At 43.4% G+C, this 144,179-nt stretch overlaps 1 protein-coding gene across 1 annotated transcript; it reads right to left on the bottom strand.

Annotated features, from left to right (window-relative positions):
• Positions 1-28,122: 28,122 nt before the first annotated feature.
• LOC124613333 (piggyBac transposable element-derived protein 4-like) lies at positions 28,123-117,380 on the bottom strand. Its single transcript, XM_047142029.1, has 2 exons — positions 116,532-117,380; positions 28,123-28,374 (listed from the first exon to the last, which is right to left on the bottom strand). The coding sequence occupies exons 1-2, from the start codon at positions 117,378-117,380 to the stop codon at positions 28,123-28,125; spliced, it is 1,101 nt and encodes a 366-aa protein (XP_046997985.1).
• Positions 117,381-144,179: the final 26,799 nt, after the last annotated feature.

Raw genomic sequence — 144,179 nt, 5'->3', positions numbered from 1 at the left:
CAGGTAGTGCTATTTTCATTGTTTTCTACAAGAAGTGGCTAGCAACCACAGTTTAGTGAATAAACAGCCGCCTTTAGTGAATTAGCAGTCTAGTTAAAGGTTGATTAACTCTCTTCAGTAAATTGATTCCTTAGGATGGATAGGATGTGTGACTGCTGTGTACGGACGCAGGAGGAGCTGGCCACTGTTCGCGAACAGCTGAGCGTGTTGATGGCCGCGGTCAGCCGTCTTCAGGCTGCTGCCTCGGAGTGTAGCGGCAGTGGGGAGTCTGGTGCGTCGCGAGGTACACCCCAGGTGTTACATGCTTCACCCACTGTCCCTGCTGTCGAGACATCTTCGCGTGTACTGGGCGCGGTTGGGCCACCCTCTCCCCAAGGGGAGTGGCGGGTTCAGCGGCGTTCGCGGCGCACGAGGCGGAGGGTCAATGTGGAGGCTGGCCGTGTGGCATCGCTCGCTCTGCCTGTGAGTGGACATGTGGCTGCTCCTTCAGCAAGGTCGGAGCAGGCACACGGGGGGAGGGGTTTATTAGTTATTGGGAGCTCCAACGTTAGGCGGGTGATGGAGCCCCTTAGGGAAATAGCGGGAAGGTTGGGAAAGAAGGCCAGTGTTCACTCTGTCTGCTTGCCGGGGGGGTCTCATCCGAGATGTGGAGGAGGCCCTACCGGCGGCGATAGAGAGCACTGGGTGCACCCGACTGCAAATTGTTGCTCATAACGGCACCAATGACTCCTGCCGTCTGGATTCAGAGGTCATCCTCAGTTCATACAGGCGGTTGGCGAAATTGGTGAAGGCGGAAAGCCTCGCTCGCGGGGTGAAATAAGAGCTAACTATTTGTAGTATCGTTCCCAGAACCGATCGCGGTCCTCTGGTTTGGAGCCGAGTGGAAGGCTTAAACCAGAGGCTCAGACGATTCTGCGGAGATCTGGGGTGCAAATTTCTCGACCTCCGCTATCCGGTGGAGAAATGTAGGGTCCCCCTGAATAGGTCAGGCGTGCACTACACGCAGGAAGCGGCTGCAAGGGTAGCGGAGTACGTGTGGAGTGCACATGGGGTTTTTTTTAGGTTAGAGAATCCCCTCCCTAGGCCCGACAAGGCACCTCCTGAGACGCAGCAAGGTAGGAGTAGGCAAAATGCAACAGGGAATGACAATATTAATGTGCTAATAGTAAACTGCAGGAGCGTCTATAGAAAGGTCCCAGAACTGCTCTCATTAGAAAACGGTCACAATGCCCACTTAGTACTAGGGACAGAAAGTTGGCTGAAACCAGACGTAAATAGTAATGAAATCCTAAACTCAGATTGGAATGTATAACGCAGAGACAGGCTGGACAGTGAAGGGCGAGGCTTGTTTATAGCGATAAGAAGTGCAATAGTATCGAAGGAAATTGACGGAGATCCGAAATGTGAAATGATTTGGGTGAAGGCCACGGTTAAAGCAGGCTCAGACATGGTAATTGGATGTCTCTATAGGCCCCCTGGCTCAGCAGCTGTTGTGGCTGAGCACCTGAAGGATAATTTGGAAAATATATCGTGTAGATTTCCCCACCATGTTATAGTTCTGGGTGGAGATTTTAATTTGCCGGATATAGACTGGGAGACTCAGACGTTCATAACGGGTGTCAGGGACAAAGAATCCAATGAAATTTTTTTTAAGTGCTTTATCCGAAAACTACCTTGAGCAGTTAAACAGAGAACCGACTCGTGGCGATAACATATTAGACCTTCTGGTGACAAACAGACCCGAACTATTTGAAAAAGTTAACGCAGAACAGGGAATCAGCGATCATAAAGCGGTTACGGCATCGATGATTTCAGCCGTAAATAGGAATATTAAAAAGGATAGGAAGATTTTTCTGTTTAGAAAAAGTGACAAAAAGCAGATTTCAGAGTACCTGTTGGCTCAACACAAAAGTTTTGTCTCAAGTACAGATAGTGTTGAGGATCAGTGGACAAAGTTCAAAACCGTCGTACATAATGCGTTAGATGAGTATGTGCCAAGCAAGATCGTAAGAGATGGAAAAGAGCCACCGTGGTACAACAACCGAGTTAGAAAACTGCTGCGGAAGCAAAGGCAACTTCACAGCAAACATAAACGTAGCCAAAGCCTTGCAGACAAACAAAAATTACGCGAAGCGAAATGTAGTGTGAGGAGGGCTATGCGAGAGGCGTTCAATGAATTCGAAAGTAAAGTTCTATGTACTGACTTGGCAGAAAATCCTAAGAAATTTTGGTCTTATGTCAAAGCGGTAGGTGGATCAAAACAAAATTTCCAGACACTCTGTGACCAAAATGGTACTGAAACAGAGGATGACAGACTAAAGGCCGAAATACTAAATGTCTTTTTCCAAAGTTGTTTCACAGAGGAAGATTGCACTGTAGTTCCTTCTCTAGATTGTCGCACAGATGACAAAATGGTAGATATCGAAATAGACGACAGAGGGATAGAGAAACAATTAAAATCGCTCAAAAGAGGAAAGGCCTCTGGACCTGATGGGATACCAGTTCAATTTTACACAGAGTACGCGAAGGAACTTGCCCCCCTTCTTGCAGCGGTGTACCGTAGGTCTCTAGAAGAGCGTAGCGTTGCAATGGATTGGAAAAGGGCACAGGTCATCCCCGTTTTCAAGAAGGGACGTCGAGCAGATGTGCAGAACTATAGACCTATATCTCTAACGTCGATCAGTTGTAGAATTTTGGAACACGTATTGTGTTCGAGTATAATGACTTTTCTGGAGACTAGAAATCTACTCTGTAGGAATCAGCATGGGTTTCGATAAAGACGGTCATGTGAAACCCAGCTCGTGCTATTCGTCCACGAGACTCAGAGGGCCATAGACACGGGTTCACAGGTAGATGCCGTGTTTCTTGACTTCCGCAAGGCGTTCGATACAGTTCCCCACAGTCGTTTAATGAACAAAGTAAGAGCATATGGACTATCAGACCAATTGTGTGATTGGATTGAGGAGTTCCTAGATAACAGGACGCAGCATGTCATTCTCAATGGAGAGAAGTCTTCCGAAGTAAGAGTGATTTCAGGTGTGCCGCAGGGGAGTGTCATAGGACCGTTGCTATTCACAATATACATAAATGACCTTGTGGATGACATCGGAAGTTCACTGAGGCTTTTTACAGATGATGCTGTGGTGTATAGAGAGGTTGCAACAATGGAAAATTGTGCTGAAATGCAGGAGGATCTGCAGCGAATTGACGCATGGTGCAGGGAATGACAATTGAATCTCAATGTAGACAAGTGTAATGTGCTGCGAATACACAGAAAGATAGATCCTTTATCATTTAGTTACAAAATAGCAGGTCAGCAACTGGAAGCAGTTAATACCATAAATTATCTGGGAGTACGCATTAGGAGTGATTTAAAATGGAATGATCATATAATGTTGATCGTCGGTAAAGCAGATGCCAGACGGAGATTCATTGGAAGAATCCTAAGGAAATGCAATCCGAAAAGAAAGGAAGTAGGTTACAGTACGCTTGTTCGCTCACTGCTTGAATACTGCTCAGCAGTGTGGGATCCGTACCAGATAGGGTTGATAGTAGAGAAGATCCAACGGAGAGCAGCGCGCTTCGTTACAGGATCATTTAGTAATCGCGAAAGAGTTACGGAGATGATAGACAAACTCCAGTGGAAGACTCTGCAGGAGAGACGCTCAGTAGCTCGGTACGGGCTTTTGTCAAAGTTTCGAGAACATACCTTCACCGAAGAGTCAAGCAGTATATACTGCTTGACTCTTCGGTGAAGGTATGTTCTCGAAACTTTGACAAAAGTATATCTCTCGAAGAGACCATGAGGATAAAATCAGAGAGATTAGAGCCCACATAGAGGCAAACCGACAATCCTTCTTTCCACGAACAATACGAGACTGGAATAGAAGGGAGAACCGATAGAGGTACTCAAGGTACCCTCCGCCACACACCGTCAGGTGGCTTGCGGAGTATGGATGTAGATGTAGATGTGTGCGATTTCCTTAGGTTAGTTAGGTTTAAGTCTAGGGTACTGATGACCTCAGATGTTAAGTCCCATAGCGCTTAGAGCCACTTGAACCACTTTACTCGTTCGAATCCCCTTCCTATGGCGATAGGATCGTAACGCTGAACAAGCACATTCTCCATTCTGATAATACAGCTTCACTAAAAGCGCCTTTTCAGGAAACGTCAACATGCTGCGACTGCTGGCGCATCTGATTCCCTCTCTCATTAAAGCTCATTTTTTACACGATTGCCATGCGTAGTCACTAACGTTTTGCTGTCCAGCGCCATCTGTCGGACATTTTGTGAGGTTTTTTTTGTTCTAATAAAACCCCAAGTCATACCAAGCATGTGTGCCAATTTTTACCTCTCTATCTACATTATTCTGTGGTTTATTAAGTTTTCAAATTTATACTGACTTTTTGATCATCCGGTATATTTCCTGTCGTAAATTTCTTGTAATCTTCAGTCTGGGGATGAAATTTCGAAACGCGTAACGCTTAATAATGAACTGTGCTATCAAGACTTTTCTGTAGGTTCAAAGTTGTTCCAAATCAGAATGGTCGCCTGCCCCAAGTATGGAAGTATTTGTACGTCAAGTAATGATCAATGGATTTCCCAATCTGCAGCCCATATGTTTGCTAGGGTGATCGCGCGTCCGTGTCTGCTCCGCTTACATACTTTTGTTACCGCGTCACGTGCCCAGAACGTCAATAGGCGCCATCCAGCGTCGCGGTGGGCACTGGTCACAATCTTTCGGCTGATCGTTGTCTAACATTCTGCGTGGTGTCTGTTTGTTCTAAGTCGAGTCTCCCTACCACTTTTGCGCAACGACGCTCTGAGCGTGTTTTTTAGGGAATTGACTAGTTTGAACCTGGGGCCTGTTGGTGGTAAGGAGACGCCACAACACACGACATGTAGAGTTCAGAAGAGTTCAGTGACACTAGCGATGATATAATCAATTACTTAATGATTTCAGCGTCAGCTCCACTCCACTCCGTGTAAAAGAATCTTAAAATACTAACTACATTTAGTGGAAGGGGTTCAAGGCTTTCCTATTTTTAGTTAGCTGGTAAAATAACGTCGAAAAAGCAGTTAAATTTACCATTGGAATTTTTATTCTATTCACAAAACATTGTTTATAAATTGCACTATTGATAAAAGGAAATATTTTAATACAGGATGATAAAAACCAACTGCGTTCAACAAAAATGTGAACGAATATTCCCTGAATGGGCTTCCAAAATCTACAATAGATCGAAGGATGACCTATGCCATATCACATCTATAATCTAGATTTAAGTTAAGCTTCATAAAAGAGAAAATTATGAAAATGGTCTACAGTGACCCTCAATTATCTTTAATTACTTATCTAACTTGTCGTAAATTACAGTGGCTGATGTGGCTTCTCACCAATTATATAACAGAAAAATCATCGCGTTTCAGATTTTTACTTAAAGTAGCAAATGTGAACACCATGAGATTTAATTGACGATCGACACTAGTATTACGTAAAAAGGGGATGTAACAGATTAGACTTCTGCAGTTCTGAGTGAAGCCTTATGCGCTCAGAACTGCGGCATTGCGTTCATTACCTTGTCGGTGTTAAGGCAGCGTTAGGGGGCGGCGGGCGGCGCAGCTCCACACCTCGCCGTCTCGGAAGCAACTCCCACCTAACTTCTCCTTACTACAATTTACCGAAGTTTGTTTAAAAAAAACTATATGGCTGTGTTTTCAACTGATCAATCAGGGTCTCAATGTTAACCTTAAGCTCCACCTACAAAACTTCTGTCTATCCAATGGGAAACGTTATGCTTTTCGTGGTGGGGCAATGTTTTTAATGTTTGCTACATCACAGAGATGCGAAAAAGTCTCACGCTAAAACCTGCAGCTGGTGTGGCCCTTTTAGTGTTATCGTAAGATCTATACTGTTCTTCTGGTGGGCTCCATCTTTTTACATGGGCTGGGGAGTGGTCCTGGCGGTCAGCCGGCGATTTGGGTGTCCGTCCCTTATCGTAGGGCCTTCTAGCTTTCTAGATAAACACGGTTCTGCTCTAGGCTTCTGTTCTCGTTTCTTCCCTCGGAACTGCGTCTGTTTCACGGTGGGAAGGTATGACATGCATTTAGGCGTTCTTGTGTTAGTCTGTGGTATTCCATTTGCTCACTCGTTGATCGTATTACTTTGGTTAATTTAATGTCAGGATTTATTCGGAGCTATGTGACATACTACCGGATTTGCTATCATGACAGGGTTTACATGGAAGGTGCTGGATTTGTCTGACACCTTACAATTGTACATCTTGAAGAACCCCCGTTTGTTAGCTGTTTATCTCGGAGCTCCGACTACGGTTCTACTGGGATGCTCTGGAATGAAACGGGAGTAGACAGCACGTCGAATACAGAACCCCGCTCCAGGCGGCGATCGGACATGAAAGCTCGGAGGCTGCCCTCCCGCTGCCGTAATGCGGCTCGGGCGGCGGGCGGCAACCGGTGCTGACAGCTCGGCGGCTTGTCGGGTATTTGGGCGGGACACGGGTCGGCAATCAGGCGCTGCTGTAGCCGCGGTTCTTTGTGCGGCCCGCGGCCGCCGGCGCCGGGATCAGCTGGTCGGCGCCGCTCTTTGTGGCATCGGCCGCCGCCCCCGCCGCCCCCGGGGCACCGTCAGCAGGCGCGCCGCCCCCGGCTGCACGCGGACCCGCTGTCATCCGCCATGGAAAAACCGGCGTGGCGTGCGCGCTGCGAGCAACCGCTCTGTACGAGCCGAGCACATCTGACCTCCGGGCGTTTGGCGTCAACGCCAGATAACGTCGTTTGTGCTTCCCCCTCATGCGATGCCCGCGTAATGTATTAACCACCGCTATCGACATTTATTCACTTGTTTACACCGATTTAGCTCAATGGAAGGATTGCATTGGAAAACTGGTATTACGACAAAGGAAAACATTTTAACCATTAACTCACCTGTGAATTCTCTGTAGCGTACACCACGAGGTGTCATCTCTGGGACACCGTTGTTTAAACTGAAATTAATGGATAAATAATTTGCAATTTGTCATTCAACATTTATTTTTATAATTAAAAACGTTCAAACGTGTGTGAAATCTTATGGGACTTAACTGCCAAGGTCATCAGTCCCTAAGCTTACACACTATTTAACCTAAATTATCCTAAGGACAAATACACACACCCATGCCCGAGGGAGGACTCGAACCTCCGCCGGGACTAGCCGCACAGTCCATGACTCCAGCGCCTTAGACCGCTCGGCTAATGCCTTTTTATAATTATTTCAGCGTGGTTTCAATACTCCAAGCTGATTTATTCCACTAAATAAAGCCTGCAGTACTTTAATTTTTATCACACGAAATCACATACTTTCGTGGGATTTTTTTCAAATAGTACACGTAAACGAACTCTAGCGACTGAATTTTACTTTCTGAGAAATTACAGTGTGTCTGTAGCAGTTAAATTTTCACCTGAAACTACATTCCAGTGTTTAAACTTGCACACAAAAAATTGCTTTCGTTAGGATAAAAAGAGAGTCTCGAAAACTGAGATTCGCTGCTGGGATCTACATTTTCCTTCAGCACCACATTCAAGATATTTGCAGTTAATTGACACTTTAAATACACTCATGCTCATAAATTAAGGATAATGCTGATACATGGTGAAACAATGCTGTGGTGGGCGGTTTGAGGGTTTATTCACCTCGGGGTATGACCATGCGGTGCATTTGACCTGCGGTCGTCGCACTGTGGCGCTGGCAGCAGTCATACGCGGAAGTGTGTTGTTGCATGTCAGAGTACGGTGCAGCGAGTAAGTGTTTTCAGACGGGCTAATGGTGACTACATGTTGAAAATGGCTCAAAGAACGCATATTGATGACGTTATGAAGGGTAGAATACTAGGACGACAGGAGGCTGGTCAAACACAGCAGATAGTAGCACGGGCTCTCCATGTGCCACAAAGTGTGATCTCAAGATTATGGCAACGACTCCAGCAGACAGGAAACGTGCCCAGGCGCTACAGTACGGGACATCCACAGTGTACAACACCACAAGAAGACCGATATCACAGCATCAGTGCCCGCAGGCGGTCACGGAGTACTGCAGGTAGCCTTTCTTGGCACTTTACCGCAGCCACTGGAACAGTTACCTCCAGACACACACATAGCCGACTGAACTGACATGGTTTATTCGCCCGGAGACCTACAAGCTGCATTCCAATGAACCGTGGTCACAGGAGAGCCCGTAAAGCCTGGTGTCAAGAACATGGTCCCAGGTTATGTTCACAGACGAGTCCAGTTATAGTCTGAACAGTGGTTCTCATCGGATTTTCGTCTGGCCTGAACCAGGAACCAGATACAAACACCTTAATGTTCTTGAAAGGGACCTGTGTGGACGTTGTGGTTTGATGGTGTGGGGTGGGATTATGATTGGTGCACGTACACCCCTACATGTCTTTGACAGAGGAGCTGTAACAGGTCAGGTGTTTTGGGACGTCATTTGCACCAGTATGTCCGCCTTTTCAGGGGTACAGTGGATCCCAGATTCCTCCTGATGGATGATAACGCACGGCCCCACCGAGCTGCCATCGTGGAGGAGTACCTTGAAACAGAAGATATCAGGCAAATGCCTGTTCTCCAGACCTAAACCCCATCGAGAAGGTCTGGGATGCTCTCGGTCGACGTATCGCTGCACATCCTCAAGCCCCTACGACTTTTCAGGAGCTCGGACAGGCACTGGTGCAAGAATGGGAGGCTATAACCCAGCAGCTGCTCAACCACTGGATCCAGAGAATGCCAACCCGCTGTGCGGCCTGTGTGCGTGTGCATGGTGATCATATCCCATATTGATACATGCGCAGGAACCAGTGGCGTTTTGTAGCACATGTGTTTGTGGACGGTTTTCTCAACTTATCACGAATACCGTGAACTTACGGATCTGTATCGTGTGTGTACCCTATGTGCCTATGCTATTAGCGCCAGTTTTGTGTAGTGCCACCTTGTGTGGCACCACATTCTGCAATTATTCTTAATTTATGAGCATGAGGGTAGTTTACTGAACAAACTTTCATTGTCCTGAAGTTCTGCGTCTGCATGATACTCCTGTTCACCAGCAGAACTGTTACCAGTGGCCATTCCAAAATCGTCGTCGTTTTCTTCTATTTCTTGACTGCACACTGACGTGTCCCTCTGTTCACCGGCTACTATGTGTGGCGCTATCTGGTACAAACCAGCGAGCGATGGAAGAGCGATTCTCGTCCACCAGTGCGCTGGCGGAAGATTCAATACTGCTGTCCCTCGTGGCGCGCTGAGTGTGCCAGATGATGACGTCGTTACCGCATAGCGCTTCCTCACCTAGATGCATACTTCAAGCATTGCAGATTCCTACTACCAACAGCAAACTGGGCGCCAGAAAAAAGTAGTTCCTAGTCCAGTTGTGTCCCTGAGAAACATTTCAGGTACGTACACATTGATTCTTCTAACGGCAAAAAGCTTAGTGTGTAATATCTCATTTTTACTACAAGGGAATGGAGCAGGTGTTGACTTCAGACTTCAGTGGAAGACGATCAACAGGAAGTGGAAAACATGTAGCCTGGCTCGCTCTGGAGGTGGTCATTGTTGTGAGCACGGAGCGCGTCGCAGGTAAGCAAGACAAGAGATCTTGAGGATATTCCACGTGGCTAAGTTTACGAGTTTAGTCACTCCTGCACAGTCTGATATGAGAACAGGTAGTCGCGATAATATGGTTACAGTAGCACGCGAATTTTCCCGTCTCTATGGAAACGACATGGTCCGAAGAATCTAAGCTAGGGAATGGCTAGAGTGGGTCCCACGAATGGTTTTCAAAGTTTTCCGAAGAAGGTGAGCACGTATACCAGGCCTAGAAGATTTTAATTGACAATTTCGAGACAGCGAATTGGATGGTATCACGCTAGCGAATGGGACGCTGGTCATCGCTCGAGGAAGGGAGAAATATTGCGGCGGAGCAGAATGACACTTCGACGAGAAATGAAAAATGGCAGGGGTGAGTATGGGCGTAGGCCCTGAGTTAAAGGACCGCAGTAGTGGTGAACGAGTTCAGGTTTGAGTAGCCAACTCTCCAATAGAACAGTAAATTTCATTTATAATAGACGAGTGTGGTAGTTTGGAAAATATTGCGTGTTCCTACTGCCTGGAGGAATGCAGTAATAGGGAGGTGAATAGCACAGTATTTGGTTGCAGACTAGATAGGGACGCGCGTTGCAACTTTCGTAGTCGTGGCGAGAACTTGAATAATTTTGCTAAATGCTCACGGAATGGAGTTTCTTCAAGTCAAGGAAGGTTATTCCATAATTCCATTTCTACTCATTTGTCTCTTTTGCTGTAGTTACTGCATCTTTTTGGTTCCCTTCGGTGCTTCAGTATGTTTTATTGTCGCCATTGGGTTAACATTTTGCATTCAATATTCCTAAGAACAGTCCGCAAATGTTTCAGATTTTTTTTCAGATGGTCTAAGAAAGTCCAATAACTTAATAGCCTTTGTACTATGGGGTTTTGAAGGATGAAAGAAAACTGGCAATGGTAATGCATTATCGACGGGATGTGGAGAGAGCCAGACGGTCGTAGATTGTGTTACTTGTCAGTGGGCCTGTTAGTGGTTTCTTAAGGGAAAATAGTACTGTTTAGAAGGAACACGAGACAGGGAAAACAGGCACAGGAAAATAATAAGAGAAGCGAGAATGGTACCACCGTTATAATTATGTCAAATAATGCTAAAGGTTATAGAATGCAGTGGTACATCTCTCGTATCACGCTCCGTTAGAAGATACATAGAATACAACAAATTAATAGTATAAATAATACTACGTGCACATATCACAAACTATCGCATGATATTAGTAATTTTCTAAAACTACTAGTCTTCTACGTGAAACAATTCTTTCTAATGTGCAGGGTGACTCAAAAAACTTTTACAAACTGACATGGCACATCGGACATACTATATTGATCTGTAAATAACGTAGGAACCGGGGTTGCAAACGCCGCGAGATCGAAGCTTAACGGCGTGTGTGCTCTTCGCCGATGAGGCAGCGTTCTCACTTGAGGATGTGATGAACCTTCACAGCCAGGAAATACGCGACTGGATGCGAACCGACATGCTACACGTACGCATGCCTCACAACTTTAACCTAACCTCGTGTGGGCTAGCATCGTCGGAGACTGCTTAATTGGACCGTGCTCGATGGTTGCACGAATCTCGCTTTCTCGCGAGAGGTTGTGCTGGACATCCTGAGTGATGCTTCCATGCCTGTTCGTCGCCACATTCAATTTCAGCACGACGGAGCTCCACGCATTTCAGCAGGCAGCTAAGGGTACATCTGCAGGCAACCTCTGCAGGCCGCTGGATTGCTCGCGGTGGGTCAGTCGCATGGCCACCACGAACACCCGATCTGTTCCCAACCGATTTTTTCCTATGGCGGTGTCTGAAAGCCTTATATATGAAACACGTGTTACATCACCGAAGGACCTAGTGGACGGGACTGTTGCGGCAGCATGATGTCTTCGAGATACACCAGGTTAAAAAAAACGGCTCTGAGCACTATGGGACTTAACTTCTGAGGTCATCAGTCCCCTAGAACTTAGAACTACTTAAACCTAACTAACCTAAGGACATCACACACATCCATGCCCGAGGCAGGATTGGAACCTGCGACCGTAGCGGTCGCGAGGTTCCAGACTGTAGCGCCTAGAACCGCTCGGCCACTCCGGCCGGCTGATACACCAGATTATCTTTGACAGAGTGCGGCGTTCAATGCAGCGTCGATATCAGGCGTGTCTCGTTGCATCCGACAAAACTTTGACCATCAGCCATTTTTAGCAGGTCACTTAATAACTGCAACACCATTTGGTATCCCCGGATGGTTTTTGCGGCCCCCAGTTCCTGTGTGATTACTGACACTTGTTCTACTCCCGTTGTGCCGTGTCAATTTGTAAACTTTGTTTTTGATCAACCTGTATACTACTACAGTTGTCCACTCGAGCGTGGTATCATCGTCCATAAACTTCGGAAATACTCCAACCATTCAGTTTCTGATATGGAGTTAATCTGAATCATACCTCTTTCATGTTTGTTATTGTCCCAGCAAGCTCGAGATTGTTGTTCCTGTACATCATGCTCCATTCCACTCAGAAGAATTTCCTGTCTTTGTTATTTTCATTGTCTCTCTTCGCCGGCCCGGTGGCCGAGCGGTTCTAGGCGCTACAGTCTAGAACCGCGCGACCGCTATGGTCGCAGGTTCCAATCCTACCTCGGGTATGGATGTGTGTGATGTCCTTAGGTTAGTTAGGTTTAAATGGTTCTAAGTTCTAGGGGACTAATGCCCTCAGAAGTTAAGTCCCACAGTGCTCAGAGCCATTTGAATCGTTTTCTTGGCTCTCTTCTTACCACCGCTGTCTGCCATTTTTACTCGATGTAGTCTTCTTGATGATGATGGCTTCTGATTAAAAGAACTGATACACGGTGATATGACTACTATATCGTAATACGAAAAAGTGTTTTTATTGCTGTTTCTTGCTTTTCTCTATCAGTTTCTAGTTGAGCTAATACTAGTCTGACGACTTTTAACGTCTTTGTTAAGATAATCTTTATCTGAATTCCTTAATTTCGTGAATTTATCATTGTCTTATAAAGCGGATATACAATCTGTCCCTCCTAAGAGTCGTCAGCCGCATATTCTGTATATTTCAACTGGTATTTGCAATTTCGGTTTTGCAATGCGTAGCTGGAGTAAGCACAAAGAGCAGCAGTGAATGAGCAGAGCTGTTCCATAGCGGTAGCAGTCAGCTCGAGCAGGGGCAATGCTATCACTGCTGGAGTACTAGTCATTCTTAGCCTTTTAATCTTCCTGTTAATGAATACTGATAAAACTAATACAAAAAAAATTCGTTCAAATGGCTCTGAGCACTATGGAACTTAACTTCTGAGGTCATCAGTCCCCTAGAACTTAGAACTACTTAAACCTAACTAACCTAAGGACATCTCACGCATCCATGCCCGAGGCAGGATTCGTACCTGCCACCTTAGCGGTCGCGCGGTTCCAGACTGTAGCGCCTAGAACCGCACGGCAGCTCCAGCCGGCCACTAATATCACACTAGGCTAATTTTGGGACTGGTCTATCGAATGAACACGTGAAATTCCAGTTCGTTTCGTTTGTAATGGGAAACAAACCCACATTTTCGTTGACACTGGGCGTCCCATGGAAGAGGAGATGAGCAACATTTGTTTGGGCTGACTCCAGCTGTACATTGAAAAAATGAACTTGCATACGTCTACCGAAAGACTAGACACAATGCGGCTAACGACTCATAGGTAGCAAAGACTGTGTAAAGGAAAAACTAAACACTGTCTGCATCAGCTGTTTTTATTTATTCAGATATCAGGTTTCGACCTGCTGTACACATCATTACTATCAGGTCTAGAAGGGCTAATGATGCGAAGCGCCTTTTGTAAACATTGCAAGCATGCTAGATAAATTACACTGAAGAACCAAAGAAAATGATACACCTACCCGATATCGCGTAGGGCTCCCACGAGCACGCTGAAGTCTGGACTCGACTAATATCTGAAGTAGTGCTGGAGGGAACCGACACCATGAATCTGGCAGGACTGTCCACAAAGCCGTAAGAGTATAAGGGGGCGGAGATCTCTTCAGAACAGGACGTTCCAAGGCATCCCAGATATGCTCAATAATGTTCATTTCTGGGGAATTCGTTGGCCAGCGGAAGTGTTTAAACTCAGAAGAGTGTACCTGGAACCACTCTGTAACAGTTCTGGCTGTGTGGTGTGTCGCATTGTCCTGCTGGAATTGCCCAATTCCTTAGGAATGCACAGTGGACATGAATGGATGCAGATGATCAGACAGGATGCTTACGTACGTGTCACTTGTCAGTGTCGTATCTAGACGTAACATGGGTCCCATCACTCCAACCACACACGTCCTACACCATTACTGAACCTCCACCAGCTTGAATAGTCCCTGCTGAAATGCAGAGTCCATCGATTCATGAAATTGTCTCCATACCCGTACTCGTCCATCCGCTCGATACAATTTGACACGAGACTAGGCAACATGTTTCCAGTCGTCAACACCCCAATGTCGGTGTTTACGGGTCCAGGCAAGGTATAAAGCTCTGTATCGTGCAGTCACCAAGGATACACGAGTGGGTCTACGGCTCCGAAAGCCTATATCGATGATGTTTCTGTGAAAGGTTCGCACACTGGACTCGTCGATGGCCCAGCATTGAAATCTGCAGCAGTTTGCGGAAGGGTTGTACTTCTGTCGGACTGAAAGATTCTCTTCACTCGACGTTGGTCCCGTTCTTGCAGGATCTTTTTCCGGCTGCAGCGATTTGAGGTATTGCTGGATTGCTGATATTCACGGTACACTCGTGAAATAGTTGTACGGGAAAATCTCCACTTCATCTCTACCTCGGAGGTGCTGTGTCCCATTGCTCGTGCGCCGACTGTAACAAGACGTTCAGACTCACTTAAATCTTGAAATTCTGCCATTGTAGCAGCAGTAACTCATCTAGCAACTACCCCAGACACTTGTTGTCTTATATAGGCGTTGTCGACCGCAGCGTAGTATTCTGCCTGTTTACATATATCTGTATTTGAATACCTATACCAGTTCCTTTGGTGCTTGAGCGTATTTACTGAAATTTGTTGTAGAAAAAAATGGTTCAAATGGCTCTGAGCACTAAGCGACTTAACATCTAAGGTCATCAGTCCCCTAGAACTTAGAACTACTTAAACCTAACTAAGCTAAGGACATCACACACATCCATGCCCGAGGCAGGATTCGAACCTGCGACCGTAGCGGTCGCGCGGTTCCAGACTGAAGCGCCTTTGCTGTATGAGCCTTGCCTTGTCGATAAACTGCACTTGCGACTCCTATTTGAAACTGAAGATAATGTGTACAGCATAGCAAGGTGAGGTAAGGTCTTATGGGACCAAACTGCTGAGGTCATCGGTCTAAACAAGTCACGTGTAGTTGTCGTCTATTACGTTAACAGCTGTCTCGGTTTCCCATAAGCGTCATGTCTTCAGTTACGAGAAGCGAATGACTACTGCCATTAGAAGTCTCAGTAACACATCCTTCACAAGCAGTATTACAGAGCTCACGAGGCGCTGTTGTCGGCAGCAGCATCTTGACGGCACTCTCTGCTGCACTGCGGCAGTAAAAGACACAAACAAAGCGGCGCAACAGAGTGAAAATTTAGCTCACGCGAGGCACGCGGCGTTCTGCTCACAACTCCCCGGCCGACTCTCGGCGGCGGAGTTGTCAAACGCCCGCAGAAGTTTGCGAGGTGGAAGCAGGAGGAGCCGGAAAGAGCCGGCAAGTTGGCAATGTAATGTACAACTCGGGCGCCCGTCCCCCCAGGCTTCATCAGCGCTCGGCACAAGCACACATGTAAGGTTACGAGGGCACTGGCCCGCACCGTGAGTGGGGGATGTAGGGGAGCCCCTGCACGCCACGTCCCTTGGGAGCCGTCCGGCCCAGGCACCTCCTGCGCCGTAGCCGTCGACGCTCGGAGTGCAGAGGCGGAGCACGCAGCAATAACGAGGCAGGCGGACGAGACCTGTCCTCGACGCTACTCCTGTGTTCCAGCGTTCAATTCTCCAGCTCCGTTTCAACGCCAATGTAGTCTGTCTGTAAACTCAAGAGCGAGCAGCGCTTTTGGTGGGGGAAGTGGCCATGCCCGGAAGAACGCTGTCACCGGCCTACAGGGGCAGCCAAAATCTGTTGCCTGTTATCGGTCTAGCGGTAAAGATCGGCGTGCAGTGATATACGTCGTTTCTGTTCGTGGGATCTTAGTTGCCAATGTCAGTGAGTTAACTTTGTATACTTACTGATGTACTTCGATATCCAGAAGTGATGGATAACCGTCTAGCATTGCAATAAAATATGCAGAATACGAAGAAGTGGAGGTATTTGCGGAGTAACGAGCGTTCGATAGTCTCTAATATTATTACAGCATGTATTAAAGAGGCGGCCCAAAAAGAATTGTTGGCTAATATTACCAGTCCCAATTAAAGGGCTGCAATCTATGCAAACGTCAGCCTCACCCAATAGGAGACATAAGTAAGGAACGGAAAAATAAGCCGCATGGTTTGCTGGAATCGCCACGAAGGAAAACTAATAATTTTGGGAGGAAACTCATCGTTATAGGCAGTTTCAAAATCACGCAAAAACGTTTATGCTTATGGAACACTAAATCTCTATCTCGGTCACTATTCACCTGATTCTAAGACATATTGCTTAAAACATGTGCGCAATAGCTATTCTAAACACTGCTGAAATTTCCTTCGAAACATGTACAGCGATTCTGGACTTCTAAGCAAAAAGATTGACATTCGATGTGCGTTCACATATTCATTTTTATTTTTTGGTAAGAACTTTATTTGTTAATCTACAGCAATGTTATCCTCTTCAAAATATTCCCCAATACATACTATACACTTATGGCAGTGCTTTTTCCAATTCCCGAAACACTTTAGGAGCTGTTTCTTCGGGACAGTTTATAAGTCTCTTAACTGAGCATTTTTAATCTCATCCATGCTTGTAAAACCGCTGTTCTTTAAGGCCTGCTTTGAAATGTTTATACCACTTGTCTGCCCTGGGTTTACTCATAGCAGGCTCACCAAAAGCAATATTTACCATTTCTAAAAATTTCATACACTTTATTCCATTCTTATCACAAAATTTAATACAGGTTCTCTAATTTATTTTTATACAAAACAAATAATCGTTGATGCTACCAAAACACATGTAACCTTTCTGACAGCTGACAACAGAGTAAATACCCAATATGCATAACACTGTACACATACCTTTGAGGCATGTTTAAAAAGACAGTGACAAAAAACTAGTGCAAATCGGACTAATACTATACACAAAATTTTTAAACACTCTTCGTGTTGCAAGAATTGTTAAGTTTCAATGCAGTCCTTCAAAGAAAACATCTACCTTTTAGTAGAAACACAAAATAAGAACAAGCCTTAAATTCTACAGACTGATTGTATTATATGGGGTTCGTTTTACGAATAGCAATAGAGGAACATACATTCACATGAACAGGCATTCGGTTCTATGTTTGTAGTAGAATTCTGACGTCCGTTCTTATGTCAATAATATTTACTCTATAATGTTGTGTTTCGGAAGAAGGTATGGTTTTTTGTATTCCTTATGGTCTTAATGCATTTGTCTAAAACTGAACGCAGCCGGGACGTATCTGTACACGGCGTCGACACAGATTTAAAGCGCGCGCCACGGCAGGGCCGGTACTACGTTGTGAAAAAGCCTGTAGAAGCGCCCTGTGACGTGGCTGGGTTGGCAGATTGGGGACTCGCTCGCTCGCTCTTCAGTTTACCGGCAGACTATAATATCAAAACAGTAGAAGGAATATATAGACAGTGTACGTAAGGGAAAGAAAGGAAGGTACTGGAAGGAAAATCTCCTAGGATGTTAACCGTGTAACATTCCTCTTTAGGTATCTTCTCACACGCTCAACGTTTCGACCCCATTCCTGGAATCTTCTCCAGAATCTTTAGGTGTCCACCGTTAGCTGAACACAGTAGCTGAAAATAATATTATAGAAAGAGAAGACGAAGTCAATGAAGATGAGGTATAGTCTGGAAGACGAGTCTTTGCTATTGACAACTGAGTAGCGTCGTCCCATTGCTCAGCGACCGCAAGTAGCCAGCCAACGACGGACTGCACTCCTTCACTAGCAGGAGCCACGTTGCCGCTCTGCAAACATGACGCGCGCATGTCAGAAACATGCCAGTGAGGGTCTCACGTGCAACCGGTGCCGTCGTTTCGTCGTTTGTGTTAATAGTCCAGTTCGTAGTATATTTCGTTTTTGTTGTTGTTAGTGATTATTTGCCTGTGCTTCCTTTTAAACAATGTCCAGAACGATGAGTAGTGCCTACCCAACACCCCAACACGTGAAGTGGAACGGAAGAAAAAAAGTCTGCTACGTACCCAATTCCACGAATTCATGTGTTCGGTGAGGGACTACTTTGAAAAGGAAAAGGAAAAACGTGAACAGCCGGCCGCTGTGGCCGAGCGTTTCTAGGCACTTCAGTCCGGAACCGCGCTGCTGCTACGGTCGCACGTTCGAATCCTGCCTCGGGCATTGATGTGTGTGATGTCCTTAGGTTAGTTAGGTTTAAGTAGTTCTAAGTCTAGGGCACTAATGACCTCAGATGTTAAGTCCCACAGTGTTTAGAGCCATTTGAACCATTTTGAAAAAGGTGAGCCCTTATTTCCTGTTGCTCAGGTTGTTAAGAGGATTGCAGCAGTATTTTTAATAAGCAAGAACATTGTTGTAATAATAGGGAAAGAACGGTACAGTATAGACTGTGGTGAGAGTGGCACAACAAGGCTGCGTGCTGGCACGCACCAGGAAAGAAGCGGGCGAGGAAGAAGCAAGTGACAGCTTTGGACCATTTCCAGAAAGACGCTATTTGTCGTCGTATAAATGGCTATTATGAGGGAAGGAAACATCCCATTCTATCCAAAATACTTGTGTCAGTTCAGAAAGAAGCAAATTTCCTTTACGAACAGCGCTGAAAGAGATAGGCTTCAGCTATTCAGTGTTTAACGGACGCAAAATAGTGATGGAAAGGACAGATTTAATCGCATGGCGGTGCAGATTTCTACGCAGTATCATGGTTTGGGATTCGAAAACATAGTGTGTTGGATGAAATTTCTTTTAATGACAGCCGTTCATTACGCAGAGGCTGGAGTGATGGAAAGCCCTATGGGACTATGGCAATGCGCCGGCCAGCGTGGCCGAGCGGTTCTAGGCGCTACCGTCTGGAACCGCGTGACCGCTACTGTCGCAGATTCGAATCCTGTTTCGGGCATGGATCTGTGTGATGTCCTTAGGTTAGTTGGGTTTAAGTAGTTCTACGTTCTAGGGGACTGATGACCTCAGAAGTTAAGTCCCATAGTGCTCAGAGCTATTTTGACTATGGCAGTGCCTGTTGGAAAAAGAGAGCGATTTAGTGTTTACACGCAGTCAAATCAGCTACTTTTGTGCCAGATTGCTCGTTAATATTTCGTTCGAAACAGACGGGTGATTACCACGAAGAGATGAACAGTGTGGTTTTCGAAAAGTGGTTCGAAACATCTTCTATGACGAATCTGACAAGTCCATAAGCGATCGTCATGGATAATGCCTCTTATCATTCCGTTGTTCACGATAGCACACCTACTTTGGCAACGAAAAAAGAAGATATTATTCAAAGACTGAAACGACGAAAAGTGGATTTTAGAGAAGATATGAAGAAAGCAGAATTACTCGAAATTGTGGCACCCTAGTAACCAGTACTTCAGACATGTGTAATTGATGAGACTTCCAAAAGGCACGGACATGAAACTGTTTGGCTTCCTCCATACCATTATCACTTCAGTGCCATTGAAAGGGTATAGGTGCAAATAAAAGAATTACATTGGTGCAAAGAATAAAAAATTCACAATCTCTAAAGTTGAAAATCTTCCTGTAGCAGCCATCAATCAAGTGACAATGGAGACGTGGACAAAAATTGTGAACGGGACTGCAAGAGACACCAGGAAGGCTGCAAAAGAGGAAGGCGTTGTGGACGAATGCGTAGAAAATTTAATTATACATCTGGGAGGGAGCAGTGATAGTTTTAGCAATGCTGAAGATGACTATTTTAAATCAGATTCTCATAGTAATGAGAGTGGTGTTTTTCCATTAGCATAACTACAACACACTCAAGAATATAAGGAGTGTGCATGCCACCGACCTATCATCATGCTGTGAGTACCATCTTCAGATTTTAATTGTTAATATAATGATAAATTATTCAGTCGCTCATTGTAGAACTAATACTCAACATCGGAAACAAAAACTGCGTATGTTCAACGATTTGAGGAAATAGTTTTCATTTATACTGCGAAGTTTGACCAATAACTTTACGATATTTCAGCATATTATATTTTCAGTTTTTCAAGATTATATATTACAAGTAGAACTGTAAATAAATTCACTCGTACGAATACGACGTGCATGTTATCGACGCTTTTGTTTCTGCGGCCAGAGAACGCGTGTATGTAGAGACTGGCCGCGGAGCGTCGTAAGCCACGCTCGGCAACATTGCCCTCTGCCCGTCCTTAATTGTCAATACCAATCACTCGTCTCACGGACTATAGGGTTCAAATTCAAATGGCTCTGAGCACTATGGGACTTAACATCTGAGGTCATCAGTCCCCTAGCTTAGAACTACTTCAACCTAACTAACCTAAGGACATCACACACACCCATGCCCGAGGCAGAATTCGAACCTGCGACCGTAGCAGCAGCGCGGTTCCGGACTGAAGCGCCTAGAGCCGCTTGGCCACAGCGGGCGGCCGGACTATGAGGGATTTTATAATTCGAGAAGAAATCCAACAAAGCTCTGGAAGAGGTAAGACAAAAAAAGTCTCCAGCAGTTCACAACGTTCCCTCGGAATTGTTGACATCAATGGAGAGTCAGCCGTGACAAAACAGTTACGAGCCCATATAGGACAAATACTTTAAAAATAATGAAATAATTCCAGCTCCAACGAAGGCAGAAGCTAACAAGTGTAAATAACACCGAACTACACTACTGGTCATTAAAATTGCTACACCAAGAAGAAATGCAGATGATAAACGAGTATTCATTGCACAAATATATTATACTAGAACTGACATGTGATTACATTTTCACGAAATTTGAGTGTATAGACCCTGAGAAACCAATAACGGCCTTGATGCACCTGGGCATTGAGCCAAACAGAGCTTGGATCGCGCGTACAGGTACAGAGGACCATGCAGCTTCAACACGATACCACAGTTCATCAAGAATAGTGACTGGCGTATTGTGACGAGCCAATTGCTCGGCCACCATTGACCAGACGTTTTCAGTTGGTGAGAGGTCTGGAGAATGTGCTGGCCAGGGCAGCAGTCGAACATTTTTTGTATCCAGGAAGGCCCGTACAGGGCCTACAACATGCGGTCGTGCATTATCCCGCTGAAACATAGGGTTTCGCAGGGATCGAATGAAGGGTAGAGCCTCGGGTCGTAACACATCTGAAATGTAACGTCCACTGTTCAAAGTGCCGTCAATGCGAACAAGAGGTGACTGAGATGTGTAACCAATGGCACCCCATACCATCACGCCGGAAGATACGCCAGTATGGCGACGACGAATACACACTTCCAATGTGCGTTTGCCGCGATTTCGCCAAACACGGATGCGACCATCATGATGCTGTAAACAGAACCTGGATTCATCGGAAAAAATGATGTTTTGCCTTTCGTGCACCCTGGTTCGCCGTTGAGTACACCATCGCAGGCGCTCCTGTCTGTGAAGCAGCGTCAAGGGTAACCGCAGCCATGGTCTCCGAGCTGATAGTTCATGCTGCTGCAAACGTCGTCGAACTATTCGTGCAGATGGTTGTTGTCTTGCGAACGTCCCCATCTGTTGACTCAGAGATCGAGACGTGGCTGCACGATCCGTTAAAGCCATGCGGATAAGATGCCTGTCGTCTCGACTGCTAGTGATACGAGGCCGTTGGGATCCAGCACGGCGTTCCGTATTACCCTCCTGAACCCACCGATTCCATATTCGGCGAACAGTCATTGGATTTCGACCAACGTGAGCAGCAATGTCGCGATACGATAAACCGCAATCGCGATAGGCTACAATCCGACCTTTACCAAAGTCGGAAACGTGATGGTACGCATTTCTCCTCCTTACACGAGGCATCACAACAACGTTTTACCAGGCAACGCCGGCCAATGCTGTTTGTGTATGAGAAATCGGTTGGACTCTTTCCTCATGTCAGCACGTTGTAGGTGTCGCCACCGGCGCCAACCTTGTGTGAATGCTCTGAAAAGCTTATCATTTGCATATTACAGCATCTTCTTCCTGTCGGTTAAATTTCGCGTCTGTAGCACGTCATCTTCGTGGTATAGCAATTTTAATGGCCAGTAGTGTATAAATATTGACTCAAATATACACAAAGAATGGAAAAACTGGTAGAAGCTGACATCGGGAAATTTCAGGTTGGGTTTCGGAGAAATGTCGGAACATACAAAGCAGTCCTGGCGCTATTACTTTCCTTAGAAGAGTCTATATTCCAAGATTTCCGAGAAGCGTTTGATACCGTGCCTCACTGCAGACTATTAATGAAGAGCATGCGAATTAGGTTCCCAGATTTGCGAGTGACCCAAAGACTTACTTCTTAAGTAATAGAATGCAATACGGTGTCCTCCACGATGGTATTTATCAGACACAAGGTTATCATCAGGTGTGCCCCTTGCAAGTGTGACCTAACTAAAATAAATTCCGTCCGAACAAGTGTCGGAGGAATCTAACGGTAATGGCTATCTGCCTCGTCGTCCTTGGTCTACAGGCGTCATTGGATGCGGATACGGAGGGGCGTGTGGTCAGCACATCGCTCTCCCGGCCGTTGTCAGTTTTCGTGACGGGAGCCGCTACTTCTCTATTAAGCAGCTCCTCGACTGGCCACCCAAGGGCTTAGTGCACCCCACTTGCCATCAGTGCTCGGCAGACCGGACGGTCATCCATACAAGTGCTGGCCAAACCAGACAGCGCTTAACTTCGGTGATCTGACGGGAAACGGTGTTATCACTGCAGCAAGGCCGTTGGCGCAGAAATGTGATAGGACCGCGGGTACTCTCTACCGGATGGTCAGAAACTGTCTGAAAAGCTTGTAATGGTGTTGCATTGTCCTGAGAAATACTTGTTTATCACCGTTTCCGATTTAAATAGCATTAATATTAGTCGATGAGGTCGTTGCGCGCGAAAATTTAAGCACTTTCACACCCTGAAGTATTCCGTCTCCAGTAGCTGAATGGTCAGCGTAACGGGTTGTCAATCCTCTGGGCCTGGGTTCGTTTCCCGTCTGGGTCGGAGAATTTTCTCCGCCCAGGGACTGGGTGTTGTGCTGTCCTAATCATCATCCTTTCACCCTCATAAACCGCAGGTCGCCGAAGTGGCGTCAAATTGAAAGACCGACACCGGGCGAACGGTGTGCCCGACGGGGGGCCCTAGCCATACGATTAAATAAATAAATAACGCCCTAAAATGTGTTAGCGCACAAACGACTGTGGGTTCGTACATTACCACGTACTAAAATGCACATTACCAGTTAATTTGTGTTTTTTTAATTGTTCAATTTAAGCTGCGTTTGTTCGGTTTGAGGAAACCAATCGAAGAACGTATTTGGCGATACTGCTCTGGCAGGCTGCTTGTATTTGCCCACGCAGCGACCTGATTGTCTAACTTCAATGCAGATTAAATCGGAAACTGCGCAACGTATCGTATATCTTTCTTAACAATTTTTTCTCATCACAGCCTACTCTGCAACGCCCTTACAACCTTTTCGGACTGCTCCTGACCACCATATACACACGAAAATGATCTAACGGACAGGTTGAGCAGTAATCTGCATGTTTGCCGATGATATTGTGGTGTACTCGAAGGTGACGTCATTGTGGGACTGTAGGAGGATACAAGACGACTTAGACAAAATTTCTAATTGGTGGAAGAATGGCAGCTAGCTCTAAAAGCTGAAAAATATAAGTTAATGCAGATGAGTAGGAAAAACAATTCTGAAATGTTCAAATACAATATCAGTGATGCGCTGCTTGACACAGTCACGTCGAGTGAATATCTATGCGTAACTTTGCAAAAGCTGTGTGAATTGGTATGTAAAGACTGTAGTAGCGAAGGTGAATTGTCGGCCTCGAATTATAGGGGGAATTTTAGGAAAGTGTGGGTCACCTGTAAAGTAGACAGCGTATAGCAAACTAGTGCGACCTAGTCTTGAATACTGTTTGGGATTTCAGAATCACCACCAGGTAGATTACAGTGAGACAGCGAAGCAATTCACATGATGTCTGCTAAATTTGATAGTGGCGGGTTCGATCAAGGCGCACGTTTTACGGGGATGGTTTGGGAACTCAAACGGGAATTCTCGGAAAGAAAGCGACGTTCTTTTTGGAAAAAAACTATTGACAAAACTTAGACAACCGGCATCTGAATCAAACTGCAGGACTATTCTACTGCCGCCAACGTATATTTCATATAAGAAACACACAGATAAGAGAAGTTAGAGCTAGTACGGAGGCGTATACACACATCACCCCGGTTCCCAGAACTCCTGAAGACAGACGTTGACTGTGGGTATTGTATCACAGGCACAGTCCCTTTGACTGTTCAGAGATGTCACTAAATGCGCCTAAAGATGTAAACAACCATGCATAAGCAGCGTCTATAAGACGGAGGGGATCCGACAGCCGATCAGTTCCGGTCATTCCACCAGGCAGGACGTACACGGCTCGTGTTATCTGTGGTTCAACCATGCCTAGACGGTCACTAGCGCTGTTCGATCGCTTCCGCATTACTTTGTGCCAGAAAGGGTTCTGAACAAGGTAAGTGTCCACGCGTCTCGGAGTGAACCAAAGTGATGTTGTTCTGACATGGAAGAGATACAGAGAGATAGGAGCTGTCGATGACATGCCTCGCTCAGACCGCCCAAGGGCCACAACTTCAGTGGCTCGGAGAAACCCTGACAACGACGCCACCATGTTGAATAATGCTTTTCGCGCGGCCACAGGACGTCATGTTACGACTCAAACTGTGCACTGTAGGCTGCATGACGCGCAACTTCACTCCCGACTCCATGGAGAGGTTCATCTTTGCAACCACGACACCATGCAGCGGGGTACAGATGGGCCCAGCAACATGCCGAATCGACCTCTCTGGATTGGCATCATATGCGATGAGTATCGCATATGCCGTCAACCAGACAAACGTCGGAGACGTGTTTGGAGACAATCCGTTCAGGCTGAATGCCTTAGTCACACAGTCCAGCGAGTGCAGCAACGTAGAGGTTCCCTCCTGTTATGGGGTGGCATTATGTGGCGCCGACGTACGCCGCTGGTGGTTATGGAAACTTGTGTGTGTCGGCTTTTCATTTCTCCTTGTTGTTCCACGGTGATTGGTTTTATAATTTCGTTCTTGGTGCCAGTAACAGCTGTACGATACGTGAATGCCATCCTCCGACCGATAGTGCATGGACTTCAATTCGCGCCGCCATACTGCACATCTTGTGAATGACTTCCTTCAGGATAACGACATCGCTCGACTATAGTGGCCAGCATGTTTTCCAGACATGAGCCCTATCGAACACACCTGAGATAGATTGCAAAGTGCTGTTTATGGCCGGTGGATGTGGCCGAGCGGTTCTAGACGCTTTAGTCTGGGACCGTGCGACCGCTACGGTCGCGGGTTCGAATCCTGCCTCGGGCACGGATGTGTGTGATGTCCTTAAGTAAGTTAGGTTTAAGTAGTTCTTAGTTCAAGGGGACTGATGACTTTAGATGTTAAGTCCCATAGTGCTCAGAGCCATTTGAACCATTTTTGCTGTTTATGGACGACCACACTGTGGGATCTACGCCGAATCGCCTTTCAGGTGTGGGACAATGTGGACAAACAGTGCCTTGATGAACTTGTGGATAGTATGCCACGACGAATACAGGCATGCATCAATGCAAGAGGACCCACTACTGGGTTTAGAGGTACCGTTGTGTACAGTAATCTAGACCACCACCTCTGAAGATGTCGCTGCATGGTGGTACAACATGCAATGTGTGGTTTTCATGAACAATAAAAAGAGCGGAAATGGTGTTTATATTGAACTCTATTCCAATTTTCTGTACAGGTTCCGGAACTCTCGGAACGGAAGTGATGCAAAACTTTTTTTGATGTGTGTATATAGTCGTCACTCCCGCGCTCTGTTTGCGACTGGAAGAGGAAGGGAAATGATCAGTAGTGGCAAAACGTGCCCTTCGCAACGTATACGGTGGCTGGCGGAATATGTATGCAGATAGAGATATGAACACATTTTACAGTATTGTATACTACAGTCAATAGAACAGTTTGGAGACAATGATTCCATCAGCATGATAGTGTACCTGTCATCGGGCAGAATCTCTGAGGCAATGATTTTTGGACAATAATATTCCTGAAATGGGCTGTCCTGCCCAGACTGCTGGCCTAAACCCAATGGGACACGTACAGAATGACTTAGGCCGTCTTAGCTCAAGACTCCTAGCGTCCAACACTGCTTCCTTCTCTGGTTTCAGCTGTTGAGCAAAAATGGCCTGCAATTCAGATACCTCATTGAAATCGTCCGTAGCAGAGTTAAAAACAACGTAAAAGTGGAGGTTGTGTACACTCTAGACAGTGATTTCCGACCTTTCTTAGGCCAATACCGATGAATGGAATTACACATTAGCTAGTATCCCCGCTCTTACCCTCCCTGCCCCCGCCGTCTGTTGCCCCTCCCCCCTCCCACACGTTATTACTAAAGTGTAGAATGAAAGACTTTTCTTGGAACACTTTTATTTTTGAAATGCTGAAAGACGAATCATATTTAGTTTGTGTGTGTGGGTGTTTTAAATTGAATGACGAAGGAATTCGTGGTGCATCGCATGTGGTACCCACAACTCTTTCTCAGAAAAGAAATGGGCTGTCCTCCCCAGACTGTTGGCCTAAACCCAATGGGATCTCTATTCCAATTTTCTGTACAGGTTCCGGAACTCTCCGAACGGAAGTCATGCAAATGAGGGTAGACACGAGTCACAAAACATTCTTCCGCTGCATTATTCCTCCGCGCCATTTGCTTGACCTGCTCTCTGCAACCCCATTTAAAATCAGACAAGTTCAGATGTGTGCATTATACTTACTGTTCGTAAATCACTTCATAGCTACACTTCTTACTTGTGAACTGCAGAAACTGGACGGACAACTTCAGGCTGTTAATCCCATGTGTCTAACTACTCTATTAACAATAATAATAATAATAATAAGCAAAGGAGCACAAGGGTGTAAAGAGCAACTGATAATAGATGCAGAGGTGACATATCAAGCTAAAACTAAACAAAGGTCGCTACACTACGCATACATTGATTACCAAAAACTTTTGATAGTGTACCCCACTCATGGTTACTACAAATATTGGAAATATACAAAGTAGATCCTAAACTGATACAGTTTCTAAACATAGTAATGAAAAATTGAAAAACCACACTTAATATCCAAACAAATTCAAATAATATCACATTACAGCCGATACAGATTAAGCGTGGAATATACCAAGGAGACTCATTAAGTCCTTTCTGGTTCTGCCTTGCTCTGAACCCACTATCCAACATGCTAAATAATACAAATTATGAATATAATATTACTGGAACATACCAACACAAAATCACACATTTGCTACACATGGATGATCTAAAACTACTGGCAGCAACAACTCAACCGATTACTAAAGATAACAGAATTATTCAGCAATTATATAAATATGGCTTTTGGAACAGACAAATGTAAGAAAAATAGCATAGTCAAGGGAAAACACACTAAACAAGAAGATTACATATTGGATAACCACAGCGACTGCATAGAAGCGATGGAAAGAACAGATGCCTATAAATATCTAGGATACAGACAAAACATAGGAAAGATAATACAAATATTAAAGAAGAACTAAAAGAAAAATATAGACAAAGACTAACAAAAATACTGAAAACAGAATTGACAGCAAGAAACAAGACAAAAGCTATAAATACTTATGTTATACCAATATTGACCTACTCATTTGGAGTAGTGAAATGGAGTAACACAGACCTAGAAGCACTCAATACACTTACACGATCACAATGCCACAAATATAGAATACATCACATACATTCAGCAACAGAAAGATTCACATTAAGCAGAAAGGATGGAGGAAGGGGATTTATTGACATAAAAAACCTACATTATGGACAGGTAGACGATTTAAGAAAATTCTTTATAGAACAAGCAGAAACTGGCAAAATACACAAAGCAGTTAGTCGTGCTAGCTGTGTGGCGGCGCGTCTCGCGGAAGAGCTGAGTGTTCGTGTAGCGGGCAGCAAGAGCGGCAGCAGCAGCAGAGGTTCAAAAGCGCCTCCAGAAAGAGGAGAGGCGCTATGCTGCGTAGTTAATTAAAGCAGGTGCTGCTGCTGGGGCGCGCTCTCGGATTTCAGAAGGCGCAGCACCGCGAGCGTAGCAGAGAGGCGCCGCGCTGAAAGCCGACGCGCCGCGGCCCGAAAAATAAATGCCGGCCGGGTGTGGTGCAGCAGGTCTGCGGTAATCGCGCGGGGCAGCCACTCGCCTCCCGCAGGGGCCGTTCCGGCGCGGGATAACCGCGGAACGGCGGGGCCGCGCCGTTCGGGGAAAAGGCGGGCCACGCAGCCGCCGCCGCCGCCTCTGTCGTTGTCTCGAAGCACCTCGCCTAACGAACCGGTGCTCCCTTAAAAGATTAAACTGCCGGAACTGGCGCAACAGTTCACTTTTGTGGCTATCGGACAAGAGCTCAACCCGCAAAAGGATACGCGTTACCTGCACTGACCCTCGCCCTCACATCTTGAAATGTACCTGAAATGTGAGGCTGACTCAGTAACACTTTTATTAGATTTTTATGTCACACACAGAACTGAGGCCAGAATCTTTTGGAAAATCTCGGATCTCGTGGTACAAATGTGTGGCTGTTGGATAATTCGTAGTGCAATGCTTGTACAGTCATTTACCGGAGTTTAGCGTGTTCTTATTTCTGTTGTGACAATACGTCCATTTTTTGCTAACATGGGTAACTTCCGAAGCGCAGCAGGGTTTACATCAGTCCACCTGAGTAATAGGACATTTAAATTCATCACATTCCCGCTTTGTGAAATTTTAGCATACTGCATGCATACTGAACTTTCTTTCTTTCTTTCACTGGCGCCATGTTCCGGGCTGACGCAGGGTCGGCATTGTTAGGAACGGATTTGGCAATATTAGAGGAAGGGGGTGGTCGGATACCCTTCCTGCCGCCACCCCTTACCCCCCAGGACGGAATTAGTGTACCCCTACTGTCTGCGTCGAGTGTAATTCATGGAATAGTGCGAGCGTGTTCAGATGTCCGCGAGTCGTGTAAATGAGGCGGAACGTGGGGACCAGCCAGGTATTCACCTAGCGGGATGTGGAAAACTGCCTAAAAACCGCATCCAGGCTGGCCGGCACGCTGACCGACGACGATAATCCGCCCGGCGGATTCTATCCGGGGCCGGCGCGCCTACCCGAGTCCAGGAAGCAGCGCATTAGAGCTCTCGGCTAACCTGGCGTGTGCATACATACTGAACTGTTTTTGTTTAAATATTTCGCTTGTAGTGATTCATTGTACCATGTGTTTCGTGCACGGATGTTGTGTGCGTAATGGTGAGCAAATTATATTGCATATTGTCTTATTTACAGATTCTGAGGTGTACTCGCGATCCTTTATCACCACTTAAAAATTCCGATATCCTTACTGCTCAGCTGCACCTTGCAGTCGGTATCGAGCTGTCTCACACAATTTCTTCAAATTTCTGCCTTCTTCAAGGTTATCGGTTTTTCTGAACTATTATTGCACTCAACATACACATTTCAAATTTCCTATGAATGGTATGCTCCGTCTACTTTCTTTTCATGTCTCAACAAGCCAGAGAGTAAGTGAGCAGTTGAAATTGCAGAGAAAGCTCGCAATTTAGATGCGGTGTGACTGCTTTGTGTCTTTAGAGCTCAGATTTCTAAATACAAAGGCTAGGATAACACATAGGACCCAGAATGTCCGCTGCTCGTAACTTAGCTACAACCTGAGTTAGTCAAATCTTATTGTTAGCTAACGTGATTATGTAGACATAGTGCATTCCTGGAATTCATTGAAGTGTCAACTTACGCCTTTTGGCAAAATAAGTTACTCCTATGCTACGCTTCTTCTATGCCTTAAAAAATGGTGCAGCCAGATAACGTTATTATTGACTTCGTAGGTATAAATCTCGTATAGAAGAGGACACTTTATTCAGTCACGTTTCAGGAAACACATTTGCATGTAGTCCGAAGTTGAAAACAAGAGAAGAGACTAACAACTAGTACACTCGTCATGATTGAAAGGGATTAGCTCGCTGTCTACATTTCAATATATTCGTGCAACACTATCATTGAATCTTCTAAGGTAAAAAATTTTATTTCCTTCAAAAGATTTCATAATCAATTCATTCCTTCGCGTGGACCTGTAAGTCATCTAACGTACTTTTGGAACGGAATATTTCTCACTCAATTACATGACTGTCATTTCAAGCAATCTGACTTTCCCTATGGTTTCCTTCATATTACTTTCATCCTATGTATGTTTAGACCTCTCCCCTTGGCCTGGGAAATGGGCATAGAACAAACTGCTTCGGGAGCGATAGTGCAGGTCTTTCTGGATTTCGTTACAAACTTCTGGTGTTGCAACTTTCCAATACACAGGTTGTTTCTAGTTGAAATTCAGTTACCAAAATACTAAAAAAAAAAAAAAAAAAAAAAAAAACACTGCTCAGAATGACGTCAAATTTGAACGGAAAGTTTTCCATAACATTCCGTTCGAATTTGTGCAAGGGGCAGACGTTATGGAAATTGAATATATTTAAAAATTTTGTCATTAGATAGTGCTGTAAGCGCGAGAACATGCAAAAGAAGTAGCGTATCTGACTATTTCTCAGTTCGCGTGTGAGACTCCCGGCGTGAGTGGATCAATACAGGATCACGCACGACTGGTAGACCTCATTTAGAGGAAACAGTGTCGGTGCGCTAATAGCTCTGCAGAAGTTCCGGACATTCAAGGGCGTGAGAAAAGGCGTTGGTCCGATGTCTGTTAAGGGTCTCAAGAAAATGAGAACGAAATTCCAAAAGACAAGTTCATTTGAAGTGCACTGTGTCAGAGGGAGGAAAACAATTGACCGAACGTCATTAGAAGATGTGGCCACAGCATTGCAGAAGTGGTCGATCGGTGGTGTGCAAATATACAGAGCATGGTGAGCAGCCAGAACTTTGGACATGCCTCTGCGTACGATGAATAAAATTTTTATGGAACATCTTTCATTGTTAGGAATACAAAATCACCCATGCTGAACTGCTTTAAGAAAAACGTTTGCTCTAGAATTTCTTGCTCACGTGTAAGTGTACAATGAATGGCCACGGAAAATTCTGTGGACAGACAAAGTCCATTAGCATCTCTAAGGATATGTCAATACTCAGAATTACTGAGTATGGACAACTGAAAATCCGCTCGCACATCAACCCATACAATTTCATTCTGCAAAGGTAACTGTGTGATGCCGGTTGACGGTATTTCTACGCTATATTTTTGCTCACTAATGTTATTCCAACCCTTCAACAGCATTTATATGTGGCTAGAGTAAGTTTCATGCATGATAACGCTCCTGCATAGTCAGTGGAGCCGCTGCAGAGGCTTTTTTTTTTTGGAAATGTTAGAATTATCAGCCGTCATTTCCCTTCAACCTGGTCATCCAGATCACCTGATCTTAATCCATATTACTTATGGCTGTTGGGCTATCCGAAAGATGCTGTGTTCAGTGTTCCGGTTACAAACGTAGCTGAATTGAAGGCGCGCAGACTGAACATGTTTCGTGCCAGTCTCACTTCAGTTAGAACAGGATATTATGGTTGCTTTTTATGTGATTTTTGGTCTCAGAACAGTTGTACGACCTTGCCGAGATGGATGTACATACTAACATGCCTGGATAATGACAGGAATCAGACGAAATACACTCTCCAAGAAGCATTCATAATTGTACACCTTGCCAATTGCACATTTACATAGAAGTTGTTATGCAAAATCATTACAGTTATAACGACACGTACTACAATATAACTTCAGCATATAGAAGCATCAATCAAACTGAGGGTGCTGTTTACGGACCCTTAGAGCTAACCTCCACTTACGCCATACTGAATGATCAACGTCCTCTATTTCTATTATACATCTATGAAAAAGTGGATTATGGTAAGATTTATGTGCAAGAATAAAGTGAATTCAAATAACGTTTATTATTTGAATTCATTTTAAGTATTATGCATAAATTTTATCTTAACCCACTTTTAACATACAGCAGTCTGTTTGATAGATGACTGCACAGGCCAAAATTATTTTTAATATGTGTCCTTACAATGGTATGTGACTGTGCAGTTGGCATGTTGTACACTGTGACATGTTCCTTCGTTGTGTGCCTTATCAATGTCTGGTTCTTGTATTATTTTTGTATTTACAGCACTGGCGAAAACTCCGCTGCTAGCTGAAATCAAGATCTGTGATAAAATATAGATGATATTACAAACGACGCTGACTTTCTTTCTGTGCTGGAGTACATCACAGTCGTTGGGTGCAATTATTCCCATGGAATCAAACCTGATGGAAATACACTGAGTGGTAACGAATTCTCTCTTATTTTTTCAACCTTGATGAGCCGTGTTGCGGCTCACGTTGGTGCCGTTGGTAGGTTGGCATCGTGTTATAGAGAAAGTGGCGTCTCGGTTTCTACTCTTGTTTATTGGCGTCATTACGTTTGCTGGCGTTGTCTGTCCGTGAGTGGCAGCAGCAGCGGCTATCGATATCTAGTACTCTAGTACTATCTTTGGAAGGGTCTCAGATGTTTTCCGGGTCGGAGTGTGTCGGTAGTTCGGTTGGGACGGAGCAGCAGTGAGGTCCGGCAGCGCAAGGTTCAAATGGTTCAAATGGCTCTGAGCACTATGGGACTTAACTGCTGTGGTCATCAGTCCCCTAGAACTTAGAACTACTTAAACCTAACTAACCTAAAGACATCACACACATCCATGCCCGAGACAGGATTCGAACCAGCGACCGTAGCAGCAGCGCGGTTCCGGACTGAAGCGCCTAGAACCGCTCGGCCACAACGGCCGGCGGCAGCGCAAGGACACGCGGGGACCACGGGCAGCACGCAGGCACTGCCGGATCGAGAGGCTGTAGTTGCGAGGGCCACGACATCGCTCTCCACCGGACCCAGGACGTTTGAGTTGAGTGAACATTTACCCAGTAGCGAATCCTCCACTATTTTGAGATCGCGCCATTTGCTCGCGCGTTGCTGCTCGCAGGATCGCTGAGACGAAGAGCAACGAGTGGAGTGTTTGGAGTAGGCGAAAGTAATTAGCCGTCCTCCACTTCCTGTTATTAATCGTTGAATTCCTTTTGTTTATTGATGAAGTTCAACTAGCGGTATTTTTCTGCCTAGTGGCTGCTAACGCCCTAGTTACTTGCCCTGGAGGTTAGCGTATCTTCGCGGCAGTGTACCTTTCCTCGTCTTGCCGCTGCTGTCTCGTAAGGCGTGTAGTTCGACAGCCTACTTGATTGTGGTTCGTATATGTTGTTTCCTTTGGACTACTTTGGTCGTAGTGGTTCCTTCTGCTTCTGGATGTTCTAAACGCAGGACTCAGAAGATGCAGTACTGTCCGCCGGTTCCACCTTGCTTGGGTTATTACATCGTTGTGTTGGTTATCAGACGTTAGGTAGATGTTGGAAGAGTGTTGGCCTGCGTTTAAACTGTCACTAGTTTGAGTTGTCATACGGTTAAGTAAATACAACTTTTGATTGCCTGTCTCATCGTTTACGAAGTCGAACGACTTTCCAAGGTTGATTCTTGGAGCACTGTCTGAGGCCCACTTCTCTCTTGATTTGGCCAGATTGTGATGATTGTTTTTTTTCCTTTTTTTAAAAAAAATAATATGAATTACTGCTATTGGTGCCTTCAGCCGACAAATAATTTGAATTTCTTGTCAATAAGGCCTTCAGCCGTTAATTCAACTAGTCTTAAGAATTTTAATTAGATATTGTCTCTAAATAGTGAAAATCTGATGAGTGTCCTTTTTTATAATATTTTAATATCGCTTGGATAGTTTAATTCGTTCTTAAGGATTTTCTGTCGAGGCCTTCAGCCGACAAATTGTTTTTTGAGTTATTATTATTGGGGCCTTCAGCCGACAAATAATTTGAATTTCTTGTCAATAAGGCCTTCAGCCGTGACTGCAATCTGTCTTAAGAATTTTTGATTAGATATTATCTCTCAATAGTGAAAATTTGACGATTGTCCCTTTTTATATAATATTTTAGTATCTCTTGGAGAAGTTATCCCGTTCTTAAGAATTGCTATCCAGGCCTTCAGGCGTCAAATTGTTCTTTGAGTTATTACTAATGGGGCCTTCACCCGACAAACAAGTTGAATTTCTGATCAATAAGGCCTTCAGACGTGAGTGCAACTTGCTTAGGAAATTTTGTATTGGACATTGTGCCTTAAAAGTCAAATTTGATAATTGTTCCTAATTGGCTACCTTATTAGCAATTGTTTTCAAAGTAAAGTGTACGAGACTAAATGGAAAAAAAAAAAATTGAGCAACCAACGGTAACTGAATACGGCCCCGTCAACACTGAATCCTGCCTTTCCTTAAGTACCACGTCTCACTTGGTTAATAGATAACACTGATTTAATTGGTATACCACGTCAATAAATAACATCATTTCAAAGTCAGGTGAATGTGACATTTCAGCAAACGTAGCTCCACTTGTCACGTCTGCTTCTGAACAAAGTGTTGTACTCGTATGCAAGCTAAGGATGTAGGTAACCATAAAGAAATCAACAGCAGTGAGTACAATTCGATTTCGGCAGGGCAGTAGTGCGGACCGCACTCGGCCGCCCACGCCGCTGCGGGCGTGGAGTGTTTGTTTACTTCCCCGTCACCGCGCTTCTCAGTCGACCAAGCTATAACGCCCAACTCTTACGGGAAGAACACTCTTAAGTTCACCTAAAATAAAATGAAATGAGCGTTTGGCGTCATTGACCGGGAGGCCCCTTACGGGGCAGGTCCGGCCGCCTTGGTGCAGGTCTTATTACATTCGACGCCACATTGGGCGACATGGGTCGCGCGCTGGATGGGGATGAAATGATGATGAACACAACACAGTACCCAGTCCCTGAGCGGAGAAAATCTCCGACCCAGCCAGGAATCGAACCCGGGACCCTTAGGACGGCAGTCCGTCACTCTGACCATTTTGTTGTTGTTGTTGTTGGTCTCATTTTGTTCTATGTTGTTTGTTGTATTTATTCGTGGCGGGCGTCCGATGACACCCGTTCAGATTGTTCGTTGATCTGTTCACTCAGTTTTTTATTACAGAGGGTAGCTAAACCCTCTGACCAAACACGCTGAGCTACCGTGCCGGCGACCATTCAGCTACAGTGGCGGACACATCTCAAATGAATACGCACGACCCAAAGCACTGGCCGTCGAACCGCTTCCTACGCGAAGATTTGAAAGTCCCCCGTGACGTTCTCATAGGCATACACCTATCGATCACTAGCAGCGTCGTTCATATTAATATGACTTCCGACGCTGCCTGCAAAGAGATTATTCAAAGGACGCGACATGGACTAAAATTTCGACACTCCGACGGCAGCGTCGGGCCTGGGGATGTCGACCATGCAGGACTTGGCCTTCGAACTATCCGTGTATTCGAACTGCCGTTCGAGGAGAATGAAGATGAAGTCATCGTGGCGCTTAGCCCATACGGAATAGTTCAGAGTCACGTAGCCGAGACATGGGCACAGTTTACGACATATTCGATGCTTAATGGTGTGAGACAAGTCCGAACAGATCTCAAACGGCACGTTCCATCGTACATTTCTATCGGCGGCTGCCGTGCGGTGGTCATTTACGACGGACAACCTCGAACACGTTCCAGTAGTGGAAAAGAAGTCATTTCCGTAACAAATGCCTGCAACGCCACATCACACAAATACGGCACGACGATACGAACACCGACCGAACCACAACCGCCCTTCCAATCACCTATGCGGCGACGCTGCACGTCCAGCCCTCACAAGATGCAGTTCATGAGCGTCTCTCTGGACCGATACACCCGGAGGCGTCCCAGCACCTTGCCACCGGCAGTGACGCCCGCGAACATGACTTACAGTCGGACACCCCAGCGCTAGACGATCACAAGGATACTAGCGAGAATGTTATGGAGACTGAAGACCGCATCATAGCACCCGTGGCTTTTGTACCGGAACGACGTGAATCTCTTCCTTCCTCAGACACCGAAACAGATTGCCGGAAGCAAAAGTCACCCAAACGACGAAAAAGACGCCGCAAGACATCACAATCGACCACTGAATCCCTCCGCAGGACTAAGAGATGGCACATAACTCTGACGGAGTACACAATAGCCGTCCAACAGTGATCGCGAGCAAGCGCCGGGCCAGAAGCCGACGCAATTGAGCCGACTCGGCCAGCGCTGCCAACTCTCATCGATATTAAAACTGACGGACATTTTTCATGGGCGGATGACACGGATTTCCCACCTCTACCTGATGCGGAAATGAGATCTGTTCCTCCGTTAGAGCAACACTTAAATGGGAGATGTTTCTATCACGACTCCTGCGACTTGTATGGAATTCCAGAATCCACCACGCCAATCTTCACCAGCTACGAATTTATCGACAGCACGGATCCCCCATCAGGCTTACCGAATAGCTACTATCAATACTAATGAAATGAAATGTCGTGTGGCTAGGGCCTCCCGTCGGGTAGACCGTTCGCCTGGTGCAGGTCTTTCGATTTGACGCCACTTCGGCGACCTGCGCGTCGATGGGGATGAAATGATGATGATTACGACAACACAACACCCAGTCCCTGAGCAGAGAAAATCTCCGACCCAGCCGGGAATCGAACCCGGGCCCTTAGGATTGACAGTCTGTCACGCTGACCACTCAGCTACCGAGGGCGGACATCAATACTAATAATATCGGCTTTTGCGTTAAACTTCAACTGCTCCGTGACTCGCTAACAGCAGCGGTCATCGACATCGCCCTGTTACAAGAACTGAGGACAGAAACTTGGTCCAGGTGTTATGGTTACGAGACGTACGCCGCCCCGGCAGCTATGGAACACAAGCGCAGTCATCCTCCTACGAGAAAGAATTGCAGTTTCCTATGTCGCATATCTCCCAGCGGCCCGAGGGGTGGCCATAACAGTTGAAGGAATCAACATCATAAATCTCTATGCCCCATTGGGCACTGGTAAACGGAGGCATCGCTCCTAGTTCTACCCAGAAGATATCACGCCTTTATTCCTCGGCAGATACGATTATCTCATCGTAGGGGGAGATTTCAACTGTGTTCTCGAGCGTACAGACCGATACCACATGTCCGGAACTTCGCTTCCTCGTCCGCCGCCTTCGTCTCCTCTACACTTGAAGAGTGGTACACGGCGAACGCCCGGGACTTACACACATCATGAACCACTCTGCCAGCCGACTCTGCAGAACATACATCTCTGACGCTCTAACATCCGTTCTCCTCGACGCGGAACGTTGGCCGTCTGCCTTTTCGGATCATGACATCTACACCTGTACCATGAACCTATGTAGGCAACCTATATGGCGCAGTGCAGGACCTTGGAAACTCAACGTCACGCTACTGCGGGACCCTGAATGTCGACAACAGGTCACCGACACTTGGCACACTTGTGTTCAACGCATCATGCGTTACGAGACCACACTGCAGTGATGGTTACTGTGCGCTAAACCGGCCATTCGACGCACTTTGATACACTATGGCAAAGCCAGAGCATACACACACACACACACACACACACACACACACACACACACACACATTCACAAAACAGTTGAATGCAGAAAACTGAGAACGTTGGAAATATTTAGAAAAACAAATGAAACTCTGTATTAAAAAGATGGCAGTTACAGTGACGTGTAACGTAAACAGTGAACTGAAAGCTGTCCACCTGGTTGCCAGATGAGGAAAAGCAGTTTGCTTCAATGCAATGAATTAGAAGTTACCTGTAAGTACCTTTCCATCTCATAAAAAACGTTGAGGAACCGTTTTTAAATCTATAATCTAGATGTGAAACCATAACCTATGTGTAAAAATGGACAAATCATGTAATATTTCAGGACACCCACTGAAGATGATGCCTTGTAAAAAAGGCGAAACGCATCTGGGTGCATAAGTAAAAATAAAAATTTCGATGTGCAGCATGCAAAAAAGACATTTTCCTTGAGACAACTGCAATTTATATAGAGCTGCTGCGAAAATGGCCACTACAAGAACCATGTTATATAAGCCCTGCCAGGCATTTCCAGTTGGCCTCTACCACAGATTCAGAAGACTACATCTCAACATCCATAAAACCATGCAACACCTAAAGTTCAACAATGTCTGTCAATCCAATAACCTTGTACCTAGCTACATCAATGTAAAGATTAAAAACAGTTCATCTAGTGCTGCAAAAGCGAAAGAAACGGTCAGAAAGTTTGGCTGAAATACGAAATCAAAGCTCTACACTCGAAAAAACAAACTTTATCTCGAAAACTGTATAAAACACATGTACAACTTGCAAATAACATTAACAATCCTGCTGTTTTTTTTCTGATCTGGTCAAACTCATGAGACAACAAACACAACAAAGAAACAAACAATAAACAACCAAAACAGACACACCAACTTTATCCACGTTTGATGTATCTCACAGACACACAATTAAACAATGAAGAAAAAGAGCTCTTAGAAAAAGGACTGAAATATAACGGGAATACAATAGTAGATGAAGAGTACAGAGAAAACCCCATAAAACAATCAGAAGCTATTCTAAAGCGAGAGGAGAAAAGTGAAAACAGCAATGTAAACATTGGGCTAACAAGAGAATTGATAAAAAAAGAAATACATAAAATTATTACACATATACGAGGGCCGTTCAGAAAGTAACTTCCGGTTGATTTAAAAAAATACACCAAGTTAAATAAAAATATTTTAATATATACATCTTACAACTACATCTTTGCACTATTTTTCTACATAGTCTCCATAGCGATTGAGGCACTTATCGTATCTCTTCACAAGCTTTGAAATTCCTTCTGCATAAAAATCACCCGCTTGTGCCTGGAGCCAGCCTGTGACCGCATCTTTGAGCTCTTCGTCGTCATCAAACCGCTGTGACCTGAGCCATTTCTTCAAATGCATGAAGAGGTGATAATCACTTGGCGCCAGGTCTGGGCTGTAAGGTGGATGGTTGATAACGCCCCACTTGAAGGACTCAAGAAGGGCCGTTGTTCTGCGAGCAGAGTGAGGACGGGCGTTATCGTGCAAAAAAACGATACCGGAAGTCAGCATACCACGGCGTTTGTTCTGTATAGCCCGTCGTAACTTTTTTATTGTTTCACAGTACACGTCTTGATTAATGGTCGTACCACGTTCCATGAATTCAACCAACAACACCCCTTTGGCATCCCAAAACACCTTTGCCATCAGTTTTCTGGCAGAAAAATCTTGCGAGGCTTTTCTTGGTTTGGTAGGCGAATTTGAATGTGCCCACATCTTTGATTGTTCTTTTGTCTCAGGGTTCACGTACTTAATCCAGGTTTCGTCACCGGTCACGATTCTATTTAACAATGGTTCTCCTTCGTCCTCATAACGTGACGAAAGTCTAATGCAGAGGACATTCTTTGAGTTTTGTGGTGGTCGGTAAGAATTTTGGGCACCCATCGTCACAGAACTTACGGTAACCCAATCTTGCTGTCACTATCTCGTAGAAGAGAGTCTTAGAAATCTGTGGAAAACCAGTAGACAACTCCGACATTGAGAAACGTCGATTTTAACGAACTTTTGCATCAACTGTCTGAACGAGTTCGTCAGTCACCAATGATGGTCTACCACTCCTCTCTTCATCATGAACGTTTTCTCGTCCACTTTTAAATAAACGTACCCATTCACGGACAACTCCTTCACTCATAACTCTTGGTCCGTACACGGCACAAAGCTCACGATGAATAGCTGCTGCAGAATATCCTTTGGCTGTAAAAAACCTTATGACAGCACACACTTCACATTTGGCGGGGTTTTCTATTGCAGCACACATTTCAAACTGCCACAAAAACTAAACTAGCGCAGGTACGACGTTCACTCGACCACGGCTTGATGCCGACTGACCTGTTGAGTGCGTGAACGCTCAGATGGCGTCGCTACTCCCCCCACAACCCGCACTGTGACCAATCGGAGGTTACTTTCTGAACCGCTCTCGTATTTAAATATTTAGGTGAATGGATTGCAGAAAACTGTAATGAAAAGAAATCTGTCCGATCAAGAGTCAAGAAAACGGAGACGGCGTTTCAATTAACAAAAAGAGTCTCTCGTGGAACTGCAAAATACGACAATACACAACAGTAATTAAACCCGAAGCTCTCTACGCATCTGAGACAGAAAAACCTTCAACACAGAACACTAAAAGAGGAATCTGAAGTGAAAGAACGTAAAATAATTAGGAAAATCCTAGGACCAAGAACTAAAGATGGTGTGCATTACCCAAAACCCAATGCAGAAATGTTGTTGTTGTTGTGGTCTTCAGTCCTGAGACTGGTTTGATGCAGCCCTCCATGCTACTCTATCCTGTGCAAGCTTCTTCATCTCCCAGTACCTACTGCAACTTACATCCTTCTAAATCTGTTTAGTATATTCATCTCTTGGTCTCCCTCTACGATTTTTACCCTCCACGCTGCCCTCCAATACTAAATTGGTGATCCCTTGATGCCTGAGAACATGTCCTACCAACTGATCCCTATTTCTAGTCAGGTTGTGCCACAAACTTCTGTTCTCCCCAATCCTATTCAATACCTCCTCATTAGTTATAGATCTACCTATCTCATCTTCAGCATTCTTCTGTAGTACCACATTCCGAAAGCTTCTATTCTCTTCTTGTCCAAACTAGTTATTTATAAAAATATCTCCAAAATAACAGACACAATGCGCATGAGAAGAATCCAATTCATGGGGCATTTAGAAAGAATGGAGTCAAACAGGTTAACGCACAAAGCCCATACATTTTTAAAGAACAAAACTACAAGAGCGAACTGGTACAAACAGACGGAAAAAGACCTGAGAGAATTAGAGTCTCCAAATCTACATGATAGAAATGAAATCAGAAAAATCACAAACACACGGGGTTTTGTGGAAGAAGAGAGAAAAACTAACCGACATACGTGGTCTACGCAACTAAAGCTAGCCCATTCGTTGTTTATGAAGGAATACTGGGCGAAAAGGAAGGCCAACAAATGTTGATTACGTGTGGTCCTAAGTGATCCATCCGCGAAGAAGAAGAAGAAAGATTACACATACAAAAAAGTAGACTGACAAAAACAATAAAAACACAGAATCCGAAACACTTAGAAAGAAACTCCAAAATGAAAACCTCATTATTACTAAAGCAGACAAAGGAAATACAGTAGTTCTTATGCCCAAACAGCAATACATTGACAAACGCAAGAGTTCATTTCACACAATAACATTAAAAAATTGAAATCAGAACCATAAACAGATTTCAGACCAAGGTAAAGAATATATTAAAATGTAGACTACACACTGGATGACAGAGAAAAAGGTAAATTAATACAGAACAATCCTGCAGCACCCACCCTCCGATGCCAACCAATAATCCATAAAACAAATATCCCAGTAAGACCCATGGTAAGCTTCAAACAAACTTCCACTTACAAACTTACATGACACATGTTGAAACTACTAACAAAAACTTATAAAAAAGGGTTGACAGAGCTATAAGGAACACTTTACAGTTAATACAACTTATAAAATATAAAAATCCCAGACACAGCTACTCTACTCTCTTTTGACATAGAAAACATGTCCTCTAACATTCCAATAGCAGAAACAATAAATATCATAGAACAAAAGTTGAAGGACAACAGCCAGCTACCAGATGAACACATCAAAGAAATACACAAGTTGCTGGAACTGATAACTGAACAAAACTACTTTCATTTCAATAATGAAAACTATTTACAAGAAGATGGGTTACCAATGGGATTCCCAGTATTGAGTGCCCTAGCAAACATTTTAATAAACCATGTAGAAAACTTAATTTTCAAAAATTTTATCAAAAACAATTACAACATACTTTATTGGGTCAGATACATGGATGACATCCTTCGTTTAATAGATGAACCTCAGGCAAAAAGTGACCAGTTGCATACAGATATAAACACAATACACAGAAAGATAAGATTCAGAATGGAAAAAGAACACAACAACCAAACAAACTTTTTAGATATAACCATTAAAATAGCTTTGAAATCTACTGTAAACCTACAACAACTGACACAATCCTACATCAGACTTCTAACCACCCACACTCATAGCAACAATCAGCACTCAGATACATGCTTCGTAGACTCAACACAGTACCACTCAGCACAGAAAATTACCAGAAAGAGCTAGACATCATCAAACAAATAGCAACGAACAATGGGTACAAAAGGGATCTAGTCACCAAATTAACCAAAACAATTAAAAAAACAAATACAATCAGTAAACACAGTACATAAACACCCACAAACAACAGTACAACAAAACACTACACAAATAGGCACAAACAGTGACAGAACAATAACTACACATAGAATACACGAAAGAAGATCAAGATGGTACACAATGACATACAAGCACAAACTCACACATAAGATAACGAACATTGTCAAAAGACAAGGGATAAACATAGCATTCAAAACAGACAATTCAATTCCAAAAATAATAAAAACACAGATATCTCCCAAAAAGCAGGAATATACCAACTACAGTGCAACACATGTGGTGGAAGGTACATAGGACAAACCAGCAGAACATTTGACATGCGGTACAAAGAACATATCAGAGCATGGAAATAGGAACGAGCCACTCAACTTTATCATAACATTTGAAAGAAAATATCCACAAACCTACTACAAGAGAAAATGATATGAAAACAATTAGAATAAATAATGAAAGACAACTCCTAACATTACAGGAAAATTATCATATACACAAAACAAAGGCTGAAAAGAAACAACTACTAAATGACCAAGTAAATATGACCAACAGCTCACTGTTTACACTGATTGATTATATAATAGACAGAAATCGCAACAAATGAGAAAACATCTGATTCCTCTCCTAAGTATATACAGGAAATATAATAATAATAATAATGATTATTATTATTATTATTAAAAAAAGTAAGAAATATCTCTCCCCCTCTAATACACACACACACACACACACACACACACACACACACACACACACACACGCACTCAGCACTCATTCACAAAACAGTTGAATGCAGAAAACTAAGAACGTTGGTAACACTTAGAAAAACAAATGAAACTCTTTATTAAAAAGATGGCAGTTACAGTGATGTGTAACGTAAACATTGAACTAAAAGTGAACTGTGAGATGTCCACCTGGTTGCCAGATGAGAAAAAGCAGTTTGCTTAGATGCAATGAATTAGTAGTTACCTGAAAGTACCTTTCCATTTCATAAAAAAAACGTTAAGGAACTGTTTTTGAATCTAGAACCTAGATGTGAAACCATAGCCTATGTGTAAAAATGGACAAATCATATAATATTTCAGGACACCCACAGAAGATGCCTTGTAAAAAAGGCGGAACGACTCTGGATGCATAAATAAAAATAAAGATTTCGTTGTGCAGCATGCAAAAAAGGCATTTTCTTTGAAACAACTGGAATTTATATACAGCTGCTGCGAAAATGGCCACTACAAGAAACGTGTAATATTGTGTTATTTTATGAAGAACGAGTCTTTCATTTTCATACGCTAGAGAATTTTATTTTTTCTAAAAAATGAAAAAAAAGGAAAAAATGAAAGAAAAAAAGTTAGACGAACACTCGCTATAAGTGGGAAATTCAGGTCAAGTCCCAGTCCGACACAAATTTTAACTGTCGTCATTCAATTATACAGCTAATGGTTGTCCATATTCGCAACTGTGAATACATTTCAGGTATTTTTATAATGACCGTTTGTAACCAATACAATGCAAGTTAACTTACCGCTAGCGAGTTAGCAGCAATTTTCGGTTACGTGGAAGGCGTGTAAACCAAAGCAATTGCTTAGCAGATGAGCCAGATAACCACTAAAAATTTTAAATGTAAGCCGAGAGTTTTGTATGGCCACATGATATATCTCACCCATTAATCACACACTTCTATGTCCGACCCACACTGCGGCATGTCCTAACGACATTGCAGTATGTGCATCTGAGGCATTGACATCGAAAAGCAGTATTAAACCAGCACGGAAATATAGCTGTACGTCAAAATTCTCAAATCGTCCATACGTAGCTATCACTGTGCTTTATTTCGCACCGTTACCCTAACCTATGATTAGTAGAGTCTTGCTTATCTTGGATTAATTGACAAGATTAATAAAAGACACTATTTCGTAGTTCTTAAATATCTAACTGTAGTGCATGCCACAACTTAATATAACTTTAACAATATTTTAACATTTTTGCTATCGTTTTCAGTGATGTAAGATATTATTTACTGTAAGTGCTTTGTATGAGCGTTAGTATAATTCAGTATTTGCCATATGGAAGCTTGTAAGTCGTAAAAAGCAACATTTCTCACAAGACACGAAACATGTGTATGAACATATCGAAAAGGATCTACATTTGCATAAATTGATACCGAAGCATACAGAAACCACGGGAAGCAATGGAGCTCAAATAACAGGAATTTTGCAATCCATAGTACTTAAGAGTTAAGTTCGTAGCTCTCAGAAGCGTATTACACTAAACACGACAACAGTGTAGTTCCATTTGTATTGTGTACTTTGATGAGCTTCGTATATGAACTTTCACCTTTCGACAGATAGCTACAAGTGAAATTTTAAACTGAGAACAAATATAAATTTTCTCGTTTATTTCTCACTTTCATACGATGTTGATAATGCACAGATAGATATGAATAGTGCAGTAGTAAGACACTGGATTCTTATTCGTAAGAACAGAGGGTCAAATCCACATCCCACTATCCGGACTTCGGTTTCAGGTATTTTCACTAAAAAGCATAAGGCAAAAGGGATACGGCTGATTGTCTTCCCTAACTTTTCCTTACCCGAACTCTTTCTCTGTATACAACGCTGTGTTTGTTGACGGAACGTTGAACCATAAGTTTTCTTTTCTTAACTAATTCGTTTTTCCGTGGCCGAGCTTTAACAGGAAGCTATTAAGCACCTGGAAACTACAAAAAGATCACAGAAACGAAAGCACCCTCCCTTGTATTTTATTGTTGCAGTTTCGTTTTTTAGCTTTGCATCAAAACGGAGAGCGTTCGTAATATATCAGGTGCTGTTATTCTTATTCAAGGTTGAATTTGGATTCTACTTCATGTTGTCAATCTTTACAGTGGAAAACCTTCGCAACTGCTACTTTGCATGTGTAGCCTATTACAGATCCAACTAGTACACAATGACCTACGTTCGCTGAAAAAGTGTTGCTACGTAGGGGAAACATACCACCGTTCGGACCCTGGTCACATAATCTGGAGTTAGCCAATAGATTCGTGGATGTCATCTATTGTATCCTAAGGCTAGAGAAGTGGGCCAATTGATCACCGACCTCAGTATTCATAATGGAGTATTGCATGGTAGATTCACTGAGCAGACAAAACTCAGTTCTCCTGACTCGCTCAACATACGGTAGAACTGCGCACAAAACCAGTGCTATTTCATTACCCTACTTCCGTTGCAAAATAATATATCTGCATATTGCGACAGAGTTTGGCAGCCTAAAGGCGTCCCTGTTGACAGAAACTGACTGAAGAAGCATTTTCCATTTTTTTCCTTTTCCATGGCCGAGTTCAATGAAAATATTCTTTTGAGTTATTTTTTCCACATATTCAAGAACTCTGTTGTTACTGTCACTTGCACACTTAAAAAGTATATACGCATTTGCGTGATGATGTGGTACCTCCACAAACCGAATTTTATATATCGAAAGATACTACGTAAGATGTGCATTACAGTTACATCTCTAAGTACACTGAAGAGCCAAAGAAACTTCTACATCTGCTCAATACTGCGTAGGGTTCCCACGAGCAAGCAGAAGTGCCGCAACGCGACGTGGCATGGACTCGACTAATGTCTATTCTGGAGGGAATTGACTCCATGGAGCCGGCCGGAGTGGCCGTGCGGTTCTGGGCGCTACAGTCTAGAGCCGCGTGACCGCTACGGTCGCAGGTTCGAATCCTGCCTCGGGCATGGATGTGTGTGATGTCCTTAGGTTAGTTAGGTTTAAGTAGTTCTACGTTCTAGGGGACTGATGATCATAGCAGTTGTCCCATAGTGCTCAGAGCCATTTGAACCATTTTGACTCCATGAATCCTGCACGGTTATCCATAAATCCGTAAGAGTCGAAGGGGTGGTGACCTCTTCTGAACAGCACGTTGCAAGGCATCCCAGATATGCTCAATAATGTTCATGTCTAGGAAGTCTGGAGGCCAGCGGAAGTGTTCAAACTCAGAAGAGTGTTCCTGCAGCAGCTCTGTAGCAATTCTGGACGTGCGGTGTGTCGTATTGTCCTGCCGGAAATGCCGAAGTCCGTCGGAATGCACAGAGGACATGAATGGATGCAAGTGACCAGACAGGATGCTTACGTACTTGTCAACTGCCAGAGTGGTATCTAAATATATCAGGGGTCTCATATCACTCCACCTGTACACGCCTCACAGCACTATATGGCATCCACCAGCTTGAACAGTCACCTGCTGAAATGCAGGCTCCATGGATTCATAAGGCTGTCTCCATACCCGTACACGTCCATCCGTTCGATGCAATATGAAACGAGACTCGTCCGACCAGGCAACATGTTTCCAGTCATCAGCAGTCGAATGTCGGTGTTGATGGGACCAGGAGAGTTTCAAACGGCTCTGAGCACTATGGCACTTAACATCTGAGGTCATTAGTCCCCTAGAACTTAGAACTACTTAAACCTAACTAACCTAAGGACATCACACACATCCATGCCCGAGGCACGATTCGAACCTGCGACCGTAGCAGACACGCGGTTCCGGACTGAAGCGCCTAGAACCGCTCGGCCGCCGCGGCCGGCACCAGGAGAGGCGTAAAGCTTTGTGTCCTGCAGTCATCAAGGGTACACGAGTGGGCCATCGGCTCCGAAAGCCCATATCGATGACGTTTCGTTGAATGGTTCGCACGCTGACACTTGTTGATGGCCCAGCATTGAAATGTGCAGCAATTTGCGCAAGGATTGCACTTCCCTGGCGTAACGGCCGTAGCGATGTCGGAGATTTGATGTTTCACCGGATTCCTGATATTCACGGTATACTCGTGAAATGGTCGTACGGGGAAATCCTCATTTCATCGCTACCTCGGTGTTGCTGTATCCTATTGCTCGTCCGCGAACTATATCACCACGTTCAAACTCACTTAACTCTTGAAATCCTGGCACTGTAGCAGCAGTAACCGATCTAACAACTGCGCTCGACACTTGTTGTCTTATAAAGGTTTTTCCGACCACAGCGTCGTATTCTGCCTGTTTGTATATCTCTATATTTCATGGGCATACCTGTACCAGTGTCTTTGGCGCTTTAGTGTACGTGCTTTAATCAAGCTCATCTTTTACTCTATTATTTGAGCACAAATTTTACAAATCAGATTTAGAAGGAGACGTCATAAGCTGTCACGAAGCTATCAAAAGTTGTCACGGAGCTGCGATTTTTGGCAAAATGTTTCAAAAATATCAGAGATGGAATCTTTTTAAAACAGAAATTCACATTAATTAAAAAGACACCTGGAGGTTGAGATAGAGATGGGCGTTGCTGGAGCTAAAATTAGCGACAGAGATAGTCTCAAAAGGATAGTGGAAAATTATCAGCGTTCCTGTGTCAGAATTAACACTCAGAAGAGGATCTTTACCAGGAGCGCTAAAGAAAGAGATGGTAGATGGTCTCAAGAGATACTGACAAGATCACAAAGTCGATCGACGTAGGTGATATAAGCACTGAAAGTGGGATTGGTTGAACGCACAGTCCACAGAGGCAAAAGTGGAAATAAGAAAAGAATGAATGTTGACACAAACCTGACAGAATCTTCCTGTTGTTTGAAGTATGTAAGCTCCAAGTAATGGTCACTGGGATTTTATACACTCCTGGAAATGGAAAAAAGAACACATTGACACCGGTGTGTCAGACCCACCATACTTGCTCCGGACACTGCGAGAGGGCTGTACAAGCAATGATCACACGCACGGCACAGCGGACACACCAGGAACCACGGTGTTGGCCGTCGAATGGCGCTAGCTGCGCAGCATTTGTGCACCGCCGCCGTCAGTGTCAGCCAGTTTGCCGTGTTGCCGTGGCATACGGAGCTCCATCGCAGTCTTTAACACTGGTAGCATGCCGCGACAGCGTGGACGTGAACCGTATGTGCAGTTGACGGACTTTGAGCGAGGGCGTATAGTGGGCATGTGGGAGGCCGGGTGGACGTACCGCCGAATTGCTCAACACGTGGGGCGTGAGGTCTCCACAGTACATCGATGTTGTCGCCAGTGGTCGACGGAAGGTGCACGTGCCCGTCGACCTGGGACCGGACCGCAGCGACACACGGATGCACGCCAAGACCGTAGGATCCTACGCAGTGCCATAGGGGACCGCACCGCCACTTCCCAGCAAATTAGGGACACTGTTGCTCCTGGGGTATCGGCGGGGACCATTCGCAACCGTCTCCATGAAGCTGGGCTACGGTCCCGCACACCGTTAGGCCGTCTTCCGCTCACTCCCCAACATCGTGCAGCCCGCCTCCAGTGGTGTCGCGACAGGCGTGAATGGAGGGACGAATGGAGACGTGTCGTCTTCAGCGATGAGAGTCGCTTCTGCCTTGGTGCCAATGATGGTCGTATGCGTGTTTGGCGCCGTGCAGGTGAGCGCCACAATCAGGACTGCATACGACCGAGGCACACAGGGCCAACACCCGGCATCATGGTGTGGGGAGCGATCTCCTACACTGGCCGTACACCACTGGTGATCGTCGAGGGGACACTGAATAGTGCACGGTACATCCAAACCGTCATCGAAACCGTCATCGAACCCATCGTTCTACCATTCCTAGACCGGCAAGGGAACTTGCTGTTCCAACAGGACAATGCACGTCCGCATGTATCCCGTGCCACCCAACGTGCACTAGAAGGTGTAAGTCAACTACCCTGGCCAGCAATATCTCCGGATCTGTCCCCCATTGAGCATGTTTGGGACTGGATGAAGCGTCGTCTCACGCGGTCTGCACGTCCAGCACGAACGCTGGTCCAACTGAGGCGCCAGTGGAAATGGCATGGCAAGACGTTCCACAGGACTACATCCAGCATCTCTACGATCGTCTCCATGGGAGAATAGCAGCCTGCATTGCTGCGAAAGGTGGATATACACTGTACTAGTGCCGACATTGTGCATGCTCTGTTGCCTGTGTCTATGTGCCTGTGGTTCTGTCAGTGTGATCATGTGATGTATCTGACCCCAGGAATGTGTCACTAAAGTTTCCCCTTCCTGGGACAATGAATTCACGGTGTTCTTATTTCAATTTCATGGAGTGTATATCGTAGTGGCAGTAGCATTTTCATGCAATCTTTTTCTGAAGACACTTGAAGATGGAATTCCTGTAGATAACCCAAATTACCACACAATGTACACCACTAACGTAGCCAACTATTATCCGTAAAAAGTCCCATAGGTGATCAAGTAAGATTAAATGATAGTTCAGCATGGAAACTATTTGAATATACGTATTAGCTACGATCTAAAACGGGTATTGCAGTGCACGTGTACTGGTCTTTCAATCCTTCACATTTTGATAATGATGGACCTTGAGTTGCGCACATTGTGGCCGATAGCGGGGGGGAGAACGTTTGCTCGGAATACCCATGGCTGTTTGATCTCATTACGACGCAGCCGCGTGTCCATAAGCTGCCTCGAGGCTCTCTAGGGAATCAGAAAATCCCGAAGGTGGTGAATGCTGAACAGCAACACCGTCATCGCCGAAAACTGCGATCAGCTTTCGCGGAAGGCTCATAGTGACATCCACTGTTCATATGTGACACTGTGCCACCCTCGTGACTTGATGTTTCCACAGTGGGTAGTTTGCAGAAGCGACTTGCCTTCATGAGGTCAAAGAACTCACTGGGTTCGTCTCTTTCTCGTAGCCAGTACACGAACTCTCTCCATTCCACCATCGCAATTAGGATTCTAACCCTCCAACCCTGGACCGTCTAAGCAGCAGTGGATTCTCTATGAATGTGCGTGACACACCTGCAGGTGCCTGACGCACCGTTCTGGTCGTTTATGACAAGGCTGCTGTATATCTTTCTTTAATTACGTCAGATTAATCGATAGTGATGCCATTACGTGGGTTCGAAAGGGCAAGGCTCTTGAAGTACGGGCAAGTTTTTGGAAGAGGAAGAGGTGCATTTTGATATCGATTTGCAAAACTATGACGTGGAGTCGTGATGTGTGTGAGGTTAGTGTGAGGCAGCGTTCTCTGAAAGTCATCTGCCACCCGTAGTTCACCAACTGATCGTTCATAAACGCTGGCATGGCAGTATCAGATGCTACATGTCAGACTCTGTTGGCTACTGTTCCACTTCTAACCATAGAAAATGGAGACGGGCTTGGGGTGTAGCAAGCCATCACTTGCTTTAATCACAGTACATGTCTGAGTGATACTACATGTTATTATTTTTACATAAAGAAATGTATTGTCTTCTCAGCAACCTTCAAATCGTGTGCAACACCCTTAATTTTTTATATCTGAATTAGTGAATTTACTCATGGCACTTCTGTTGCCTATACTTGTGGCCACTTTCAGTATTCAAATTAGTAATCAAATTAACTAAATTCATAAGATTGAATCTTAAATTACTAGTGTACCAATGTACCACCCAATAATACAGAAAAAGTTAATAGTTGTGGGAATATGAATGAGTAAAGTGATGTATTTAAATTTACAAAATATATGAATGAGTACAGTGATGTATTTAAGTTTACAAAATAACGATATGTTTTATTAGTCCTTTTTTAGCTACAACTAGCTGATAAATCTTTCACAGAAATGAAAAACACAAATCAGGAAAGTAATGATGCTTGATTGGCAAAACATTCATTAGGGTCGAAGCAACACAAATTCTCCCCCGAATTCATTCAGTTCACAAAGCAGTCTGATTTTCTTTACATTAATCTACTGAGGGGCCCAACTCTATTCAAATGGAATCAACTACGACCAAGTATACCACAAACTATGGTTCACCTAAGAACAGGAAGCTGTGAGTATCATTTAACAACCCTACGCCAGTGCAGCAATGGTTTACCCTTTCACCTTCATTCAGCCGGCAGCAGAAAACGGCGCCCTGTGAGCGAGCAGCGGTGCACTGCGGCTGCTGTAATGTTCTGACGCGTCCACGAAAATTTGCAAGCTACGCGGTCTAGCATTCTGAATATGAGAACGTGGGAATCTTCCTTATCAGAGACCTGAAATCCCGGCAGATTTTAGTGTGAGGTGCACCTGTTCACTTGTCTGGCCAAACCAATTTGATTCCCAGGCACGACGGTATGTGCTGGAGTTGTCAAACGTCAGACGGCCGACTGAGAACGAATAAATTCATCCTCTGGACACATGATATGTTCGAGATGATGTGCAGTTCCACTGTTGATACAGTTTGAAACTGCCACTGGCATTTAGTTTAGTCTACCACAAGATACAGATAATCAGTCTCATCTACTAGAGATATACCTGAAGTTCTCCACCATAGGAAGACCAGAAGACGAAGAAACAATGAATCCCAACCACTCTCAATCAAGCCTCAGTATGGGAGCTGAATTAGTAAAAACGGAACCTCTCCCACATTGCACAAACCAGTTGGACTATCCTCTGCTTTTATCTGTTCTGTTGTCCTGGTAGCCAATCCAGATACACCACTAGGCTTCCCTCACTGTGAGGCGTCGCAGCTAGGGCGCGATCACCAATTTGTCTATAAAATATTCTTGTATGAATGTATGTGGGCTCCAGTGTAAGCAGTCAGAATCTTATACGATCTGCAACGGGTGAGCTATGTCCTGCAGACGTGCGTCATGACCATATGGCGTGACTACAGTGTGTGAAAGTAGTGGAGAGACGCTTACAGAGTAATTACATTCTCTGGAACTATAAACATTAATAACTGTTCTAGAAATAGCCTGAGAAACTTCATATTAGGCACATAACCTTTTGTTGTGTAAAGGAACAATCTGTCAAAATCTGAAGTCAATAATTGTCATAATTTGGAAGTTACAAAACAAAAGGAAAGTCAGTAAAAAACGTAATTATCCGACACTTAAAAAACTAGATCAATATATATATGTTAATAGTTCACCAACTGTGACTATTTGAAAAGATATGATAACACCTCCAGTGTTTAGATTCAAATTTGGAGAGTTGTTATTTTAGAAGACCTTTCGTAATTTTGCTGTGGTAATAACTTTAAGAATTTCAAGTAGATATTTATGTTTTATGTTAGGGTGAGTGTGAAAGAGAGTACTTGTGTGAGTGTATGTGGACATTCGCCAATAAAAAATAACGTGACTGGCTTGGAAACCCATCTTAATCAATTCAGTAACAGTGTGAATGAGCAACTGTGTGAGAATGACTGTCGAATAACATAAGTAGAACAGTGTGTTACTAACAGTAGTGGTAGCATTATTTCTAGCGGAATAATAGAATCCACTGAGATTGCTTATGTCACACATCGTCAGTTTCTCAAGTTTGATCCAAATGAAAGTGTACATCCACGTGAATTGTGGAATGAGTTTGAGGATATCTCCCCTAAAGTTTGGAGAGATAAGCAGAAGATCGGGTTTATTACTTCTAACTTAATGGGGAGGCAAGAATCTGTAGAAAATTGGTCTCAGATAAATGTAATAAGTTGCAGGAGTTTAAGCAAGCTTTCTTTGAAGAGTACTGGGGAAAGCGTAAACAAATGGATGTGCTAAATCAGTTTTGGTCTGGGAGAAAATACGACCCCAAGAAAGAAGGGATAAAGAGAGGTGGGTAACTACTCTATCCTATCTTAATACTAAGGTAGAAACTGAACAAATAGTTATGGGGGTAGAAAATAAGCTACCTTGGTATTGGAAGAATAAGATTGTATCTGCACCTAGAGATAATGTAGATAACTTCGTGCAAAATCTTGAGCGTATAGAATCTCTACTAAAAGACGAGGACAGTGCGAGGAGAGAGTATCGACATCCTGTTAGGCAAAATGAAAATCGAGCCGAGGTAAACATAAACAGAATAAGTGTACAGAGAGGAAGCGGATACCGAGGTAATCACGAGGGAGAGGCCGGACATGTGATAATCGGGTCAGTGACCGAGGTCAGTATGGCGACTGTAGACAGCTGCCAGGTGATGACGCAACTAGCTGGCGGAGGACGTCAGTTAACGGTGACGTACCTCGACAGGAAAACTGCTAAGAGTCTACGAGAAGGCTGGCGCTCGTATACGACAACATCACCAGTGGAACCTGCTGGCGAAACCATTTGTAAGAACGGCACCAGTACAACCACCTAGTATTAATGTAGTCACAAAGAAAGAAGGGGAGAATAACTGGGGGCAGCAAGAGGCAAGAGAATTAACAATGTAGAGTTAAGGGAGCACAGTAGTAGTAGCACCTGTAATAAGAACACATTTGTAGAGGAGATAAGTACTAATAATAAGGTTTTGAATCAGGAGGTGGAGGTAAATCTGCACGGCGAAACAGAGGAGGAACTGTCTGACAGTTGTGGAATCAATAATGGAGCAGGGGTCGAAGAGGTGCTTCATCGGTTATTTGAAGTAATTGAGAGTAGTGAAGAGGAGGAGGAAAAGGAAGAAGAGGAGGAAATATACATTGCTGACGACACCTGGTATAGGGTCGCAGAAACAGAGGTAAATACTGATAGGGAAACACTATAAAGATGCTTCAATTTAGCGATAGTGGACAGACTGGTAGGAGCTGCCACTAGTAGTAATAACATTAAACATGAGGAAGACCCAGAACACATAAATATGATATCCACAGAGAACATAGGTTTTGACAGAGGGGAAACGGTGCAGGATTTACTAGACGAGGTAGAACCTGCAAATAAAAGAGAGTACGTAGGACAGCCTATAATAGAGATAAGTGTTTTTAATGAAAATGTAAAGTGTTTGATTGATACAGGTTCAGAGGTGTGTGCTGTGTCCCAAAATTTTGTTAATGAATTCCCAGCAAATAAGCAAGTAGTAAGGATGCCAGCAAGTGACCTAAATATAACTGTAGCAACGGGAAAAACCAGAAAGGTGGTGAAACAAGAAATATTTCTACCCATATTCGTAAAGGGGGTAGCTATTAAGCAGAATTTCTTAGTAATTAGTGGACTAAGTGTTGATATACTGGTGGGTGCCCATTTTCTTAGTAAACATGAAGGATGGGTAAATTTCGGGACCAATGACGTAATGATAATAATTAATGGTAACCTTATCACTATACCATTCATAGGTAAGAGACCAAGTGAGGATGAAGAACTAAATGACTTCCCAGTCCGTATTTGCAGGACAACAAAACTAATGGAAGGCTATAATGAGTATGGTGGAAGTGAAGAAGTGGATCCGTCTGAGCTGGACAATGTCAGAGCTAGGATCAATGATAAATTGCTTGAATTAAGTGACCTAGATGAGGGACAAAGAAATGACCTAAGACAAATTTTCACTAAGCATATAGGAGTATTTTCTAATCAGCCAGGTCTAGTTATAGATTACGAGTGTTTTTTGACAGTGAAAAAGGATGCCCATTTTTTCAGAAAACCGTTTGGAGTTCCTGAAGTGCACGAGGAAGCAGTACGTGACCTGATTCAGAATATGCTAGAGTGGGGGATCATTGAAAGAGCAATAAGTGTTTATAACAACCCGCTGGTCTTAGTACCAAAGAAGGATGGCTCGATCGGATTAGTATTAGATGCTGTGACGCAGCATGTGAACGTTGCTGTATTTGGACGGGTTACTCCTGTAACCGAGATATAAGATTTGAAGATGGATCTAGAGGAACTGAAACCGGTCATATGAATAAAAATTTTGCAATCAAGACAGATTATAACTAACATTGCAAAATCACTGATTGCGGCTATCCTATCAGACATTATGTCTGTTTTGCAAAAATTCATCAATAATTTGTAATTCTATGTGTATTATATTTAAGTAGGTGCATATGTCAGGTTCACAGGACTACAGGAGAGGGCCTGGAGAAAATTTGTTTAATTAATAATATAGTTTTTTTCTTAAAGTAACGTGTTATGCAGGATTAGAGAGCCACAAACATTGGCTGGAATTTGATGTTTATTTGTGTAATGATTTTCAGAAGTAATTTGTATATAAAATTGTTACAGTAACTTGTTTGATTGATTGTAGTGAGATTTTGAAGAAAAAATTAATGGTCATTGTCTCACTTTGGTACTGCTTGATGGAAAGTTGGTTCACTTTTTGATAAAAAAATTATCATTAAATGTAAATATTGAATAACAGAATTATGTTGTGACATGAGAAAGTAGATTTATTCAGAAAAAGTCATTGAAAGAAGGAATAAAAGAATTTTGACATGTATATTCATGAAAGTTTGGAAGGTAGGAGACGAGGTACTGGCAGAAGTAAAGCTGTGAGAACGAGGCGTGAGTCGTGCTTGGGTAGCTCAGTTGGTAGAGCACTTGCCCGCGAAATGCAAAGGTCCCGAGCTCGAGTCTCGGTCCGGCACACAGTTTTAATCTGCCAGGAAGTTTCATGTATATTTATGCTAGGTCAAGAAATAGCAGTTAAGGATGGAATCTGAAGCCAGCTGAATTTTTCAGCTGCGCTGACACGATCTATAGACAGCATGCGACTCATAGAGACATCCAAAGCAGGACTGAGTTGGACAACGAGTGCTAGCAAAGTGAGAGGTGTTCGTACGTAGACACTCCCCAAAGCGATGTTTTTGTTAATGTGCGTGTGATGAACAAAGAGTAAAATGTTGTTACACAGACAATCATCATAGCGATGTGTAAAGAGGAAAAAGCGATGTGATAAAATATGAAGATTGCAGGTGTTGTTCCTTTTTCAGCAACTTGTAAAATTTTGTGAAGATTCTATTTGGTTTTTCTTTACATCGAATGATGATGTAATAAGTATGTTTAGAATTAATTGATTGTAGGTCATCAACCCTAGATACTAATGAATGATGTGTATACATAAATAAGAATGTCATATATTAATACTTAGGAAAGTTTAATTGAAGCTTAAAAGTATCGGATTAGTTAAGGTAAAAGCTTTATAGAAAAATTTGTAAGAAACAAAAACATTTTAAGAGGTTAAAATTTTTTAGTTCCTCAGGAGGTATGAGGCGTTGCAGATATGGTGCGATCACCAATTTGTCTATAAAAATATTCTTGTATGAATGTATGTGGGCTCCAGTGTAAGCAGTCAGAATCTTATACGATCTGCAACGGGTGAGACATGCGTCGTGACCATATGGCGAGACTGCAGTGTGTGAAAGTAGCGGAGAGGCGCTTACAGAGTAGTTACATTCTCTGGAACTGTAAATATTAATAACTGATCTAGAAATATATTAGGTACATAATCTTCTGTTGTGTAAAGGAACAATCTGTCAAAATCTGAAGTCAATAACTATCATAGTTTGGAAGTTACAAAACAAAAGAAAAGTCAGTAAAAAACGTAATTATCCGACACTTAAAAAACTAAATCAATATATGTATGTCAATAGTTCACCAACTGTGACTATTTGAAAAGATATGATAACACCTTCAGTGTTTAGATTCAAATTTGGAAAGTTGTCATTTTAGAAAACCTTTCGTAATTTTGCTGTGGTAATAACTTTAAGAATTTCAATTAGATATTTATGTTTTATGTTAGGCTCAGTGTGAAAGAGAGTACTTGTGTGAGTGTATGTGGGACATTCGCTAATATGAAATTTTCAGTTTGTATTTCTGTAAAGGAACTTGCAAGTGTTCCAGCTTTGTATCGTGGGAGCGAATCCACCAGTGGTTCCCTTCTAGTGGATGATGGTTGTCCAAGCATGTTTGAATATGTAAGAGACAGCCAGAACTTTCGTGACTATATAATTAAATTCCAGACGTGAAGTACACTTAAAGCTTATTTCATTTTATTTGTTTAACAAGAGAGTTCTGAGTTACTTATTTCAATGACGTCAATGAGCTGATAGCAGTGGTTAGTCCTTGCTAGATTTTGGCGCGAGCCACGCCCTGAAAGTCAGTTCTGATTGGCCGTAATTCTGTACAGTCGATAAGAAGTGAGACGGTTTGCCACCTAAGGCATGAGATAGAGGGGCTTGTGGATGCAGAGAGAGAGAAGAAGGAAGTTGTGAACGAGCTTTCGAAGGAGCCGGTCATGCTGAAAGTGTCCGAACGTATTATGTGTAAAATAAAGTGATATTGTGACTTCCGCGTTTCGGTACAGTGATAAATGTAGCTGGTGTTTACCATTAACTATTTGTGAAATTTTAAGAGTCGAGAGATATTTTGTTCTGGGGAAAATCGCGTGTGTAAACATTGAACTAAAAGCAAGGCGGTACTAACTAATTTTTTTTACTGAGTATTTATGGCGAGCAAAAACTATATTTAAAGACAACCAGTGAATGGCGAGTGCAAAAAAAAGCTGTTTATTGACTCTGTTACTCTCGTAAATGATTTCGGAATTGGATAGGAAAAGTTCTGGCTGTTTGAGTGTGACGTGGACTGTGAACAGGAACTTCAATGATTTGAACACATGTGGGCTGATGATCTTTCTTAATAGCAATTAAAAAATCCTAATGAAAGTTTAAAAGGACCTTTGAACTTAGAAATTTGAACAGCAACCCATTTGCGATTTATTCTTTAGAGTTCACAAGACTATTTTCAGCTTTTTGCACTTATAGCGGCCTCCGACGTATAGTTATAAAATCTCAGTTTCTATAACACTGCTTTTCTGAGATCTCTTAAGTAGCTGCAGTCAGGAGTTACTTGTGCAGATCTGCAGCAGTATCGAGGTAGGTGGACAATTTATGTTGCAGAACCGCCGTCGATGTGCGAAAGAGCGTGTTATGTCCCAACTGGGGGAGCAAACCTCCAATTCGCGTGTCCTGAGAGGAGCCAGTCAGCGACTAAAATCCCTCTTGTCTCAAAAAAAGAAGATTTTAGACTAGGGCGTTACCACGGTAGGAATGGCCATGTTTTGGCAAATAGCATCTATCTAGATGGGGCCACAGTCCCTCATTTACAGAGCGTTGTGATCTTTCCAAGCCGACAGTTTCCAGTTTCTTATAGACGGCTGTTAAGCTTCCCAGACAGTTGTTCCCACGAAATGCATGTTTTTGCCGCTCGCTAAATGCACCTGGCGACTTCCTGGCGTCATGGGGCTTACAGTCTTGTCTGCACTAAGCATATGCACCAGTCAGCTTCTAACATGAGAATGCACGGAATTTTAGGACCTTCCCACCATTGGCACAAAGACTCACTTTATAGCAGTCTCTCTTAAATGGCTTCCTTCAACCACTTTCTGCCAAATGGCAGCCTTTATTATGGACTTCCGCCTGCTCCAGGTAAAATGTTTTGCTAATAGGCCCCATTCTCTGCAACCCTATGTGGAAGGACGAGAGGGCATAGGCCAGAGGTCCCTCTGCAGGTCTAATCCTCTGAGCACTGCTTGTCAGAATCACTCGCACAGCGAGATCGCTGCACTCTGAATTTGTTGCACCGAATCCATTTATCTCCACTATGGCCCCCCAGGTACAAGGTCTCTAGAGGTTGCACATGCCTTACACGAACATTCTGCCCACACTTTCCTCATGTAAAAAAGTCATAAACCACACTTAGCGAACGTAATGCTGAGGAACACCGAGATCATGACTTTAAATATAAACGTTAATCTGACTGACATTGTTGTTAAAGTGAGATACTGGCATGCCACCTTCCAGTGTGGATTGTCGGGCGCTCTCGACATCTGTAGTACACGACGACCACTATTGCTAAAGTGTATTTCGTCCAGCGTGTAATGTTCAGAGGATACGTCCAGGATAGGTGGCGGTGGGCTGGGCTAGTCAGCCACTTACCATGTTCTCTGATGTAGATGTGAAACATATGAGGCTGATGTCCACACAGGACTGTGGTGGGGACTTTTTTCTACAATAGGTGTTCACAAACATGGTTAACAAGATTTGTCACGGCAGTTACGCCTTGATACCATTATAGAATTCTTGAACAGAAAGAAAGTAAATTGTGGACCACTGTCTATTCCAGTCTTGACAACTGAACTACATTTAAAATTTGTATAGAGGTTCGAAGAGTGGCTTTACAATTACAAATGACGCACTGGTTACATGTGTGTATTTGGATGAGCTCACGAATTTAGGATGGATACGATCCTACAGTTATCGTGGTGGAGAGTAGAATGTGAACTTTACACGTGCATGTACAATCTATGCTCTTCCACTGTCAACATTTTGGCAGTATAAGTAATAAAAAGATATATCATTCATTTATTCATAAATGTTGTATTCCTCTGCCACTCCCAGTGGCTATTGGCAAAGTGTTCTAAAAGTGGTTATCATAAGCGCAATGTCATACACAAAATAAAAGTTGTTCGTGTAAGGACTATGAATTACGTAAGTTGTTCTGTTTATGGTCAACATATCACATGTAACCAACTTAAAACTGTAATGTTAAGTATGTACCCAATATCTTGGAAAAGTGATTGAGTATTGATTTTGTACTCGAATTAGTTCATGCAATCTTGCATGAGTCCCATATTTTGCCTTGTATTCAGAATGAGTGGCTTTATCTTAAATAAAAGTTTGTAATGGTGCGCTGTAATAACGGTACGTAACAGAGGCATAAAATTTATATTAACATCTATATTTTGATTGCTGTTGGAATTTTTGTTCTTCACTCTTTACGTTTCTAACAGATTTTAAACTCAAATTGGTTCATGAAAACAAATAATAATTTCGATATTGCACCTTGTCTTCTAAATGTGGCATAACGGAGGCCATCCAGTCACTAACGCCACTAACACTGATAAAACCTATATAACATCGCCAGCCCTGTAGGAAAGGGAAAAGTCAAAAGGCTTAAGAATAAATAAGGAATTAATGCATCGCGATACTTTCAATACTTTTGCTCCAATTTTATCGTCGTATCAATACAATTGCAGATTTCAGCGTCTTAGCAAATACAGTATACGAAATATGCTATTGGAAAGCTCCTACCTGTGGGACGTCTCAGTGAATATTCTTACCAGTTGCCATTCCGATGGTCCTTTAGCATGGCGTAAAAAGTCATTTGACATAACTCTTTTTTCGGAGATTTTACACTCAACTTACAGTGCCTGTAGGACACTAGGCATACCTCTCAGGTTTGTTGCCATTTTCGAGATCTACAGAAAACTTTTTGTCTTATGTCATTTCGTGTCGGATAGCGCCAATTCACAATTTTAAACAGATACTTCCATCGCAAGACGACTTAAAAAAAAAAAGGTTCAAATGGCTCTGAGCACTATGGGACTTACTTCTCAGCTCATCAGTCCCCTAGAACTTAGAACTACTTAAACCTATATAACCTAAGGACATCACACACATCCATGCCCAAGGCAGGATTCGAACCTGCGACCGTAACGGTCACGCGGCTCCAGACTGAAACGTCTAGAACCGCTCGGCCACTAACGGCCGGCAAGACGGCTTCCACCTTCTCCAATAACAAAATATTATTTTCAGTTATTCTATTGCAAACCACCCCCAAAAATATAGCTTCACTCAGTTTGTATACAGTTCCTAGACTACCATTTAGCCTCTGGAGAATGATACTAAGAATAGAAGAAGAGTAATAATTTACGGGACTGTGTATCACTGTAGTAGAACGAAACACTAGTAAAAATAAAAGAGTGAAATACCAACTCTAGCAAATGCTCGTGCTTCCACAGCTCAGTATCTGAAAAGGCAGTCGTGATCGATGTTCACTGCGAATATTTCGCATTCCCGGCAACATAGGAGAGATGGAAATAGAACATTGCAGGAGCACGCAATAAAAGGTTCGTTCAGGCGTTGTAGTTGACAGCACAGAACTGCAACTCGCCGTGTCTCGAGTCCGGTCTGCCAGAGATTATTTTTAAAAATACGGCCAGCTGCACGCAATAACTGCAGCTTAATATTGCACCACATTCTTCATCACCAGAATTGCTCTTTCGCTTCCCAGTGTCCACCCCCTCCCAATTTTAGACGCGTTCCACTCGCTCTGTTACATTCTCTCTCTCTCTCTTCTCTTTCTGTCTCTCTCTCTCTCTCTCTCTCTCTATCTTTCCTGCCCCCCCCCCTGCCACCAATCTCTCTCTCTCTCTCTCTCTCTCTCTCTCTCTCTCTCTCTCTCTCTCCCTAACACACACAATGACATGCGTATCTACACGTCATTTATTCACTTTAGCATGTTTGAATCTAATCGTATAGCGTAACGCGCTGCGCGCAGCCCTGCGAAACATGGAGGTTAGCCAAACACGGGGCGAATTCACGGTGTGGCTTATCGACCATGGCACCAGCAAGCCTGCGTGTAGTTTTTAGGTGGTTTTCCATGCTCGTTTAGGCCCGTGATGGGCTGGTCATCAATTTATAGCTCAGAGCATGCAGTACACAAACAGTTAAAATACAATCCCAAGCAGAACACAGCTTACACAATTCATTGACAGATGGCGTGCAGGACTCTCCTCCCTGCAACTGCAGTAACGGAAAGGGTATCGAGCAGCAAAGTTAAATAAAGTAGATTTGCCGGACCCTGAGTACAATGACCTCTTACTAGGTGGGATTAATGCGAAGAAGAAGAAGACACTGTGGTGTGTTAGCTAATTATTAAAACAGCTTTTCCACCACATCGTAGTTATACTCATTTTAGCAGTAACATCGTTTCAAATATAGGGTAGTGTCGTAAAAATGCCACATACTGGAATCCATCCTTACCCGACTCATCCACCAGCATCTCCGCCAGCACCGCCTCTTTCCAATTACCCAGTGTGGCTTTCGCTGGCCTTCTCTACCGATGACTTTCTCCTTCCCAACAGCTCAACTCCCGTCACTCCGCCATCTTCCTCTCCCTCGATCTTGAACTCGCCTATGACCGAGTGTGGCATTCCGGTCTCCTCTTCAAGCTCCAAACCTTCGCCCTTCCTATCAACTACGGACATCTGATCGGGTCCTTCCTTTCCCAACGTCCTTCCTATGTCACCAGCCATAACATGGATTCCTACACCTTCTACCCCTCCGCCGTTACACCCCAAGGTTCCGTCCTCTCCCTCTTCTATACCTTTCGTATATGGATGACATGCCACCGCCTTCACCCCCCATCCACCTTCTCCAGTACGCCGATGACACTGCCTTTCTTGCCCTCGCCCCCACCCTACAACGCTCCCATCACCTTCTACAATCCCATCTTGACCGGTTCACCGCTTGGTGTAACCAGTGGTTGCTCAAGGTCAATCCTTCCAAGACCCAGGTGATCATTGTAGGCAAAACCATCCCTTCTTTCTGTCTCCTCGACTTCTATCTCACCATTTATGGCCGCCCTATCGCCCTCACCCCCACCCTTAAGTACCTTGGCGTTAACCTTGAGCGTCGAATCTCCTGGACCCCACATCTCCGGACAATCCAAGCCAAGGCACGCTCCTGACTCCATCTCCTCAAGCTCCTTTCTGGCTGCACATGGGGTCTGGACCTCTCCACCATCCTCCACACCTATAAATACCTCATCCGCCCTATCCTCTGTTACGCTCATCCCTCCTGGATCTCCACCCTTCCTACCTTTTACAAATCCGTGCAAGGCGTTCTTGCACTCTGCCTCGCCTATCGCATCAGTCTCCCCTCCCCCACACGGATCCTCTATGACATTATGCCGTTCCCGCACCTCCTTCTTTTCCTCGAACGGATACAGATCCTCTACACCTCCCGCAAACTTGATCCCCCTCACCTGCTTGTCTCTCCCATCCTCTCCCACCCCTGTCCGCTGCCGCACCTGCATTCCCACATCCCACCTGCTCTCCATCTCTTCACTCTCCATACCCTCGCCCAAGGTGGCTTCCACCAGTTCCCCCTCTCTGATGATGCCCTCATCCGCTCCATCTACCCCTCCTACCAACTTTGATCCTCCTCTACCACACCCTGTGTTTTTTTCCAGAGGGCACCCTCTCCCCCTTCTCTCCCTCCTCCCTTTCTCCCTCCCTCCTCCCCTGGGCTTCCCCTCCCCTACCTTCTTTCCTCCCCCTCCCATCTCCTCTGCCACTGGCATCTACACATTCCCCTCTCCCTCTTCCCCCCCCCCCCCCACTTTTCCCCCTTTCGGCAGGTCCCTGAACTCGCACACGTATCATGAACTTTCGCGCCCCGGAGATCGTCGCCTAGTGTTTGCGTGTGTCGTCGTGTTCGTGTTCAAGTGTTCCAGTGTTACTCGTTTGTGCTCCAACTTTCGCGTGTGCCATCTGTCATCTCTGTGCGTGTCCACGTGTCCGAACATTTTTATTTTGGACTCTGCGCCCGTGAACGGCTCCGTGTATTTTAATTTTGTATGTCTACGTTTGTATATCCACCCTGTCTGTTCTGCGATTGTCTTCTTTTGTACCATTAGTTTATCTGTGGCCGAAGAGCGGCGTAATATGCCGCTGCTAGCCTACCTGTATCAGGTGTGAAATTAACAGTAAAGAAAAAAAAATGCCACATAGGTTCTCATCTGTGTCACGGCGAGGTGGAAACCTACCATCTGTTCCACCGGTAAAAGTGAGGCAGGAATATTGCTGCTAGGACCAGAACGTGAAACTAGACTCATCGCAATTCACACTCAGTCACTTTAAACCTTTGTATATATTTTTAGGTCTTCATTCCTCCTCTTATAGTCCATCGTAGCCTCACTAAGGCCTCCACAAGGCACTGAAATGAATTCGTGTCTGCAAGTTTGTCTTTTGGGAAGCGTATTTTTTACTGAAATAAACAAGTAGGTTACCGAAGCTCACGAACTAGGATGACCAAATTCCTCATTGTCACTGACTGATTCCCAACTAATTTCCGAAGCCTTATTCCTATAGGTTCTCCCGTCATGTATCCTGGTAAATGGGCGAAAGGAACTATTTACTCGCTCAAGACCAGGGGATGTGGATGCGACTTCTGATCACGCCAGAAAAAATTTGTTCCTCACTTTACACACACACATCACCGCGAATACAGCGCTTAGGGGCAACACTCACGAGATTCTTGCATCGTATTCACACTCAGCCTATGTTATCACTGCGTTATACCTAATGCAACCTGATCATAAGTACCGATTGTGCATTAGCAACACTACATGTATGGCACTATAACTACATAAAAGCGTTTTTGATCAGTCCATACAAAAATAATGTACAGCAATAAAAGTCTTAGATCTGTATAGTTAGCAACTCAGGCCATAATTCCAAGTGTAGGTCCAGTGTGTCTAGTACACAGACAGATTGGCTGCAGGCCCTCAACTAACCTCCTTGTAACCAACACATGGCCATTCAATTGCAGCGGGGCAGAACCAGAATTCATCAGAAAACATACCAGACGTCCACCCTGCCCCCCAATATGCTCTCGCTTGACACACTGAGGTCGCAAATGGCGGTGGTTTGGGGTCAGTGGAACGCACTCTAATGCGACTGGTGCAAAATCTGAATCCACATTATCTTTCAGATGCAGAGATACGCCAACCAACTTGCGTTATGTCGCAAAACACCTTCTTGGTGTTGCGATTTTCTTTACCGTCAGTGTATTAATTCATAAAATTAAGTCGTAATACAAACTGGAAATGTGAGGAGGCAACCAAATTTCTTGTACCTCATTTCTAAGCTTACCAATGTGTTATTTTATAAACGGTGAGTCGCTTATAGCATAGTACCTACCTCCTACATCTTTGTCCGTACGCTGTAGCTTGTGGTCATGCAAGATGCTAATTAGGAACGAGATCTGGATCTAATTTATTACCATCAGTAAGAGTCTAGGAGTCAGTGGCCGTTTCATGTCCTTTTCATGCCCACGATTTCCAGAGTAGCAGTACTAACTCGCAGATAGAACAGCATAGTTCTTATTCCATGTCATTTTGTTTTTGGTGACAAATGTTATCAGGTAAGGTGCATGAACAATAACAAAGTATGTTAGTCATTTCCTTGAGTGAAAACGTAATTTTTAATGTCTCTCAAACATGCCAAGTGATAACATTTTCCATTATAAGTTTTACCCTTCTTTATGTATCTGTAGTTGTGTTTGGTGCCCGGTGATTCATGATAGTGCTATATTTTTTATCACTGTTAGTTAGCAGGAAGTGTGTACTTTTTAGTTGTGATTTGAGTTTTGCCTGGAATGCTTTGGTTGGGTCTTTCCGTATTTCAGTGATGCCATTTTCAGTAAAGAAATGTAATGTTTTACTAATGCTTCTTTCAATATGCATAATGAATTGCCTTTGTCTGCTTTAGTTATTATAGCGTTATGGTTACTTAGCTTTCTGTTTATATCTCTGAGTGTTTTTCTGTCCCCTTGGTGAGCTTTATAATTAGCTTCTTGTTTGTTTAGTTCATTGTTTATGGCTTTCACAGCCTTCTGAGTTAATAACTGTCTTTTCGTTACTATTTAACTTTGCTATATCTGTGGCATTTTTTGATGCAACAATAATATCTTTTATGACTTTGGGGTTTAGTTCAGGTTGTACATTACATTTGAGCTCTTTGTTTAGCAAGCTGTTTTCTTTGTCTGTGAATATTACCTCTGTCTGATTGATAACTCTATTGTAAAAATTATGTGTATGCATTGCATTATTACTTTTGTTATGCCTGTGTAACTGCTCATTTTTTAATTTTTGGGACTGTTTACGAGTGATCTTCGTGCTAATCTTGCTAAAAAATCAAGCTCTATGGATAAAATCATTTACTATAAACGTTACATTGATGATACATTGCTCCTGGTAGATGGTGACACAATTGACATTAACAACATACTCGACATACTCGGTTAACAAGATAGAAATATAAAATTAACAGTGGAATATGAGAGCAGTGATAGTATCAATTTCCTTGATCTAAACATCAGTAAAGATAACAACTCACACATCTTCAAAGTTCACAGAAAAGCAACAGCAACAGATACCACCATACACAGCTCATCCAGTCACCAATGGATAAATATGCACATATAGAAGAGCTCAGCATAATAAAGCAAATAACTTCAGGAAATGGCTATGATGAAGTATTAATTGATACCCTTACACAAAAAAGGAGAAACAATAATAAACCACCCTCCATGCATGAAACGAAAAAGAAACCCACACTTGCATACCTTTCCCAGGCAAACTCAAATATAAAATAACAAACATTCTCAGACGACATTAACATTGTCTTTACAACACACAAAAAACTGCAACACACCCTGAGCCACAATATATATACACAGACAGATGTACACTCACAATCTGGCATCTACAAAGTAGTATGTAATACCTGCAGATCCCTCTATATTGGCCAAACTGGGAGAGACTTCCAAACCAGATATAAGGAACACATAAATGCTTACCACACTAACAATTACAATAGATCAGCAATAGCCACCCACATAAAAGACACAGGCCACCCATTCCATGATATTATGAATGATCTTCATATATTACATAAAAAGAATAATAGACACCAAATGGACTTATATGAAGAACTGGAAATCTTCATTCATGGCATAGCACATGGAGATGTATTATTAAATGATAAGCTTGAAAGTAATAATATTAGTTTCTTCAAAAACAGCTCCAACATTAAATTTTTATTTCATTGACAGAACAGTTTTTATTAAGTATCCATGTAACATTCTCCATATTGCCAATACAGCTAGATAAAAGTCCTCATCTTCACTACAGGTATATATTATAGTGTTTGCAATTGTAAGTAGTTTAGCTTAGATTCTACAACTCTATGGAAAGGTGTTAACAGTCTTTGAAATTGTAAGTAGTTTATCTTAGATTTTAAAACTCTTTGGAAAGATGTAAACAGATGTTTGTGAAAATTCTAAGTTGTGATTTACCTGATACTGCGCTGTCTGTACCAGACATGAATTCGCCAGCAGAAATGTAAGTAAAGGTATTAATATGTAACGTAATAATGCTTTTCACATAATGTACACACTGTAACGGATTTATCCTTCCATACAGGTTTATTTTTCGATTCTTAACCCCATTGGCACACACAGCTAATGAACATAACCTATCAGCTAATATATAAGTAACTGTATAATGTACCTGATGGTGGCAGCATGCTGCCGAAATGCATTGTGCTGATAAAATATTAGCAAAAAGTGACTGCAGCGGTATAAATTATTTCACATTATGAAAATTTGAGCCGGACCAGGAGTCGAACTCGTATTTCCCGCCTATTGCGAGCGGTCGCCTTACCATTTGGCCATCCGTGCACGACTCATGGCAAGACCCAATCTTCCACATGTCGTCAACGATGGGTCTACGACCTGCACTCGTATATCCATTATTTGTATTTTCATACAGGTCAGACGTTGTACTTGATAGTCGCTTGCTGGGGATCGGCAGATAAATACGATATTGCAGTGCCTGTGTTATTCTGATTACTATGCAAAGATCCTTTGGGCATGCATGCGTATCCAGCAGCGAGGAACTTCAAATTAGGAGTGACGGTCACAATGTAGGTGAAGTTAGGAATTTTGCTATCTAGGCAGTAAAATAGCTCATGACGGACGGAGGACATCGAAAGTAGACTGTCACTGGCCAATCGAAGTCTAGTAGTATCAATCATATGCCTTAACTTTAAGGAAGAAATTTCGGAGGATATACGTTTGGAACACATCATTATGTGGTAGTGAAACATGAACTGTTGGAAAACCGGAACAGAAAAAAATCGAAGCTTTTGAGATGTGGTGCTACAGACGAATGTTGACAATTAATTGGACTGATAAGGTAAGGAATGAGGAGGTTCCGCGCAGAATCGTAGAGGAAAGGAATACATAAAAATCGCTGACAAAAACTAGGGACAGAATGGTAGAACATCTATTAAGACATCAGGGGAAAACTTCCACGGTAGTAGAGGGAGCTTAGGGGGTAAAAACTGTAGAGGAAGAATGGAATAAATCCAGATATAATTGAGGATATAGGCTGCAAGTGCTACTGTGAGATGTAGAGATTGACAAAGGAGGGGAATTCGTAAATCGGGGGGGCCGCACCAAACCAGTCACAAGAATGAAGAGTCAAAAAAAGAAAAAAATTCCAGGAGCTACAACGCGATTTTGTAAGCGTCTGTATGGCAACCCCTCTTGATAATGCTATATACGGCTATTCTTTTCGCCTAGAGTCATTTGCGCTCCACAGTTGAAAGCGAAGTTGACAAAAGCACTGTCAGGTGCCAGGAATTTACTAAAGCTTACTCGACTGAACTAGGTTCTTAGCAGTAAGTAAATACATAGTAAGTAAGTATCAATAAGTAACGCATGATGGGACATTATGTCACACATCTCAGTGTTTACGACGTCATATTCATGAACTATATGTCGTACTATGATATCCACTGAAGGGCCAAAGAAACTGGTGCACCTGCCTAATATCGTGTAGGGCCCCTGCGAGCAAGCAGAAGTGCCGCAACACGACGTGGCATGGACTTATGTATGAAATAGTGCTGGAGGGAATTGACACCATGAATCCTGCAAGGCTGTCCATAAATTCGTAAGAGTTATGAGGGGGAGGACATCTCTACTGAACAGCACGTTGCAAGGCATCCCAGATATGCTCAATAATGTTCGTCTGGGGAGTTTGGTGCCAGCGGAAGGGCTTAAATTGAGTAGGGTGTTTCTGGAGACACTCTGTAGCAATTCTGGACGTGTGAGGTGTCGCATTGTCCTGCTGGAATTACCCACGTCCATTGGAATGCACAATGGACATGAATGGATGCAGGTGATCAGACAGGATGCTTACTTATGTGTCACCTGTCAGAGTCGTATCTAGACGTTCCAGGGGTCCAATATCACTCCAACCGCACATGCCCCACACTTTTAGAGAGCTTCCACCAGCTTGAAGAGTCCCCTGCTGACAGGCAGGGTCCATGGATTCACGAGTATGTCTCCGTACCCGTAGGCATCCATTCGCTCGATACTATTTGAAACGAGACTCGTTCGACCAGGCAACATGTTACCATCCAATGTCGGTGTTGTCGGGCCTGGGCGAAGCGTAACGATTTATGTAGTGCAGTCATCAAGGGTACACGAGTGGGCCTTCGGCTCCGAAAGCCCGTATCGATGATGTTTCGTTGAATGGTTCACACGCTGACACATGTTGATGGCCCAGAGTAGAAATCTGCAGCTATTGCGGAAGGGTTGCACTTCTATCACGTTGAACGATTCTCGTCAGTCGTCGTCAGACCCATTCTTGCAGGGTCTTTTTCCGGCCGCAGCGATGTCGGAGATCTGATGTTTTACAGGATTCCTGATATTCACGATAGACTCGTGAAATGGTGGTACGGGGAAATCACCACTTCATCGCTACCTGGGAGAAGCTGTGTCCCATCGCTCGTGCGCCGACTGTAACACCATGTTAAAACTCACTTACATCTTGAGAACCTGTCATTGCAGCAGCAGTAACCGATCTACCAACTGCACCACACGCTTACTGTCTTATATTCGCGTTGCCGACCGCAACGCCGAATTCTGACTGTTTAGTTATATATCTGTGTATTTGATTACGCGTGCCTGTACCACTTTCCTCTGCGCTTCAACGTATTTGTATAGGTACATTCTGTGGCATATGTGGATACTGCCCAGGAAATTTATTGCGAATATAATTGGTAGCACAGAAGAAATTAATTTAAACGTCAAGCCTGATGTGGATTTTAATGCTCTCATTGCTTGTGAAATGATATCTTCTAAACTATGATAGGTGGGTTGTTCTTACCCCACAGCGTTGGTTGCCTGACAGTAATGAGTATGTGTACATAATTTTGGTAGAAATATGGATACACTCTACAGGCAGTCACAATCTCTCTCTCTCTCTCTCTCTCTCTCTCTCTCTCTCTCACACACACACACACACACACACACACACACACACACACACACATATATATATATATATATATATATATATATATACACTCCTGGAAATTGAAATAAGAACACCGTGAATTCATTGTCCCAGGAAGGGGAAACTTTATTGACACATTCCTGGGGTCAGATACATCACATGATCACACTGACAGAACCACAGGCACATAGACACAGGCAACAGAGCATGCACAATGTCGGCACTAGTACAGTGTATATCCACCTTTCGCAGCAATGCAGGCTGCTATTCTCCCATGGAGACAATCGTAGAGATGCTGGGTGTTGTCCTGTGGAACGGCTTGCCATGCCATTTCCACCTGGCGCCTCAGTTGGACCAGCGTTCGTGCTGGACGTGCAGACCGCGTGAGACGACGCTTCATCCAGTCCCAAACATGCTCAATGGGGGACAGATCCGGAGATCTTGCTGGCCAGGGTAGTTGACTTACACCTTCTAGAGCACGTTGGGTGGCACGGGATACATGCGGACGTGCATTGTCCTGTTGGAACAGCAAGTTCCCTTGCCGGTCTAGGAATGGTAGAACGATGGGTTCGATGACGGTTTGGATGTACCGTGCACTATTCGGTGTCCCCTCGACGATCACCAGTGGTGTACGGCCAGTGTAGGAGATCGCTCCCCACACCATGATGCCGGGTGTTGGCCCTGTGTGCCTCGGTCGTATGCAGTCCTGATTGTGGCGCTCACCTGCACGGCGCCAAACACGCATACGACCATCATTGGCACCAAGGCAGAAGCGACTCTCATCGCTGAAGACGACACGTCTCCATTCGTCCCTCCATTCACGCCTGTCGCGACACCACTGGAGGCGGGCTGCACGATGTTGGGGCGTGAGCGGAAGACGGCCTAACGGTGTGCGGGACCGTAGCCCAGCTTCATGGAGACGGTTGCGAATGGTCCTCGCCGATACCCCAGGAGCAACAGTGTCCCTAATTTGCTGGGAAGTGGCGGTGCGGTCCCCTACGGCACTGCGTAGGATCCTACGGTCTTGGCGTGCATCCGTGCGTCGCTGCGGTCCGGTCCCAGGTCGACGGGCACGTGCACCTTCCACCGACCACTGGCGACAACATCGATGTACTGTGGAGACCTCACGCCCCACGTGTTGAGCAATTCGGCGGTACGTCCACCCGGCCTCCCGCATGCCCACTATACGCCCTCGCTCAAAGTCCGTCAACTGCACATACGGTTCACGTCCACGCTGTCGCGGCATGCTACCAGTGTTAAAGACTGCGATGGAGCTCCGTATGCCACGGCAAACTGGCTGACACTGACGGTGACGGTGCACAAATGCTGCGCAGCTAGCGCCATTCGACGGCCAACACCGCGGTTCCTGGTGTGTCCGCTGTGCCGTGCGTGTGATCATTGCTTGTACAGCCCTCTCGCAGTGTCCGGAGCAAGTATGGTGGGTCTGACACACCGGTGTCAATGTGTTCTTTTTTCCATTTCCAGGAGTATATATATATATATATATATATATATATATATATATATATATATATATATATATATATATGTGTGTGTGTGTGTGTGTGTGTGTGTGTGTGGTGCCACCGCAAGGCACCACACTGGCTAGGTTGTAGGTTTCAAATCGGCCGCGGTCCGTCAGTACACATCGGACCCGCCGAGTCGCCACTGTCGACGCCAGCAGACCGAGTGCCGCCACCCGGCTGGTCTTACGAGACAAGCTAGCGCATTGGCCAGTTCTACAGCCGACTTTAATAGGAACGGTTCACTTGTTATACCTTCAGAGATCTCATTTGCAGAGACGCTAGTTAGCATAGCCTTCAGCTAAGTCAGTAGCTATGACCTAGCCAGGCGCCACATACAGTCCATGCGTTGACAATTGATCTATATGTGTGAAGCAATCAGAATTGTAAAGAAGTGTTCGCAGTTCAGTCTATAAGAGCACTTGTAAATATTATTGTACAAAGTCAACTGTAGATGCTGAACTAAAGTTAAGTATTTAATTGTATTCCTGTCTACTACTTTCTAGTCACCTAAGATGTTCCAGATACATCGCGTCAAGTATAGTTCATTGATCCTCACGTCAGCCAACGTGATCAACGCGTGCAATTAATGGCCACACCTCGTGATCAGTCTAAGAGTCAAATTGCGTGACTCAGCCGGGTCACCTTTTCTTCATGAGGCCCATAGTTCCGCCTCATACATATATCGCCTCATACATGACAATATATATATATGGTGTTACAAAAAGGTATGGCCAAACTTTCAGGAAATATTCCTCACACACAAATAAAGAAAAGATGTTATGTGGACATGTGTCCGGAAACGCTTACTTTCCATGTTACAGCTCATTTTATTACTTCTCTTCAAATCACATTAATCGTGGAATGTAAACACACAGCAACAGAATGTACCAGCGTGACTTCAAACACTTTGTTACAAGAAATGTTCAAAATGTCCTCCGTTAGCGAGGATACATGCATCCACCCTCCGTCGCATGGAATCCCTGATGCGCTGATGCAGCCCTGGAGAACGGCGAATTGTATCACAGCCGTCCACGATACGAGCACGAAGAGTCTCTACATTTGGTACCGGGGTTGCGTAGACAAGAGCTTTCAAATGCCCCCATAAATGAAAGTCAATAGGGTTGAGGTGAGGAGAGCGTGGAGGCCATGGAATTGGTCCGCCTCTACCAATCCATCGGTCACCGAATCTGTTGTTGAGAAGCGTACGAACACTTCGACTGAAATGTGCAGGAGCTCCATCGTGCATGAACCACATGTTGTGTCGTACTTGTAACGGCACATGTTCTAGCAGAACAGGTAGAGTATCCCGTATGAAATCATGGGATAACGCGCTCCATTGAGCGTAGGTGGAAGAACGAAACTAAAATGAGCTCTAACATGGAAATTAAGCGTTTCCGGACACATGTCCACATAACATCTTTTCTTTATTTGTGTATGAGGAATGTTTCCTGAAAGTTTGGCCGTACCTTTTTGTAACACCCTGTATATATACGAAATAAGTCAGTGATCTGTCACACTCTCCCTCCTGCTCCTGTCCGTCTTCCCAGTGTAGAAAGTTGTAGAGAATTGTAGCTACGAGAAAGTAATGACTGAAAACCGGTATAGCGTAAACCCGTTCGCGGCGTTAGCAACACGGTGTGGAAAACTAGGGCGCTGCCTACAACACAGCGCTTGTAGTCAGGTGCTCCGGGGAAGGTCGGCAAACGTTTGTGCGTATAAATGTGTTCATTACGCTGCCAAACATTGGTTTAAAACTTGTAACGCAGAGCGGTGGGTAGGGCGCTGCAGAAAACAGGCGGCGCACGTCCGCCCATTTGCGAGGCCCGCGGGCGCCCAATTATGATGACTATTTATTTATTTACCGAAGCAGTTTGTTCATGGACACGCGGATGGGGTTTCCACGTGGTCAGTTGACGGGGGAGAGCGGCCCGGCGCCGGCGGCCGCGCCCGCCCCATATTGCGTTTCAAATATTCAGCCCCGCGGCTGGCGGAGCGAGGCCCCCGTTCGCTCGTTCTATTTTCACGCCCGGCTGGCTCCGCACACCCCGTTGCCACTGCCGTTGAAATCGAACGCTTTTATTTCGACAGGCTATCGGCCGCCGTGTTCTCTGTTTCCACTATTATTTTTGCATCGCTGCGAAAGAACTGCCCTATCGAAAAGGTAGGCGTATGTTGGAGTGGCATCTGTTGTAGGCTTCTCTCCCGTACTCACCTATAACGCCACTGGAAAGTGGTTTGAGGATTAGCGAAAAGTCAAAGTGAGTATACACCCTAAGAGAAAAAGACGACGCACAGCGAAGAAACCATCTGAATGGACGGAAATCGGTAGATGTGATGTAGATGTATAAACACCTTTGTGATATGGAATCATGCTGAAGAGGAACTTAGTGATTTTTTGGTGCACATAAACAGTTTCAATCCAAGGATACAATTCACCATGGAGAAAGAGAGTAATGGACAACTAAATTTTTTGGATGTATTGGTTATTAAACGGCAGATGGAACTCTAGGGCACAAGGTATATAGGAAAGATACACACACCGATCGTTACCTACGTAAGAATTCGAATCATCGTCCTAGGCAGAAGAGAGGAGTCATAAAAACTTTAGTGGACAGAGCTAATAACATCTATGAGCAAATTTACTTGCAAGATGAATTAAGCCATTTGTGAACAGCTTTCAAGAGAAATGGGTACACTGACAAGGAAATAGATCGAGAGGTCCACTCTAGAAGAAAAGTGTCCGAAAATACACGACCACAACAACCGTCGGCTGGAAAAGTTTTTCTACCATTTATTCATAACATCACGGACCGTATTGGTAAAGTTTTGGCCAAGTTTCAAGTGGAGACAATCTTTCGACCTACCAAGAAAATTAGTGAAAGTTTAAGATCGGTGAAAGACACACAACACCCCTTAGCTACCCCCGGTGTGTATAAAATTCCGTGTAGCTGTGGCATGGTGTATATTGGAACAACTAAAAGGAGTGTTAATACCAGCCTAACGGAACACAATAGGAACTGTAGATTGGGACAGATTGAAAAATCAGCCGTAGCGGAACACGTTTTCAAAGACGGTGATCACGAAATAAAATTAAGTGAGATAAACGTGATAGCTAGGACCTCACATTATTACACTCGCATGTATAGAGAAGCTATGGAGATCTATAAGCACGGAAATAATTTTAATAGAAAATGGCGTTCGACTTTGTACCAACGACGTGACAATCGATCACCTGTAATCGAGAGAGATGGCACTAGCCAGAGATAGTTTTAAAGTCGAAAGCACGTGACGAGTGGTGGCGCCATCTAAGCGCTCTATATAAGTGGGACCACCAGCGCCTAGCAGCCAGTCGCCGACTCACCTCAGAAGGTGCCCGCAGCCGGAAACGAAACGTCAGGAAGGAGAAGAATTTTTATATATGGACCACGGCAATTCATCCCGGAAGTTTTAATTAATAAATAAACAAAGAAATGATTACAATTTCAGGCTGTGGCTAAGCCATGTCTCCGCAATATCCTCTCTTTCAGGAGTGCTAGTTCTGCAAGGTTCGCAGGAGAGCTTCTGTAAAGTTTGGAAGGTAGGAGACGAGGTACTGGCGGAAGTAAAGCTGTGAGGACGGGGCGTTGAGTCGTGCTTGGGTAGCTCAGTAGGTAGAGCACTTGCCCGCGAAAGGCAAAGGTGCCGAGTTCGAGTCTCGGTCCAGTAAACAGTTTTAATCTGCCAGGAAGTTTCATATCAGCGCACACTCCCCTGCAGAGTGAAAATCTCATTCTGGAAACATCCCCCAGGCTGTGGCTAAGCCATGTCTCCGCAATATCCTTTCTTTCAGGAGTGCTAGTTCTGCAAGGTTCGCAGGAGAGCTTCTGTAAAGTTTGGAAGGTAGGAAACGAGGTACTGGCAGAAGTAAAGCTGTGAGGACGGGGCGTGAGTCGTGCTTGGGTAGCTCAGTTGCTAGAGCACTTGCCCGCGAAAGGCAAAGGTGCCGAGTTCGAGTCTCGGTCCAACACACAGTTTTAATCTGCCAGGAAGTTTCATATCAGCGCACACTCCGCTGCAGAATAAAAATTTCATTCCCTAATTTCAGAAAAATTGGATGGCTTATTCAAGACGAAGAGCTTCACGTACTGAAAAAGTGCGTTACGAGAGGTATTGTGCCAACGGCTTCGTATCGGTTGATAGATTTATTGGACATACTCTTCAGAGATATCGGGCCAAATTCTGTGCAGTTGGTACATTAGAAAGTAAAATTACCGAGCTGGTTGGATGTGACCGTCTCCATGTTGCTCCAGTCGTCCTCAACTGGCGAGATATCCGACTACTTTGCCGGCCAAGGCAAGGTTCGGCAGACACGAAGACAAGAACGAGAAATTCTCGCCGTGTGCGGGCCGTCATTATCTCGCTGAAATGTAAGCCCAAGGTGGCTTACCATGAAGGGAAACAAAGTGAGGCGCAGAATATCGTCGACGTACCGCTTTACCGTAAGGGCGTCGAGGACGACAATGAAAGGGATCCTGCGATGGAAAGAAAATATACCCTAGACAATCACTCAAGGCTGTCAGGTTATATTGTGAGCGACAGCTAGGTTGGTATCCCACCACTTTCTGGAGTGTCTCCGGGCCCCTCTCCACTGGTCTTTCTTTTTTTTGTTAAGTCATCCTTATTCTGACTGGTTTGATGCGCCCACCACGAATAACTCTTCTGTGCCAACCTCTTTATCGCTGGGTAGCACTTGCAACCTACGTCCTCAACTATTTGTTGAATGTATTCCAACCTCTGTCAATTCTACGGTTTTTACCCACAACAGTATCCTCTAGCACCATGGAAGTTATTCCCTGATATCCTAACAGGTGTACTATCATCCTGTTCCTTCTTCTCTTCAGTGACTTCCACATGTTTGTTTACTCTCCGACTCTGCGGGGTATCTTCTCTTTCTTTACCTTATTAGTCCACCTAATTTTCAACATTCGTCTATAGCACCAAATCTCAAATGCTTAGATGCTCCTCTTCTGTTCCGGTTTTCCCGCAGACCAGGTCTCACTGTTATACAATGCTGTGCTCGAAACGTACATTCTCAGAAATTTATTCCTCAAATTAAGCCCTACGTTTGGAATGCCCATTTTGCAAGTCCTAGTCTGCTTTTTATATCCTCCTTGCTTCCATGGGTTATTTTGCTACCTAGGAAGCAGGACTCGTCATCTTAACGATGACGTATTAATTTTCCCTCTGTTCTCATTTGTGCTACTTCTCTTTACTTTCGTCTTTTCTCGATTTACTTTCAGTCCATATTCGCACTCAGTAGACTGTTCACCCCATCCAATAGGTCCTATAATCCTTTTTCACTTTCATGGGGAGTGTAGGAATGTCGTCAGCGAATCTTAACAATGATGATATTCTTGCACTTTGGATTTTAATCCTACTCTTTAAAATTTCCTTTATTTCATTGCTTCTTCGTCGTACAGATTGAGCAGTAGGGGTGTCTTACACCTGTTTCAATCCGTGCACGTCGTTCTTGGTTTTCCACTCTGTCGAATTCTTTTACCAATTCAACAAATCCAATGAATGTCTCTTGATTTGTCTTCAGTTTTTCTTCCGTTATCAGTCGCAACGTCACAACTGCCTCTCTGGTGCCTTTACCTTTCCCAAATCCAAAATGATCGTCATCTAACAGATCCTCAACTTTCATGTACATTCTTCTGTGTATATTTGTCAGCAACTTGGATACATGAGCTGTTAAACTGATAGTGCGATGCTTCTATCACTTGTCGCTTCTTACAATCTTAGGAACTGCGCGGATGACGTTCTTCAGAAAGTCTGGAGATATATCACCAGTCTCTTACATTCCACACACCAACGGAAATAATCGTTTTGTTGCCACTTCCTCCAATGATTTTAGAAATTCCGATGGAATACTATCTATCTCACCTGTGTTATTTGACGTTAAGTCTTCGAAAGCACCGAGCGAGGTGGCGTAGTGGTTAGCACACTGGACTCGCATTCGGGAGGACGACGGTTCAATCCCGTCTCCGGCCATCCTGATTTAGGTTTTCCGTGATTTCCCTAAATCGCTTCAGACAAATGCCGGGATGGTTCCTTTGAAAGGGCACGGCCGATTTCCTTCCCCATCCCTCCCTCACCCGAGCTTGCGCTCCGTCTCTAATAACCTCGTTGTCGACGGGACGTTAAACACTAATATCCTCCTCCTCTTCGAAAGCTCTTCTAAATTCTGATTCTAATACTGGATCCCTTTGCTTTTAATTTCACTGAAGCTTGTGTTAACTTTTCTGTACGCCGAGTCAGTACTTCCGGCAATCATTTCTTTTTCGATTTCCTTACAGTTTTCATGTGGCCATATCGGCGTAACTTCCCTGCACTTCCTATTTATTTCATTTCTACGTGACTTTTATTTCTGTATTCCTGAATTTCCCCGAACATTTTTGTACGTGCTACAGTTAACGTAGCATTAATAAACTAAAGAAGAGCTGACGTATCTGAGTCACAAATATTATTTTCGTTTCACAGCTGCAACCCAATTTTCTGTGAACAGCTACAGTGTTCACATTACGAGTTTCTCAGAATTGTGGCTTGACCTATGTAAGTGTTATTATTATATCTCTTCCACGATGCCAAGCTAACTTTGTTTTATATGCTGTGACGACGAAACTTCGGTTTAATCATATTAGGGTAACATAAGACTGATTCTTTCTTATTCGCTGTGTTTTAAGCTTGCGTTTCTTATATGTATCGTAGACAGCAGTTCTATCTTGTTGCCCTTTGCTGAAAGGTCTGAAGATAGTCATTATGGATTGAAACCGATAATCTGACACCAATTTATTTGTGATCGTTGACTGAAATTAAAGAAAGAAATTACTTAAGCTTTTACGACTGGTATTTACATTCTTTGGTATTTTAGTTAAATGGACATAAAGCTATGCGTCTGTGACTGCCGTTTCCTCTTCTAATAACCCACAGAGATTATAAAGGCTTCGTTAGTAGGTTTTCGAAATGACACAAGCTCAGCTGATGCTTAGGATTCTAGATAAATACAAAAAGTTTTATTAATAAATATCTGTTGCGGATGTACTGAATCAAATCAAAACTCTGCGTTCTGGCCCTGACGTGTCATTTACGACCGACCGACCGCCGTGTCATCCTTAGCCAATAGCATCTTTGTGTGCGATATAGAGAGTCGTGGCTCAGCACACCGCTCTGTGGACCGTTGACGGGTTTGCAGACCTTGGAGACGCGAATTCTTAGTCAAGTAGCTTCTCAATTGGTATCACGAGATTGAGTGTACCCCGATCCAGTCCTCCAAGGGGAAATCTCTTGATGTACTGGATCAGAATCTGGGTCCTCCACATAGTGTCGGAAGTTCCATGCGGATTTTCGCGGATGATGCTGTAGTATACAGAGAAGTTGCAGCATTAGAATATCGTAGCGAAATGCAGGAAGATCTGCAGCGGATAGGCACTTGGTGCAGGGAGTGGCAACTGTCCCTTAACATAGACAAATGTAATGTATTGCGAATACATAGAAAGAAGGATCCTTTATTGTATGATTATATGATAGCAGAACAAACACGGGTAGCAGTTACTTCTGTAAAATATCTGGGAGTATGCGTGCAGAACGATTTGAAGTGGAATGATCATATAAAATTAATTGTTGGTAAGGCGGGTACCAGGTTGAGATTCATTGGGAGAGTGCTTAGAAAATGTAGTCCATCAGCAAAGGAAGTGGCTTACAAAACACTCTTTCGACCTTTACTTGAGTATTGCTTATCAGTGTGGATCCGTACCAGATCGGGTTGACGGAGGAGACAGAGAAGATCCAAAGAAGAGCGGCGCGTTTCGTCACAGGGTTATTTGGTAATCGTGATAGCGTTACGGAGATGTTTAATAAACTCAAGTGGCAGACTGCAAGAGAGGCGCTCTGCATCACGGTGTAGCTTGCTCGCCAGGTTTCGAGAGGGTGCGTTTCTGGATGAGGTATCGAATATATTGCTTCCCCCTACTTATACCTCCCGAGGAGATCATGAATGTAAAATCAGAGAGATTAGAGCGCGCACGGAGGCTTTCAGACAGTCGTTCTTCCCGCGAACCATGCGCGACTGGAACAGGAAAGGGGGGTAACAACAGTGGCACATAAAGTGCCCTCCGCCACACACCGTTGGGTGGCTTGCGGAGTATAAATGTAGATGTAGATGTAGACACAATGACCATTGAGATACGGAGGAGGACACCGTTGTACTAAGAGGATCTTGAAACTTCCTGGCAGATTAAAACTGTGTGCCCGACCGAGACTCGAACTCTGGACCTTTGCCTTTCGCGAGCAAGTGCTCTACCAACTAAGCTACCGAAGCACGACTCACGCCCGGTACTCACAGCTTTACTTCTGCCAGTATCTCGTCTCCTACATTCCAAACTTTACAGAAGCTCTCCTGCGAACCTGCGAGTCTCGGTCCGGCACACAGTTTTAATTTGCCAGGAAGTTTCATATCAGCGCACACTCCGCTGCAGAGTGGAAATATCATTCTGGAATTATCGCGCAAGGTTCGCAGGGGAGCTTCTGTAAAGTTTGGAAGGTAGGAGACGAGATACTGGCAGAAGTAAAGCTGTGAGTACCGGGCGTGAGTCGTGCTTCGGTAGCTCAGTTGGTAGAGCACTTGCCCGCGAAAGGCAAAGGTCCCGAGTTCGAGTCTCGGTCGGGCACACAGTTTTAATCTGCCAGGAAGTTTCATATCAGCGCACACTCCGGTGCAGAGTGAAAATCTCATTCTAAGAGGATCTTATGTGTTGAAATGCTTCCTAGCAATTACAGCGCTGCTTAAAAGATCATAAGTAGATTGGTGGAAGAAAATTGGTGCACCTGGAAAGACGACGTCGATTTTGATCTGGTGATGGCATATGCCACCCGGGGGTAGTAGGTGTACTAACAATGGTTTCAGCGTCTTCCGCCAGCGGATAGCGTAGCTGCAAAGCTACCTGAGCATCATCTGTGTCCACCATGTAATTGGGAATGCTCGCAGCCAGAAGGCTCAGTGTAGAGCAAACGTGTGAAACAAGCAGGCAACTACGCCATGGAGAAGCAATCGTATTTCCTACAGCCAACTGACCGAGTTTGAAAGGGGTGGCGTTTCGAGTAGCGGGAAGGTCCATTCGGAGATTTACCATACAAGTTAGATGTGCTGTGTCAGCCGGCCGGTGTGGCCGAGCGGTTCTAGGCGCTTCAGTCCGGATCCGCGTGACCGCTACGGTCGCAGGTTCGAATCCTGCTTCGGGCATGGATGTGTGTGTCCTTAGGTTAGTTAGGTTTAAGTAGTTCTAAGTTCTATGGGACTGATGACCTCAGATGTTAAGTCCCATAGTGCTCAGAGACATTTGAACCATTTTTTGCTGCGTCAGTTGTGAAACGATGCTGAATTCGGTTGTCACGTATACATTCTCACACGCAGACGAGGTTCGGGATGTTCACTCAGTACAGACGCCCGCCAGTATCGTTGTATTGTGAGGGTAGCAGTGGCAGGTGTTCTAGTTACCACAGCACAGATAAGAGGGCTTCTGAGACCACACGTGTCAATACGAAAGGGTTGTTAGCAGTGGGACTACGGGCGCTTACACCTCTTCCACTCACGCCACAGCATGTACGTGCGCTACTCGACTGGAGTTGTCAGAAGATCACTTGAAATGGCACGCCATGGTCTTCAGCGATGAAGGCACATTCTACCTGCACGCAGGTGATGGTCGTTTGCTCGTATGACGTAGACCTGGTGGGGAACTGTCTCTTGGAGTGCAATCGTCCAAGACCCACTGGCCTCATCCGAGGCCTTTTGGTATGACGTGCAATAAGCTACATCTCTCGTTCACATTTGGTGATTCTGGAGAGGACTCTAACCAGATATCCATAAGTGCAGAATGTTGTTAGACCCGTTCTGTTCCCGTTATTGCAGCAGGATGGTGATATGTTGAAACTCAACGTTCCCGGCAAGACATGCAGCATCTTACTTGGCCACCATGATCTCCGGACTTGTCTCTATTGTAGCATGTGTGGAATATGATGGGACGAGAAGCGACTCGTGCGACTCGACAACCAACAGCTCTTACAGAACTGAGCGAACAGGTCGAGTAGGCTCGGAATAACGTATCCCAGGACAGTATCCGCCATCTGTACTATCGACTAGGTGCCAGAGTCAACGCCTGTGTTGCCGCCCGTTTTAGCATGGGTCGACATATTGCGCTATTGATCTGTAAATTAAATCATTTCATGTACTCCGTATGCACCGTTGCTACACTAAATCTTGTTTGAATTGGAAAACTGTAAGAGGTGTAATAATTTTTTTCTGGCGGTGTATATTGGAAAATATCATTTCTTACTTTTTTAAATAATCTAGTTCGTTCTTCAGAATAATGATTATGCCGCCAACCCCCGTTTTATTGCTTTAAATCACAGATATACAAAGTATTTTTACATACATTTAGCAACACTGTTGTGCTTGTTACAGGAGTAAAACTATATTGTTTTACGGATCGTTTCCGAACTCTATAATTATCATTTAATTTCAGCTGATTGTGTTTCGGTGGCACTTGTGAGCATAAAATTCAAAGCCAAAGGCTTGCTCTTAGAGTAAATAACGCAATTAGAAAATTTAATTAAATCCAGTCTCTTTGTGAGGTTTCTAGCACCATGTAGTAGCAAACGTCCTTCATTTCTGTGTGGTAATTAAATGATATGATTAAGCTTTTTCTGTGATAAACATTTTCTTTTATACTGTCGTGCGACAGTTACATTTGAAACAGTATATTTGTTTAGTTTACTAAAATATGACAAGAGTTTCTCTTTCCGAATCAAATTAATTACCAGTGAAATATTAATGTCATGCTCAAAATGTGAAATGACTAGGCGCTAGTAAATGTCTGTTAGATCGTTTTCGTGGCTCTAATTTATTACGCAGAATTGTGGGAAGTTTCACAGTAGCAGTAAAGAAGTTATTTGGGATAGACTCACTTTTTTAAATAACATGTATCGATTAGTTTGATGTGGACCTCTTTCTTTCCCAATCTTGATCTAATCTCTTTACTCGTAGGTACCTACAGCAACTAATATTGTCTATAATTTGTTTTGCATATTCTATCCTTTAGCTTCCCCTAGCATTATTTCTTTCTCATGCTCCTTCCAGCGCCAAATGAATTGTTTATGGATATCTCCCTAACTAGTTCCTTTTTGTGGCGTGCGTCTTCCATGACCTTTTCACACAACTACTCTTTTCAGAACCACTGTATCTCGTTCTTTATCTGTCGATTTAGCTTTTAACATTCTTCGATAGCTCTACATTTAATATGTTTGAAGTTTCTTGTTCTGTTGTGGGTTGGCAGGAGAGCCAACACCGGGTTACCGGGTTACAAGAGGAAGCCGAAAGGCACGCGTTTTAGCTAATACAGGCTCGCGTGAGGTCTGGAACAGGACAAGGAAATTAGAATTTAGAAAAACGGACGTAGCTGGTGGAATACTTAACTTTAATCCGTTAATGAAGATTTACAATATCAATGATAACTGATAATGGCGCCTTGCTAGGTCGTAGCAAATGACGTAGCTGAAGGCTATGTTAAACTATCGTCTCGGCAAATGAGCGCGAATTTTGTGAGTGAACCATCGCTAGCAAAGTCGGTTGTACAACTGGGGCGAGTGCTAGGAAGTCTCTCTAGACCTGCCGTGTGGCGGCGCTCGATCTGCAATCACTGATAGTGGCGACACGCGGGTCCGACGTATACTAACAGACCGCGGCCGATTTAAAGGCTACCACCTAGCAAGTGTGGTGTCTGGCGGTGACACCACATGTTCTCCTTCCCTTCTTCCTTATTTCAGTCTGAATTTTTGATACCGGTGGAGACAGGTATATAAGAATCGTTTCTCCCCATCGCTAATCTAATTCTGATACCTATCTTGCATCGGCTATTCTGTACATTCTTATACTGGTGTCCAAAACGAAAGGACAAAACAAATTTTTCGTACGAAGTGCCACTTGCAAGTAACATAGCTCAATGAATCTTGGACCTAACATACACTCATGCTCATAAATTAAGGATAATGCTGATACACGGTGAAACAACGTTCTGGTGGGTGGTCTGCGGGTTTAAATCACCTTGGGGTATGACCGTACGGTGCATATGACTTGCAGTCGTAGCACGGTAGCGCTGGCAGCAGTCCACATACGCAGAGCTGTTTTGGTGCATGTCATTGTACGGTGCAGCGAGTAAGTGTGCAGTCGTTTTCAGACGTGCTAATGGTGACTGTGTGTTGAAAATAGCTCAAAGAACACATATTGATGACGTCATGACGGGTAGAACACTAGGGTGACTGGAGGCTACTCAAACACAGCAGGTCGTAGCAAGGGCCCTCCGTGTGCCACAAACTGCGATCTCAAGATTATGGCAACGATTCCAGCAGACAAGAAACGTGTACAGGCGCTACGGTACGGAAGTCCACAGTGTGCGACACCACAAGAAGACCGATATCTCACCATCAGTGACCGCAGACGGCCACGGGGTACTGCAGGTAGCCTTGCTCGGGACCCTATTGCATCCACTGGAACAGTTGTCTCCAGACACACAGTCTACAGGCAACTGAATAGAAATGTTTTATTCGCCCGGAGACCTGCAAGGTGCGTTCAACTTACTCCCGGTCTGAGGAGAGCCCGTAAAGCCTGCTGTCAAGAACACAGTGCATGGTCATTGGAACAGTGGCCCCAGGTTATGTTCACGGACGAGTCCAGGTATAATCTGAACAGTGATTCTAGCCGGGGTTTCATCTGGCGTGAACCAGGAACCAGATACCAACCCGTTAATGTCCTTGAAAGGGAGGTCGTGGTTCGATGGTGTGGGGTGGGATTATGATTGGTGCACGTACAACCCCGCGTGTCTTTGACAGGGGAACTGTAACAAGTCAGGTGTTTCGGGACGTCGTTTTGCACCAGTATGTCCGCCTTTTCAGGGGTGCAGTGGGTCCCAGCTTCCTCCTGATGGATGATAACGCACGGCCCCACAGTGCTGCCATCGTGGAGGAGTACCTTGAAACAGAAGATATCAGGCAAATGGAGTGGCCTGCCTGTTCTTCAGACCTAAACCCCATCGAGAACGTCTGGGATGCTCTCGGTCGACGTATCGCTGCCCGTCTTCAAGCTCCTACGACATTTCAGGTGCGCGGACAGGCACTGGTGCAAGAATGTGAGGCTATACCCCAGCAGCTGCTCGACCACCTGATCCAGAGTATGCCAACCCGTTGTGTGGTCGGTGTACGTGTGCATGGTGATCATATCCCATACTGATGTCGGGGTGCATGCGTAGGGAACAGCGGCGTTTTGTAGCGCATGTGTTTCGGGACGGTTTTCTCAACTTATCACCAATACCGTGGACTTACAGCTCTGTGTCGTGTGTGTTCCCTATGTGCCTATGCTATTAACGCCAGTTTGTGTAGTGCCACGTTGTGTGGAACGACATTCTGCAATTATCCTTAATTTATGGGCATGAGTGTAGAAAGATCTGCTGTACTATAGAACATACGGAACTCAAATAAATACATAACAAGGCGAACAGAAGTGACACTTTTATTCAAAGACAATAATTACACTGAAGACTCTGTGATTCGCAATGTTCCCCTGGACATTAAAAGGGAGGGACGTGGTTCTTTATAGGGTGCGGCATGACCACGGACGGCAGAGCATGCGCTGCAGCATCCCCCCATGCTGGCCGCGAGGTTAGTAAAGAGTTCTTATGGTAGGGCGTTTCATTCCTCCACATGAGCAGCTGACAACCGCTCGATAGTAGTTTTTACATTGGATGTGCTGCAGTACATCTTCCCAAGGCTTCCCACACACCGTCCCCACATTGCACGTCAAAAGAACTTGTCTTTTACAATTTCGTACTAATTATTTACTCTAGACTCTTGGCAGATATTGGACCAACACCTTTTTTATACTCTTGAGTGTCCAAAACTTATGCAGATCTGCTGGCACACAGTGCCCATTCTTGTAAAAGAGTTTCACCAGCAGTGCGCAAGACTGCATTGAGACAGTCACACCTTGCGTCTCAGACGGAATCCGTAACCCACATGTTATTTTGCAGGCGGCGCCATCTAGAGAGAAAATTTTCATTAAATCTTTTCTGTTTCAATAACGTTTCTCCCTTCTTCGATAATATTCCGTTCAAACTTTGTCTTTCTGAGCAGTGATCCATTTTCTTTACAGCGTACTGAAACTGGAACTTTATTTACAATCACACTATACAGTATCTCCTTCGGCTATAACCTGGAGTGTTTCCTGAAGGATCCATAGCTCCTTCACCTCAGCTTTTGCTATGTCTCTAGGAATATATGCTAGTTATTTCCTTCTTTATTATATTCACTACTCGAGCACTTAAGAGTGCTCTCGAGACGTTCCCGTAAGACATTCATGAGTGCCTCTGAGAAGTTCCGTTTGCCTCATTCTGTCGTAAGCTACCAGTACCCCCTTATAATCGTATACTCCTTTACCTTCTCGAATTTGAGCCTTATGTTCTTCAGTCAAGGGTTATGATCTGTGTTTGTGTCCCCATCCGGGCACGCTTTGATGTCCAAAATTTTATTTCTGCAGCTATGTCAAATCATGGTATAGTCGATTTATACTAGCGTCCCTTCTTTGTATGTATGGTTACATCCTTCTCCTGTGATTTTGGAAGACGGTTATCTCTACAACCACTTGAAATCAATGGTGGAATTCTACAAGTTTTTCTCACTTCTCCTTAATTTTTCCACAAAAATATTCTCCAAGGAACCTACCGTCTGTCTGTAACGCACGCCAGGAAACGTCTGAGAAATATTTGATACTTCATAAATAATAAAGGAACAGTTCTCCGCTGAAAGCCGTGGTGCTACACGGAAATCTAAAAATAGGCGACTTACCATGAGTACTTTGACTATGTTATTTTTTTATGCTTATTCGTTCCAGATCTAACTTACAACTCGTATAATTGAGTCTACAGGACGCATTCACATGAGTCATACACTGCACACCGCATTAAAAACAGTTATAAAGTGTTTGAGAAACGAAATATAGTGCCATTCTTAGTTGATACATGACATCGGGGTGTACGTTGTAATCTTTATTCTCATACAAACTTTCAGTCTTTTCCATAGTTCGTATTTTCTTTCCTTCCATCTTTACCAATGTTTTAGAAAGTTTCTTCCATCAGGTAAATCATTTTACTTTTACTACTGGTACTAATCTGAATTTTCAGGCTTCAAAATATATTAACGTTCCTCGACTTCACGAGACTCGAAGCATTTGAGATGTGGTGCTACAGGAGAAAGTTGAAAATTAGGTGGACTGATAAGATAAGGAATGAGGAGGTTCTCCGCAGAATCGGCGTGAAAGGAATGTATGGAGAGCACTGACAAGAAGAAGGGATAAGATGGCAGAACATCAGTTAAGACACCAGGGAATAACTTCCATGACTCTGGAAGGAGCTGTAGAAAGAAAAAAACCTACCGAGGAGGAGGTGAAGGCAGAGACCGGACTGCATCCAGAAAATAATTGAGGACGTAGGTTGCAAGTGCTACTCTGAGATGAAGAGGTTGGAACAGGAGAGGAATTCCTGGCGGGCAGCATCGAACTAATGAGAAGACGATGACAAAAAAAAGGTGTAGTATGCTTTGGGGTCAGAGAGAGCTGTCATTCCCATAAGTGGCAAAGAATTGTGGTTGCTCGCAGGATGAGTTTCCATGAAGCTGTTGCCGATTAGTGTCTCCACAAAATGAGTTGTTCGTAAATGGGAACACATATGTCCAAAGTGCTGAGATTTAAAACACCGCCTCGCCCAAAACGAAGATGAATACTGCGGACTTAGCCTAGTTGTGTGGCGGCTCTTGGCATACACGATGTTTGAAGTGTACCGCTATCTTCCCAGAGTTTTTGCTAATTCCTTATCCGACAGGCGCATTACATTCTGATGAAAAATTGAATCCTGTACCACATTAGGCTCTTTCGGGTAACAGGTACTCATAAATTTCTGTCATGCTCGGGACTGGATAGGATTTGTTTTTTAATTTAAGGCAGATCACTTCATAATTTACTAAGGCAAGAGATTTCTCCAAACACATCTTCGATATTATCTACGAAGAAAATCAGTAGATAAAAGAGCTATCAATCAGCTGGCCACACTCCAGGAAATAGAGGGGACTAAGTTTCTGCAGTTCTCTTTCATTTCAGGATGTGGCGAAGGAGGGGAAGTTCTTGGAGTTGGTCTGTATTGAAGAATTCGAGTATGTGTGAAGCGACTGAATCAGCTTCATGTCAATTGGTTGAGAACTTACGTTTTCCATGGGGAGAGGTATCCAGTACACACGGGGGCTCTCCTCACGGGCGTCACCCATTCATGGCAACGGTGACCTCATTGGTAGCCATTTCCCAGAGTTTTGATGCTCCGCAAGAACAAGTACCTTGGGGCTAACACCATAGAGGTGCCCGACGGCCGCCTCGCATGGACTGTCTACCATGCTGGATATGAGACGACATTCGCCGCATGTCCGATACTTCCCCACAAAATTTTGAAAAGCTGGCTGCCAAACCAAGAGTTATCCACGAGTTAACAAAAGCAAGTGGTGAAAGTAAATAAATGAAGTGGAAAAAGCCTCGCTTCTGTAACAACTCACTAAACGAAAAACAAACTTCAGTGCATAGTCCTATTAATTCTTTTATCACGAACCCAGACGAAAATATTTGAGTTCACAACGTTTAACGTTTCGCAGAAATAACTCACGTTCACACGGCCTTTCTTCGCAAAATTTTTAGCTTGTTTGTACTGTCTTCACGTGATGTCTTCACTCAATCAAACCCAACTCTCTCCCAGGTCAAAGATATTGCTCTTTATGTTTGTTAAAACGCCAAATACATTACCTTTCACGTACAGGCTGCTCCGTGAATTTGATGTCCTGTTCTCTGTGAGAGAATGGTAGAAAAGTTTGCCGCTTCTGTGACCACATCATCGGCAGCGCCTCGAATGCCACCATTCCTTAAACGTCAACCTCTGGCTGTCACACAAGTAAATTGGCCCAAGGGGGAGAAAGCCTCATCCCACATTTTTGTTTCTGCAGCACAACTTTGCAGGCCAAGATTCCCCACTCTAGGCCAGAGGACAAGCGTCATCCTGTGGCAACCATCACTGACAAAACCCCCTTTAGATCATTGTCTCTCAGAGACTGTACAGACCAGCACTAGTCAGTGGCGGAAGGAGCCAGAAACATCAGTTCTATGCTTCTCACTCTTTTTCAGTACCTACTCCCACAGTCGATATGCCCTCACAGGAGTCTCAACACTCTAAAATAGTTACAGAGAAGTACAGCGGTACGGTGGTGTTTTAAGCAGCAACACAGGCTGTGGAGTGAATCTAGCTGGGGGTTGTGAAGGCGTAATCGGAATACAAGAGTGACTTCATTTACTGACCAGTCTATTACTGAACGCAATAATAAAACATTTAGTAAAACAATTTTAAAAAGCTTATTTAAAATGAGTACAATAATTGTAAGAAAAATTTACTCGTTCACAAAAAATTGTAATTGAGGTCTGAATAAAAATTCTATAAATCCTCAACTAGAGGGTAGATCAAGTACACACTAAAATCCTGACCTAATACCCAGAAGATACTACAACACACAATAAATGTAACATACAGGGGAAAAAACAAGGTACAGAAGCAAGCCCAGCTTGAGATATATTCCTACAAGAACTGAAACCTCCTTTCTGGCACTCCACGAATAGCGGACCATGTTACCGATAGACTGAAAGGCAATGCGCGACCTGGAATTTTATCAGCATGTCTCGCTCAAATCAATCGAGAATAGTCGTCCCCCACCGCTCCATATTTTCGATGAACAAATACTCAACAAATCATTAAGTAGCAGGAAGAACTAGTCATCGAAAATGAATATATGTAATAAATAAAATAACTGCTTGGAACCTTGTAGATGGGGCAACCACAGCTATGAGTATTCATCTTGGGTATTAAAAACCGCTTCAGCTGTATTTTGGTCCTTTATTACTGTACTGTTCCCGTTTTCGTGGCGTTAAAGCCACATTTTCAGGTGACATTTGATCAAAATATTAGAGCGGAATAGCTTGGACTCCTTTTTCCCAACATTCGTTGCCTGTCCAACACAAACACCGCAAAAAGATGGTATGTCATGGATTAAAAACTGCCGATTTCCAATATAGTGAATGAGTCAAAAACAGATCTTATCAGAGTGGTCTTTACCACCATTAGCTGTTTACTTAGTGATTTTATGTAGACCACTAGGATACGATTTGTTTTGGATCCATCTACTAAATTGGAATTTGTCAGTTTTTAACCCGTGACATACCGTCTTCTGGCGGTGTTTTGTATTTGACGGACAACAAATGTTGAGAAAAAATATTCCGAGCTTTTCCGGTCTAATGTTTTAATCATATGTCACCTAAAGATACGTTGCCGATTTCCAATATAGTGAATGAGTCAAAAACAGATCTTATCATAGTGGTCTTTACCACCATTAGCTGTTTACTTAGTGATTTTATGTAGACCACTAGGATACGATTTGTTTTGGATCCATCCACTAAATTGGAATTTGTCAGTTTTTAACCCGTGACATACCGTCTTCTGGCGGTGTTTTGTATTTGACGGACAACAAATGTTGAGAGAAAAGATTCCGAGCTTTTCCGGTCTAATGTTTTAATCATATGTCACCTAAAGATACGGTATTAACGCCACGAAGCCTGAGGCGGTACAATAATAAAGAACCAAAATATAGCTGAAGCGGTTATTAATACCCAAGAAGTTGCTTAAAACCCCGCAGGATAGTAATGTGTGCTAAAGCATATAGTTTGAAGTTGGAATCAATGATTTTAAAAGGACAGTAATGTGATCTAAACCGTATAGCTTAAAATTGAAATCAATGATTTTAAAAGGATAAATCAGTTGAACAAAATTAACAAGGCAGTGCAAAATGTAGTCATATAGTGCGAGTAGAGCGATTAAGCTCAGCAGCATATGGGAATGAAGTTCAAACAACAGGACATTAATGTTAAAAAACCAGTTGAAAATTTTTGAAGTTCGACTGCACGAAACTCTTACTAACAATCATAACAGAAACCAAAGTTCATAAATCAAAAGGGTAATTCAGACAAATATCTAACTAGTTCATCACGCTATTACAAATAACAAAAGCAACGAAATATTATTGTTTGGTCAGGTTACCTTTCATTCGGAAGGCTGTTGCACTCATCGACTGTTATATTGACTTCAATGAACTGTGATGAGGCCCGGCCAACAGGCATTACATGCATTGATAAAAAATGATAGTGCATTGAGAATGGCTAGTTTCTAACTGAAATCTAGATCTGTCTATAAAATTTAAAAAGGACAACTGATAGCTGATTTTTTTATTTACAAGTCATTATTGTTTGTGATTGCCTTAAACTACTTAGACAATGTTAAAGTTCGCCTGATTCCACAAAAACACCGAAATCACACAGCAGGGAGATAGTCGAAGTTTGAGCTGTTATGGGGCAGACGGGCTGGGATCACTAGACAGTAGACAGCGGCACATCCCGACATAGGACAATGCGGTGAGATAGGACTACGGTGGTGGTCGCTGTTTCCGCCGGCTCCGTACACACACATAACATTAACCGTTTGCAGCTGGACGAGCAGAAACGCATCGGCCGCGTGAGGGAATTTAGTGATGTGTAGTAATTATGATTTTTTTCTTTCAGTTTTGTACTTGTAGATATCAGCATTTTCTTAAAATGTAATGTGTAAATCATTACGAATTTCGTTAGTGATCATACGTATTGTGAAAGAGAGGTTAAAATGCCCACCTCTTTGAAGAAATGACCACAAAATGATCATTGGTGCATATCACATTCTCATTGCTCGCTTTACTGTATAGTCAACACATTCCTTCTGTGTGATGAGATCTCAGGATAGTTTGCTTATCCCAGACGTTTATGCCATAAGATATGAAGCCGTGGTTAATAGAATGATATTTCTTGTAATTTTTAAATTAAGGCAAAGCCTATGTTCAAAGGCACAAATAATTATTCTCTCAGGAGAAATCTCGTCATTAATTATAACTCACATGCCGATTGCAAACAGTGCTAACTTTGTTTGGTGTATTTTATGTGTAAAGTCAGTCACATACCTCACGAATTTTAGCGGATACAAAACGGAACCTGTGGTACGTGCTTCTTCATTTCTCCACAGTCAAACGTTCAAATGTGTGTCAAATCATATGGGACTTAACTGCTAAGGTCATCAGTCCCTAAGCTTACACACTACTTAACCTAAATTATCCTGATGACAATCACACACACCCATGCCCGAGGGAGGACTCGAACCTCCGCCGGGACCAACCGCACAGTCCATGACTGCACCGCCTTAGACCGCACGGCTAATCCCGCGCGGCTCTCCACAGTCACTAGAATCTTCTTCCTTTACAGCATTGTCTTTATTAAAAATGGTTTAAATGGCTCTGAGCACTATGCGACTTAACTTCCGAGGTCATCAGTCGCCTAGAACTTAGAACTAATTAAACCTAACTAACCTAAGGACATCACACACATCCATGCCCGAGGCAAGATTCGAACCTGCGACCGTAGCGGTCACGCGGTTCCAGACTGAAGCGCCTTTAACCGCACGGCCACACCGGCCGGCTGTCTTTATTATTCAGTGAAACGTGTTACATACCTTTTGCCAAATGTTATTCAAGCCAGTTGCCTGTATAACCATCAATTGTATAAAGCTTAAGATTTTCGAAGAAAGTGGCGTAATCCTCAGAATCAAAAGCCTTAAAAGATCGCATAAATACCAACTGGAGGTGGTACCTTATTTAATGCTTTTAATAATACTTGAATAAATGTGTAAATGGTATTTTCAGTCGAGTAAGCATTCCAGAATGCAGATAGTGTCATGCCAAGTAAATTGCTTTTTCCTAACTGTGTCGCTGCTTTAGAGCATACTTTTCTGTAAATATTTTTGCAATAGACGTCAGTAAAAGTTTTGTGCTAAAATTGACGTTTCCCAGAAGAATTCTCAGAAAGAGGTTTAAAAATGACGTACTTCAACATTTCTGGAAAAATCTCCTCTGACAATGATACATTACACATGTCGATAATAAGATGACTAATTGAGTTGAGGCTACCCTTCAAAGTTTTTTTGAAATTCCATCAACAACATACCAGTCTATGTTTTTTAATAGTATTGAATTATTTCAATTTCAATGGTGTTCGTACTGCTCTACTAGTTGTGTAAGGTGTCAGGCAAATCCAACACCATCCATGAAAATCCTGACATGATAGCAAATCCGGCAATATGTCACATAGCTCCGAATAAATCCTGACATTAAATTAACCAAAGTAATACGATCAAAGAGTGAGCAAATGGAACACTACAGACTAAAACAAGAATGCCTAAATGGATGTCATACCTTCCCACAATGAAAGAGACGCAGTTCCGAGGGGAGAAACGAGAACAGAAGCCGAGAGCAGAGCCATGCAGGCTAGAAGGCCCTACGGTAAGGGACACCCACATCGCCGGCCGAACGCCGGGAGGTCTATTCCCCAGCCCATGTTAAAAGATGGAGCCCTCCACAAGAACAGTATAAATCTTACGATAACACTAAAAGGGCCACACTAGCTACAAGTTTTAGCGTGAGACTATACGCGTCTCCGTTACGTAGCAGATATTAAAAACATTGCCCCACCACGAAAAGTATAACGTTTCTCATTGGGTAGACAGAATTTTTGTAAGCGGAGCTTAGGGTTAACATTGAGACGCTGATTGGTCGGTTGAAAACACAGCCAGATACCTTTTTCTTAAACCAACTTCGGTAAACAGTGGCAAGGAGAAGTTCGAGAGAGTGGCTACCGAGACAGCGAGGTGAGTGGAGCTGCACCGCCCGCCGCCCCTGACGCTGCCTAACCACTGACAAGGTAATGAAGGCACGCGATGCCGCATAAGAGCGCATAACGCTTCACTCAGAACTGCAGAAGTCTCATCTGTTACATCCCCTTTTCACATAATACTAGTGTCGATCGTCAAATAAACTTCGTGGTATTCACATTTGCTGTTTGAAGTTGAAATCAGAATCGCGATGATTTTTCTTTTATATGATTATTGAGAAACAACATCAGCCACTGTAATTTACGACTAGTTAAATAAGTAATTAAAGATAATTGAGTGTCACTGTAGACCATTTTTGATAGTTTTCTCTTTTATGAAACTTAATTTAAACCTAGAATATAGATGTGATGTGACATAGGTCATCCATCGATCCATTATGGAACTTGGAAACCCATTCAGGGAATATTCGTTCACGTTTATGTTGAATGCAGTTGGTTTTTATCATCCTGTATTAAAATATTTCCTTTTATCAACAGTACAATTTATAAACAATGTTTTGTGAGTAGAATAAAAATTCCATTGGTAAATTTAACTGCTTTTTCGACGTTATTTTACCAGATAACTAAAAATAGGAAAGCCTTGAACCCCTTCCACTAAATTTAGTTAGTATTAAGATTCTTTTACAGGGAGTGCAGTGGAGCTGACCCTGAAATCATTAAGTGTTTGGTTATATCATCGCTAGTCTCACTGAACTCTTCTGAACTCTACAAGTCATGTGTGGTCTGGCGTCTCCTTAGCAGCAACAGGTCCCAGGTTCAAACTAGTAAATTCCCTAAAAAACACGCTCAGAGCGTCGTTGCGCGAAAGTGGTAGCGAGACACGACTTAGAACAAACAGACACCACGTTTTGTAAGTGAATTTTTATATATTTACTTCTTCAACTGAAGAATTTAAGCCAACAATTTATGTCTGCATTTATAGCTATTTTCCTGTTTTCGTGATGTTCATATTTCCGTAAATTTAATAACATCCTTTAAAGTATAACATGGTTTATAGACTAAAATTTCTAAAGGATCTTTACACTTAATGATCCGCTTTTCACAGGACGGAAGCATATCTGCGGGAATGTCAGCACAGACGTTTTTGATGTGGTCGACCATGTCTACAGGCCTGTTGATACTTGCTGGTACACCTTATCTTTTAAATATCCCCACAGAAAGAAAGATGGCGACGTCAAGTCCGGTGACCTAACGGGCCAACTAAGAGGATCACCTCTGGTGATCCACCGACCAATGTATTAAATGAAGTCCCATGCTTCTTGACAGAGCGTAGGGGAACGATACGGGAGACTCGCACCGCCGTACTAGGCAAGGTCCTAATGGAGGTGGTTTGTCGTTGCTTTCCTCCGACCTTAATGAGGATGAATGATGATGATGAAAACGACACAACAACACCCAGTTATCTGGGACAAGTGAAAATCCCTGACCCCGCCGGAAATCTAACCCGGGGACGCTTCCGCGGAACCACGAGCTGCGGACAGACCAGTGTAAAAATGGACTAATACATCCCGTGACTCAGTTACGTAATACGCTAGGCAACCGCCATGCTGAAACCACATACGTTGTCAGACGTCTAGGGCAACATCCTGCAGTAGTACCGTTAGTTCCTGTTCCAAAAGCATTCCGTATTTGAGTCAAATCAACATGCCGTTTATAAAATACCGACCAATGAAATTTTTCCTAATATGCTATACGATACCTTAGCCTACCGACGACGTTGATCGTCAATTTGTGTAACCAGGGGGGATTATCTATACTCCACTAATTCATGTTATGCCGTTTAACGCTAATATGGTTTGTGAATGTAGACTCATCGGAAATAAAGCCTCGAAAAAAAGTGGGGTCTTTTGCATTTGTTGACGAGTCCATTCACAGAAACACTACCCGGCTACGGAAATCGGCGCCATGAAGTTCTTGATGCAGGGAGTAGTGGTATGGACGCTACCTATGACGATGCGCTACTGTGACAATATTACCTACGGACATACCAGAATCGCGGTGAAAATAGCAGGCGCCTATCCATGGGTTGTGGTGCACTGTCGCTGCTGCAGCTATTTTATTGGCTTCTACTGTAACACGCTTGCTTCGTTTCCTTTTGCTGGTCTGTACGCTGCCATCAGACATGAAGGCCTTGTTAAAGAACAATCGCGTGAGCTTTCTCTGGAAAAGGCTCGGAATACAAGGCAACAGCAGGTTCAACATTTCTCCTACATTCTCCGTAAATCGGGATGATTTCAATTTTCTCTTCTGTGGTGGCAACATCCATCGTCCACTTGCGCGTGTGTTCTCCAGATAATGGGTAGGTATGGGGGCAATAAACATTGCTCAGTTATTGTAACGTTCAGAGCTGGTATCTGTTTAAAAAAATCTCATGATCGTTTTCCCATTGGCAAAACATTCCGGAATGGCCACGCATTCGCATCTCCGGGAGGGGACTGCCAAGGGGGAGGAAAGCATGAGAAAAAGAGTGAATAACCAACGAAAAGATAACGTTCTACGAATCGGGGCGTGGAATGTCAATAGTTTGAACGTGGTAGGGAAGAGGAAATTCTGAAAAGGGAAATGCAAAGGCTCAATCCAGGTACAGTAGCGGTCAGTGAAGTGAAATGGATAGAATACAAGGATTCCTGATCAGATGATAGGGTAATATCAACAGCAGCAGAGAACGGTATAACAGGTGTAGGGTTATTTATGAATAGGAAGGTAAGGCAGAGAGTGTATTAGTGTGAACAGTTCAGTGGTAGGGTTGTTCTTATCAAAATAGATAGTAAACCGACACTGACAACGAAAGTTTATGTACACATACCGACGTCGCAAGCTGAATATGAAGACCTAGATAAAGTAATACAGTACGTAAAGGCAGTTAAAAACCTAATAGTCACGGGGGACTGGAATGCAGTTGTAGCAGATGGAGTAGAAGAAAAAATTACAGAAGAGTGTGGGCTTGGTATAAGGAATAAGAGAGGAGAAGGACTAATTGAGTTTTGCAACAAATGTCAGCTTGTAATAGCGAATACTCTTTTAAAGAATCACAAGAGGATGATGTATACTTAAAAAAAAAACCGGTTGACATGGGGAGATTTCAGTTGTATTACATCATAATCAGACAGATTCCTAAGTAATATACTGGACTGTAAGGTGTATCCAGGAGCAGATATAGACCCAGATCACGCTGTGGTGGTGATGAAGAGTGAGCTCAAGTTTAACAGATTAGTCAAGAAGAATCAATGCACAAAGAATGGGATACGGAAGCACAGAGGAATAACGAGACATGTTTGAAATTCTCTAAGGCTATAGATACAGCAATAAGGAATATCTCAGCAGGCAGACAGTTAAAGAGAAATGGACTTCTCTCAAAAGGCCAGTCACAGATACTGGAAAGAAAAACATAGGTAGAAAGAAAGTAACTGCAAAGAAACTACGGGTAACAGATGAAATACATCAGTTGATCGATGAAAGAAGGAAGTACAAAAATTTTCACGGAAATTCAGGAAAACAGAAATACAAGTCGCTGAGGAATGAAATAAATAGGAAGTGTAGGAAGCTAAGATGAAATGGCTGCGTGAGAAATGTGAAGAAATCGAAAAAGATGATTATCGGGACTGACTCAGCATATAGGGAAATCAATACAATCTTTGGTGAAATTAAAAGCAACGGTGGTAGCATTACGACTGCAATAGGAATTCCAGTGTTAAATTCAGAGGAGAGTACACTGAAGACCACTGCGAGGGGGAAGATTTGTCTGATGTGGTAGAAGAAGGAACAGACGTTGATTTAGAAGAGATAGGAGCTCCAGTATTAGAATCAGAATTTAAAAGAGCTTTGGAGGACTTAAGATCAAATAAGGCAGAAGGGATATATAACAGTCCATCAGAATTTCTAAAGTGATTGTATGAAGTGGCAACAAAACGACTATTTACGTTGGTGAGTAGAGTGTGTTATCATCTGACTTATCATCCACAAAATCCCGAAGATCGCAAGACCTGACAAGCACCAAAATTATCGCAAAATCAGCTTAACAGCTCACGCATCAAAGTTACTTACAGGAATAATATACAGAAGAATGGGAAACAAAACTGAGGATGTGCTAGGTGACGATCAGTTTGGACTTAGGGTACGTAAAGGCACTAGAGAGGCAAGTTTGACATTACGGTTGATAACGTAAGCAAAACTAAAGAAAAATCAAACCCGTTCATAGGATTTGTCGACCTGGAGAAAGCGTTCGACAATGTAAAATTGTGCAAGATGTTCGAAATTCTTAGAAAATAGGAATAAGCTATAGGGAGAGTCGGTTAATATACAACATGTACAAGACCCAAGAGGGAATAATTAGAGTGAACGACTAAGAAGGAACTGCTCGGATTGAAAAGGATGTAGGACAGGGATGTAGTCTTTCGCCTCTACTGTTCAAACTGTACACCGAAGAAGTAATGGTGAAAATGAAAGAAAGGTTCAGGAGTGGATTTAAAATTCAAGGTGAAAGGATATGAATGATACGATTCGACGATGACATTGCTATCCTGAGTGCAAGTGAAGAAAAAGTACGTGGTCCGCTGAACGAAATGAATGTTCTAATGAGTACATAACACGAATTGAGAGTAAACAGAAGAAAGACGAAAGTAATGAGAAGCAGCAGAAATGAGAAATGCGAGAAACTTAACATCAGGATTGATGATCACGAAGTAGACGAAGTTAAGGAATTCTGCTACCTAGGCAGCAAAATAAACAATGACGGACTAGCAATGCAAAGAGGGCATTCCTGGCCAAGAGAATTCTGCTATTATCAAACACAGGCCTTGATTAAAGGAAGAAATTTCTGAGAATATACGTTTGGAGCACAACATTGTATCGTAGTGAAACATGAACTGTGGGAAAATCGGAACAGAAGAAGATTGAAGCATTTGAAATGTGATCCTACAGACGAACGCTGAAAATTAGGTGGACTGAAAAGGTAAGGAATGAGGAGGTTTTGCGCAGAATCGGAGAGGAAAGGAATATGTGGAAAACAATAAGAAGGGACAGGATGATAGGACACATGTTAGAGCGTGAGGAAATGACTTCCATGGCGCTAAAGGTAGCTGTAGAGGGCAAGAACTGTAGAGAAAGACAGACACTGGACTACATCCAGCAAATAATTGAGGGTTTAGGATGCAAGTGCTACTCTGGCGTGAAGAGGCTGGCGCAGGAGAAGAATTCGTGGTGGGCACCGTCAAACCAGTCAGAAGACGACTCAAACAAAACAAAAAATCTGTTCTACCTCCGCACAACACGTGAGCTCCGGTCGCAGCATACTTCCTGTTACGACACACCGTAGTTCGCTACAAGGTCCCGGTTCGGTATGTCGGAAGAATACAGTGTTGTGAATGAGGTTTCCAGTTAAATGTTGTGAGATACTGGGCTGTTCTAGCCTCGAAGCGTGGAGGTGGAATCCCATGAGCCATTGGATATTGGAGGGCCACTGCGTGGCATGTCGTAAGTTACGGTCGGTTACGCATTTCTTCTCCTCCGTTTACAGTACTATATGTGGCGAAACGAAGAAAATACTTAAAAAAATGGACGTAGATTTTGCTGCAGAATCGTAATTGCAATAAAAAACGGGGTTTCTCATTGAAGATATCAGAGTTTCCCCCGCCATCCTTGCATGGATCGGGTTGCCGGGCCGATTATGGTATCGTTGGATATCCCCGTCCGAGAAAGACAAATTGGAATTCTAACTTTTTTCGTGAATTTTCAGTGTCTTCAGTGATAATAGACCCCCTATAAGGGAAGGTCAGAAAGTTTCGATCCAAGGTCGTACAATCGAATCAGGCAAAATAGCCTTGAGTGTTCAGGCAGTCATCCCAACGGCACACTAGATTAACGATATCGATTTGGTAAAACACTGCGACCTGCTGTGTGAAGAAGTCCGTAACTGTCTGCTGCACATCCTCCTCCTATAGGAATTGTCGATGCTTCATGGACATGTTTTTCGGACTGAAGAAGTAATAATCGTCTGCGGAGAGATCAGGACTACAGTGTATGTGATCGATTGTCTCCCACTTGATGATGTGATCGACCAGCGTGTTGTTATTAAAATTTCGCACACGCAAGCACAGGGAGAAGAGAGAGAGACGGGGGGGGGGGGGGGAGGGAGAGCAAAGGGAGAGGCTGGGTGAGGTTTTAAAGATATATGATGGGCGTGAAGGAGATATAAACACACACAAAGAGAGAGAGAGAGAGTGAAGGAAGAAACCCAAGAGCAACCACTAAAATAAGACGAATAATTATATCACTGAGCATATGGCCAACGGTAATACCGATTCCCGTCAGACCACCGAAGTTAAGCGCTGTCGGGCTGGGCTAGCACTTGGATGGGTGAACATCCGGTCTGCCGAGCGCTGTTGGCAAGAGGGATGCTCTCAGCCCTTGTGAGGCAAACTGAGGAGCTACTTTATTGAGCAGTAGCGGCTCCAGTCTCGGAAACTAACATACGGCCGGGAGAGCGGTGTGCTGACCGCATGCCCCTCCATATCCGCATCCAGTGATGCCTGTAGTCTGAGGATGAGACGGCGGCCGGTCGGTACCGTTGGGCCTTCATGGCCTGTTCGGGAGGAGTTAAGTGTAAGTTAGTTGCTCCATGTCAAAATGAAAGTTACTGAAAGTAAAATAAGTTAATCTAGGATGTAATTCGTAACAAGACCAATGATTAAAGCGAGATGGATAATTATATCAGTAGGTGCTGTATATAAAAACGTAGGTTACAGAAATTAAAATAAATTAATTTATAAAATAATTCGTAGTTTTTACAATCACCCTTGTACTGAAGAATCAAATACCTGCATATGGACATGTAAAATTATTGCCAGTAGCTATGACCAAATCTGCGTTGAAAACTGTGCAACTGAATTAATAGAAATTTGTGGACAGTATTTAATCATACTAAAATGCGTTATGTGGATATATGTAAGTAGTAAATACGATCTCGAAAATCCTGTGCCTAGTCCGGTTTATGATAGTAAAATTTATGAATTACATTTTCTCATTTAATTAGAATAATGGTTCTCGTAAATGGAGAAATAATGCACATTTAATAAATTGCATGTGTCCTACAGCAAACACACACAGCAAAGAGTAAGCCGTAAAATACAATTACGCAGCATGTAGCGTACAGAGGAAACTTTAAAACATAACTCTAAATTCAAACAAAAGTTAGTAACGGTTGAAAAAACTAACGTGGATAAGTCTGAAGCAGACTCGTCGAATATTATAGCCGTTGCTATTGAATTCTGTTCACTGCGTTCCAGTTTTTCATTCGATCGTACGGTTTAGTCCTCCGAAACTAGCTTCTTTAAGCGGCACTTGTAAAATCATTGCACACGTCACTGTCATTTCCAATAAGTAGGAAAACCGCAAGTCCACAGAAAAAATTGGCGGGAACGAGTGTGAGTTTTTTTTCTAGGCTAAGAATACAGTACCAAAATCTTGTTAGACAACATCATGAATTCTCTTTCTTTTCGCTTTAGTATCTGAAAATTACAAACTTTAACAATTTTTTGTCACAGTGCTGACACACATCATTGGAACATACACTATGTGATCAAAAATCCGGACAGCCTCAAAAACATACGTTTTTCGTATTAGGTGCATTGAGCTGCCACCTACTGCCAGGTACTCCATGTCAGCGACCTCACTAGTCATTAGACATCGTGAGATAGCAGAATGGGGCACTCCTCGGAACTCACGGACTTCAAACGTGGTCAGGTGATTCGGTGTCACTTGAGCCTACGTCTGTAAGCGAATTTTCCACACTCCTAAACATCCCTATCCGATGTTATAGTGAAGTGGAAACGTGAAGGGACACGTACAGCACAAAAGCGTACAGGCCGAACTCATCTGTTGACTGACAGAGAGAACCGACAGTTGAAGAGGGTCGTAATGTGTAATAGGCGGACTATCCAAACCATCACACAGGAATTCCAAAATGCTTCAGGATCCCCTGCAAGTAGTATGACAGTTAGGTGGGAGGAGAGAAAACTTGGATTTCATGGTCGAGTGGCAGCTCATAAGCCACACATCACGACGGTAAATGCCGAACGACGCCTCGCTTGGTGTATGTGGTAAAACGTTGTGCGGAGTGACGAATCACGGTACACAAGGTGGCGATCCGATGGCAGGGTGTGGTTATGAACGAGATCTGCCAACGTGTGTAGTGCCAACAGTAAAATTCCGAGGCGTTCGTGTTATGGTGTGATCGTGTTTTTCATGGAGGGGGCTTGCACCCCTTGTTGTTTTGCGCGGCACAATCGGAGCACAGGCATACATCAATGTTTTAAGCACCTGCTTGCTTCCTACAGTTGAAGAGCAATTCGGGAAAGGCGATTGCATCTTTCAACACGATCGAGCACCTTTTCATAATGTATGGCTCTGAGCACTATGCGACTTAACTTCTGAAGTCATAAGTCGCCTAGAACTTAGAACTAATTAAACCTAACTAACCTAAGGACATCACACACATCCATGCCCGAGGCAGGATTCGAACCTGCGACCGTAGCGGTCGCTCGGTTCCAGACTGCAGCGCCCAGAACCGCACGGCCATAATGTATGACCTGTGGTGGAGTGGTTACACGACAATAACATCCCTGTAATGGACTGGCCTGCACAGAGTCCTGACCTGAATCCAATAGAACACCTCTGGGATGTTTTGAAACGCCGACTTCCTGCCAGGCCTCACCGACCGACAGCGATACCTCTCGTCAGCGCTACCATTCCCCAAGAAATCTTCCAGCACCTGACAGAACGTATGCCTGCGGGAGCGGAAGCTGTCATCAAGCTTAAGGGCTACCCAGCACCATACTGAATTCCAGCATTGCCGGTGGAGGTAGCCACGAACTTGTAAGTCATTTTCAGCCAGTTGCCCGGATACTTTTGGTCACATAGTGTAAATATTTCCCATACAAAAAAGAAGGGTACGCTAGAAGAGTAAAGCAGAGATCTCCAAAAAATGTGTGCCATTACAGTGCAGGCCACTAAAATTGCGCGTCCATAATCGTGGCTGCGACAAATATCAACTATCATGTTATGCATTACATGCTTGGATATATATGCAAATGACAAGCAGTTCAGCACAAACGCGCGAAGTACCTGGGAGTGACGCCATTTAATGTTTGTGTGGAAGGAATGTTTACGCAACGTATTTCTCATTCAGAAATCGCTTTTAAATGTTGGTTGTGTCCGAGAAGATCGTGACACGTCTCCTGAAAGCAGAAACGTTTACCAGCAGGTAATGAGATTCTAGAGCTACGGAATCATGGCCTATCGAAACTGCAGCGAACGTTCCGCGATATTTCTTCTCGCATTGGGCTGAATCACAAGACCCTCAATTGAATATGGAATCGTAGGGTTCAGGAGAGCCTTCATCAACGCCATCGAGGATCTTTGCAAGCCACTGGCGGGAAAGAGGATACAGTTATTTTTCGCTCGCTCGTGGAGAATCATACAGCTACATCAAGAAATGGGCTTTCAGTAACAAAAGTATCTACACGGTGTGACAACGTCTCGACCGCCATTTACTGTGAAAATGGCGAACGTTTCTGCGGACGTTGCACTCGCAATCAGAAACACGCCGCTTCAAATCCTTGGCCAGTCATCCAAATTTAGGTTTTCCATCATGTCCCTCGATCGCTACAGGCAAATTTGGTAATGCTTTCTTTGAAAAGGCAAGGTCGATTTCCTTCTCCATCCTTGACACATTACCGTGTTTTCTCTGATGATTTACATGTCGACGGGACGTTAGTACCCAGTCTTCCTTCCTTATTCCTTCATCGTTGCGGCTTCCCTTGACGCAGTAAAAGACAGACGCATAGATAGTGGTGCGGCCAACCAAACTGCACGCAGGGAGTGGCACAATGTCTTCTTTTCAGATGAATCCGTTCACCGCACAGGATTACGATAGAGTGTGCAGGCACTGAGGAAGACAAACGTTGCCAGACTGTATTCAACATACAGACCCAGCAGTTCTTGTGGTGGTAAGGGGTGCCACATGGAACAGAACACGATCTCCTATGGTTCGCACAGTTTGTAATTTGGACTGTAGTCATTACATTTATGACGTGTTAAAGGCGGTGACTGCGCCCCATCTTCAAAGTCCGCATAATCATCGTCTTTCAACAAAGTAACGCTTGACTCCATGCCATCAGTATGCCCTGATCCATATTGATAGAGCGTGTTCTGCTGTTGACCTGACCGTTACGTTCCCCAGATCTTTCATCCACTTAAAATATGTCATGACGGGTTACCGGGAGACGGGCATGCAGCTCTATCAGCCGCTACAACTGATGAAGCTTAGCATGAAGTTGAAACAGTATGGAATGATGGATCTTCCATCAAAGCTCAGTTTGGCTTGACGTCCATCCTGCATTATGTCATATTATAACCACAGATCACCAGAAAAATTTAATGTTGCATGCTTCCCATTGTGTACCAAAAGTAAGTAAAAATACGTTATTTGTTACTTCTTCCGGTTTTCGTATTATAGATGGAGGGCTGTTGACACAGAACGTCGTTCTTACCATCCAAACAGCTTATTGTTAGATTTGTTCTTACACCATATCCCCGAGTAGCCGGCTGTGCATTCTGTGACGTCAACAGAAGTTTAAATCCAATACGTTTATCATCCGTATCTACATCTACATCTACACCTGTACTGCGCAAGTCATCCATGGTGTGGCGGAGAGTATCTTGTGTGTCACTTCTCCATTTTCCTGTTCCAGTCGCATACTGTTCGCCAGAAGAACGATAGCCGATAAGCCTCCGTGTGCTCTCGAATATCTCTAACTTTATCGCGAGATACACGTAGAAATAACAGATATATGGGTTAACTCTTCTGCCAACGTACGCTCTCGGAACTTTTGTTGATTCCGTGATGCAGAACGCTTCTCTTGCAGCGTTTGCCACTGGAGTTGGCTTAGCGTCCCTATTACACATCAACGGTTACCTGTGACGAAACGTTCTGCTCTTCTTTGGATCTCCTGTATTAACTCTATTAGTCTGATCTGGTATGGATGGCATACAGAAGAGCAGTATTCAAGTATTGCTCGAACGATTATTTTGTAAGCTACTTCCTTTTCTGGTGGACTACATTTCGTGAGAATCGTTCCAATGAACCTCAGTCTGGCACCTGCCTTACTCATGAGTAGTTTTATGTGGTCGTTCCATTTCGAACCACATACTCCTAGATATTTTCTGGAAGTACATGTACATGGATACTCTGCAAGTCACATTTGAGTGCCTGGCAGAGCGTTCATCGAACCACCTTCACAATTCTCTATTATTCCAATCTCGTATAGCGCGCGGAAAGAATGAACACCTATATCTTTCCGTACGAGCTCTGATTTCCCTTATTTTATCGTGGTGATCGTTCCGCCCTATGCAGGACGGTGTCAAAAAAATATTTTCGCATTCGGAGGAGAAAGTTGGTGATTGGAATTTCGTGAGAAGATTCCGTCGCAACGAAAAACGCCTTTCTTTTAATGATTTCCAGCCCGAATCGTGTATCATTTCTGTGACGCTCTCTCCCATATTTTGCGATAATACAAAACGTGCTGCTTTTCTTTGAACTTTTTCGATGTACTCCGTCAGTCCTACCCGGTAAGGATCCCATACCACGCAGCAGTATTCTAAAAGAGGACGGACAAGCGTAGTGTAGGCAGTCTCCTTAGTAGGTCTGTTACATTTTCCAAGTGTCCTGCCAATAAAACGCAGCCTTTGGTTAACCTTCCCCACAACATTTTCTGTGTGTTCTTTCCAATTTAAGTTGTTCGTAATTATGATACCTAGTTCTTGAGTTGAATTTACGGCTTTTAGATTAGATTGATTTATCGTGTAACCGAACTTTAACGAGTTCCTTGTAGCACTCATGTGGATGACGTCCCACTTTTCGTTATTTAGGGTCAGCTACCACTTTTCGCACAATTCAGATATTTTTTCTAAATCGTTAGTTTTGATGTTCTGATGACTATTAGTCGATAAACGACAGCGTCATTTGCAAACAATCGGAGACGGCTTCTCAGATTGTCTCCCAAATCGTTTATATAAATAAGGAACAGCGAAGGGCCTATAACACAACCTTGGGGAACGCCTGAAATCACTTCTGTTTTACTCGATGACTTTCCGTCAATTACTGCGAACTGTGACCTCTCTGACAGGAAATCACAAATCCAGTCACATAACTGAGACGATATTCCATAAGCACGCAATTTTACTACGAGCTGCTTGTTTGGTACAGTGTCAAAAGCCTTCCAGAAATCCAGGAATACGGAATCGATCTGAAATCTCTTGTCAATAGCACACAGCACTTCATGTGAATAAAGAGTTAGTTGTGCTTCACAGGAACGATGTTTTCTAAACCCATGTTGAGCGTGTGTCAATAGACCGTTTCCTTAGAGGTAATTCATAATGTTCGAACACAATATATGTTCTAAAATTCTGCTGCATATCGACGTTAATGATATGGGCCTGTAATTTAGTGGATTACTCCTACTACCTTTCTTGAAATTGGTGTGACCTGTGCAACTTTCCAGTCTTTGGGTACGGATCTTTCGTCGAGCGAACGATTGTATATGATTGTTAAGTATGGAGCTAATGCATCAGCATACTCCGAAAGTAACTGCATCCAATGGTTATTCTGCAATTTGTTAATCACACAGTAGAGATTCGTTCTGTCTATGTATTTACAATACGTTAAATTTGTTGATGTTGAAGGTAAGTTGCCACTCCCTGCACCAAGCGTCCATCCATCGTGGGCATTCCTGTATTTCACTACAATTTTCTGACACCGCGACTTCTCTGTATACAACATCAACATCAGCGAAAGGTTTCATGGAACTTCCGATGTTATCTATTAGGTCATTTATATACAATGTTAGTAGTAATTGTCCTTTGACATTCCCCTGGGGCACGTCCGAAGTTACTTTGACGCCGGAAGACTTCTCTTCGTTCAGAATGATAGGCTGTGTTCTGTTTAATAGAAACTCTTCAATCCAGTAAGACAGTAAGTCTGATAATCCACACGCTCGTATTTTGTTCATTAGATGGCAGTATCGAATGCCTTCCGAAAGTCAGGGTATATAGTAGCCACATGGACGACTATCTCTGCTGCTTTCTGGGTTTCGAGGACGAGCAGAGGAGGATTTTGAAATGAATAATAGTTTAAAAGTTTAAGCTCTGACATGAGAATCATCTTTGATTTTAGTAATGCAAAGAGGGAGCATTTATCCATAATGTCTTATAACTGCAAGATTAATTCACTGAGTTGCCTCTGATGCCTTAGAAAATTCACTTGCCACGATCGGGATCAGCAAGTTAGAGCAATATAGCGTCGTGGTAGCGTGCAGCTGCACCACGCACAAACAACAAAGACATGACCTGGTTTGCAGGATAGTAATTCAGAAAACAATCTCAGTAATATATTGACACATTTTTTCTACAATAAAGGCTCCTTGTGGCAGTGAATCGCACAGAGTATAATCGGAAGTAAATGTTCTCAATACTTCGAAACAAGGCAACGACTCTTTTATAATTCAGAAATAGATGCCTTCAGAAGTGGATGCTTTTGAATCTGCAGCACGATGGATTGAAGAGATAACATTTCTTCCTATAATCAGCTTTAAATTAATTAAAAATGAGCATGTTGACGTTTCATCTCGCCAGGCGGAAAGCTTGGGCGCGGAGTAATCGCGCATTCAACTGGGTAGGAATTTTGAGCATACTTCAAAAATAACCTAACCATGAAGTGTATTCAGGTATTGTGAATACATATTAGCGTCAGCTGTTTGTGACAAGGAAAATATGTGCCGGACCAGGACTCGAATCAGGATTTCCTACTTGTCACGAGCGGTCGCTCCAACGACTTCGGTTATCCGAGAACGCTCCCAGTGGCGGTCCAAACCTCCATTTGCACGCAGTCACATTCCAGACTGTCGCATATTCGTGAAACTAGAGTAGGATGACCATTGTTACTATTTTTTGTGTCGTCATTTGAGCCCCACTAACTGTGATTATTTCGTTACTGGTGAAAGTGTCTGTGGTCACGTAGTTAACTGCATTTATTACAACACAATGTCTTTCAGACATGCATGCACACTGCTCTCCCGGCATTTGTCAGCTTTAGTGGTCTGAGCCGCGAGTTTTCAATCAAGTAGCTCCTCAGGTGGCTTCAAAAGAGCTGAATGCATCCCGCTGGCCAAGAGCACTCGGCAGACCCAGACGGACGCCCAGACAAGTGTTAGTCAAGTCCGGCAGCGCTGAACTTCGTTGATCTAATAGGAACCGGTGTTACCACTGTGACAAGGCCGTTGGCAAATACAACTGTACTCCACAAAAATACCGCCAGAATAGCGAATGGACATTCAGACAAGGAAGGCCTCGTGGCTACCATACTGCGCGAGCTTCCCATTGGCTGATAGATAGACCGGCCTCCCATAGTAAAGATAATGCCACGATTTATGAAATGCAAAAATGTAATGGGTAAAATTAAATTGACTGATGAACAGGCAAGATGCCATCGAAAACTCACCAGCAGTCTGCGTAAATGTCAGCGAGTGGTAGAAATATACCGGTGTGACTCAATATTGTATAGTCGCCATACACAACGAAGGCTCCTTCAGGAACAGAACTAGCACACTGAATGACTTTGTCAGATGCTAGCACAAGCTTGTGCAGGGAACATGACAAAATTCTCCGCTATAGCTTCGATGTCACCTGAAGCTGTTCATTTTGAATGAAAGTGGCTGTGGCATAACAAACGCATCTGAAATAGACCTGTGGTGGTTGTTATTAATATTTACAATGTTTATCTGTGGAAGTACGAAGTGATCAAGTTCGAAATTACGATGCATCTACATCTACATCTACATCCATACTCCGCAAGTCACCTGGCGGTGTGGGGGAGGGTACTTTGAGTACCTCTATCGGTTCTCCGTTCTATTCCAGTTTCGTATTGTTCGTGGAAAGAATGATTGTCGGTATGCCTCTGTGTGGGCTCTAATCTCTCTGATTTTATCCTCATGGTCTCTTCGCGAGATATACGCAGGAGGGAGCAATATACTGCTTGATTCCTCGGTGAAGGTATGTTCCCGAAACTTCAACAAAAGCCCGTACCGAGGTACTGAGCGTCTCTCCTGCAGAGTCTTCCACTAGAGTTTATCTATCATCTCCGTAACGCTTTCGCGATTACTAAATGATCCTGTAACGAAGCGCGCTGCTCTCCGTTGGATCTTCTCTATCTCCTCTATCAACCCCAACTGGTACGGATCCCACACTGGTGAGCAATATTCTAGCAGTGGGGCGAAAAAGTGTACTGTAACCCACTTCCTTTGTTTTCGGATTGCATTTCCTTAGGATTCTTCCAGTGAATCTCAGTCTGGCATCTGCTTTACGACGATCAACTTTATATGATAATTCCGTTTTAAATCACTCCTAATGCCTACTCCCAAATAATTTATGGAATTAACTGCTTCCAGTTGCTGACCTGCTATATTGTAGCTAAATGATAAAGGATCTTTCTTTCTGTGTATTCGCAGCACATTACACTTGTCTACATTGAGATTCAATTGCCATTCCCTGCACCATACGTCAATTCGCTGCAGATCCTCCTGCATTTCAGTACAATTTTCCATTGTTTCAACTACAGCATCATCCGCAAAAAGCCTCAGTGAACTTCCGATGTTATTCACAAGGTCATTTATGTATATTGTGAATAGCAACGGTCCTACGACACTCCCCTGCGGCACACCTGAAATCACTCTTACTTCGGAAGACTTCTCTCCGTTGAGAATGACTTGCTGCGTTCTGTTATCTAGGAACTCATCAATCCAATCACACAATTGGTCTGATAGTCCATATGCTCTTACTTTGTTCATTAAACGACTGTGGGAAACTATCGAACGCCTTGCGGAAACACGACGTCTACCTGGGAACCCGTGTCTATGGCCCTCTGAGTCTCGTGGACGAATAGCGCGAGCTGGGTTTCACACGATCGTCTTTTTATAAACCCATGCTGATTCCTACAGAGTAGATTTCTAGTCTCCAGAAAAGTCATTATACTCGAACATAATACGTGTTCCATAATTCTGCAACTGATATATGTTAGAGATATAGGTCTATAGTTCTGCACATCTGTTCGACGTCCCTTCTTGAAAACGGGGATGACCTGTGCCCTTTGCCAATCCTTTGGAACGCTACGCTCTTCTAGAGACCTACGGTACACCGCTCCAAGAATGGGGGTATATGGGCAATTACCGGCAGCCCATTTAGCTTCGTAAATGAAATGAAGCAGAGATGGTCTGTTATCAGAAAAAAGCACTCTACGTCAACTGTGGCTGGCGGACTATACATTTAGGCGTTAATAGTCTGAAATGACGGTCAAATGCGGGAGGCTTCCTCAGTGTTCGACTAGACCACTGCGGCAAGTAAGCCAGTCGCGCCTCGAGCGGAGTGGGGAAGGAGTCCTTGGCGGCGATTCCGAACGGTGGGCGCAATTACAGGGCGCTAATCCTGACGAACGGTTCGGCAGAATAATGGATCCTGAAATCGAAGGTCAGCCGTAGGAATTACCGGCGGCGAGGCTCGGATTTGTCTGCGGGAATTAGCGCTACTTTATTGGCCATTCATCGTGCGATTCGTTAGCCGGCCGGGCAGTGGCGCCGGCGGAATTATGCAGGCGGCAAGCCCCCCCACCCAGAGCGACCGCCGCCGCTCTCAAATATAAACAATAGAGCGACAGGCGCGCCGCACAAAAAGGGGAAACTTGTGGCGGCCGTAACGACGGCTTAAGCGGCGCCCCGGGGCAACGCTGATCAGGTAGGTCCCAGACGGCCAGCTTCCTGCGGCCATCTTCTACAACAAATTGTTGAGTCCTTCCACTGAAAATGCCGCCTCTCAACTCATCGCTCAAGTTCCCGAAACATCCGACTGTGGATATACCTTTGGGCAAACGTAAATTTTGCGGTACAAGTTGTGGCTCAGAAAACATAGTCGTGACAGGAACCGTCATTGAGTTCGCAAGCGACTGCTGTTGTGTCTGGGAGAAACGGCATTCTGCAAGTTTCCAACCTTGGCCCGCTATTATTCTTGCTATACAGACAGTTTCAGGAAGAACCTGCGTTAATAAAAGGCTAAAACTGTGAACTATATCCAGTTGCAGGGTTGCCTAACGAACGGTTTCGAAGAGCCACAAACATTTCATATTCAGTGTTCCATGTCTTCACTGATCGAATTTTAAAATTTAAAATTGCCGTCGTAATCTGTTCTTTGAGAGCTATAATCCTATGTCAAAGGTTTAACACAATATGTCAAGTATAACTTCAAGAAGACTGTAATAATAGCAGTTCCAAAGAAAGTAAGTGCTGACAGTTATGAAAGTTACTGAACTGTCAGTTTAATAAGCCACGGTTGCAAAATACTAACACGAAATCGTTACAGACGGATGGAGAAACTGGTAGACGCCGACCTTGCTGAAGACCAGTTTGTGTTCCGCAGAAATGTAGGAACTCGGGAGGCAATACTAACCCTACGACTTCTCGTAGAACACAGGTTAAGGAAAGGCAAATCAACGTTTATAGCGTTTTTAGACTAAAAGAAAGATTTTGACAATGTTGAGTGCAATACTCTATTTCAAATTCTAAAGGTGGCAGGGAAGCGAAAGAAACCAGATGGCAGTTATAAGAGTCAAGGGGCAGAAAAGGAACGCAATGGTTGAGAAGAGAATGAAACAGTGCTGAAACCTACCCCTGATATTATTCAATCTGTATACTGAGCAGGCAGCAAAGGAAACAAAAGAAAAATTTGGAGTGGGAATTAAAATCCAAGGAGAAGAAATAAAATCTTTGAGGTTTGTTGATGACATTCTGATTCTGTGAGAGACAGCAAAGGACTTGGTAGAGCAGTTGAACGGAATCAACAGTTTCTTGAAAGCAGGATTTAAGACGAATATTAACAAAAGCAAAACGAGGATAATGGAACATAGTCGGATTAAGTCGGGTGATGCTGAGGGAATTAGATTAGGAATTGAGACAAAACTGTGAATGAGTTTTGCTATTTGGACAGCAAACTAACTGATGATGGTCGAAGTAGGAAGGAGATAAAATGTAGACTGGCGATGACAAGAAAAGCGTTCCTGAAGAAGAGAAATTTGTTAAGATCGAGTATAGATTTAAGTGTCAGGAAGTCCTAGAAGTACTTTCAGAAATTATTTGTATGGAGTGCTGCCATGTGAAACATGGACGATAAACAGTTTGGACAACAGGAGAATAGAAGCTTTAGAAATGTGATGCTACAGAAGAATGTGGAACATTAGATGGTCGAAGACGTAGCTTATGACAAGGTACTGAATAGAATTGGGGAGAAGGGGAATTTGTGGCACAACTTGACTAGAAGAAGGGATAAGTTGGTAGAGATGAAGAGACTTGCACAAGATAAAGTAGGATGGAGAGCTGCATCAAAGCAATCTTTGGACAGCAGACCACAACAACAACAACGAAAGGGCTATCAAAAGGTTTCCATTTGACAGCGTTTCTGCAACTTATACGCAACGTAGGGCGACTCCGATGCGGCTATGTAAATGCGGAAACGTGAGCTATGGCGATGTTATTACCAAAAGCATGCAAAACAGGACCAGTTTACTTTTATTTTTTTCCTGACTGCCAAAGGACAAACACCGGAAGAGGTCCATCGGAGACTGATGGATGTTTATGGGGCAGCTTGTGTTCAAAACTACCATTGTGGAATGGTGAGCCAAGTTCCACCCTGGTCGCCGATTGTAACGCCGGAGTTACGCCACCTCAGTGAAAGACACTCGAGTACCCTTCCTATAGTTCTGATCTCTCCCCATGCGATTGTCACCCCTTCTGCCTCGTCGTCGATCCCCGTCAGACGAGGATGTGCAGCAGGTAGTTACCGACTTCTCCTCGCAGCAGGACACGGAGTTATACCAAACGGATAACGACAGGCTGGTGCGTCGGTGGGATGACTGCATCAATGCTCATGAATTCAAACCTCTTCGCAACGTTTTGTCAACGACACCCATCACAAAATAATGACAGGATAAAAGTTTATCCTTGCCTCATTTTCGCTGTTCATGAAGTAAAACTTCAGTATGAAGCATGATGTTTTTGTTTAGTATTTCTTTATGACTGTCCGCAGCTCATGGTCTTGCGGTAGCGTTCTCGCTTCCTGCTCACGGGGACCCCGGGTTCGATTCCCCGCGGGGTCAGGGATTTGTTTCCCTGCCTCGAGATGCCTGGGAGTTGTTGGGTCATCATCATCATTCATCCCCATTACGGACGGAGGAAGGCAAAGGCAAACCACCTCCGCTACGACCTTGCCTTGTCGGCGGTGCGGGTCTTCCGCATCGTTCCCTACGCTCCTCGGAGTAAGGGACCTCATGATCATCATTATGACGTACTATATTCATGACATGTTTTGATGACAGTATTTAAATATATTACTGAATTACGCACAAAATTGTATCACTGAGCGACAACTGTTCAGGAGATATGATGTCAAAAATACTGAGACGCGTGACAAATTTTTCTGTAAGGAGGGTTACGGCCTCGAAATTTCAGCAGGTTAGTAGTATACATCATCTGTGTCCACCCATAAAAGCTGTACACCACCATTAGCCTGTAGATTCCGAGGAAAAGGGCTATAAAGTTTTACGCGTAGCTCGTATACCGGCCAAAAAAAGGTGTTGAGGCACCACGGCGAAATGGCTGTGCATGTAGCGGGCTCGATCACCACGTGAGCGATTTCAGTTCGACCCTATTTTCAGGTAGCTTTGTATTTTCTGTTTCTAATTGTTTTAAAAATTATAACAAGTTTTCAGTAAAATTAATGACCTAAAATATTATCAGTTAAATCTTTAAAAAAATTTATTTTATTTGCCAAATGACTGTTACAGCTTATTAACATAAAACGCGAATTACAATTAATATTTTCCTTTTAACAAGTTGATATCTGTGAGGCATACTACTAACCTGCGAAGTCTCATCCCGAGCTGTATTTCCGAGACCGTAAGGTCCCCTTGTAGATGAAGAGTGGTAGTTACCCATTCAGTGTCTTATCGATTTGCAATAAACTTTAAAAATGATTTCCAATTTTTTCTAAACTTTTCTGTTACCACACCACGAGAGAATGATAGGAAAACAGTTCATCTCTAACTAAATTTTAGCTTTTCACGAGCTAAGACTTTTACATCAAGTAAAGCGCTTTAATTTATTACCAGTTTTGGTTTACGTTTTCATTAGTCTATGGATTAAAAATCAGAAACTAATAAAAGCAAAATAAATAGTGTTTTGTTTTCAGTTATAAAGCTTTTAGATGCTTAACATTAAACGTTCAACACATAAAGTCATTTGTTAAGTAATTGGCCGTTTGAAGCACTTTTATTCATGGGCGTTCGCTTCTTTAAGGAATCTGGGGTGCGACGGTTACTGGTAGTAAACGTTTGAGATTGTGGTAGTATTGACTAATTCGTATAAAACACTTCCTATAAAGTGTGTAAATTTTTTATTGGTTACAAAGATACAGCTGTTAGAATGTTATCCAAACAAATACTCACAGTAAGGTGTTAAACAAAGGCAAATGATTAGAGTCAAAGTTCGTTTTCATGAATTCCACATTCGACTTCAGTACACTTTCGTGTTCTCTTGAGAACACCAGGTGTAGTTCTTCTGAGGTCGTCTTCTACGGGACAGAACCATGCATAGCCCGATCAGCTAGATTTCAGTGTTCAGCTTTTCTCTGTAGAACTGGCCTTTCAAACCATTTTCACAGACAAGAACTTGTAGGCATAATGTCCAGGATCTATGGTGATTAAGGAACGTGTATATCCGTCTTGTGGGGCACGTTATTCTTGGATGATATAACACCTGACGACCAGAATGTGCAGGGGCACCACCAGGTTCGAGGAACTTCTACATCCTTGTAGCTAAATTAACGTCTTCCTATAAAACTGGAAACTCGTTTTGTAAAAACTCTACATAACGGGCCCCTGCAACACGTTGCGCTAACATGGCAGACTGGATAACTGAGTGTCTATTGCACCACATCAGACGTTTACAGAAAAATGTTCTAGAAAATGAGTCTCCATAATGGCATGTGAGTTCCCCTCTGACCGTAGATGTGAATTACAATTTTTATTGATATCGTCACTAGCATATGTAGCTTCATCACTAAACAATATAATGAGATTACTCACGGACATGCTATTACCCAGACACAAAATTCAAATCCCTTATCTTTAGTTCCATCTTGAACGCGCTAAATCAGCAGCTGATGATAAGCATAGAGGCTGTGCATACATAATATCGAACACATTTTTGTATGTTCAACAGCGATATGTGCAGAAAAACTGCATGTACTGCTTGAGTGATTACGTTGCACCAACCGAATAAAGTCTTCAACTTCATCAAATAAACTGTTCTGACAGATGTGGCATAGCAACACAAGATTTGCATGATGTAGTGAGAGAAAAAAGTAAAGAGAATGATTCGAAGTCAACAGCTTCCGTCTCTGCACTAGGACATCAGAACACAGCGTCTCGTTTGTCAGTTGTATAGAGTCTCTAATAAATAAAAGCACCTATTTTGATTTACTGTGTGAATTTTAGTTAAAATTCTAAACTTTATTTCGCTTTTGTCCTTCTAGTAGGCACGGTTCCGCATTTTAATAACTGTGTAGCGTATATTTCCGCCAGTTGTATTGCGACAGGCGTTTGTTTTCGTGTAGAATGCGCCTCTGCAGCAGCAGCGTGTTTGTACCGACATTTCCGCGCTTCAGTAACTGTCTAGTCTATACTTCCACCGTCTTTCGTATCGATAAAGACTCTGGTTGCTGCGTGCAGATGCGAGCTGAGTTGGTGACCCTTTGCTCTTTGATGCACAGATTTTATGTTTAATTAATTTTTTAATAAAACATGCATTTTCTATGTCTGGTGGGGTTGCTAATAAAGGAAAACATGAATTAAAATTTTTTATTGTATTGATTTTGGTTTTAGATGGTGGTATATATAATATACCACCATGCCACTTAGGGCCGTACCTAAAGTTTTTGAGATATCTTGGTTTGTGCTTGTAACTCACCTTTAAATTCTACTCTAAGCAGTAATAATTAGTATAATTAATGTAAAATAATTTTATTTCTGGCAATTGGTCATTTACAATACAAAATCAAATTACAAACCTTACAAATAAAATATGTTTCTTATTCCTTTTTGTGAAAATCTTGAAAGCACCTTTTTGTTTTGCTAAGGCACAAAGGCACTTTGCATTCAGCGCACATCCAGAAAGTGCGCACTTGCTTCTTTTTTGTACTGCATTTCGCACAACGTCTGGCGGTAGTACGCTCTGGCTGGTGGGATGAATTGTCGAGACGCTGGCGTGAGGAAACATATGGCTTGTTTTTCTTTACGTGGACTTGACTCTCATGAAGTCTAGATGGCCTCAATGGTGTTTTCTGGGTTACTAAGCTTTGCAGGATACTCATCCTGAAGACTTTGGCAGTCATTTTTTCTCTATCGCCTAGTTCCTTCCAAATTATATAGCTGTTGACGATACTGACATCAAGCAGGTGAAAGAATATTCGGTGCCACCACTTTTTACTTCTCCGGCTTATTTCATATGATTTTTTCAGTTGGTCGAACTTGTCGACATTGTTCATGTGTGCATTGTAATCCATCACTGCTTGAGGACAAGGTAGCTCTATGCGTGAACCATCTCTTTCACGGCGAGTCACTGTAGTAACTTCAGGACTGTGAAAATTTGAAAGGAGATGAACAGCTCTCTTATCTTTCCACTTCAAGTAGAGGATGCCACAGTTGCTGACCCTCCAGTCAAATTCACCTCTGCTTAATTCTTTGTCTGTTTTTAATTTGGGTAAATGTTTCCTTGTTGGTTGAACTGTCCCACAGGCATATATGTTTCTCTGCTGTAAACCAGCCAACAAGTTATAGCTATTGAAATAGTTGTCGAAATAAAGATAATGGCCTTTATTTACGAGTTCAGAGGACAAACTCAGCACTACATGCTCCCCAAGGCCTGTTTGCACTGTGTCACCTACTTTTCCGGTGTAAATATCAAATTTCAAGTTGTAAGAGGTCTTGTCACACAGCATCCACACTTTGTAACCACGCTTTATGGGTTTATCTCTCATGTATTGTTTCATACTGTTGCGGCCTTTGAATTTGATCATTGACTCATCAATTGCTAGGTGTTTGCTGGGTTGGTAACACTTGGAAAAAGATTCAGATAGTATCTTGATCACTGGTCGCAGCTTGTACAGTTTGTCATAACCTGGGTGTCCTTTTTCTGGATGCAATGTGTTATCATTCAGATGAATGTTCCTCAGTAACCATCCAAACCGATTTACTGCCATCAGAGATGCAATATAACGATCATGAAGTTCTGGGGCACTAGACCAGTAGTCTCTGTATGCTGGCATACGCTTTATACCCATCAAAATGTTGATTCCCAGGAAAGTTCGTATTTCATTGTCAGTTGTTGGAGTGAAAGACTTGCCAGATTGCGTCGCATATAAATTTGTTTGGAAAACGATTAGCTCAACTAGCTCTTTTGGAAATATTTTTTCGAATATATCGATAGGTTCTGGATCATCAATGTCCCTAATAAAAGCACTTGGTCCTGATTCACTGTCGAACTGCATTCCTGAGGTAGCATTGAATTGTTGTCCCCAAGTTGGCGCTGTGTCAGCAGCGCGTTTTGGCGGAGTGGACTCACTTTCTTCCTCGCTCTCTGAAACTTCGCCTTCAGACGACACAATAGCCTCCGCAACAATGCTTGCTTCATAATCAGATTCGTCATCTGTGGTGTCAACAGTGGAATCCTCGTCTGATGGAATTTCACACAATAATCGTTCGATTTCTTCATCTCGTAAGCCTCTTCTTGACATTTTCATTTTCAAACAACAGCCTGAATCCAAGTAAAGAATACGTAAGCAAAACAAAATGGAGAAAGAGCTAAAATAAGTCACAACACAATTAAAAACTAAACTTTGTAGCGGAGGATTTCGAATTTTATACTAGGAAACGAAATGCAATAGAATACTGCTACATGCACGGTGGTACAAATAATATACCACCAAAATAAATTGTATATAAATAACGGAAGATTGTGCATATGAATGTATACATGGGTTCATACCGTAGCTGTGACGTCCAAGATATGGAAAAAACACAGGCGCAACAAGAAATTCGTTATAAACCACTATTCACACGCAAAAACCATGCACAACTCAGCACGCAGCTTTCACAGTTGTAATCTATGCAATTCTTGGCGGGAACTGATTCCTTATAGGCAGTGAGTGCCATCTGTCTGATAAGTAGAGAACTAGGTGAGCATATTAGAGTGGTGGTCGTGCAGTTAAACCACTGTGCAAAGAGCCAAGAAAATTTTCAAAAGGTGGTATACTATGTATACCACCGTGCTCCAAAGAGTTGTTTACAGTCCCAGGTGGCTTCAGTCAAGCAGCTTGAGGCTGCTGCCAATGGACGTCACTGTTGGGGGCCAGACTTGGGGATACCGTTTAAGGCCAGCACGTTCCACGTATCCACCGATCGGCCCATTACTGTGATCGCCCCGGTTATATCCGCGTTGAGAGTAACCCCTCACCTATGGTGGAGTAGGAAATCGTCTCATAGCGTCACAGGCAGTGAAAGATATCTGAACAGCCGTGCGAAAGGCCTCCGCAGTTCGTACAACAATCACATTTCGGGCTCCACCTCTGGCTGATAAAGATCCTGAAGCTAATTCCGCTCCTTGCCTTTTTCCAGAGGAAGCCTCTTGGCTTGCAAGACATGGGCATTCAAAGAGGGTGGGATTACTGGTAGTTCAGAGCTCTTAGTGGGACCACTTAGGTATATGGCTGCCAAGAAGGGGAACAAATCAAGTGTTTTACCGGGATGAGTCATTCCACCATGGGTGCTTCCGGATGCCATGAGGAACGCAGTGTGATTCACGACGCTACTAACGATGTACTTCGCTTTGTCTAGGAACAGATTCTCTCTGGTTTCGGGTGGCTAGGTGAAGTCTTGCTTGGGAAATGAAGGCGGAGCTCACCATCTGTAGCATCGTCTACAGGACCAATTGTGGACATTGCGTAAAGAGCCGAGAGGCTCGGGAAGATCTGTGGCTGTGGTATGCTGTACACCCCTCGACTTGCACCGTAAGGTGGTTGGATTTTAGGTTCCAGGTCTGAGATCCATCTCACGCGGGAAGCGGCTACACAGGCTGCAACGACTGCTTTTCGGGTTAGGGGGTCTCGACAAAATACACCTAACGGACGACGCAGTAGACCGATCAGTATTAACAAGGATGCGAAAATAACTGTTTTTTTGTAATAAGAGAAGTAAGCTGTAAGAGCCATATGTTCAGTGGCTCCAGATACCCATCTGCTGCTGTTGATGATGAGGATTATGACGACCTTTCAGGAAATCCGTTACTACCCTGTACATCTACAACTACATAGATACTTTGTAAATCACGCTAAAGTGCCTGGCAAAGGGTTCATACAACCACCTTCACAATAATTCTCTATTATTCCATGCTCTAACAGTGCTCAGAAAAAAGGAACACCTATATCTTTCCGTGCGAGCTCTCATGTCCTTTATTTTACTATGCTGACCGTTTAACTCTATGAAGGTCAGCGTCAACAAAATATTTTCGTATTCGGAGTAGAAAATTGATTTTCATTTCGTGAGTGCATCCCGCCGCAACGAAAAACGCCTTTGTTTTAATGGCTTTCATCCCAAATCCTGCATCATGTCAATGACTCTCTCTTCCCTAATTCTCGATAATACAAAAAGTGCGGTTCTTTGAATGTTCTCTATGTACTCTGTTAATCCTATGTGGTAAGGATCCCATACCGCGAAGCAGTACTCCAAAATAGGACGGACTAGCGTAGTGTACGCAGTCTCTTTAGCAGATCGGTTGCGTCTACTACGTGTTCAGCCAGTAAAACGCAGTCTTTGGTTCGTCTTCCCCACAACGTTTCCTATGTGTTCTTTCTAACATAAGATGTACGTAATTGGTATTTAGTTGAATTTACAGCCTTTAGATTTGACTGACCTATCGTGTAAGCCAAGTTTCACGGATTCCTTTTAGCACTCATATGGGCGTGTTCACACTTTTCATTGTTTAGAGTCAGTTGCCAATTTTTGCACCTAACAGATATCTTTTCTAAATAGTTTTGCAATTGGGTTTGATCTTCTGATGACTTTACTAGTCGATAAACGACAGCAATATCTGAAAACAACCTAAGAGAGCTGCTCAGATGTCTCCTAAATCGTTTACACAGATAAGGAACAGCACGGGGCCTATAACGAACTGTGACCTCTCTTACCGGAAATCACAGGCCAGTCACATAACTGAGCACGCAATCTGACTACAAGCCGCTTGTGAGGTACAGTGTCAGAAACCTTCTGGAAATCTAGAAATACGGAATCAATTTGAAATCCCTTGACAATAGCACTCAACACTTTGTGTGAGAAAAGAGCTACTTGTATTTCACAAGAACAATGTTTTCTAAATCCATGTTGACTGTGAGTCGTTAGATCGTTCTCTTCGAGGTAATCCATAATGTTCCAACACAATATATGTTCCAAAAATCCTGCTGCAAATCGACAGTAATGATATGGTCTGTAATTTAATAGATTAATCCTTTTGCCTTTCTTGAATACTGGTGTGACCCGTGCAACTTTGCAGTCTTTGGATACGTATCCCACATCGCGCGAGCAGTCTTATATAATTGTTAAGTATGGAATTATTGCGTCAGGACCGGAAGACTTGCTTTTCTTAAGTGATTTAAGTTGCTTCACTGATCAAAGAGTATCTACTTCTAAGTTACTCATGTTGGCAGCTGCTGTTGATTCGAATTCTGGAATATTTACTTCGTCTTCTTTGCTGCAGGAATTTCAGAAGGCTGTGTTTCGTAATTCTGCTTTAGCAACACTGTCATCGATAATATTTCCATTGCTATAGCGCAGAGAAGACATTGATTGTGTCTTGCCGCTGGCATACTTTACATACGACCAGATTCTCTTTGGGTTTTCTGCTAGGTTTCGAGACTAAGTTTCATTGTTGAAACTGTTATAAGCGTCTCGCATTGAAGTCCGTCCTAAATTTCGAACTTTTGTAAAAGATCACCAATCTTGGAGATTTTACGTTTGTTTAAAATTGGCATGATTTTTCGTTGTTTCTACAGCAGTATTCTGACCCGTTTTGTGTACCGAGGAGGATCAGCTGTCGCTTATTAATTTATTTGGTATGAATCTCTCAGCTGCTGTCGATACTATTTCTTTGAATTCAAGCCACATCTGCTCTACAGTTACCGGTACATTGTTAATTTGGAAGCAGTGGAGATTGTCTCTCGGACAGGCGTCAAGTGAAATTTTATCTGCTTTTACACTCCTGGAAATTGAAATAAGAACACCGTGAATTCATTGTCCCAGGAAGGGGAAACTTTATTGACACATTCCTGGGGTCAGATACATCACGTGATCACACTGACAGAACCACAGGCACATAGACACAGGCAACAGAGCATGCACAATGTCGGCACTAGTACAGTGTATATCCACCTTTCGCAGCAATGCAGGCTGCTATTCTCCCATGGAGACGATCGTAGAGATGCTGGATGTAGTCCTGTGGAACGGCTTGCCATGCCATTTCCACCTGGCGCCTCAGTTGGACCAGCGTTCGTGCTGGACGTGCAGACCGCGTGAGACGACGCTTCATCCAGTCCCAAACATGCTCAATGGGGGACAGATCCGGAGATCTTGCTGGCCAGGGTAGTTGACTTACACCTTCTAGAGCACGTTGGGTGGCACGGGATACATGCGGACGTGCATTGTCCTGTTGGAACAGCAAGTTCCCTTGCCGGTCTAGGAATGGTAGAACGATGGGTTCGATGACGGTTTGGATGTACCCTGCACTATTCAGTGTCCCCTCGACGATCACCAGTGGTGTACGGCCAGTGTAGGAGATCGCTCCCCACACCATGATGCCGGGTGTTGGCCCTGTGTGCCTCGGTCGTATGCAGTCCTGATTGTGGCGCTCACCTGCACAGCGCCAAACACGCATACGACCATCATTGGCACCAAGGCAGAAGCGACTCTCATCGCTGAAGACGACACGTCTCCATTCGTCCCTCCATTCACGCCTGTCGCGACACCACTGGAAGCGGGCTGCACGATGTTGGGGAGTGAGCGGAAGACGGCCTAACGGTGTGCGGGACCGTAGCCCAGCTTCATGGAGACGGTTGCGAATGGTCCTCGCCGATACCCCAGGAGCAACAGTGTCCCTAATTTGCTGGGAAGTGGCGGTGCGGTCCCCTACGGCACTGCGTAGGATCCTACGGTCTTGGCGTGCATCCGTGCGTCGCTGCGGTCCGGTCCCAGGTCGACGGGCACGTGCACCTTCCGCCGACCACTGGCGACAACATCGATGTACTGTGGAGACCTCACGCCCCACGTGTTGAGCAATTCGGCGGTACGTCCACCCAGCCTCCCGCATGCCCACTACACGCCCTCGCTCAAAGTCCGTCAACTGCACATACGGTTCACGTCCACGCTGTCGCGGCATGCTACCAGTGTTAAAGACTGCGATGGAGCTCCGTATGCCACGGCAAACTGGCTGACACTGACGGCGGCGGTGCACAAATGCTGCGCAGCTAGCGCCATTCGACGGCCAACACCGCGGTTCCTGGTGTGTCCGCTGTGCCGTGCGTGTGATCATTGCTTGTACAGCCCTCTCGCAGTGTCCGGAGCAAGTATGGTGGGTCTGACACACCGGTGTCAATGTGTTCTTTTTTCCATTTCCAGGAGTGTATAAACAGGCACATTTTTCTTTTATTTTTGGTGGATTTGGGAGGTACACTACGACAGTCCTGTGCTCACTAATCCCTGTATCCATTTCATACTCGTTACTAGCTCAGAATTACATGTTGCTAAGAGGTCAAGCGTGTTTTCACAGTTGCTTACTATTCGAGAGGGCTCTTGAGCTAACTGCTCGAAATAATTTTCAGAGGACGCGTTTAGCACAATTCCGGACGATGTTTTATGCATACCTCCGGGTTTAAATATGTATTTTTGGCAACATGTAAATTAGAGTCACCACCAATTGTAATTGTATGGCCTGCCGCTGTGACCGAGCGGTTCTAGGTGCTTTAGTCTGGAGCCGTGCGATCGCTACGGTCGCAGGTTCGAATCCTGCGTCGGGCATGGATGTGTGTGCTGTCCTTAGGTTAGTTAGGTTTAGGTAGTTCTAAGTTCTAGGGGAGTGACGACCTCAGGTGTTAAGTCCCATAGTACTTAGAGCCATTTTTTGTAATTGTATGAGTCGGGTTCGTGTATGAAATCTTCGAACCTTTCACCATTGGTATCGTCTTAGTTGGGTGGTCGGTAAAAGGTCCTATTATTATTTTATTCCAGTTGCCAAGAATGAACTCTGCCCATACGAACCCACAAGAACTATCTACTTCAATTTCGCTAAAAGATAAACTACTTCTAACAGCAACAAACACGCTACCACCAACTGTGTTAAGCTCATTCTTTCCTCATTAAGTGCCTATATCAATCTGCGCATCGGTGCTTTCTATTTATGCTTGGAGCTCTGGTACCTTAGTCTGAAGTTTTCCAACCAAACCAACTAACATTTTTTGATCAAAAACAAAAATATGCCTTCATATTAAGAATTAGCTCAGACCCACTTTCATGGGGTGTTTCCCAGAAAGAGTGAAATGTGCCATTGTTACATGTCTCTATAAAGTGGGTGACTGCACAGATGCCAATAATTACTGCCGAGTGAAATTTTTCAAGATCATTTCGTTGAACTTTTGGGAAGATAATGTACTCCAGGTTGATCCCCCACATGTGTAGCAATGAGATATCTACCCCATTACAGTTTGGATTTCAAATGGTCATTCTATTTAGTCAGATATTTATGCATTTACTGATTGCATAATAAAATCTTTCTGCATTATGATATAGTTAACTGGGATATTCTGTGATTTATCGAAAGCATTTGATTGTGTCAGTCATAATACTGTATTAGAGAACCTAACTTTTATGGTACGTGTAGGTCATCAAATGCCTGGTTTAGTTCTTATTTAAGAAACATAATGTAGAAAGGCAAAATTATTCCACTTCAGAGTGCTGGCTGCAGCTGAAGTGATCCCAAAGGAACTGTGCACATAAATTCTAGTTACCATTTTTGTGAAAAGAATTCTTTCTGCCCGAGTGACACAGGTCATCGGCGAATGAAACTATGCAAAATATGTTAATTTACTGACTAATATCACCCAAAAGTTGGCAATTATTCTTATGACAGAAAGGAACGGGTGATACAAAGAAGAACGCCACTTCATCCACATGGCGAGAAATTACAATGGAAGTCTCACTGAGTTCGATTATTGGCCCATTACTGTTCTTACTGTATGCTAATGAACTATCATTTTATTCGGATCGGGAGGCAAAATTATTCCTATTTGCATTTGATACAAGCATTGTTCTGAAGCCGAGCAAAGAAGCATCAACAGAGAAAATAGTGAACTATGTTTTTGGTATAGTTACATAATGGTTTTGCACAAATGGGCTAACGCTAAACTTTTAAAAACTGCAGTTCATTCAATTTTTTGTTTTCAGAAATACCCCACCTCCTCTCAGACTAGTATACGAACAAGAAGTAACATCCAGCGTAGAAAATTGTAATTTCTTAGATGTCCATACCGATGAAAACTCAAATTGGGAAAGCCATCTATATAGTAGACATCTTAAAAAGGGCGGCTACTTCTGTCATAAGAATAATTGCCAACTTTTGGGTGATATTAGTCAGTAAATTAACATATTTTGCATAGTTTCATTCGCCGATGACCTGTGTCACTCGGGCAGAAAGAATTCTTTTCACAAAAATGGTAACTAGAATTATGTGCACAGTTCACACACGTACGTATTGCAGGTATGTTTATGCAGCTGGGAATATTATCAACCGCATAACGGTATATTTTTTCCCTTTTCTCATACACAACGCTAGAAGAAAATATTTTGATGGACTTGGCAGAGAAAGACGTGAAATACGTGTTACAGAGGTCTGGGATGGGTGGCCTCTGCAGTGGTAGAATTATGCCCATCAGGATACCGAACGATACTGGCTCAACAAGAGACGGACGACATAATTTATATTACGAAATGATAACAGCGTAGTATTCACGGTTTTATCACCTCACGATAACAATTTTATATTTCACCTATCATGACGTTGATAATACTTTTATGAAACTGATGATGGTCAGATGACTGACACTAGTTGCATAAATAATTTTACCAGCAGCTCAAGGTAATGTGATATTTTTCAAGAAAATTTCATTAACAGATATACATTTCATTAGAAAACAAGCTACAGTGGCATTGCCCCATTGACGTGAGCTGAAGCAGCGAGTATGGCAGTGCTGACGCAACAGACGGCGATCGGCTAGCTGGCGCCTGTGCCGGAATGTTTGAAACGTCCCCTTTGAACAATTATACACGACTGTGCTTAACCTGACACACAATATTTTTAGCGCAACGCAATCTGACTTTCAAGAATCCCTACAAAAGAATGGCCCTGACTAACATTAAATTATACCTTCCAGAAATCACTTACCTCACAAAAATATTCATTACTCGAACCACTGCAATACAGCGAGCGCCACTACTGCCAGCTAAATAAAAGATTCAAACTACTGAAGGCACTAACTACTGATAGGGATAGTTAGCAAATGAAAGATATTAATAGAGAACGAACAATGTATTTACCTTGATATCATCATATATAAATATAGCAGTTCATGACAAATTACAAACCTCCGCCATCTCTCTCCCCACATCCACCACTGCTGGCGGCTCACCTCCAACTGCGCAACGCTACGCGCTGTTCACATCCAGCTGCCGCTGCCCAACACTACACTGGCAGACAACAATGCAAACTAGACACAGACTGCACACAGCACAGCCAGTGATTTTCATACAGAGGTGGCGTCACCAATAAAAAAACCTAAACAGCCTACTTACATAGCCCCCATGCTCCCCACAAAAAAATTTTCAAATTGGTTTGGGCAGTGGCCAATACAGATTTGAAAAAATTTTTCATAATTACAATAACAAAGAAATCAAATGCACACACTTATTGATACAATGTTGGTGAAAAGCTAAAATTTTGTCACAGTCCATAAAGACAGTCTATCATTCATCATAATAGTAATTACAGTTTTTTTCGCAAAGTCTCATTAGTAAAAGAAATTGCACACAGAAGTTGTGGATATCCACGCAGTCTTGAAGAAGTAGTGTTGTCCTTCCAACGGAAAGACAGCGCTGACTCTCGACATGCACACAGGTAATGGGCTACAACAGAGCAAACCCACAGCAGAGTCATTCGACGTTTTGAAGAATATTGGTAGGTAGGTCATCACAGAGCAGACCCACTGTAGTCCTGGTAGAGATTACGGTATTGGTGGGCCACCAGAGGTGCAGACCCACTGCAGTCCATGTAGAAATAATGGTATTGGTGGGCCATCAAAGATGCAGACCTACTGTAGTCCTTGTAGAGACGGCCAGCAGCCATCTGTTGCGACTGTGCAGGTGCACAATCACCATCGAAGAGTCTTGCGGAGAATATAGCAAGTCCATAAACCACCACTTGTCCATTCACAAAAAAATTGTTTGACATGTCCTTAGAACCAGCAATGCTGTTATCCAGTCCCTTGCTGAATTATTAACACACGTGCAAACACTATCAGTCCCTACTTCACACATACTGTGCGTGTATTATGGCCAACAGAAACGTGTGCAGTGAAATGATACTTAATTTGAAGAACTGGTAACAATTACAATTTGATAACATAAAAATACAATAACAAAGGTTCAAAATACATCATTAAAGAACATAACAATACAGATAACATTTGTAGTAAAACAGGCTTTACAAAAGAATAGTAATAGACATATACATCAATGTTACAGGAATTATGAGATAAGTAGATACATAAAATATCAGAATAACTTTTGGAACATCAACTTTACACATGAGCATTAAAACAAAACAGAATAAATAATGTCTAAGCATATTTACAAGGTAAATAACATATTATTAATGCAAATTATATTTGAGGATAATAGTATTCCTCATCATAGTGAATGTAGCTTAGTATTAGTAAAATTCTACAATATAAGTCTTATCAGATAAACATATAAATACAGGAAAAACATAAATACCCAAGGGTACACAAACATATAGCGGAATAATGCAAGGAAAGGACAGGGTTTGTTTTACTGCAGTATTTTGCAAACAAAACTTTCTTTACTTCTCAGAGATCTCCCTTAGTTCTTCATTATTTCCAAAAGTCCTATCTATACCTGCTTTCTGTACTTTTCTCGTATAGCCTCTCAGTACATTTCTTCAAATTCATCGCAACTCATTCTCTTATAGGCTACCCCCTCTTACGCTAACTTAAATCTACTGAGCTCAGATGCTAAACTAAGGGACGAGGCAATGCAGCAGCACAAAACAATTAACACAAACATCAATGACAAAAAATTTAAATAGGCAAAGCAATTGCAATATTACAACTAATGTAAGGCACTGTGCAGCAAACAAGAAAAATAAATGAGTAGTAAAACTGGCTTAGCAGAGTAACACAAAGTCAAATTCAGTAACACTATGGCTGGCAAACAGCAGCTTATATCTAAACATGACATAGCTCAAGCAGGAAAAATAGTACACTAAAGATAACAATGCAGATAAGGGAAATGTATAATCACATCTTAATGTCTAAGTAATTAAAGTGGTGCACCACAACAACTTATTGTAAAAACAATATTACCATGTACTTGAAAAGAATATTATGTATGCAGTTACTGTTACTAGTCCCTTCTTATTGTTCTTTCCTTTCCATGTGCTCCTTTTTTGAAGAATGTGGATCACAAAATTATTATTTAATAGATCTGTTGACAGAAAGTGTTCACATTAGCAAATGCATTTAATTTTATTTTATGAAACCAATGCTGCAACACAGCTGGAAAGCAGATGTCAAATGAAATAAGCAATTACGCAAACCAAAGCATAAAAATATCATTCAATAGTCATGTGGCATTTCGTAAGTCAGTAGCTCTCAACTCTCGTAGAAAGACACTTGTCATAATCAGGTGTATAGACATAAAAATATTTCTCGTCATTTCATTAGGCATTGCAGTAAATATCATAAATTAAGAGCTCCACAGTATGCTTTCAACAAGGAAATGTCTATAGCGAGGATAATGGCCTCCCCTTTTTTTTTTCTACCTGTTCCGCTGAAAGGCTAATGGCTTTTTTTTTTCGGGTGGCTGTCGCCCAGGTGGGTGCCCGTGACGCATTACGTGCAGGTGGTCACTTAACTTTCTTACGGAAATATTTACGACAGCAGTTTCCGCTACAGTGACAGTCTCACATAAAAATATTTCACAGGTCAAGAATTAGCGTTGCAAATCTGTAGAAACAAAATCCTATAAATATAAGTGTCCAAATAAAATATTCGTCAGCATTGTGATACAGTCACGCATTTACGCACATTTCATAACTCTTAAAGTACGATTCTTGGTTTCCAACATACTCCTTATTCCTCATATACGGTAGCATCATCTTATTGATCATAAACATATCTCAACAGCATAGTACACATCGTCGGCGTAATAATATCATAACATCTCAGTCAATTCTCAAAATCGTCGTAGCTTCCTCCAATAATTTCAAAACCTAAAAAAGATTCTCTGCTCATTTCAATAGTGTCATCTACCTCAAACGTACTTTAAAATCATGCTCCCTTACCAAATATATCATTCAAAGCTCTCATAGTATCACAATGGTTCCGAAAAAATATGAGCATTTCACAAAGTACAGACAAAATACAATTTCATAAGTGTGAAGTTAACCAACTGTGTAATTGCGTAAACATCTGTCACTGATATAATAAAAAAAGTTTATCTCTCAGTTACATGATCAGATAGCTGTGTAATTTGTGTGTTAGAGATATATGGTACCGATGTGTAAAGTTGTATAAGCAAATACCATATTAGCTAGGGTTCCTTGTGGTTGCCACACACATGGTACACAAAGTAGGCGTATACCCACCCTGAGGATTAATGTAATTATACCCTCAGGTGTTACAGATTACAGCAATGGAATGAAATGTATCACGGAAAACTTTCTTTGTAATTCAAAAATCTTTGAAAATAAATGTTTTAAGTACAACATTAATCACTGAAATGCGTGTACTGTAGCGCTAAATGTGCATCTTGTTGTAAGATAATCTCTGTGGAAGTGTCGTAGTTATCGTCCTCCGAAAGTTAAGCTCTGCAGAAGTCAATGTACTTACCTCATGATAAACAAAAGTGAAATGCTTTGCGAATAGATATCGTAGTTGTTATGTTTATTGGCGTGATGAAGAAAGTACTGTACAGTAACGTATTGTTATGCCACGAAAAAGGCTGTTTCATTGTTGCTATACCACAAAAGTTACTACTAAAACATGTTTTTCTTCCCAGAAGAATTCAGAAAACTGTGCAGATATAAAACAGGTACACTGCAAAAGCAACATTGTAAATTGTCACTCATTAGTAACGTCGTGATATAATCGTGTAGCTGTCACGTAAACTAACCACTGTGTCATCTGGTATCTCTCAGAAAGTACTTTAAATCCGGAATGTATTTTCAAGTAAACCAAAATGTTGCATTAAAATCTCATTAGCAATACCAGTATATGTCCTAAGTATGTAAGCCTCATAGTCGTTACGTAATCGTGCAACTAACAAGTAAGAATGTACAAATACAACACTGTGTCGTCTGTTCACTATAACAATACATTCGTAATTTCTGTTTAAAAATGTTCCCTAGGTTCTAGACTGGATATTTAACTTCAAACATTGTTGCATGTTAATAGTTTCTTAAGTCTGACAAAGCATACTAGTAGCGTCAATTGAAAAGTTTTATGGCAAAGAAAAAGTTAAAAAGCAGATTATCTTTCAATAATCGGTTTTACATGTGAAATGTGGTGTAAACCTTTACTCTTCCTAGTACGCAGAGTTTCAACTTCAACGCAATTATCATGTGGTATACGTCGGATTCTGTAAGGTCCATTGTAAACTAGAAGGAATTTGTGACTCAAGAGTTTCTTCTTATGTGACAATGAATGAGCTTTAATGAGAACTTTCTGACCAATATACAATTTCTTTGCATTTGCTTTACCGTGTAGTTTTCTCCTTTTGTCTGCTGCAGATTTTATATTTTTAAGAGCCAAATCAATTATGTCTTTGTGTCGAAGTTTATGTGTATTCGGGAAAGGTACAAGCTCTCTGATTCTGTCCGGTGGTTCTTCATTCTTTAGTACAAGAGTGGGTGGTAAAGCAGTGGAATCATGAGGCATTTCATTCAGCACATTTTGAAATAAGTGTAAATATCTGTCCCAATGCTGATGCTTTCTGTGACAATAAAGTCTGCAAAGCTTATTGATTTCTTTCATAATCCGTTCAGACGGGTTACAATGTGGTGAGTACAATGAAATAAAAACAGGTTTGATTTTATGGTTGCGAAGCATGCGTGACCAAACAGCAGATCTGAATTGCGGTCCGTTATCTGAAATGACTTTACTAGCGTGTCCAACTTCACGTAAGAAATTTTTAACAAAGGCGTTGGATACAGACCGTCCAGTGGCTTTACGTAACGGTGTGAAAGAAACAAATTTTGAAGTAAGTTCAACAGCGACTAGAACGTACGAAAATCCATTAGATGTTCTGACAAGCGGTCCCAAGAGATCAACAGCCGCAAATTCTTTTAATTTAGAAGGAATAATAAGAAATAACGGAGCACGATGTGAGACAGTAGATGGTTTCGCCTTTTGACAAAGTTTACAAATAGACAAGACTCTTCGAATTCTCTTTTCCATATCGTTAAAATAACAAGTCGTTCGAAGAATATGATAACATTTTCGTGGGCCAAAATGTGCATAGCTGAAATGAATGTACCAAAAGAGCTTATTAACAAAATCGTCAGGAATGCAAAGTACCCATAGCTTGTCATCAACAGTGCAGCGTTTGAACAGTATGTTGTTTCTAACCAGATAATAATGCCGAATCTGAATGTGTGTCTTTTCATGCCATTTGCTCTTGATGTCTTTCCAAATCGGATCTTTATCTTGTTCATGAGCAATGTCCTTTAAAGATGTGGTGATGAAGTTTTCAAAGGCGACTTTCTGAATGTAAAGAATACTGAAATTTTTCTCGAGGTTGCCTTCCGTGTTACTTTTCTCAAGCCCAGCCGGTGCACGTGACAGTGCGTCCGCAACAATGTTCTCCTTGCCGGGAATGTAGACTATTGTGAAGCGGAACTCTTGCAGAAACAATGCCCAACGTTTTAACCTGTCATGATTTAATTTTGAAGACATAAGAAATTGTAATGCACGATGATCACTGTATACTTTTACGTGCTTACCAGAAAGAAAGAAACGGAATTTGTTAAATGCCCAAACGATAGCTAAAGCTTCTAATTCAGTAACGGAATAATTTTTTTCAGATTTGGTTAGCACTCTGCTAGCAAAAGCAATGGTTTTCTGAACAGTAGTGTCATTTTCTGTGGCTTCTTGAAATAAATGGGCACCAAGGCCGACTTTAGAAGAATCCGTGCTAAGACAGAAATCTTGTGACAGATCTGGATGAGCTAGTATTGGCGTGTTAAGTAGCGATTCTTTCAAAGAATTGAATTCCAACTGTGCTTGTTCGTCCCAGTTCCAAATAGTATTTTTTCCAGTGAGAGAACAAAGTTTTGGTGTAACAAGAATTTGCATATTCAGAAAACGACGGTAAAAATTTACGAGACCCAGAAAACTGCGGACTTGTCTTTTTGTGGATGGAACTGGAATGGCTCTGATTGCTTCTAACTTTTCAGGATCCGGCTGAATGCCTTCAGAAGAAATAATATGTCCCAAAAACCTCACCTTTGACCTACCGAATTCAGACTTTTCCAAGTTAACTGTAATTCCAGATTCTGCAAAAATACGTAACAAACTGTTGAGGATGCGATTATGTAGTTCCAATGAAGCTTCTGCTATTAGAATATCGTCCACATATAAGGTGATGTGACGTTTTAAGAACTCAGGTAATATGGAATTTAGCCCGCGAATGAATGCTGCTGAAGAAATGTTCAAACCAAAGGGAAGTTTTCGAAACTGATAACAAACGCCGAAACAAAGGAAAGCTGTGTATTTTCTACATTCTGGATGATGTTCGATCTGATAAAAGCTGGATCTGAGATCAATGGAAGACAACACTTTTACACCATTAAAATTTTGAAGAAGTTCTTCCAACGTTTGCGGCCTGTCTGTTTCAGGAATAATGATCGTATTGATTTGTCTCGAATCTAAGACAAGCCTGATCGATCCATTTTTCTTCTCAACAACATGTAATGGATTGTTGTATGAGCTTACTGCAGGCTCAATAATGCCCTCGTCGAGCATAGATTGTATTTCTGTTCTAACACGGTCCCTATAATGTGCTGGAATTACATATGGTCTAACACAAAATTTAGTATGCTCACGAACACGAAATTGGTATTGAAATCCCTTGATTGTTCCTGTTTTGTGAGTAAAAACTGTGGAATGTGCTTGTAAAATCTCAAAAACGTCCTGCCTATCAGTGTCATTACAATTCTCAATTGTTTGAATTTTATTCTGAATTAACTTATTAGTGTCAAATGCGCCGTCGATATCATCCCTGTCAGTACTTGCAGAATGATTGTTAGCGTCAAGTTCCGTCGAAAATTCCGAACTGTTGTCTAACAGGAGGTAAAACCGATTGATTTCTTCGTCATGGTTTGAGAGCCAATCTTCAAATTTCAAAGCTACTGACTTACCTTCTTTTTCTAAAGTTATTTCAGCATCGTGAAAGTTTAAGATTGCTTTGTATTTATTCAAAAAGTCTACTCCCAATATAATTTCCGTCGACAATAATGGAACAGTGAGAAAGTTCATAGCGAAGCTGTGGCTTTGACAAAAGAATTCTAAGTTGGTTTGTTGGCGTACATCTACACTTTTTCCAAAGATTGCACCTTGTAATTTAATCTTACGTAACGGAAGTGTGGGGCAATCGTTCGATTTGTTGCATTTGCTAAAGGCTGTTTCACTGATTACTGAAATGGGACTGCCAGAGTCAAGTACTGCCGTAAATTTTACGTCATTTACTGTAATGCGAATCACAGGATATGCAATGTTGTTATGTTTTACGTCGTGTTCTTGGAGTAAGATGTCCCTAATATCTTCCATTTTTACGTAATTACTAGCTACGGCAGCTGCGTCGTTAGTGTCATAAGAACGTTTTGTGGCTGCCAGCGGTGTGAGTCATTGCCTATTGTCTCTTTGTTGGCGCGCGTCGTTATTGGGATTTGGAGACCTAACTTCTACAAATTCACCGTGACGAGAGGGCCCTGCCCTGTTTAAGTCCCGCCAGTTCTGATGCAATTCAGGTCTGTCGTTACGATCACATCGTCTGTCGTCATGTCGGTAGTTCCTGTAGTTTCTTTCTTGTCGGTTAAGTGGTGGAGAATTTCTCCCTGAATCGTAACTGCGCGCTGGAGCGTTGCGTCTAAAGTTATTCTGTCTCCCGTAATAATAATTATTTTGGTTCCCATATTGTCTGTTTCTCTGATTGTCTCTGTGATAGTCACTACCGCGGAGAGGTGATTTTTCCCTGTAATTATTACTACTCTGCCAACGGTTGTCGTACGGGTGGTGTCTATTTTGGTCCCGATTTGCGTTGTAAGAATAGACCTGTCGTGTCCAGTTATTGTTTCTGTCGTCACGGAATTGTGACGGATGTGACCTGTAGTGATTGTTTTCCTGTTTTCGCATCCCGCGACTGTCTGTATCAATTTCCAGTTCTTGTAACAGTCCCTGAAAAGCCTCAATGTCTTCTTTGCAACGTCCTGCTAAAATAATATGTCGTAAATGTTCAGGTAATTTGATTAAGCAAATGCGGATGAGTTCTGAGGGGCTGTATGGGTTTGTCAGGTACTGATTCTTGTGCAACATGTCTTCAAAATATTTCACAAGACTGGAGAATTCAGATTGTTCGAAATGTTTCATCATTATGATGCCATATTTTACTCGGTCTTGTGTAGCTTGAGACCAATATGCTGAGTGGAAGGCATGGTAAAATTCTCCTTCACTGTGACAATCGTGAATGACCAATCGCATTCTTACAGCTGGTTCGTTCTCTAAATAGCCACACATAAATTCTGACCTGTGCTCCAATGACCAGTTGGGAGGAAAACAATGAGAGAATTGATGGAGCCACGCTTGTGGATGAATGTCGTTGCCGGAATTCTTAAATGTTTAGAATTTACGTGTAGTAATGAACAGCTTATAGTCAAAATCATCATGTCGGCGAGTCACATGTCGGTCATTGTTACGTCGTGTCGGCTGTTCAATCTCAAAATTCGGTGCACATTGCCAATTTCTTTCATAATTTCCGAAATGCGCTGTGTTATTATTTTGTGGCTGTTCCGTATTTCTATGTCCCTCTTCCCGTATTGGGGCGCGAGTGTCCTCTGAAATACGTAATTCTTGTACTACTTGTGCCAACTGATCTTGCACTTCTCGGATTTCTCTTTTGTACTGTGTATTGATTTGATTTTGATTTTGTTTGAATTTTCTAATTTCTACATACTCTTCAGTGTCAGTGAAGGCTACAGGTGTTGTGTTATTCAGATCATCATCTACCTTTGTAGATAGGTTAGTGAACTGATCTGAAAGTTCGGCTACTTTATCCGATAGTGAAATTATTTCCTCTGTATGTTTTTCTGAACCAAGTTTCAGAGTATCTACTGTGTCCTTTAAGTTTTCCTGAGTTTTTGCAAGTTGCGTAACCGAATCGGTAGATGCAACTGAGTCAATTTTAGCTTGCAAGGTGTCGTGATTTTCATGAACAATGGTTTGCAGTTCTTTTATGGCTGCTTCGTGATTCTGTAATACATTTTCATGCCGCGAAAAAATGGGTTGAAAATGCTCACAAATTTGTGTTTTTACGTCATTACAGACTTTTTGACATTTCGATTCAATGTTATGTAACTCACTAGTTAAATCTTCACGTGTTTGTTCAAGTGTGGTGTCTAACTTTTGAAGATTTTGTCCCATTGCGTCTAACTGTTGCTGTGTTTGTCTCTGGTGTTGTTCCATTGTGTCTAACTTTTGAAGCCTTTGCTGTGTTTGTCTCTGATTTTGTTCCATTGTGTCTAACTTTTGAAGATTTTGTCCCATTTGTTGCATTAATTGTAATAACAATGCATTGGTGTCTGGAATCTGTTCCTCTGTGCTTTTCGGCAGTGAATTTGCACCGGCAACATTCACATTTTGACAAGCGGAAAATGTGTCTTGACTCATTTGAGAAAACGGTGAGGACGCAAAACCTGAATCTACAGTATTTGCAAAATTGTGTTCTGTCATTTCGGATTCCTGAGGCGACCTGTTGCCGACCGATCGATCGATAATGCTTCCCTCTTCACTAATTGTTTCACTGTCCACGCCATTGTTTGCCGCCCGCTCCATTTCCCCATGCACAATTACCAAATTACTACTTTGAACATCAGTTAATTCATTACTCGGTGGCGCTAACATACTGCTTTCATTTTCGCTGTCATTTCTCAGTTTACTTTGGAGCCTAGTATTACGCTTTTCACACGCCATTATTGTCACAGTATTTCACACGACAACACAGAAAAACACAATTTGAAGATCAAAAATAAGAGAACACATTAACATAGCACTGAAAATAATATCTAGTTAATTGCAGCTGCGAAATACTTGCTGCAAATCTACATGCATGCCACAACTGTTTTACTGTACAACAATGAAAAACTACAACTACAAAGGAAATTCTCTCTATAATTACGCGCTAGCAATAAACAAAATCTACACTAATTACACAAACTACAAGAAAAAAATCAGAAGATTCCAGTGAGGTATCCTTGGCTAAGGGTCGACATATGAAACGTCCCCTTTGAACAATTATACACGACTGTGCTTAACCTGACACACAATATTTTTAGCGCAACGCAATCTGACTTTCAAGAATCCCTACAAAAGAATGGCCCTGACTAACATTGAACTATACCTTCCAGAAATCACTTACCTCACAAAAATCTTCATTACTCGAACCACTGCAATACAGCGAGCGCCACTACTGCCAGCTAAATAAAGATTCAAACTACTGAAGGCACTAACTACTGATAGGGATAGTTAGCAAATGAAAGATATTAATAGAGAACGAACAATGTATTTACCTTGATATCATCATATATAAATATAGCAGTTCATGACAAATTACAAACCTCCGCCATCTCTCTCCCCACATCCACCACTGCTGGCGGCTCACCTCCAACTGCGCAACGCTACGCGCTGTTCACATCCAGCTGCCGCTGTCCAACACTGCACTGGCAGACAACAATGCAAACTAGACACAGACTGCACACAGCACAGCCAGTGATTTTCATACAGAGGTGGCGTCACCAATAAAAAAACCTAAACAGCCTACTTACATGTTGCTTGCAGAAACACCTGCATCGCGTCGGAATGGCTCTGCAACTCAGGGCAGGGCGCGCAGACGTACGCGAAGGCCACCCACGATTCTTGTAGAGGAAGACAAGGCCTAGCGCTGGTGTCCGCCCTTGTGAGCGCAGGCATTTAGCGTCAGATTGCCTGCGCAATTGCAGGCAGGAGAACGGTTGCACCGCTCGACTCACGATCGTCTGCCCACCAGTTCAGAGTGCTGGCTGCAGCTGAAGTGATCCCAAAGGTGGTCCGCCAAACTGAAAGTGTCAAGTCCACGGTAGAGGACGTAGGACCAGCACTAAGATCGTCGTTGCTGAAGCCCATGTCTTGTAGTGGCTGCTTGCAGAACGATGCCGCAATATCGCCTGGTATAGTCCTCGACATGTAGATGGTGCTGCCAGACTGAGATGCCTTTGTCTGAAAATGAGAGCTATTTATTCAGGTTCGCTGCGCGCTTGTTGTGCCGAGGCACCGATTCCAACCACGAGCACCAAGGAAGGCAGTGGCCAGAAGGCGTATTGACTGTCCCGCCATAGCTGTGGTCGCCCTGCCCTTCTGCCTTTCTGTTGTACTGTCAATATTGCAGGTGCTGGCCTCTTGCCCATAAAATGAAAACAGGTTGGTGGTGTTGCACCACCTGAAGTAACAGTGCTGTGCTGAACTCCGCATTGGGTGGCTTCAATGGCCATTTTGCAAGTGCCATGGCAGCGTTGGTGCTCAGTGACAATGAAAAATACTGACAGTGCTACAGCAGCTATAAAACTCTTTGGCAATTTACCCATGGAAATAAAATGTCTGACAGCCAGCAGAACCGGTTTCTCCTTAACTCCTTCTGTGCAACAGAGGAATCTTCATGATAATCAGACATTAAAAATTGGAAATGCCTATCATGTTCCATGTCCTAATGCTTATGCTCAATTTGATCTGTGGAACAAGAAACTAACTAACTATCAAAGTGGTGTATCAGTGGTCGTTCCAGGGCACTTTGAACTTCAAATGTCTGCTGAAGATCGTCATGTGCCCGTCATATGCCCTCCCTACAACTGATGCCACACCGTTAACAGTGCCATGTCAGCCTTATCAATAATATCATTAAGTGGCAAGCTGAGTCCGCCCCCTCTTCTACATTAATACTCACCCAGCGCCCTCCAATCACAGCGTAGTAGTTTGAAACACATGAAATAAACAGCCCATCACAATGTAGTTCCAGAGAACCTATCTTCGCCGGCCGGAGTGGCCGTGCGGTTCTGGGCGCTACAGTCTGGAGCCGCGTGACCGCTACGGTCGCAGGTTCGAATCCTGCCTCGGGCATGGATGTGTGTGGTGTGCTTAGGTTAGTTAGGTTTAAGTAGTTCTAAGTTCTAGGGGACTGATGACCACAGCAGTCAAGTCCCATAGTGTCAGAGCCATTTTGAACCGTACGTCCTCACAGTCAGTGCAAAACAGAGTTGAGTACTGATGGTGAAGAATGATATGAATAATTTTGAGCCATGATCCAAAACCTATATCCAAAAAATTATGTGAAGTGCGTAACTTGCATTATTTCCAGCGAACACATACAGACACACACACACACACACACACACACACACACACACACACGTGCGCACACCCGCAAACATGCACACACACTCACATTCCCTCTCTCTCTCTCTCTCTCTCTCTCTCTCTCTCTCTCTCACACACACACACACACACACACACACAGTGTTATGATACTACTGTTTTACCAGCACTTATGAATGTCCAAGGTTACACACACAGCCTTATGATGTTAAAATATAAGTCGCACTCACGAACGTCCGAAGTTCAATCTCTGTACCATACTTGGCGAAAAGCACCACACACACTGACATAAAATATCTTCTACATCTACACTGCTCTATAATATTTGTGAAGAGTCACGATGTTTTTTCAGCACCTATAATATTCGAAAAGAAAATCAGTAACACTAAAATGTAATGTTTGTGTAAAGTGTCCCAATGTGCTGTCATCAAAAAATGGGTTCAAATGGCTCTGAGCACTATGGGACTTCACTTCTGAGGTCATCAGTCCCCTAGAACTTAGAACCACTTAAACCTAACTAACCTAAGCACATCACACACATCCATGCCCGAGGCAGGATTCGAACCTGCCACCGTAGCGGTCGCGCGGTTCCAGACTGTAGCGCCTAGAACCGCTCGGTCACTCAGGCCGGCTGTTCTGTTATCACAGCCGACCACTCCGGCCGGCCGTTCTGTTATCACACACACACACACACACACACACACACACACACACACACACAAACAAACAAACACACACACATCAATAAAAAGTGTTGCTTAAAACGTGATTGTGAACTCTCAAATGAAGTTCCCCAGTGACATTTTCACGCTTATATCATTACAGAACACATGCAGCTAAAAGTAAGAAGCTAAACAGACAGTTTATATTTCATGTTTAGGCTTAAATGAGGCAGTGTACAAAAACAAACATGGTAAAACTTATAACCGCAGAAAACATACGAGTATATTGGCTAAAATACTACACTAAGCAGGCGAACACACACACAGATCGGCAGTCTGAGTTACAGTAAGCTCCCAGTAGATTTCAATTAATTCCGCTCGACAGGGAACAGATAGGTGGGTGATTCAGTATGAGAGCCTGAATTTAAAAGAGCTTTGGATGAATTTAATCAAATAAGTCGGAATTTTTAAAATTACTGGGGAAGTAGCAACACAATGACTATTCCCGTTGATGTGTAAAAGCTATGAGACTGGAGATAGCCGTAAGACTTTCGGAGAAACATAATTTACACAGTTCACCTGACTGCTGGAAGCGATAATTGCGAGAATTATCGCACAACCAGCTTAACAGCTCTTCCATTGAAGTTGCTGACAATAGCAATATACAGAAGAACGGAAAAGAAAATTGAGGATGTATTAAATGGCGATCAGTTAGTCTTTAGGAAAGGTAAAGGCACTAGGGAAGCGGTCTCACGTTGAGGCTTATAGTGGAAGCAAGACTGAAGAAAAATCGAGACACGCTCATTGTGTTTCTCGATCTGGAAAAAACAGCTTCCAATAGGCCATGAAGACATGGTCGTCCGTAGCAGAAACGCCCGTGCTAACATCCTCGCAGATATGCTTTTGTCCTGCGTACGGTCATTTGAGAAGCGGATCACTAAGTGTATTGAAGTTGCTGGTACTACGTTCAAACACTTACTCTAATTGGAAAAGCAGAGTAGCGTTCACCTCGAGCCACGGCCATAGTTGCGCGTCGAGCAGTAATCTGTTCATTACATGAGTGGAATACAACGTTGCGAATGGGGTTTACAAGTAGAAGTTATAAAATACAGGCCTGTCCTATCCTCGCAGCATGGAGGTGGCGTCGCACGTGACACTGGATATTCAAGGGCTATTGAGTATCACTTCGTAAGTTACGATTGTTTAATTCCTCCGATTACAGCGTCATCTACCACGAAACGAAGAAACTGTACCAGACAAAGCGTATGTAGATTTTGTCGTAGAATCGTAATCTGAAACTAAAAACAGGGGTTCCCGTTGAAGATTTCAAAGCCGCCCACCACCCGCGCACAGCGTCGGGTGGGGGTCGATTGTGTTATCACTGGGTGCCCTCGCCGAGGCAAACAATTTGGAATTAAACTTTTTTCTTTTATGTGATGTGTATAGTGATGTGGGCTGGACAGGTCATTTATAAACGGTATTTTTCCCGAGAATTTGTACTAAGTAGTTTTAAATGTCCAAAATCTGGAAATTTACAAAAAAAGTATTTTTTTTTGGCTTTTACTGATAGAATCTTTAATTTAACAATTAAAATAAGGGATACTTTATAGATTTAAATAAGGAATGAGATGATACTCTCGATACTGAAACTTAGTACATGTTTACATTTACACCTACGTAGTCCACCCCCGGTAGCTGAGTGGTCAGCGCGACGGAATGTCAATCCTAAGGGCCCGGGTTCGATTCTCGGCTGGGTCGGAGATTTTTCCCCACTCAGGGACTGGGTGTTGTGTTGTCCTAATCATCATCATTTCATCCCCACCGACGCGCAAGTCGCCGAAGTGGCGTCAAATCGAAAGACTTGCACCAGGCGAACGGTCTACCCGACGGGAGGCCCTAGTCACACGACATTATTATTATTATTATTATTACACCTACGTATCTCATTCATTGCCGGTTTTTACTAACAACGAAAGGAAAGAACAGAGAAGAACGCTTTTATTTTTTTTCCTAGCACTCCAACTTCCTGCACCTAACAACAAATAAGGGCGCGTGTTGCTGGCAGTTGCTTATCTCTCTCTCTCTCTCTCTCTCTCTCTCTCTCTCTCTTTCTCTCTCTGTCTCTATCCCTTACACACACACACACACACACACACACACACACACACACACACACACACACAGAGAGAGAGAGAGAGAGAAAGCGTTGAGCAGCTGTGTAGTGATAGCCGATATTAAAAAAAATGAAAATGATTATTGATAACTTATAAAACAGCTGGTATGTTTTTCTCGATGACAAATGTACTCTTAATTGTTAAACTGTTGTCAGTGAAAAAAAACTTCATCAGATGTCATCAGATGTAGCGACATTTGAGTCAGACTATAGTTTTGTATGTGCTCCTTTCTTTATCTACTTCCGTATGACTGCACAGCTGTGAAGATACGAGTAAATTTAATCCCACTAAAGCATTAAAAGTTATGTTTACAGTCCAATTTATTTCGTCTAATAACTCTTACCTTACTGTCAGGCGGCTTTTGAACTTGATTATCCAACCATTAATCAAGCAGTGTTGCAAAACGCTTCTTCCAATACAAAAATCAGCTCAATTTTTTTTTATAAGCACCGCTTGCACAGGCATTTGTCTTGGGCATATGCCCCAAAATGTAAATTATGTGTGTGTGTGTGTGTGTGTGTGTGTGTGTGTTTGTGGGTGGGTGGATGGGTGTGTGTGCCTTATTGACGTGTTTCAGACACGAAAAAACCACAAATTACGTAGTTTTCTGGATGAATATTTTGAACATGCCACAAATATTAAGATTGTTTTGATACTTTTTAGCAAGGTAACAATATGATTGTGTTTCATTTTAATCACTGCAAATATCCAATGACTTGCTCTTTTTTTAATTGGTGAAACTCTAGGCTCTGATTGATGGAGAGGAGAGGGGAAAGGGGTGGGGAAAGGGTAATGGTGAGTGCGGATTGCCATGTGGTGATGATAGCGTCACTGGCAAGGGTGATGACGTCACTGATAAGGGGGCGCGCTTTGTGTCATCAGTGAAGGGGTTATGTGATGGGCACGTGATTATTTTCATCAGAAGTTTGAAGGTCAAAGTCTTGAGAAATGGAACATGTCCTACGAAAATTTACAGTTCGGCGCTAGCGGCCGTGCGAAGCGGAGGTCCGATACTTCCGCCTGTGCGGCATGTGAGAGTGTTTGTTTACTTGTGGACTTAGTCTGCGCGCGGGCTAGTAACAACGATCATGGCGAACAAGTACAGGAAAACTACATTAAAATTCAATTTCTGCAAAGACTACGAACGACCAAAGGCTTTAGCAGTGGAACGATTCATTCGAGAGGACGTCAAGATACCGCCAATCGATATTGTCGGAATTCACCTGTCCATCGTTAGTCCCACGGTGTATGTTAAGATGATAAGTGACGCGGCATGTGAGAGAATTCTACAGGCGACAAAAGCTGGTCTCCGATTTTGCCATAGTGACGGGAATGTCGGCACGGTAACTGTAGAACATGCTGGTCTGGGTGTACGGACAATACGTTTTTTTGAGCTGCCATTTGAGCTCCCGGCTGACGAAGTTATCGAGGCTTTTAAGCCATACGGCACGGTACATGGCCACACAGCAGAACGCTGAACACAATTCGCCACGTGCCCCGTTCTTAACGGAGTGCGACAGATCACTATTGACCTTTAGAAGCATGTACCGTCCTATCTGACAATTGGTGGTTGTCGGGCAGTGGTGATTTACGATGGTCAACCACGTACATGTTCTGGCTGTGGCCAGGAGGGACACCTCAGGTCGAACTGTATGCAACGGCGGATTACGCAACTGCCTTCAGATGTGCGGGAGCCGTCGCCGGCGATGACAGTACTACCGATCACCTATGCCAAAGCCCTCACTGCGTCCGCTGATGACACAGCCCCGGTGGAAGATCAAGATGGCACTCTCCGAAACCTTGTAGCAGACGTCGGGATGACAGAGGATGCTGCTCCATCGAGCATACAATCTACGGCGACAACATCAGTTTCGACCGAACTCCCGCCAAGTACAACGATGGGACTCGAAACACTTCCAGTTCCTACGGGTGCTTTTCTGTCGGCAGCCGTGCTTCCCTACAATCTGAGGACACGGAAGGAAGTTCACGCAAACAACGTTCCCCGAAAAGGAGGAAACGGCGTCGTCGCACGACATCTCCTAGGGATGACTCCCCTTGCCCCGACGGCGATGTGCCTGTGGACCAAGACGACACAACAGCCTCTACGAAACAGGATGAGGCAATGGAAACTGTTCGATCAGACCCTCAGCGGTCTGCCACATTGACGGTACCGGGACGTGGTGATGCTGAAGAGGAATCACAACCAGTTGGCTCTCCAGACGCAGATGCTGTGGCTATGGACACGAATATATCACTGCCTGCAAAGATGTTGTATGACGATATTGAGGAGGCGCCGGACGTCATACAGAGGCAGCCGGCACTCACGAAGACGGCCTAATAATTGCTGAAGGTGAAGGGAGAGGGGCGAGAGAACGTCTTCTAACTTAGCCCCCAGCGCCGACGCAGGGAGATGTTGTTGCGCCTCGACAGAGTGGGATTCAACGCCATGCGAACCGTATTGCGACATTAAATATAAATGACGTGCGTTCACCGGCTAAAATACACCTACTGAAGGAAACGATTTGAGCATCTGATGTGGATATTGCTTTGCTGCAGGAAGTCCACATAGCTGCACTCCCATACATCGCAGGCTACCAATCCTATTCGTCACATGGAGATCACAATGGGAGTGGGGTGGCAGTTTACGTGCGAGATGGCTTCCCAGTGGAAAACGTGTGTTGCCTTCCGTCGGCCAGGGGAATGGCTTTCACGACGTTTGGGACACGCATCATCAATCTTTATGCACCGTCGGGAAACAATCGGCGGCGGGAAAGGAGGCGATTTTATGCAGATGACATTGCCCGACTTTTCCATGGACGTTATGAATGTGTGATAACTGGTGGAGATTTCAACTGTGTTCTCAGCCACAAAGACCAATGGCCGCAAGCAAACATCAGCCAAGAGTTGCGAATCGTTGTCAACGACCTTGTACTTAGTGACACGTGGGAATTACGACATGGAGATGCACCGGAATACACCTATGTGACAAGTCATTCGGCGAGCAGCTTAGATCGCATTTATATCTCACGGGCTCATGCAAGTGATGTCCAGGACGCGGAACGCTGGCCATTGGCATTTTCCGATCACAGCGCTTACATCTGTACGGTGCTTCTTCCCCGTAGAGAGGTGTGGAACAGTAAGGCCCCGTGGAAATTAAACATTCAACATCTACATGATCCTGAATGCCGTCAACGGATCCTTGAGACATGGACGATGTGCGAGCGAAGGACTGGAAGGTATGCGACGAAGCTTGATTGGTGGCTGACTTGTACTAAACCGGCGCTTCGCCGTACGTTGATCTCATATAGCAGGGAGATGGCAGAATGGCGCCGCCGTACGATCGACGTTTATTTTGCAGCGCTGCGCGACCTGGATGATGGTCCGCCGGGACAGGACATCTGGATCGAACGCAAAAGGATAACAGCTAAACTAGTGGCTTTAGCTCGGAAACATCTTCAGGGAACCATGGTGCGCGCCAGATGTCACGATACGATAATGCACGAGATTCCTTCCATGCACCACGTCGTGAATGAACGAAAGCACCGACGACGCGTTTTGGTACGGGAATTAATTACCTGCGAAGACCGAAGAGTGACGCGTCAAGCGGACAATGTCTCTGCATTCGTCGACCATTACCAACACATTTATCGGGAAGAAGCAGCCCCTGTCGATGACCTCGAACGTATAGCCAC

This window comes from Schistocerca americana, chromosome 4 (genome assembly GCF_021461395.2).
Source record: "Schistocerca americana isolate TAMUIC-IGC-003095 chromosome 4, iqSchAmer2.1, whole genome shotgun sequence".
In the NCBI taxonomy this organism is placed as follows: domain Eukaryota; kingdom Metazoa; phylum Arthropoda; class Insecta; order Orthoptera; family Acrididae; genus Schistocerca; species Schistocerca americana.
Note: the sequence above shows the minus strand (reverse complement) of the source record. Positions and strands in the feature narration are given on the sequence as shown.

Coding starts and splice junctions, on each gene's coding strand:
- LOC124613333 (XM_047142029.1), bottom strand. CDS start 117,380: ATGTCAAGAAGAGGCTTACGAGATGAAGAAATCGAACGATTATTGTGT. Junction 28,375..116,531: donor TTGATATTTACACCGGAAAA/GTAGGTGACACA, acceptor CCGGTTCGTTAG/GCGAGGTGCTTCGAGACAAC.